At 41.4% G+C, this 144,179-nt stretch overlaps 1 protein-coding gene across 2 annotated transcripts; it reads right to left on the reverse strand.

Annotated features, from left to right (window-relative positions):
* Positions 1-32,586: 32,586 nt before the first annotated feature.
* pcdh17 (protocadherin 17) lies at positions 32,587-87,436 on the reverse strand. Of its 2 annotated transcripts, none has more exons than XM_041938516.1 (5): positions 86,877-87,436; positions 83,268-86,069; positions 65,455-65,513; positions 64,815-64,987; positions 32,587-37,282 (listed from the first exon to the last, which is right to left on the reverse strand). In XM_041938516.1, exons 2-5 carry the CDS (start codon positions 85,761-85,763, stop codon positions 36,585-36,587), a joined length of 3,426 nt encoding a protein of 1,141 aa, XP_041794450.1. In that variant the 5' UTR covers positions 85,764-86,069; positions 86,877-87,436; the 3' UTR covers positions 32,587-36,584. The 2 variants fall into 2 exon arrangements, with proteins under 2 accessions (XP_041794450.1, XP_041794458.1); XM_041938524.1 differs by lacking the exon at positions 86,877-87,436 and adding an exon at positions 86,563-86,638.
* Positions 87,437-144,179: the final 56,743 nt, after the last annotated feature.

Consider the following 144,179-nt stretch of genomic DNA (forward strand, 5'->3'; position numbering starts at 1 on the left):
TTACAGTCATGCTAAGGGCTCTGTGAGGCTATACTTGAGCACAGCAGTGCTTTGCACTAAATGCATATTACGCGCACAATGAGACAATTAACATGTTGATCTTTAGCATATTAGAATGTTTACCATTTGCACCACCTTAGTTAACTAGGCTAGCATGCTAGGATTTGTGAATTAGACCTAAATACAACACAAGGGTGTTTATGACATACTGGTCAAAACTAAAATAGTGGACAAATTGAAATTTTAACCTGATGATGGTGCTTATTACAATTAATCCCCAAGAGAGACATGTCTGTATGAAATTTCATGGCAATCAAAAAAAAGCAATGTCTCTCTCCAGAAATCATGGTTGGCGGGAATAGTTTGGCCAATTGTCAAAGGTTGGGTGATACTTGCCACTTTTAGGATGGGGTTTGTTTAACCATATATTTGAATTCTTTATGTTGCAGGCCCTTAAGTATAAGGAACAATCTCCAACTTCATTTGCTTTAATGTGGTGGGGTGGGTTACATCTGCTGGGTTGGATGGTAGCATTTCCACCACTAAAATTGACAAATTGATAAATAATTTTAAGTGTGCCAGGGGAGACGCTGCACAGACACAGGCCAGCCCAATGTGGCTGAGGTTAGTAATAAAACTTAAAGTAATTGTACCAGTAGAGACTGCAAGGTTCCCATATGGATTACCACCAGAGATTAAAGCTTTTGACCTCAGTATGGACCCTTGTAGGCAGTCAGGGCCAGCAAAGTTTCATTTAGCTGGATAAGAGAGACAGGAGAGGCACTGATTCAACTAAAAGTGATGACTCAACTTCTTCTGCTTCTCTTTAAAAGCCAATTCAACAGCACAGCTTAAAACATTTAATTTCTGTTTTGTCATGAACACACAGCGTATTTCTGTAACTACTTCTTCAAATCTTACAGTTAAAATGCCTCCAAATTGTTTGAGCAGAGGAAACATCAGATAGAACTGAATGTTTTGTGCTCCCATTTACTGTCATGAAACCTGCAGAGATGTTATTTCTGTTTTTATTTTATGATAGGAACAACCTCACGTTAAAGATCCTCTCCAAACACGTTTTCAGACATATGAAAATACTCTGCTATGGATAATAATTTGTGTCTGATATGCTTTCTTATTAACTAGTTCACAGAACTACTCATCACTGCAAAGAACAGTCAGAGTATGGAAAACAGTGCTAAGTTAAGCAACGCTGCAGTTGAACACTCTGACAGCTGTTGGTGTGAAGGACCTGCGGTAGCGTTCCTTCTTACAGGGTGGATGCAGCAGTCTGTTGCTGAAGGAGCTGCTGAGGGCCCCCACTGTGTCATGCAGGGGGTGAGAGGGGTTGTCAATGATGGATGTCAGCTTGGCTAACATCCTCCTCTCACCTACATCCTCAGTGGTGTTCAGAGGGCAGTCCAGGACAGAGCCAGCTCTCCTGACCAGTTTGTTAAGTCTTTTTTCTGAAAACATACACATCTTCAACTCACGTTGAAGGCGAGCACAGAAAAACGTTCCCCTTTCAGCAGATGAATGTAAAAACAGCCTTCTTGTGTCAAACCCTGCACTTCCATCTGCACAGTACACCTCTAACATCCAAGTGAATAAGAAAAACACATTTTGGTCTGGCGGGGAACTTCATCGTTGTTAGTCCAGCCAGAAAATTCTGAACTTTAGTCAAACAGGAGGAGCATAATTGATTTCCTAAACTGATGCCTGTCAGTTAAGACCATTAATTCATCCTAAATTGTCATTATCAATAATGAGAAGATCAACTACATTCTGAATTTGAATAAAGTCTGAGATTTTTGGTGCCACCTAGTAAAAACTGCACTTTAAAACATTTGTCTAAACAGTCAGTCAGTCAGCTTGATGCTTGCTTGTTCAACAAAATGTTCAATATTTTTCATTTTTTGAAAAAACAAATGATTTAATTTAAAACAACGAATTAGCCTTTTTTTCTTCCATTTTAAACACTTCAGACTCTTCTTCTATAAGAGCCATTAAGTTATAATGAATTCAGGCAAAAAAAAAAAAAAGAAGAAAGAAAGAGCGCGAAATGGTAATTACAGATAATCTGATTGATGTGAGGCAAAAACCCTCCTGCTGTAAAATTGTCTCGCACCTGGGCTGGGCTAACACACATGATGAAGACCGTCTGACCTACATGTTGATAAATTGGCCATGAGTTTGTGCAATTCTGCTTTTTTTTAATATTTGTGGGACAACATTCCCCATCTCCTCTAGGATGTAGAAAAAAAGTAGTGCAGAGGGACTACATACAAACCCCTCTCTCACTCGTTTTCTCTCTGTTTTACGCTCACATGCACAGAATTATCCTACATTGGAGGCTAGTTATACTTTCCAACATACAGTATGTCAGATGTCTTCTCTTGCATATACTATGTGTGCATACTTTCTTAATTGCTCATTTTAAGTAGAGACTATGTACGTGCAGGCAGCACTAGGACACCGCGCTTGGATCCGTGACATGCATATGCTTATTCGCGTAGCAAATTTGTGTGAAAGTGTGTGCGAATACCAGCACGCTCATCTGGCAGACATCTGGCACTTGAAAGCCACAGAAGGTGGTCAGCGCAGAGAAAGCCAAAATGCAAAGAGCCCAAGAAACAGAGACAGAGACTGGTAGGCATTCATCCATCACCTCAGACAAAGGTTAATCTCTGAGAAACTCTTACAGACCCAGAGGGTATAAGAATGTAATTCAGTAACAAACGGATTTATGCACTTTTTGGGACGGGATTTGTGATGCTGCATTTTTGTTGTGTCATGGATCAGTCGAGTAAATGTAAATAAGATGCAGACGCTGTCATCCCCAGATCAGAAATCCTGCTGTGGTATAGCAGTGCTTATTGACATACAGTGTTCAGGGGAGGATTACACAAGGGTGCCACGATTGCACCGCCCAGATGGCTTGAACAAGTAAGTGCCAATTGATATAACAGTGCCACTCAACGGCTCTGCCACCAAACCCATTTTGATTAAGCCCAAGGTACTGATGTGTGGCAGCAGCCGTGCTCGCCACCCAGTCTGATGCGTTGGTGACAGGATCTTCACCCCCCAGTATGAAACAATCGCTCCCACGCAGGTTCTGTCTGGAGCCTTGAGACAAGGCCTCATGAGTAAAAAGAAATTGAAAATACGGTGTAAATTGTGACAGAGGACAACAGATTTTCTGAGTAATATATGACAGTGAAAAGAAAAGCACAATGCTGTTTTTCAACCTCTACGGAGAGGCTGCGGTATATTTTTGTTATCACAACAACACCTGGATTTCCACAATACTTTCCTCCTCACAAAAGGGACTAATTGTTGCCAAATTGCATTTGTGTTTGTCATGACAACAGTTTGAAAAATTAATTTCAAGTCAGACGTGTCTGAAATAGAAACCTTGGAGGAATATTTTATTTTCATCATTTTCTGTGTTCCTCTGCTACAGAGGACTTACACACGTGTGGTGTTTGGTGCACAAGTGTTTGGTGCAGTAATAGGAAATTAAAACATCGCCTCAGAGCATGAGGAGGAGGAGGAAGTCCTGTTTGAAGTTTCTGTTTCAAGGAAGAGAGCAATTGTGTATTATACAAGGAGCTCAATAAATATTTTGACAGTGATACATTTAAGCTCCATACTCATATTTTATATGTGAAATGACAATAACTACTGGGCTAAGTGTGCACTTTCTACTTTAATATGGAGGTAGTTTAACCCATATCAAGTTGACAGTTAATGAACCACAGCTCCTAGTGGCTTTTGGCAGCTGCAAAAGTATATTATATATGTATTGAAATATTACAATGTGTAATAATTTTCTGCTGAACATTGGCATGTGACAATGTATGAAACCGGAGTGGACTCATTTTATTCTCAACCATGTTGCATGTCCTTATGTGCAGTACATGATTGAATTTAAAGGTGTGACATTTTGGGAATTACACTGATTCACTTTCTTGCCAATCCTAAAGTTGAGGAGATCCGTACCTCTCTAACACTGTGTCTACACAGGAGGCGTAAGGTGAGCAGCACATTAGCGGGGCAGCAGCGGCAGCTTCAGTGCTCCATCTGTGTGTACACAGGATGCGTTCAGGCACAATGTTATGTGTAGGTCTCCTGCGTGTTTGCAGCACTCAGATTCCAAAGGACACGATCCCTGTGTTTACATGTGGCAGACGACTGAAAATGCAGCTGAAACGTTCTCTGTAGGCCCGCCTTTATGTGTGTAAATGAGACCAGCACAAGCAGGCACTTTACTTTGCATAAATACTGGATGGGGGGAACAGCTAGCCTAGCACTGTTCAAAACATATAAAGAAAGCCTATTGGTACCCTTAGAGCTGACCAATGAACATATTACCGTGCGTGTTTCTGTTCCTGACAAACCGAAGTGTGGTTTTACAGGTAGTGTGTGCTGAAAACCATTTCTTGTGTGCAGTGACTACCCGGAGACTTCATAGTCATGAGGTTTCGAGGCGACCAGCAAAGGCTCCAGGAAATCAATGTTTACCCCTGTTTAGGTTTTAGCTCAAGCTAAGCTAGTCGCTTGCAGCTAGCCTAAAATTTAACAGATGGTTCATTGTTCATTCTCTACTCCAAAGCCGCTGGGGGCCCCCACGAGTATTAATTATTAGTATTAAATGGTAACTTAAACTTGAAATTGTTTGATATTTGCTATTATCAGCCAAATCATTTAAAAAGAAAAGACTTTTAAAGTAACGCTAGCAAATGTGATGTTTGTAGTGTCCATGTTTGAGGGACAGCAGCAGAGAAAAGTGTGAGCGAGTGCAAATGAAAAAATGGAGAAACGTTTTAGTTAAGTTTGAGCATTAACCCAAAAATGTCAACATCTGTTTCAGTCTATCTACTAAATAGTAATTTAAAAGTGCCTGTGGGTGTGGCCAGGTTTTGCCATTTTGGTACAACTAGAGCCCTGCATGAATCAGCTGGAATGCAGGCTAAACCAGACTAAATACAGTTTTTGATGGGAATACATCATAAGCATGGAAAATTGAAGCGGTCCAGTGACATCAGCGTCTTTTATTGACTTTAAAAGCAGCAGTTCTCTAATGTGCAGGAGTAAGAGTATAGGCCAGCTTCTTGTAAAAGAAAACTAAGCAAATAAGGTACAAAGATATAAGTCTCCAAAAAGTTGCCAAGAGAAAATGAGGTCCCCTTCCAAGCCACATTTATCTTAGAGCACACTACATCCCTGTTACCATGGTTTCTTTGTTTAATTTTTATATGACAGTTATGCATAGAACAGAATATATTTGCGATTAAATTCTTATTCATGCTTACGTTGTGCAGAGTGACACTGCTGCAAATGGTAGAGGAAAATGAAGATGCCTGCGCTTTTATACTGACAACCACCAAAAGTCATATTACCAACAAAACATGAACTTACTTATTTTAGAAAAGGTGCCATTTGTAAAGATAACAGTAAGGAAGCAATGTAACACGGATTCAGCTATTTAGAAGCAGCATATTTTAAGCAACAGCAATCTATATATTTTCTCCAAGTAATGATAAACATTCATGCTGTAACAAGTGCCGACACCCTTTCCTCTTTTATACTTAAAATACCAAACTGAGAGCATTACATCACTTTCCTCGTAGTCAATTCCAGGCATTGACGGGAGATCAATAAAACATGCTATTCTCCTCTCATGGTGTTTGGAGATCATGTCAGGACGGAGTGATGAATGGCAGAAGAAAGGGCTCAGCAGTCGGGAAAAATGAGCTGGACGGGGAACAGAGGGTCAACAAGGTTAATGATGTTGGCCGTGATTATTTGCAGGTGTGAATGATCTGAGATTAATCATTGAGGAGCAAGGCTTGAATGACAGGAGGTGAGAAATGGCAATGATCAAACTGGTGGAAACAGTCATGAGCTCTACCAGACCTTTAGTGAGGTAGACCAACAAGATGAAGTAAGGGAAAATAATGCAGCTGTCCACGCTCCACTGTGTGTGTCAGGACAAATGCTGAAGAGGGACTGCAGGACTGCATGCGCTCTGCAGCTATGTTGGGACCTTTGTTCACTGTGATGACCAAAATACTGGATTGTATATCTGTATTGTGCCCTAGATAGTATTGGTGAAGAAATTAATTCAGTAATTACGGAAGTATGTAATTAAACAGACTGCAAGGCATTATTTTACTTTAGCTCCCCTGCAGTTGCTCATCATTGACCTACTTGAGATGGATAATCTATTGTATTGCAACATTATTCCTAAAAAATCTCTTGTGCCAGTGTATCATCCAAAAAAATCCAAAACAAAACATGCAACATGTCTACAGATCAGCTACATGCAAATGAACAAGAAAAATAATCTCAGGTGCGTTCACAGGAAAAATAACCAAACACTGCGCTCTCTGTGACATGATAGACACGACTGGGCCAAAGCAGATTACCCAAAGCTCTGACAATAGGAGATACATATATGTTTTTAGGACACACTTGAGAGCACCAGAAAGCAGCTGATATAGATTTATCGGCTGTGTTTAAAATGCATCGGCACGTACATCTAGAGCCAGCTGTCTGTGCGGTGCAATCAGCAGCGTAGTTCTGGGAATACTATTGCAAGAAGGATAATGTGTGGATACAGTTCCAGAGGGAACTACACATATATGTGTATATATACAGACACTGTATATATATATATATATATATATATATATATATATATATATATATGTATATATGCACACACACACAAATATATATACGTGTTTGTGTGTGTGTGTTCAGTTTGGTTGACATATTCATGACTGCCAAGGCCATAGCATATGATTCATCATCTTCGTTCTCATCAGACCATATTGGAACAGACCTCTCCCACCAGGATAGAAATGTTTCATCACAGGATAAAGGTGATCGCTCAGAACAACTTCGTATTGATTCGCAGTGACCCTTCCGTCTAAGGGGACAAGTGAACCCAGACCATGCCAGCAAAATGCCCCACACAGCATTAATAGAGCCACCGGATCTCCTCACTGCATGGGTCAAGCATTCAGGCCTGCTCTTGGTGTACGCCACGCATGCACTCGCCCACTTGTTGAGAACATGGTGAAGGATGACTCATCTGACCTTACCACTTTTTTTTCCACATCTCTGCAGACCAGTGGCTGTGGTTTTTGCACCACTGAACTGTCGGTTGTGCATTCATCTTTGTAATGAGGGGTTTAAACCCGACTGTAATTTCCCTGTCGATGTAACTGTCAGACTGTTGTTGCCCACACAGTCTGATCACGTCCTGAATTGACATTCTCAGTCACCTGAGGAAGAGCTGCTCTTCTGTTTTTTCTTACATCAGACGTGTCGACCACAATTTCCAACCCTATTTAATGTCAGATGTCACTTTAGTCACTGTTCCTATTGAAACACTAGCAGGTTGCGCAGCCTTTAGGACTGGAGCTCCTGCCATCTGTGCCCCAACAATGAACCCTCGTTCAAAGCCACTTATATCTTTTTCCTCTTTCCGTCTTGATACAAAATTCTGAATTAACTGGGAGTGCTCAGCATTTTTATACATGCCACAGAGCGTGATTGGAAGTTAACTGCTAATTGTACCATGCAGTGCACCTGTGTGAAAGCATTGTTGCATTTCTCCACTAATTCGTTCAGGTTTTTCCTTTAAATTGCCACCCTACTTACCATATCGAGATGTGTCGTGTGTATCTAACAAACATGTCGAATGCATTTCCTTCTCCATAAGACATTTGTAAAGGCAATTTCTTAACTATTTCACAGCCGGCAGTTTTAACATCCATGTTTACTTGCAAGCAGTTGTCATCTTTCCTTTCTCTGCTGGCACATAGCAGCTTATCTTGGGCTGTCCTTGTGAACATGGATGAAATAAACAAAATGGGCACCCACTCTGTACCACTGCTAGAGGTCTGAAACTCCACAGGGAAAATGAAGTCTTAGAGATTGAAAGTGAGGACAGTGAGGACACCTTGGCGTAAAAGAGCTCTTTGAAAGTTGTCTTAGGCGGCTTTCACACCTGTGTTTGGGTTCATTAAGTCTTGACCAAGGAAAAAAAAGATCCATTTGCTGCCTTTTAGTTCTGGTCCAATTAGTGTTCACAGTGGCTCATTAGAAATGGACCAAGTAAACATGGAGTCATGTGGATTGACAGAGAACTCATTCACTGGACAGGTTTGGTGACTGTCCTCCAACATCATCAGCGCTACATGGAGACATGAACAAATACATTCCCAGAAACTGACAGCAAGCCATGAGGCATTTTGCTGGATCTAGCACAATTATTCATTCAACACATTCTCTTATGTCAAAAAATCCTTACCAGGAAATGACATCCAGTAGTTGGTCTGTAGATGTAACACCACAAACAATCTGCTTTGAAACATATGAAGGTCCACCTTTTCAGGCAGTCTCAGATGGGTTGTTTGGTCAGCACCAGAGTTTGATTGACAGCTTTCACACCAGCCTAAATGAGTTGAGCCAAAGGAGCAGACGCACCAGAGGCTGTTTGAACTGAAGCAAACAGGTTGGAAATGAAAGCAGCCTTAGTGTTAGACTGAAATGGCTTTATATATTAGGCTTATAGGTTTAGATTATAGATAATGCTTGTCAGTGGTCATCCTCACAGGTATAAAAATACAAACATGTATGTGCTATATGTGTAAAGAGCAAGAAAAGGAAGACAGTTGAAGGTCCATGTGGACTGTTTACAAGCATATACTAATACACCCACTCATATGGAGATATAGCTGCATACAACCATATCTTTTTCATGTACACGCCTATGCATTTCCCATGGTACTTCAAAATCCTTTGGTGATATTTAAAACAACATCTGGCATTTAATGCAATGCAGAGATTATTCATCATCTGTGGATACATTGTCCATAAGTGTCAAGGAGTAAGTACTGTATGTAGATGGCTTCAGCAATAGATGCATCAGGCTAAACTCCTAGGGATAACATGATTTGTCACAAGTATCGCAGATGCTGTTTAATTGTACAGCATTTGAATTCTTGTAATTTAATCATTATGACAAGGTCCATTTTCATAAGGCACACATTTAATCACCAATGGTATGATTTTTCTGCCTGTAGCCTGTCATTGTGGCGAAAGACACAGCATGGGTCTTAAGCTAATCAATGAAGTGACCTCCCACAGAGCTGTTTATGTCTTATGCAGCTGACACATAATCGATTGATAAAAGTGGAATTATAAAGTTGAACCGATCAGCTGTTTCATTCGGGGTCACCAGCAATTCATACATGAGCTGCATGACTGAGCATCATACTTACAAAAGTGATGGAAGCTGAAGCAGGGAACAACATAAAGGACACATCCAGTCACAAATCACCAAGTACAAAATGGAGACATTGGACAAAATAATTTTCAAGAGAAAACAGATGTGATTTAGTATCAGCTAAACAATATAACTTCATGCTTACTAAATATTTTAAACTCTGATATTTGACCTCTGTATTTTACATCATACCAACAATTTTATTTAATTTACAGATAATTAACAGATACATAATCAGACTATTGTGAGTATATGCATACATGAGTTGGAAGTTTAAAAATATGCTAAAATAATCCTTTATTGATCCCCCTAATTCTGGCAGCACATTGACATGAATACATGTAAATATACAGAGAACTTAAAGAATATGGTAGAAACTAAACATAGCAACATACAGTAGGTTTATGTTACAAAGCAAAATCAAACTATGGCAACGTAAAAGGAGAGGAGACAGGCTGACAGCCACGAGTTTGTACTGTAATTATCAGCCAGTCCAGTTGAGCTGAATTCTCCCTTTAGACCTCAACTCAAAGATCCCTTTAGGATTTGTTAGGTTTTCAGTGTATGGTAGATGGGTCCATTTTACAAGCACAATACTAGACAGTTAAGGGATTTTGTGATTTCAAAGAAAACATTGGGTGTTTATATTATGATGTTCTATCTTGCTAACAGTTTAGGCTAGAATCATAACTGCCCTAATTGACACACCTAAGAAATTAGCTGGCACACTTGGTATTTATTGGTGGGAGGTGTTAGGAAGCAAGCACAACTACTTCTACATGATTGGAACAGAAAAAATGCCTTTGTCCTTTCTTGGAGCAACTCCACTCTTGAATGGTCTAAATTTCAGTTCATCTTCATGATTAGCTGTGACTGACCGTGCATGCGTTTCTGTATGTGAATTAGTGTCCTCCACATTGTGAGTGCATGTTATTACTATAAAGCAGGGGTGGGGAACTTTTATGCTATCAAGGCCAATATTAGGTTTTTATAACATCCTTCGAGGGCCACACTAAATAATTGAACACATGTATCACACTAACCTCTAATGTGATGGCTGGAGCTGCTTCTCTTTGGTGAGGTGTCTGACATCAGGTGGTAGAGATGATGGTGCTCCTTGCAGCTGGTTTTCCAGGGTCAGTCAGTTTTGAGCGGAACTGACTCCAAGATTCAGTTTTGAAAAGAGCTGCTCACAGTGGTATAGCTCAATGATTTCATGTCATAGGTTTCAGACACATCAGCTGGTTCCACAAGCTAATAGGTTCACTTCCTTTTGTTTTCTTGTCATGTCTTGAAACCTTGAGTATTGCACACTCACCATATATTCAGATATATTCAGATTTCATAGCAGGCTTTTGTTCTTGGAGAGTAGGGAAATTGTTACCTCTTTCCAGTCGCACTTGTCACAGCTTTACTTTCACTTCAAAAGATTTCACATTAATGATAAAATAATTCCGCCAGGAAGAACAAATCACACATACTCTTGCCATCACCGAGTTCCACAACAGGTTTCCCTTCATCTCAATGAATTTCTCGACAGAAACAGACACAGCAGCTCTGCAGCAGCAACAAGGTTCTTCCTCACAAATTCACCTTCTGAATGAGGTTCAACTTCTTAGCTATTAGCTCACTGACCACAAAACTTGCCTCTATAACACTGTCTCTGTCAGAACGTGGTGAAAGCTGCTTGTTGGGCACGGAAACTCAGCTGAAGAGTATTACCTTTATCCAGCTGCATATGTCTTTCCAACTTGTCCAGTTTAGCATGTTGTGAGCTGTATTGATGCTTGAAATGGTCCTTTTTCATCAATAATCGTTTCCCCCTTTCTTTTGAAAATTGAGGGTTAGGGTCATCTGCTGCAAATGCAACATATGTGCATGTGGATATTATTCTATCAAAAAAATGTTCAATCAAAATCAAAAAATGCTTTCTAGAGAATTTTTTTGTAATTCTGTGTTGTGTTTTTGTATTTATGGATTGCCTTGCAGAGGTTCCCCACGGCTGTTATGAGGACAGGGTGAAAATGAGACACAATCCATCCTTCCAAGTGAATTTGAGATGTCACATTTTTGCACCTTGCAGTTCACTTCATATTTGAGTTTCTTTTATAAGTTTCTCTCAAGGATAAGCATGTCTGAACCCTACTCTCCATGACAGAAGTGTTGATCCACTGTAGTGGTGGGTGTACTGCTTTTCATGGCAAGGAGAGGACTTGATTTAATTGGCCATATTTAATGACAGCCCTGTGCATACCCGAAGATAATGTATGCCCCCAGATCCAACCCCTTTTACAACTGTGCTTTTGCACTTCTGTGCTGCCTGTGGATCTGGTCGCAGAATTGCCAAAAACCTCTTCTTATGGCCAAGTGAGCCTTTACTTGCAGAAAAAGGGCCTAGAACAAAAAGACATCATCACCCACAAACTTTAGACATGGCTTTAGACAAAAAAAAATAATAAGGTAATAGGTATTCTTATTAATTCCAGTGCAGGTTGCATGTGCTATGAAACAGTACATCCTTCAAAAGACCTGAGTTATTTCAGGACCGTACTCAGACAAGGTCAGAAAGTGACCTTGTGAGATGAGGGATAGGCTGGTTTGAATGTGCACATGTCCTGAGAATTCAACATCTCAGGGCTCTGTTGCTCTTAATAAACTGTGCAGGCAGGAGTACACAGGCTGGTGTTTGTGCTAGTTCCACAACCAGAGGCACAGCTTGACACTGGGTGGGATTAGGAGGAAAACATAATCAATGGACGTGGTAGGGGTTGACATCCGCCTTGACCTATTAATTCACCTGTTTTCATTTCCAATAAAAGCAATGCACTCAGTAGAGCGGTTCCATTACAGATGTTTTTCTCAACACATGGAGACATGCACTTAGTGAATATAGTGCATCTTAATTTATAAGCTTGGTAGGGGATAACACATTTGGTTCATTTGTTTATATGGTCCAAGGTGAACCTTCTCACAATAAAACAGTTTACTGGAGTAATGTGGCACTAACTGTTGGCACTAGGCCACTGAACATGTGTATTAGCCAGTGTGCAGCATTATTTTACAGAATAAAAAATAACAATAAATTATATTTGTTAAATAAAATAGTCATTTATATTGCACTGTTTGCTAACTGTCATTTATTAAAGTAGAAAAATCTGGTTTAGGATTTTGGCACCCATAATTTGGCCTTGTCTTGCTTTAGCATTTGTCGATAAATATGAGAGGAATTCATTTGAAAACATGCATCACCTGCACCATATGCCCCTTTACACATCTATAGCCAAAAAACCTATTACTTTGAAACTACTTACAGCTGCTCTTGCTCAGGAGTTTGGCAAATGCAGCCTGTCAACATCAACACACCGCCGAAAGCCAGAGGGGTGATGGTAAAGCCAAAGAGTGACTTCCCAAATTTGGCCAATCCTTCTGTCAGCTGCTTATCTGCTTGGCCAGCAGAATAAAGGAAGATGTCTTTATCTGAAATAGCCTAACTACAGCATTGACAACATGATGGATTATTACTGTATGCGCAAAATCTTCAAACCAAATTATAATTACAGTGTTCTGACTTGAGCAACACAGCCCATTTCTGCTCATCAACACAGTAGTAAGATATTTAAGGTTTCAGCTACATGTCGTAACATTTAAAAGAAAATGAATATGAAAAGGTAAAAAACAGGTTGTTTCCTCTCATGCTGTCAAATGTTTCAATACAGTTTGGTTTTACTTTAAGTTTTTCCTTGCCACTGCCACAAAGTGCTTGCTCATGGGGGAACTGTTGGGTCTCTGTAGATTAAGAGTATGGTCATGACCTGCCCTGTATGGAAAGTGTCCTGAAACAACTTCTGCTGTGATCTGGCTCTATATAAATCAAAGCTGAATTGAATAACTATGTCACTTGTGTTGGTGTTAGGAGTGTTTTCCCACAGAAACGTGCAACTTTGGCTCTAGCCCATCAAACATGTGTCGATGTCTCAGCACGTCAGAAGTGGGAGCTAATGAGGGTTTCAGAACACACTTCGGCATTTAATGAGACCAAGTCAGAAAAAACACCAAACCATTGTAGGTGCAAAGCACAGTATTTTAAAGATGGCCTATGTGGCCATCGTGAAGTCTTATCCAGTTTCACGACCTCTGTATCAATCTCTCAAAAGAATAATGCATGTGCATGCAGCGTTTAAATGTTTTGTAAAGTGTTTATCAGCAATCCCCAAATCTCAGAACTAATCTGTTTGTGTTCTTTCTACGTTGGTCTAAAACTCTCCTAAAGAGCAAGACAAGTACTACAAAATATTCCTTGATAATCATTTTGATCATGATTCATTGCAGGAATGCAACAAAATTCTAATATGCAAAACCTCATAGTAGAATTTATTCTATTGCATCATGCTCAGAGACTGGTTGTGACATCACTCGTGAGTATAATTGGTCTATGCTACTATTCTAAAAGTTGATTGGAGTGATTCAGCCCCCCCCCCCCCCCCCCCCCCCCAAAAAAAAAAGAAGAAAAAAAAACACTTTACACACACAGGACTTCAAAATCAGAAGAGGTGCTTTGGATATTAGTATTCAGTTGTTTTTGTTCAGTCTTTATAAGCATATCAACAATGTCCTTGATGCCAAGCAATCCAAATGATATCGGTGTTAACTTCTGGGACTTGTACCACACTGAGAGTGAAATTCAATAAAGAAATATTCCAAACTAAATTGTACATTAGTATTCTGAAGGTAAATTTGAGAAGAGGGCAAGTGCGGAATCAAAACGAGATGTTTACACTGTTGGGATCCTAAAAACAGGAAGCACACCGGTGTTCGCTTTGCAAATCAACGAGCTGAACACACCTCTTGTAATGGGCACAGTTTACCATGAAAAAATAACCAACAATCCTACTAACAACACCATGGTTTTTGCTGCTGTTGAGGAAGACATCGGCTGTCTCCCTGTCTTGACATCACCTGAGGAATTAGTAAACGTAATTGTTCCCTGAACTAACCTGAATCTGGAATATTGCTGTCAAACACAGATGTTCTGTATAATTAAATACACCACAATAGCTTGCAAAGTTACTTTTTCAGGCTATACATCTTCTCAATGGTGAGCATCTGACAAAGTTTGTAAATCTTAAGGCCATAAAATCCCTTCCAACATGAGCATTCTTAAGACGTCTTTGGCACCGTGTTCTTCCTACATGCTTCTGACTCTGTAAAATTCCAGGCTGATGTTTTCTTTTTAGCCCAGATCTTTAACAAATCATGACAAAGCTTCTCTTTTCCGTTCAGAAGGCTTTCTTACAAAGGTGAGTGCCCATTGCTAACAAGCAGTCCCACACAGGAGAGACAAACAATTTTCTAAAGTGATCTTTTAAAGGCTATTAAATATAGAACTAAAACAGGGAGCCGCAAAATGAAAGTTTGATCAGCTGGCTTCAAAGATGCAGTTTTGAGAAGGACATTTCACAAAGGGCAAAAAAAAAACAAAAAACATAATGTTCCTGGATAATGTTCAGTGTGAATTACAATAAGGCAGATTGATGGACATTAAAAAGTCAGTCAGAAAACTTCTGCGTCTGTCCATTAAAATCTAGAGGTCGAGGAAGCCCTAAAATAAAATATTACCTTAAAACACAACACAATATAAAACATTCTAATTCATTCCAGCGGGAGTGCCAGGGTTACGGGCAGGCTCGCACTCCTTCCCCTCCTCCTCCCCACTCTAACTAATGAGAAACTATAAACGAGGAGGTTTGGATAGTGTTTATCTATGTGGCTCTGAGGGGGCCAAGGTGCCCTCGCACACAGCAGTGTGTAGAGAGGGTGACTGCTGGGCATAATACTTCACACATCAGCTGCCTCTCGCATATGGCTGTCCTCGTCTGGCCCTGGCTCCTGCCCCATCTGCCTTCCCACCTCAGTCCCCAAAGTTTGTTTTTCCAAACGGTGATTGGCTGCCTCTAAGTCCTTATTGTGTTGCCACGTCGCTCCCAAAGCCAGCCGTTCTATCATTCCATGCCCTCTTCTTCATTGTCATGTGCACATAACAAATCCACCCTTCTCCACTCAATGCAAGCCCAGTCACTCTGCTACCACCATAACCTTCCTTCCATCCCTCTCCCCTGGATCACTGCCCTTGTCCTGCCAAGCTTGGCATTGGGTCACATCTGGAATAGAGAATTATTGCCGCCCCATCCTGGCCCTCCCTTCCATCTATTCACAGATGGCCTGTTGATTTTAAGCCCTCTACTGTACAGTGAATGCAGCCTATTGGCATATAGATGATGGTTAATGTACAGGGTGAGCCTGTCAAGGGCTGCAATGCCCAAACGGTTTTGTTGGAAAACAGATGCAAGAATTTTTACTAAAAATTTCACCCTTTTTTTTCCCACACTAATTTATACCAAAGTAATGATCTGCTCAAGCGACCACGGGAATTGGCCTGCTGCTTGGTAGGGCCAGACCTTAATGCTCTGATATATTAGATAACTGAGCTGGACCAGGGTAAGATGGTTTGGATTGATGAAGCACAGTATGACCTGTTTGGCTACAGTAAGGCCAGGGAGGGATGAGGTTAAACCTGACATATGCTGCCTTTTTCAAATAGTGAGGATTCACTGCCATGTATTTCTAATGCTTATTGTCTTCTTTTGATTTTCACACTGCTCAATGCTCAGTGTTTATAGTGCAACAGAGACCAAGAACTCTTGCCTGCCACAGAGTCATACAACGTATGTTTTTCTGCAAAAGCACTGCATGTACAAATGAATACGTGCACAAATACTAATCGCAGATAATCTCTGCACTACAGGGACATAGAGGATGTTATCAAATTATCCACAGGGTTTTGTATTCATGTTAATAGTATCTTGTATTACATTTATTGTCGGTGTTGAATTTATGTAAACATTGCATTGTATTATTTTTGCCTTTATGTTAAAAGAGCCTGGGGATGGTATTTTCCAGGCAATTATGTGCATCAGGGATCTATGAACAGCTGCTGGATGCTCTCAGTTGAGGAAGGTGTTGGCGTTTACACTGACATCGTATGTGATGATTAAAAAACAAAAGCCACAAGTGGTAGACTGCTTATTACCTTTTGTCTCATGCCTCTTTATTGTGCTGCTACTGTGACTCTAGAATTTAAAATAGAGATCTGTCTGATGCTATGAATTTAAAAGTTTAATTTTCTGTGCAATAAAAATAGTTATTCAATATAAATGAATGTGATTATATACTTATTACTTATTAACTACTTAGCTCTGCTCAAACTAGCACACCTCAAATGAAGTGCATTAAAGCAGATACAAGTGGGAAACAAAACACAGTATTGAGTTTGTTTCTATTTATTTTTGTTTCAAATATCTAAAGTCTGTTTTAGAGAATAAAAATGACTTATACTTTTGACTGACTTGTGAAGTGATGTGCTGGTTATATAACTCTCATATGTTAAAGTACAAAAATCTGGTTTGGGATTTTGGCACCCATAAATTGGCTTTGTCTTGCTTTAGCATTTGTCCATAAATGTGAGAGGAATTCATTTGAAAGCATGCATCACCTGCACCATATGCCCCTTTACCCATCTATGGCCAAACACCTATTGAAACCGCTAACAGCTGTTCTTCCTCAGGAGTTTGCCAAATGCAGCCTGTCAACATCAACATCAACACACCGCTGAAAGCCAGAGGGGTGATAGTGAAGCCAAAGAGTGACTTCCCAAATTTGGGCAATCCTTCTATCAGCTGCTTATCTGCTTGGCCAGCAAAATAAAGGAAGATGGCTTTATCTGAAACAGCCTAACTGCAACATTGACAACATGATGGACTATTATTGTATGTGCAAAATCTTCTAACCAAATTCAAATGACATTTGCAGTCAGGGTTCTGACTTGCATGGAGCAACGAAAGCATTTTCTGCTCATCAACATGGTAGAAGATATTTCAGGCATTTAAGAATTGTAAAGAAAGAGGATATGGAAGTGAGAAAAAAAGCACGTTGTTTCCTGTCATCATAAGAAGGTTGTCAAATGTTTCTGTGCAATTTGGTTTTACTTAATATAACAATGTCACCTGCAATGTTTTCCCACTGCAACGTACATCATTGTCCTCTTGCTATTTAAAACCACACTGTTAAGGCTGTACTATGACTTTGTACATTCGTACTGAAAGTAGAACACAGGAACACTGGGAATAAGATGCAACAACAAAGGAAAAAATATGGATTTGCAGGGGAGATGGGTTGGTTATAAGAGCAAACCATAATAGGAAAATAACCAAAGTTGTTTTAAAGGTTTAGACGTACCATCAAGCAATCGCTCTAAACTATTTCTTACGTTGTATGTCACTGGGTCATAACCCTTCGGAACTGCCTTATAACAAAAAAGGAAGCCACACTTTTTCCTCTAATCTCTGATGGCTGCAATGTAGAAACTTCAAAAATGTGTGTCCTCTTTTGTAATTTTTTTATACAACTGTCCTTGACACGGCCAGTTTGTTTTGCTTCCCTTATTTCATGCTTGGAGAAAGGGAAGCAATCCTGTTATGCTGGCACTTCCCATCCAAACAAAGGCATTGTGGCACACAGGAGGTACAGCACATTAATAATAGATTTAAAAACACAAGATGTCAAATGAAGGTAAATATTGCAAAATTGAGAGCAGCTCAGTGTTTTCTTTAACCATTGCAACTTGATTCATCTGCAGAAGGTTTTTGTGCACACCCAAAGAGTTGGCCTGGGGAGTCTGAAATCGCATTTGGCAAGCTTCCCTTAAACACCTCTTTCCCCTGATAGCTCTGCTGGTAGATACTTGCAGCCCAGGTCTATCTATATTTAGCATCAGTGATTATCTTAGTATTACTGGCAGATGTTTTATGATGCAACATGTGTAATATATTAAAAAGATACAAAAATAGGAGGATAATCTTTTAACACTGACTTGCACCTTGTTCTGCCCTCGAAACAGGCTTAGTTAATTGCTGTGCAGATGGTAAAAGGTAACGAAAATGTCAAACACACATGCTGGTTCATGGTGACTCCTTCGCGTATAAGTCCAGCCTGTTCTCACTAGAAAAAGAGCTGTGCAAGTAGGTTATTACGGCCCATATTTACGTTTCTTTTTAGGCGTTGACCTCTAGTTGCCGTGGTAATTATGACGGAAAGAAAGGGGGAAGTCAGGTGATGTGGTATAAAGAGCAAGAAAGTCTGCAAATGGAAGAAGGTGGTGGTGGGTGGATGGGTCAAACAAACACAGGACTTTCAGCTTACTTAAGTTACATCATGTACCAGTTTTAACTCAAACAATGATCTTTTTCGAAATCCAAGCAAGTAGTTTTGGTGCCTAAACCTAACCAAAGTGCAACCACTGTACAATGTTAATGATGTGATGCAGGTCCATTATGCCTGTGATACTACTCCCCAATGATCATCTATGTTGTTTTGGGAGTCACTGGAAATCTGTGATTTTGGTCAAGGAATTAGATATACTGTTTCTTTCAAGAGTGAAATGCTTCCTTAGTCTCCATCTAATCCCATCTCAGTTTTTGTTGTATTCTACACATATTTTTGTTGTGTTTTCCTGCCTCCACATGGAGGTCAGAAAGATTCAGCTGTTGAGCAGCTTCTTTTGAGCCAGTGTGGACTTCTGGGGCACTATCTTGCTCAAAGACATTTAAACAAGTTGGATGACTGCATTCACAGGATCCTGAAACTAGACCTTCCAGGTGAAGTGTGCTGTCCCTGCTTACACCAACCTGCTGCCTATTTAATGGGATCTTCTGACAGGGAAGGCAGCAGTATGTCATGCTGTCCTGACCAGCCGTAGCCTTGTGGTATGTGACATTATCATGCTATAAAAATGTGAAAATGAGAGATGGAATCATTATTGCAGCCTGGCAGTGATTGCAACAGACCCTGCGTATCCATGAAGACACTTTGATGAGTCATGGCCTGTTGTTAATGTTGAAACAATGGGCTAATTTTAGGATCTCCACCCTTTTCCACCAAAAAAACCCTCGCAAAAAATCAGCTGATCATATCTGCTCATTCTTAGCAACTCTGTCTGATCATTGTTACCGAATTGAGTACTTCAATATGTCATATTATAGATAGTCAATATTAACAAGGTCACAAATATTTCGAGACGTAGCAGTAGTAGTGGTCAGTGCTGTTAAAACATCAGAAACCATAATGTGCCTGTCGTTGCTTCTAGTGCGGTGGGCTTCTAGTTGCCACCACTGATAAAATAACCCAAGGACAGCCCCCGGGCACAGTCTGTCTAGCATATGCTCATAGCCTGTTTCTTTAACAACGAGCAACCCGTTAGAAAACTGCCAATGGGTGAAGCTTGTTCAAGTTTAGTAATTTAAATAGCCCTTCATCACAAAAAAGTCAGTCTGCAAGAAAAAAAAATGAGAGACAAAGTGGGAAAAAAATTAACCAAATCCAAGAAAACAACAACATAATGCAGAGCAACAGGTCTGTATTGTAAAGGGTATTCAGCAACAGCCCTAGTGGGTAACCTAATCTGGCATCACGCGGCATCCTGCCTCTAAACAATGTGAAACATTTTCAAAACAGGCTTTGATAGTTTCCCAGGATCATGCACACATGACTCCAGTAGTAGCCTGGAGGTTAGAGAAGCAGCATTCTGACTGAAAATTTGCCAGTTCTGGGCTGACTACAAAAAGCTGAGTAAATAGAACTCTTACCCTCAGCAGCTACCATCAAAGTTCAGTTGAGCAAGGCAGTGAACCATCAATTGCTACTGGGTAGCTGCACAGTTGCCAACAGAGGAAAAAGCCACAGTGGCATTGGGCAAGGGTGAGTGTAAAACCTGAGTGGGAGTCAGAATCTCCAGCTCTCAATTGCCTGCCGTGGCTGGTTTGTGTAAGTAAAAATAACTTGACATCAACTCGTCTTGTTAAGTCGACATCAGAAAATCAGTTGTATTGTGTTAAAAGGAAAACAGCAACACCACTGAGCTCTCCTTGGAAAATCTGTTTCGGAAAATATACTGTAACCATGAGAGTCAATTTTATTATTCATGACATCACCTTGCCTTATTTTTTGTATCATTGTGAGAGCGGCAGAAAGTGTGAGATGACTGCTAATTTACCTTCATTTTGCATTTGAAAGTCACAGCGATTTGTGTTATTACAGCTCTGTCAGGTTGATGGAGGCGGGATTGATGGAGCCGCTGAGCTGTTCCCGAATGCTCATATGAGAATAGAGGTTACAGTCTTTTTCTCATCAACACCTATGACACTGTGATGAGCGGAGGCTTGTAGTTTTTGATTGACAACTAAATGCGGAGGCTTGCCACATACTTATATTTGGATAAGAGGCAGCATGTGACTCTAATTTCAGGAAAACACTGCAATCCACGAAGCATAGCAAGACATGGTTATAGAGCTGTGCAAAGAGAGGGAATATAAAGGGAGAGGGAGGGGAGAGGAATGAAAGAGGAGGGAAAAGTTAGCAAAGCAGTGTGAACTGAAAAGGAGCAGAGAAAAAAACAAACGAAAACTGGAGCTAAAATAAGGAGGAAGGAATATAACATGAGCTTGTAGTGTCAGCAGTGTGGTGCATAACTTTATTCACTTACTGGTGTGGGGCCCACCTCATTTTACACAGCAGCAGGCAGGGGCATAGACGGAGGCTAACAAAAACAGGACCAGCAGCAAAAGTAGAGCTTGCCTACCCAATTGACCCTGATGAAAAGAAGGGGTAAACAAAACCAGGTGCAGGAAAAGGTTTTGTCTGTAAGAATTGAGAAGTGATGAGTGGCACAGCAGTGAGCACCAGGTAGGGAAAATTGGACTTTAGTGGCACAAATGGAAGCATGATTTGGTCCAGGACTCTTTTTTTCCCCTTCTTCTTACAGACAAGGGGGAAAAACATTCATTTTCCAGATAGAGACATCATTTACATTATAATGACTACACTGGTAGTTAGCCATGTTGGTCAAAAGTTATCCCAGTTTTTCACAGAGGGGCCAACATTGCTTGACCTTTTCAATGTCATGTTGTTCATCTGTTCTAGCATCTGTTCATGAACAAAACGCCAAAGAGAGAAACAAGCATTAGGACTTGTGAGGAAGACTGATTATGTGGCCTCTCTGGCCCTCCCCCTCTGTTTTGTTTACATGGTGGATTTATGATGATGTGACCTCTATGATAATCAAGAGCGACAGGCAGAGGTTACACCAGACGGCGTAAGAAGACACATTGTCAACATGATCCTGCCATACATTTCCCCCCCTTTCATCTCTTTCCTTTGCTTCTCTCTCAGTCTAGTTCGGTCTTTTTGCATGAGTGCCTGTATCACAGATCCCAGTCCCCTCTAAAGCAGACATCAGTTGGCAGTTTATCTAACTCCACAGGCCTCCTTCATCACAACAGACCTCCAGCTGTCATAGTAGACATCCTTCCAGCCACCACACTGAGGGGAGAAGAGGTTCAGTCCAACAGAGCTGCTCGGGTTCCTCTCTGACACATCAAGCCCTCCTAGGAAGTAGGAAGCAGGAGCAAAGGGAGTGTTTCCTCTCCCCTGTGGCTCAGTGTGCAAAGCTAGTTATTATCGGCAGGAGGAGGTGAGGGTGCACCTCATGAGGCAACAAGAAGCCGAATGAATGCATCCCTTTCTTCCTTTTCCGTCTTTCTTCTTTTTTCTTTGTACCTGCCCTACAGTGTGTCTTCCTCGCTGTGCTTCTTTCACCTCTCCTCTCCCCATGCCTCCCTCTCTGCTCCTCTTCCACACAGCTGACATCTACACAGGTAATTCTGACTAATGTGACAAAAATACTCGTCTAATCTCAACAAAGTGGCTGTTGCTTTCTCCTGTGCATTCATCTGTGTTAAATCAAAGGTTTTATGCAAATAAAGGTTTCTACAGGGTCTTACTTTTCATCCAAATAAGCAGCTATATCAGGTTGTAAGCTGGACAGCTTTGAACTTACTATGTAAACAAGTGTCAGGCTTCATGCTGAAATGCAAACCTCCCCGACGTTCACCTGTCAAAAGCGGGCTTTTTTTTCGAAATTACACCTTTTCTAACGAAGCAACATCTTCTGCGGAGAGATTTAAGGTTTTAATCAGGTGTGTCTGGCGAGTGATTCACCTGCTCTGCTATTTGAAACTCCTGTGACCTTAAAGAGCTTAGCACAACATCATCATTTCGACAGTAGAGCCTTACTGTATATGCAAAGCTTTAGGCTGTCAGCTGTGCAAACTAGATAAATAATGTCGGTAAATGCTGCAATTCCACAAGTAAAGACGTCAGATTTGTAGGTCTGTGCAGCCTGGTCAATCATATTCCAACTTATATGCCACACCAAATAAGTTTCACACCCTAAATATACCCTATTTTTTTCATTTCTCCAGCTTGTGGGGAAGTACATTACTGTGTTTTCTATTGGCATTGCAGTGGAGGCATTTAAACATTAACAACAATATGTCAGGATATATGGGACCTGTCAGCATGTATGCTGGGAAGCGCATTGCCAAGGCACAGCTGTCTTGTAAGCAAGGATAGGTTCAGTGCAGCAGAAAGACAAAGCGTCACCCTGCAGTATTTATGAACAATTTTTAGAGGGGTGGTGCTGAGTGCTCTCCTTTGTACTCGCCAGTCTACATATCCTGACCTACATAACCTATGTGTGACAACAAGCATCGTCTGCTGAGTGCTGTCTCCAAGGGAATGCCTTGTTTTCTTCAAACATTGACAGCACCCTGTACCTGGTGTGATGTGCCAAACGATTGATTCATTGGAATACAGGTGTGCTGCGGAAGCTGCAATTCATGTCAGTTCCCCCGGAATCACAAATAAACGTATTTCCCCACCTTTTTTTCAAGTGGTATCCAGCCATGCAGATAGTTTTGGTTGGATTTGGCAGGGTTTTGAGATCTCTGCTAGTGGGATTTATGCTGCCATCCCAGTACAATGCAGGCGAATGGAATGCGGTTGTGCTCACATAATGGAGGACTCACATTTTAAAAATTAAACAACTGCATGACTTTGCAGATACTGTACATTATTCTAAGTAGCAGGGATTGTGTCTGACACACACATTTTCAAATGTAGCTATTCAATGCTTGGTCACGTGTTCAAGGGTCATACTAAGGCAGCATGTGTTTTAGTATCAAGGCCATTAGATTATTTTTATGCTGCATTTAGTGATTGCAATATTTCTAGACCAAAGAAGGAATCTGTTCCCTTACCCACGACCAACTGCCACGGAACACGTGATCGTGATCCACTGGGCTATAACAGAAGGAGATGTGACATCACAGGCCTCTTGATCCAACACACTGAATTTAGGTCAACACATTTGGATAAGTTGAACACTGGAGAGACCAAATATGTCAAGTTGATCTTTTTTTCATCCTTAAAAAATAGCTCTTCTTTTTCATTTATTTTTATGAAGATTTTTTTCATTTTTTATTGACAAAATGTTAATTTGTTAGTAGTTTTAATTAGTAGTAGTGCCATGTGCATCTAAACTGTTAACAATTCTTGGTCGTAACTCTGCATTCATGCCCCCTGTACTGAGAAAAGCTTTCTGTCTCCTCAGCATAGTAGAAAATATATTAGATATGTCCTCCTTTTATGAACCCTGTCTGCAGGTCTGTCTTTTGTTGTTTCATGCTTATTTTCAATTTTCCTGTTTTTCATGACAAAAGAAACGCATGGGAGACAAAAAAGCATGCCAAACAGTGGTCTGCACAAAACGTAGGGCTCCAATATCGATGCTTGTGAGCTGTAAACACTTTTGAAGTATTGTAATAATATACGGTATACATTTCATGACAGTGAAAGTCAATCTGAAGAGCTGTACAAATACATATCAACATAAAAACAGATTTTGCTTGCCCAAATAGTATGCCTGAAATACAACATTTAAACCACAATTAAGTCAAATTAGGTTTATTAAATCAATTGCGTTTATGAATAAATAATCACCATCACCTCTATTTGACATTTTATACAGTCGGCTTTGGGCGGTTCTTCATGTGACCCTGCCAGTCATCATTGGGCATCAGTTTGTGCCCCAGTGGTCTTGGATGATGCCATCAGGAATGGATGTGGTCTAGATACCACACAGGCCTCTCAATAGCATGCCAGATGCAGCTTTGCCACCCGTGGCACCATCTCAACCTTTTGAAATTTAACGGTTCATGTACGTCAGGGCTGAACCATCTGGCCCTGCAAAGAGTTTTTGCATGTAGAAATGACTTTGGAGGTGATGAAATGGACACTCTGATCAGTTCAAAATATGCTTTATGCATTCTTATTAACTTTTTTTCCTGACATTTCATCAGTAGTTTATTGCACCATAAAATTTGTTAATGAGCATGAAGGAGTGTGTCACATTGTTGATTTTGATAAATCTGCCATGCCATTTTCCAGTGGGTATCCATCATAGGCTAAGACAGTCCATAGGCTAAGACAGTTCTAAAATCTAAACTCTTATTACAATAGAGGCAACTCATTATTGCTGAATCGATCTTGTTATCGAGAACCAATCTGTCCCCTGTTCAGGCTAGCTGTGTGTTTTCACCGGCCACCTCTGCAGTTAAGGTGTAAAACTACTTGGTTAAGGTGACATCATGGGCATGAGGGACAGATCACTTTCATTGTTGAGAGATGAAATGTTAACCACAGACACTGGTGTCGAAGTCACACACTGTTCATTCAACCCGGCCATCCAGACCTTCTCCCTATGATGATTTGCAGCAGAAAAACAATGTCACGCTATTCCCTTCCATCTCATTTAATACTGAGAAAACTCATTGATTCAGTGAATGAACATACATCCCACTTCTTTGGGAATACGTTTATGTGTATGTAATATTGACATGAAATATGGACATGTCTCATTAGCCCGTGTGGGCTTGGCACCATGGTTGCAAGCAGCTGGTGCAAAGAGAATCAATTATTTCATCAATAGCTTAATCAGTGGAGCAGTCACTAGATCAATATATTGATAAATCAATAAGATAAGATCTACACATGATTTTCAGAAGCAAAATAAGTCCCTCGACCTGCCTCATTTGCCCGAGTTCTGGTGTCACACAGGCAGCGGATCTGAGGCAGCACTGTCACCGTCTTTCTGCCACTCAACTGACACTTGAAAACAGGGTGTTCACCGGGATGTGATCTGAGCTGTAACACTAGGCCAGATGCACAACACGCGCACAGTTACACACACACACACACAGACACACACACACACACACACACACACGTCACTCGGTGTGATAGTCTGGGTGGTCCAGAGGAAGAGAGGGAGACAGAGAGAGGCAGAAAAAGAGCAGTATATCTAAGGGGGGAAACATTAGAAGGACATCTCTTATGTTTTCCATTAAGGTAACAGAGATGTGATGGCAGGGATGTTGGACCAGATAAGAACAGAAAGAGACATAATGGAAATGGAACACGTTTTTTTCCAGGATAACCTAAGGCTAGCATGATTTCACGGTGACTCCAAACGCTCATCTTGTAGGAGAGCTTCAGTGTTAGGTTAGCTTTCCATTTAAAACGGTGTATGAAACTTGCCATTCCATACACAAGGGAATCGTCATGTGCAGTATACTCTAATGTAATATATGTAGTACAGATTTATACAGTGGGACTGCAAATGGAGAAAGACAGAGAGGGGCTAGTACCATTGTTGAGCCAAGCTGAGAATCCTTAATTTCCCTGCAGCTGGTTAAGTAAATGTCAGATAGCATTCAAACATATCAAACACCCAAACCGGGGAGTCTTTGTGTTATGTGGCACACGTCTCTGGGGACTGACTGTTATTTACACCCTCTCATCCTGTCTAGGTTGGTGCTGTGCGGATGCATCACATTCTCACTTTGTTGTAGATCAGCTTTAGACTGCTTTAACTGTCAGCCGCGGCCCTTTAAATCCCTCAAGGCCCATTCTATTTGCACTAGCCATTAGCCGAGGAAAAGGCCTCTGCCTGTCGCCCAGCTTGTTTTGCAGCTCTTTGTTTGTTTTTCCCTTGCTGATTCCTATTTGATCGTTCCATTCCTCCCTCCTCATTGATGCGGACTGCGCGCCGCTTTTTTGTGAGTGTTTCAGTGTGTAAGTTGGGGAATAGTTGGGGGTGGGGGTGGGGGTTCAAAGCTCTAAAGGATGGTCTAATCACATGCAGGCATGCCGTCAGAGGCTTTAATCGCTTTTGTCAGTGGTGTCTCTGAGTTCAGAGAGGGGCCGGCGTCCCTGCATGATACCCACTGCTGTGTTCATATTGGAGATGCATAAACTTTGAAAACAAAGGGAGGAAGGCAGAGGGACGAGGCTTTGATCCGACTAAAAGTTGCCAGCTGCCGTTCTTGTACATACTATACCATACAAAAGTTTAGGCTGACTGAGACTGAGTCTTTGAATAGATGCCAACGGACAAATGTCTCGCAGATTTTCATTGTTGTCGATTGACTCTCAAGGCCGCCGTCTTCTGCCGTCAAAGTTGAGCATTGTCCTGTCATTTGTGTTCTTAGTCTAACAAAGAAAGTCAATACGAGAGATAAAGAGCATAAGCTATTAAGGTAATTATAATTTAATTATCTGCCCCACTAATTAACTTTTCCCAACATGAGTTTTAGCATGCAGCAAAAGTAATTGGAGAGAGTGGGTGTTTTCACATTTCTGCATGCATATTTATCTGAGCGAAACGTACCACAGCGCTGTACATATTCTTCAAGTCTCCAAGAGGAGATTATACCATATAAAGTTTTCTAGTTTTGCCTCAAGCCTTGAACATGATTTGACAAAGACCACTTCCACTAGCTTCACACAGCGGTAGCTAAGGCTAAATCCCAAAGAACACTGCCAAAGTAGCATTGTGGTACAGCTTGCTTAATGATGGCATAGCTAATTGACATTAGAGCAAAAGATCAATGTTGCAGCCCTGCCATAGGAGAACAGCCTCAATGGAAAGACGTTTGTCCCCAAGGTCATATTCTGTTACTGTAATATTGACCTTACTCTTCCCTCCTGACATTCTGTCCAAATCACATCCTGTTGTTATTGCACAGCCATTGAGGTATCTATCTTCTCTTTCATCCAATACGTCCTCTCTGCGGTGGCCTCCGTGGCAGCTTATCAAAGTCCAACAAGCAGTCTGTGAGCAGTGTGAGGACTGACCATTAAAATAACTGCTATGTTATACTTGAGAAATGAATTAAAATTCTCATTAGTCTCAAAGATTTACACATTACGAGCAATAATGTGCTGTAGGTGTTCAACAGGGTCTTTGGTGTCCGCCTGTTTATGTGAACATATATTCAGAAAACGAAATGTTGAAGCATTTATAATAAATGAATCATTGCATTCAGTAATGAACCAGCTAATTAATGTGTAATTAAAATAATGAAGCTGACTCTAATTCCTTGGAACATCCAAGGAAGTAGCATCGATGGACATACTTGCCAACCTTGAGACGACAAAAACAGGGAGGATTTTGAAAGAAAATCTTGGGGGGGTTGCCCTCACCAGAAAAAATGTAATTTCAGACATTTGTTTCCTGCACATTGTGGTGACATTTTAAGAATTATAATAACAACAATAATAAGTACACTGCAACAACATTTTTATGTTAAATACATTTAATTTTACTTTACTTTACCTAAGTCATGCTATTCCTGTAACTTCCTGTAAAATTGGCCTACCATGCCTGTCCTAAGCATACCCAAAGTAAAATGAAAGCAGCTCTTGAACCATCGGGTGGAATAGCATGATTTTGGTCTCTTTTGAAAATTAACGCTCTTAACTAGTGGTTTGAGTCATAGAAGTTTGAACTCGCTGAAGTAGAAGGTTTTTATTTCTGCATGAATATTGTTTTGTTTTTTTGCAAAGCGATGCCTGCAGATGACCTGTTACTGACAATTCTTAGCTGGAACACACAGTAGGAACACAGCATTTAGCCTCACCGATTTCCAATTTCAAATTTGATCGGAAGAACACAGAAAATGAATATTTTACACGTTTTCTGAGGGGATATTTCTTCGGCTGCTCTTGGAAAAAATGTGGGGAAGTGGTGTTATGTTTGGCTTGCCTTTCGCTACTTGAGCTGCCCACATGAGCACCGAAACATGTCTTTCACTGACTTATTTATTTCATCACAGAAAGCGAAAGGGATGTTCGGTTTGGCCACTGAAATCTTAGTCCTCGCGTATACTACTGCATTAGATCTCCCTTTGCCAAACAGGCCTACCATTCTTTCTGGCCCAGGTAGGCCTGGTGCATTGTCGTTTGCCGGCCTCTCAATGGCGATTCGCAACAGTGTGACTGTGCTCGACAGAAAAACTGACATGGCAGATTGTACAGAACTTTCTGGAAAAAAAAGGGAATTCTTCTTCCAGGACGTTGGAAATTTGCTTGAGTGTTTCTTTCTCTTGCTTTCCTTTTTCCTCTCTCTGTCTCTCAGTCACTGAAGTGGACGAGACACAAGCAGCTCTTTTCCATGTTTCATTCCTGTCAGGAAAACAATGTTTTATTTTAGACGTATTATTGTCCAGGTGAGAACAGTAGACTTTTAAAGTTGTGGGGCTTATACACACTGTACAGTCCCAGAAACAGTTTGTCATAACGACATGTAAATAAAGATGTGAAAATTTGTCAGAAGTCATGAGACGTGTCGGAACGTCATTGAAACACTACAATGGCAAGAAATTTCTGTATCTAGTTTGACAACAAACACCAAAAGTTAAAAAAAAGCAAGAATGAATAGATGAATAGAATTGGTTTAAAAGTGCAGGTAGCATTTAATGAAAGGTCCTTATAGTTCTTGAGTGTCTTACACACCAGACATTGGGAATTTCTGAATTGATTCAGCAGTGTCAGTCAGTCCTGCACTTTGCCAGGGGCACTAATCCATGTGAAGGAATTCATATGCCTACTTCATATTAAGTTTCCCGTGTTGCTTATTGACCTTTTCATCTAGCATTTTCCCTCACTGATGTGAGTTGGCCCCGTCACAGAAGCTGTCTAGAGCCATTATTTCACCGCTTTCTATTCTGCTTCCGGTGAGAAACACTTGAATGCTTAACACACTGCTTCTCTCCGAGGTCACTGGGAAGGAGGACTTGAATGTGAAAGAGAACCGTCAGTCTGAGGTGTTGGGTCCAGTAGCAAGTTTCTTCAATGGATGAATGTAAAAAAACAAACAAACAAACAAAAAACATGTTAAGTGCTGTGTTTGTGTCTTTATTTTGTATTGATGCGTCTATTTTTGTCAACCCGTCCTCGCCAGAAAAACGCCTGTAAAGGTCATCTGTGCAAGGTGGTTATTACGTTTCTTGTTAGGTGGACCTCTCACGGCCGTAGTAATTATGACATGAGCAAAGGTGACATAGTATAAAAAGCAAGAAAGGCTGCATGTGAAGGAGGTGGGGTGGATGGATCGGTCAAACAGACACAAGACTTTCACCTCGGAGACTGTTGTTTGTGTCCGGTCACGTCAGGTACGGAACAGTAACACTCTTAATTTAATCCAAACTATGATCTTTTCCTAAACCTAACCAAGCAGCTTTGTTGCCTGAACCAAACCAAACTGTGAGCGTATCACAGCGCTAACCATGTGATGACAAAGGTCCGGTACAACAAAGGTCAAGTACGCCTGTTGCTGCTACTCTTCAACAGTCATGTACAAAGTCGTCATTTTCTGTAGGATTGTGCACTATTGAGGACATACAAACAGTCTGCAGCTAATACAGGTTGAAGGATGGCTCTATGTCAGACAAGGAAGAATTTCAATAGAGTCTGGATACACATTTACATATAGTGTCACAAAAACTCTTATCACCATGGCACATTCACAGTGCCTTGCATTATTATTTAGGCATGTGATGCTGTTTGCCTTGATTGCGTGTGCCATCATTTCTTCTTCTGTTTGATGAAAAGTGATTCTCTTAAACACCCACTCAGGAACTGCGGCCATAGATACCTATTGTGTTTCTAGTTTTTTGTCAGCGGCATCAAATCAGAGTTGTCACGGATGACTGTTCCTGTTGTGAGACGCACATTCAGATTTCCTACCTCTCTTTTACGCAACCATACACGCACGCTGTCCCTTTCACACAGTCTTACACACACACAGGCATTTTTTCAATTTGCCTACCCTCGAGAGCCGACCACAAATGAAAAAGCCCTTGTCCTTTAAATCGAATATAAATACTTTCTCTGCTTCATGTTGAAAAGATCTTCTCTTCATTTGCCCTTTTAGCCAGCTCAATGCAGAATGTTACTTGATTAAATCCCATTAGCACAATTATTTGGATCAAGGACCTTGATTAAAATGCAGAAATACGATTTTTCCTATTGAGTGTTCCTCTAGTAATATCCACCAAAACTCGATGCAAATTTGCCTGCGCTATGTATTAAACATATGTTTATGATGTTGCCATGATAATTATGACATTTGTCTATTGCAGGCATCTGTTATACTGATATAATGCATATCATGCATTGCCAGACATAAAAATCCACTTCTTTATTATAACCAGGTTGTGTTCGTACTCAGGATTTGTCACATTGTGAAGCTGTGGCTGCTCATTACCAGCCACACAGCGTGCCATACCATAAATATCTCACACTTTGTCACAGTTTTTGCAACAAGTTGTGTGATCGGCACAGTTCTGAGAAACTGTTATTGAAGGTGACACGTAAGAGAACAGGCTGCTCTTAAGGTATTCTGTGGGTTTAAAGAAAAGGGCCAAATGAGACAGCGCTGCATGCTGCTGCTGCTGCAGTCCAGGGAATGGTGTTTTTAAGAGAGTACCTCTGCTATCTTTTTAATTAATATCTGCCTTGAGGCGACTAGTTAGATGCAAACAGAAAAAAGCCTTGGTGCATACCAATGGTCTGCAGATCCAGTATGGGGTAAAACATTCCCTCTGTGGTCAAAATGAAAATTAATTTGATCGAGTCCTCTTCGAATGATAAATAATTCCACGAATAATTTATCTTGATGTATTTGAGTGAGTTCTTTTTTGTGCTGGATTTTTGAACACATAAAGCACTAATGTTACCGTTCCAGTTAATTTAAAAAAAATCAAGCCTATTAAGATGGATCTTGAGACAACTAAAAACACTTCATACACAAGTTATTCATAGAATTATTTTAGCTTTATGTTTAAATTTGTAAAGAATTCCTAATATTCAATCTCTTCAGCATCAAGGAAGTATCCACTGGCAGGTTACGGGATGTTTTTGTGCAATTTAGCTGTGATTGTCCTGAATGAGCATTTAAGAACTGCAGTCTGGGAAATTACTAACTTTTATCCTTAGACAGCAGTATGCCGATTGATGCGTGGAGTCACAAAAGCATACAGCCATATGTACTTCTGCAATTAAACAGTGATGATGGAATAGTTTCCAGAGATAACTGTAATCATGTATCATTAGCTTCCATGGTCTGTCATTTTGTATTGAGAACCACTGAAAAAGGACATTAAAAACCCATTCCAAAGCACTAATACTTTAAGCACCAGTCAGCTCTTAAAAAGTTTGTTTACAATTCTTCTTCGGGAACTAAACACCACGAGGGAGGTCACATCTGCCACTGCCAGTGCATGTTCCACTCTGAGCGTCTCACACCTAATAGCCATTAATTACGCATTTAGCAAACCAGATTTGACTGAGCAAATGAGAAACATACAGTATATTTTTGTAACCACGGGCCAGTGTTGGAGAGACTTCAAATTGGCCTCTGAATGCGAATCTAGCTGAAGGGTGGAGTGCAACATCTTATCTGAGAAGCATTAGCACACATAATTTCAAGCACCAATTTATTTGCCTCTGAGCAATTAGGAAAAAAAAAAAAAACAGCACGAGCAGTAATCTTTTGTGTGGCAAAAATTTGAACTAATGTAATGAATGAAGAATCATTTGCCTGAAGCTAATTTGGAAATAGGCGTGTTCGTGTATGTGTGCGCGCCGTGCATGCATATGTGCATTTAAAACCAAAGAACGCAATTGGAAAGAGTTAATCCTTATCTTTCCCAAAGTGAGCTGGCACTGTGGAAGTAAACAGTGCAATCCCATTCGACAAGGCAAAACTGGCCTTGCAGATGCTTGAAGGAACAAAAATATCGCGAACGAGGTTTTCTCTCGGGAGAAGAGATATTACATCAAAGTCATGACTATCCATTCCTCAACCAACCCATACAAGGACAAGAGCAAACATTTATTAGTAATTGCTTTTTTATTTGATCTTTTCATCTTTTTTTTTTTCAGATAGATCACAATGAACACAGCCTTTAGACAATAGCAGTTGAAAGAATCCAAACAAATGAATGTCTCTGGTCTTTTCACCAGTTGCCCATTGTAGCGTGGAGCCCTATGCTATCAGTGTGGGCTTGGGGGGGGGGGGGCACACTGACAAACATTGGGTGCTTGTTTTAACTAACCAAAATGGCATGTTGTCTCTATGTGTGTGAAGCAGCGGCTGTCTGAGTCTGAGTGCACCTGCATCAGTGTGAGTCAGAGACCAGAGGTGGTTAGCCACATTCTACAAGGCCCTGTCCTAATCACTTGGTAAAACCAACAGTCTCAAGTGGGCACAAATAACCCACTCTAGATATGAGTAACGCACTGCCAACAGTGTATGATTCCAGCAGTGTGTAATTATACAACGAAAGGCCTTACATTATGTTCAGTCTCCGTCTGCGTGTTGACCTCAGCAGCAGCCTCTGCTCTATTAGACAGCAAATAGCCTGAGAGAGGGGGGCATGGCTTTAAAGAGTACCTTCATTCCACTGGATCCAGCTCATTTCCTGCCCACAGTTTGTGAGTGTGCAGACAGTGGCCAGGCCAGGGGAACACCATTTGAGGGGACAGCACTGTAAATGTGCCTGAGCTGTGACAGTGACTCTTTGCGGCAGCCAAACTGAGCAAAAAACAGAATCCTGGGGTGACCTCCGCGCTTTGTTCTAATTAATGCCCAAATGAAAGACAGGCCACAGGGGTTTGATGCGGGCTGGAATGAAATCTATATTACACGGGCAACATTAAATTAAATAAGTTGAAAGGAATTGTTCTGTCAAACAATGAAGGCATGAAAGCAAATCAAGCACACGCGCGCACAAAGAGGAGAGGATGCTTGATCCAGCATGAAGACAATGAGATAAAAAGAAAATAAACCATGAAGATAAGTGTGGAAGTGTCACATTTGTATGGGTAGTGTTTTGCCCTCTCTTCCAGCCTTCACTTTACCTTTAAGGGGCTATGCATTTAAATGAAAGGCAGTGTGCTGCTGAAGTGCCCGGGTGTTTGTATTTGTGTGTGTGTGTGTGCAAAACAGCATTTTTGCCAGGATCACAGTTGCAGATTGCACTTTGAACAGCACATTTTAACTGTTTGTGCCGTTCATATGATGTGAATGTCAGGCTTGCTTGATTTAGCCAGATATTTGAGACAGATAAAAAAAATCTCATTTAAAAATAACCATAAATATTTTCCTCCTCCGTCAAATCTTCCAAGCCCTCTCTAAAAAGAGCTTCTGCCATCTCCCAGGAAAAGAGCAAGGGTAAACCGAATGCTTTACAGACGAAAGAGAGGAGAAGAGCTAACGGTTGCTTTGCTCCTCAGAGGCGAGAAAGCAAACAGCTGAAAAGGAGAAAAGTAAACAAATGAATAGTGAAATTAAAAAAAACGATGGCAAGCGGGCAAAAGATGGCAGAATGACGGGAGAATGTCCAAACATGCACCTCGATTAAGAAAAAAAGCAAGAACAGAAATCCCAAAATACTCAGATGTGACATGTCTGCAGGATTGAATGCGTTACATCTGCTGTCAAGATTCCAACTCAGCTCACACACACTTTACAGCAAACACACCAGGAGCCACACGGATGTAAGTCGCTGTTCCCTCTCATGGCTGCATCTTAAATAGATTTGGTGATTGTGGACATATTTACCAGAACACATCAAGTCTAATAGCCTACTGTTCCGCTTATTTTACTGTCAGAGAATATTAGAAAAAGCACCTCCCATTCTTATTTCAGAGGGTGGCCGAAATGTGCCAAAATTTTCAAAAATAAATGTCTATTATTATTATTATTATTATTATTATTTTAAGAAAGCCTGAATGTGAAGACACTTGGTTATATAAACCGTGTACCTAAACAGCTAAGACATCAATTCCAAAGTAACTTCAGATAGAATTTCAGATGTCAAGTTTCTCTGCAAAGTATGAGAATTCTAACATGAATAGAGAAGGAGTACATACATAAACAACACAGACTGCTGAAAAAGAACCTCTTTTGGTCCTTTATAGAAAATGCACATTCTGGTGGACCAGGGCTTTATAAGCAGTCACAAGCTCCACAGATACAACAAGCTCTCCGCAGAGACAGTAAGGCAGTTTTATGATCACCAAGGAAACCACTCCACTTTCCATATGGCAGGTTTCTTTTTTGGAAAGAAAGTAAAAACATAATGAACACAAGATACGCATACTAGTTATCGTTAAAGAAAATAGCTGCCCTGTAAAAATCTGCTCAGTAAAAATATTCAAACTGTTATCTTGTGGTTGTTGCTTTTTGTTGGTTTGAATTGTATTCTAGATCAGCTGGCTCATTAAGCGTTCAACAGTTATTGTATTTGATCCGGCTGGATCTCAGGGTAAAAAGAGGCGACATCTCAAAAGCACTGAAGCCAGCCTGCAAAGATGCAGAATAGAGAGGAAAAAAAACACAGAGAAAAACCCAAACTAAAGCAAACTCACAGAGTTCGACAGCTACTAAGGCAACTTTTGCCAAATACAATATAAGCCCATGTATATTGCAACACAACTATATATTAATTTAATAAAATACACAATATAGCTTTTGTACACATAACAATTTGGCTCAAATGCACAGAAATTGCAGTAAAATCAACAAAAATATGTCAATTTTTTGATGTAAACACATCTAAATTGGATACATTTACACATATAATGATATTATGTATAGTGATAATGTGAAGGGACATTTTCTTGTTTGTTTATATTTTTGGATATTTGTCTTCGAAACAATGGCAGTGTCCTTTGCAGTTCTTTGAGTTAACACCCCGCTCTTCACCTTAACTCCAGGACACTTTTTTTGCTGAGATTCCTCATTTCTTTTTTTCTTATAAAATGTATAAATATTTTAATATTTGGACACTATACATGGATTCATACATATAATCATCTATATAATCATATAGATATCATCTTTTCACAGTTGAGGAAAAATGTCCCTTTTTATACAACTTGTGATCGCCTTAAGGCATAGTCACACACATGATAATTCACTGTACACAAGGGACTGAAAGCTGATGATGTTCATGTTTAAGACAATTACACAGATGGCCATCGGTGTGTAAGCATTAGTGTGTATGTGTGTGTGTGTGTGTGTATGTGTTTGCGTGTGGCATCAGTGCATGGGAGTGTGTCAGCATGTGTGTGCGCAAAGTGTAGTGCACATGTGTAAAAACTGGTGCGTGCAGCTACACCGGCCAGCAACATGAATGTTTAAATAGAGGCGTGAGACAGACACAACTTACACATGTGGCTACAAATGACAGGTGAAATATGGTTACACTGTTAATATTTCTCCTTCAGCGTCGCATTTAAGCCCCTCCGAGCGAGTCCATAACAACCCCTGCGAACACACCCCTGATTAACAACTCTCTTCACGTTCAGATACAGGATCCATCACAGGTTAAACACCTACATTAAAGTCAGAAAAGATAAGGTTGTTTTGCGTATTTCGATCTTTCACCGTCCCAAATAGATTAGAATTTGTTTCTCTGCTTCCGCATCGATTGTCGTGTCTGACCATAAGTAGTCCTTTTTCACTCAGTTTCTATGGCCATCACACATAACAGAAATCCACCTACACACACTTAGATATGTAGGATTTCACAAGAGACCATGAACAACACACTTATGAGCTGGTGGGCACTTAGATAAGCTTGCGAGGTGCCAGAGGCAGAAGCCTCTGCAATTTGCTTAAGAATCCAAAACAAAAAGTGTTTATAAATTCAGCAGAATTCAGATGTTTGTTACCCAGTTCCTTTTTGTTGGGAGGGATCTCGGCACCAAAACTGGCGCCAATACATAAATGTTCCCATTGTCCGTCCAGTGTTGGTACTTTTCAACAACAAATTAAGTGAAAAGGGCTCCTATTAGAAGAGCCATTTAACCTTTTTGATTTGTTTTGGTGACAGTGACAGTTTTGGCGTGAGAGTTTTTGGAATACCATTATATTCCTCTCTCTCTACCTCCGTACTTCTTTTCGTCGCTGTCCTTTGTGTCACTTCCTGAGTGTGCCAGTGGCCTCACTTCCTCTGCAGTCCTGCAATAATTTGTCGATGTCTCTCACCACCTGGTCAGCGTCCATTCTGTCACGGTTTGCGTCGGGCTCCACCTGCTCCAGGACACACTCCATTTCACCTGTTGCCTCTTGGCTGATCCTGGAGCGGGCCTCTGCGAGCACCTTGGCCACGGGGTCTGAGGGAGGCAAGGGTGGGTAGACCCCCTGGTCTCTGGTTTGTTTGGTTGGTGACAGGTACTGACCATCAGGGGGCCCGTAGTGGCCAGAGCAGGTGGCAGGAGGAGGTTTGCCTTCAGCCCCGTCAGCTGGGCTTTTGACTGAGGAGCAGGGAGACATGGTGGAGCAGCCCTTGGTAGGACTACTAGAGGCTGAGGGGACCTCTTGGAGCAGTGGACTGAGGGCACGTTTCGCCTTCAAGTAGGGCTTGACATTGGCGACCAGGATGGTGTGGTCACGCCTCTCTTTTCCAAAAGTACAGAACGTCTTCTTGCCATTGGGGTTGACAGTCTCGTAGGTCTCTGTCTCGGGCACAGTCTCCATCCCCGCTGGCACAAACATATTGTTGCGGTAGTCGACACCCTCTGCCTGGTTTCCTCCAGCAGGGAACTGGGGCATCCAGCAGCGGTCAGAATGACCCAGTACTCTGCACTCCTCTGTGCAATTCACACAATCCTCATCTGCAGAGAGAAACAAAGGGAGGGGATGGATGGAGAAGAAAGTTATATTTATGTCAGCAGTGTGCACAGAATAGAACAAAACCACAGAGAGGGTAATAGAATCATAGTACTATTATGAAACTGAACAGTACAAAGAGTTGGAGCCCAAAATAAGGAAAGAAGAGCCAAGCCTGGTGAAATTATGTAAAAAAGGTTAAGCCAGTTAAGGATATTCCATTCTAAACACTGTAAATGCATGCACATGTCCATGCACACACGCACACATACACATACTGTACACACACACACACCTTTCTGGGACTGGGGGACACCTGCTAGCATTTTCCAAAGCTCTGATCAAGGGGATGGCAGAGCATACAGAAGGGATGGGGAGGGAGCGAGAGGAAAAACAACAACAGTTGAGGTTTGGCAAAGGCATAGTGCCGTTATCATAAATTCATGTCAGTGGGCTTTGAAGCCCTCCCTAGACACAGAGACTGTGCCAAATGGCTTGTGCTTCTTCCCCGTGTGTTTGTGCCTGTTTATTTGCGTGCTCCTTGTTGTTGTGTGTGCACGCATGTGTGTTTAAGTGTGAGTGTGTGTTCCCCTCTTTCATCTCTATTCAGAAGGATGCACACACTGGCTGATTATGGGAGTGTTCATGCCTGTGTCAAACAGATCCAGAACTTGGTAAAAAAAAAAAATAAAAAATTATATATTAAAAAAAAGAAAAAACAAGAGGAGCACATTTTTTCCCCCCTCTTGGACGTGACAGTGAAAAAGAGAGAGAGCGAAAAAAAACTGAGCATCTGTTGTCTCATAAATGGAATTTTTCCATGGGCCGGGTGGGATGAAACCAAGAGAAGACACATAGAGGATCCCAACGGTTGAGACAATACGAATGAAATTGGTACATCTAGTTCCTTGTTTCACATCCTCATCCACACATCATGCAGTGTAATATACTGTCAACACATTTCAGTATGCTGCCTTGACAGGCCTCCATCAATCATTCCATTAGCTGACGAATTGTAAACATGATAGGGTGCAGGTTAGACAAATCCAAGAACGCGCAACACACCAGCATTTAACACTGCTCTCCAGTAAAAACCAAAAGGTGGCTTGCGCAGGCCTCTAAACAAATGCAGCAGCTCAAACCAATTTGCATACTGGTTTTGAGATGCATCTCTTCCTGTTTGTGGAGCCAAACGCTGCAGACAAAACACCACACTTATAATTTCTTACAGCAATGTAAGTGTTGTTGATGTTTGCTAAAATACACTTTTTTTTGGAACAGCACAAACAGAACTGAGGCAGCTTTCTTTGTGAAGATGAATTAGGCAAATCTATTCATAGGAGCTTAATTTTTGCATTGTTGATGTTTGTATAGCCCAATGAAAGTGTCAGAGGCACAAGTGTCAGACAGCAATATTTGAACAAAAACACAGTCACAGACTTTGCAATTTCACACTCTTCTAAAGAACAGAAAACAGCTTCTTGTCACCTTTCACCTCCCCTGCTGAATGGTTATGAATTAAACCTTGATTCCTTGTGATGAACCCTTGTCCTTGAATTGGGAATATGCCACCAAAACCACATTTCGAATGAGTGAAATCTGTCGTCCTTTTAAAAGACTTGAAGCCTGCAGGTGAAAATTGTGATGTGTTTGTTAACAGAGATTTTCTCACAGGCTTTGTTTTAAAGGTAACATTTGAAAGAGTAAGAATGAGGCTGCTCTGAGCTTCACAGCATTTCCGCCACTAATCTCGGCTAAATGTGAGAGGGCAGCATTCCTGTTAGGAGCTGTAACGCCACCCTATCAGTTCCATTATGTGATGCTGGACCTTTACAGCACGGAGACAGTGCTGCTTTAAAGACCACAAACTTGGGACTAATACAATCTTTTGTTGATGCAAATGAGCGGGCAGAGTGGATGTGCTTGAGTGCACTTGGCTAGGCTGTCTTTGCTGTGTTGCGGGTCAGCAGCCTTGATTCCTGGGAGACTGCCCTCCTAAGCTGTAGAGATGAGCTTAACACTTGTGTTTGAAGAAGCCAAACAGCGCTGGCAAAGAGAGCCTGACATTTCCCATGTCGAGGCAGTCATCTGAAGAGGGAATAGGGTGAGCTGGAAAGCGGGGGCCGGACCAGTTTGAGATGGACTACATTTAAACGGGGTGGGGGTGAGCGAATGCATCCGCATGCACCGAGAAGCATTTGTGTGTGCGTGTCTGTGTGTGTGTTTGCACGCCAGTGTTTGTGCAAGAGTGATCTGAGATTTGAATAAGAAAACATAAACAACACGTCAAAGCGCGAAGATCGATGATATGGCGGAAATCTTGTACATACATAATAAAAACCTGGGCACACTTTCCGACCAGAACAGCCTATTACTCTAATCCATCACCGAGCCGCAAAATATACACCACACGTGTAACCGAGCCGAACAGCTGGACAGCCACTGCCTGTCACACACCCGACTCGCATGCATTCCAGACGCACACACAATTAACTTAGCCCCTACAATGTCTTCATGCTCTCAGAGGTGATTGTCCATTCACCGTGTGCATATTAAAGCATAAATAATCCATGCAGACATATTTCCCTCTATTTAGTTGGAGGAAACCTCTGATAGATTATTCATGTCTCAGCTGCACGTTCAACCTTGAGGCGTTCTCCTCATATCTATGGCTAACAATATGACATATGAGAGCAAGGGTGACATTCATCTCCCTCTCCCTCTCTCTCTCTTTCTCTCTCTCTCTCTCCATCATGGCTCCACCAGCTCTCTGGGATGGGCAACAGAAGCCTCCACCAAGGACAAATTTGCCTGTGATGATTTGGCTACCAGGGGCGTGCTCGATCGCTCCCTCTCCAGTTTCTCTCTCGGCGCTGTGCATGGTCCAAAATAAATTACACTGATAGATACAGTGAGTCATGCAATCATTTGTCAAAATTTGATTCACCTCTCAGTCACTGATTTGATAAGGTACAATGATGAAACACACTAACCTGCTTTATTCATTATTTTTGAAATCAAAATCATTAAGAAAAAGAATCATATTACGGTTTTAACTATTACTGTTTCTCCATTACTTTAGACTTTATTGTCCTCTAACTACTGATGTCTATCACAGCATTACTTTTTTGTTTTTGCAACATCATTGCTTTCATTTTTCAGCTGAAATTCTAAGCGTTTTCTGTAAAATCAAAGCATCAAGATAGCTCGAACCTCAAGATATCAATCTATGTTTACAACAGGGACACAGCGTTCTTTATCTTTCACTGTTCACTCTTTTATCAAGTTTGCAATCTTGGACGCTGATATTGTACAGCGAAAGAAAAACGTGTCCTCATGTCTCATCCCGCATACAAGCCCTGAAAATGCGTCTCATAGCCACGCTGGCCCTGAATCAAATGGGAACAAATGAAAAAGACAGGGGACGATGAGGTGATTTGCGGCGAGGATACAGCGTGATCAAAACAACTTGGACATCAGGAAGACGAGAGGAGGCGAAATTCAGCTCAATTTTCAATGAAAGTGTCACTGAAACTCTGATTGAGTTGTCAGGAGGCGGGCACAGCTGATGTTTGTATCTTTGCAGCCCTATTGTAGACACTTGACCCGAATCCCTGATTGAAATCAGATATTTATTACACCTCTATTGCCAACAAAAAAAGTTTAATTAACTCCACACACTCTTTTGGACTTGTGGATCCTTTTTTAACAGAGAGCAGCCGCAGCTATCTTACTACCTCTGGCAGGGTTAATTGCCTTGCTTTAGGGCAGAATAGCAAGACTGGGTAACAATGAGTGAGATAGGAAGGCTATGTAGTTGCCAGTTATCTTTACTGCTAAGGGCACATGAAACAGATATCAAAGTAGCAAAGCTGCTCTAAGAAATCTTTGAGCAATAGCAAAAGGACACAGTGTCAAAAAAAAAAATGCTACCAATTCAGAGAAACCCTTAATTCAGCAACATGCCAAAATAAAAAAGGAGGAAGAAGTAAATAATCCTGGTTCACTGTGTTATTTGTCAACATCAGATATTGCCGTGATCGTAACAGCAGCCAGGGTGAGAGAGGCCGGTGGAGGTGAAAGTTAGATGAATGAACGATTTGTTCATTACTTTCTGAACCAGTGAGGTGCTTTATCTAAAATGTAAAAACCAGTCCCCGCATGTATCTCTTTAAAGTGACTGGGACATTTTTAGAGGCAGTTCTTGCTGAATAAATTATGAAAAAATTTGAATGAATAATTTCAATAACGAATTGCATTTAAAAGCAGGGTTGGCCTGTAATGACTGCCCGATGTACTCCGAAGAAGGCAAGGGGGGGGGGGGGGTGGCGGATGTGTATATCTGTATGCATGAATGTGCTCGTATGAATGAGTTTAAACTGCACTTAACACATAACAGTTCTAACTAAAAAACAAAGACCAAAGCAAAAAAATATACTTCATTCATCTGTAACAAAGACGCACACTAAGAAGAGAAAAAGAAGCCTTTTTTTTGTTTTTGTTTTGTCATTTAAAGAAAGTCTGATTTTCAACGCTGTCCTTCTCTGCTCTCTGTTAGCTGCGTGCACTGATCTTTCTGGAGCACCGAGCCTTTTGCTGTGTAGTTACACTGGATTTACAAGAACAGGAAACTATTATTGGTATCTCATTTTTCAACCTACCCTTTTCTAATACTCCTCGAGGAGCACCACGCAAGTGCAGATGCAACAGAAAACAGACAACAAAGACCGGAGGAAGGTGGGGGCATACCCATAAAGACGTGTACACCCACACTCGCCCACACCCACACACGCAATAACCACTATCACAACTCCACTTGATATGATTCACAGCACAGTGTTCACTGTAAAATGTCAGGATGGAATGAGGTCGATATTAAAAAACTTCACTAACCCAAAGGGGCCAGGAATAAATGCTGAAAAAACTTAATACAGTGTTAAACCCAGTGGAGTCCTAAATTGTTGTGTTCTGCTGTCATTTAGCTAGTAATCATATATAAGCAGCCACATTTTATCACCATCTCATATCATGAGAGTTATCAGTATCATGAAAAAGTCCCGCAGCCATTTCAGCATCACAGCAGCAGTGACGGTGCTTCTTCTACCGAGCCATAAAATGCCTCTAATCTCTTTCCAAATGATTAAAAAAAAACGCCCCTCTGTTTTCCTTCCAGAAAAAAGTCTTTTAATAAATGAATGCTTAATTAACGAGGGCCACGGGCCACGTAAAATCACACATACTGTAGGTGGGCAAGAAGACACAGGGCTCTCCCCCAACGGAGACTAATAGAAAGTAACTGGTGACCATCCCCAGAATCCCAAGCTGTTTTTTTTCTTTCTCTCCTCTCCTCGATTTAATTTTTCTAACTTTCGGGGTGGAAGCTCTCAGTATGGCGCGTGAAGGATGTGCACCTAAACCTGCGAGTGTAAAAGTGTAGCTTGTGTATCAGTGTGTGTCATAAAGCACGGTGTGATTTCCCTAAACACCCTTTTCTCCCTCCAGACGCCTGCCCCCGTGGCCCTACATGCCCATCCCTCCTCGCTTTATTACCCAGCCTTGTGATTAATGTCCCTCTGTCACACACTGTGGTTCCCGAGGAGGGAGGGAAGAACCAAGGGAGAGCTGTACATGCAGGCTATTGCAAAGCAGAGCAGCGGCGGCATCAGCAAGCTGAATACAGGACAAACTCACAGCGAGGCAGAGTGCTCCCCAAGTTCAGAAACAAAGCGCAGGAAAGTAAAAAGCTGCAAACACATAACAATTTAGCTCCCATCGCAGTGGTGGTGAATCATTTCACCATCGCGCACACCTGGGTAGTCATTAGACAGCTCTATGAGCAACCGAAGCAGCCTATGAGGATGGAGAACGATCCGAGATAATGTGCGTGTGTGTGTGTGTTTGTGTGTCGAGGCTGTGTTGCGGCGAATATCCCCCAACCCACCCAAGGTGGACAGGAGGAATGGCAGCTGACGAATTGCGTCGAGCATCTGTGACAGACCATGACTGCACCTGTTCACCTGAGGGAGCTCACAGTGTGTGTTTGCGTGTGCATGTGTGTGTGTTATTGTGTTTTTAATCTCCTCGCCTACTGCTATCTGGCCCAGCTGATCCATGCAACCCCCCTTTCCCGCATTCTCAGCCAATCAGGGTGACTAAATATTTGAACTGCACAGATGAGAGCGTCTCCACTCTGACTGGGCCTAATGTTTAGTAAATATCTCATGACTTCTCAGGTCGCCAGTCTATCAAACAACGGCAGTTAAAAGGGAGAATTTCAGACTTTGGGTCTGGGAGAACAGAGTGTGCGTCGGATATTTCAGATTTTGTTTTCTAAGAAATTAGAAACTACATGGCAGACTGGAGGGCCGATATGTCCCGGAGCAAAATACTATTAATGAACATGATATTCACTAGTGAGGTAGATCTTACAGTAGCCACTTCTCCATTTGTGGAAATGACTAGATTTTATGAAATAACTGCTGTTTTCTTATGAAACTCCCTCTGTTATTTACTCTTCGGTGCATTTGGTTTCATCATGACACAGATCCAAACAAATCAAAATGTTATATTTCTCATCGCTCCAAATATGAAGAGCAAGCTGGTTTATATTCCTTTCTCCTTACACAGCGTTGTTGTGGTGAAAATGAGAACATTACTCAAGTGTATTATTGCATCTGATATTGTGATTCTAAAACAGAGCTGTGCTGGGAAAACAGGCTGCTCTCTACGGTTGGCCAGTCTGTTTTGTCAACATTATTCCAAGAGGTTGCAATATAATACTATTTCCATCAAACTGCTGCTTAGGTCTATTCAGTTTACTGCGGGACCTGCACTTCATCCTGGCCTACTGCTCTGCTGGAAATCTATCAACAACATCAAATGGTGCCCATGATGTGATTTAAAATGGTATTTTGGAATAAATTGCAGTTTTAAATACACTTATGCCTCTTTTTTTCTGGTGAAGCTCTCCATCCACGGCATCAGAGCCCACGATCAATATAATGTATCTAAGTAATGTAGCTGCATCCAAATTAAAGCGATTTCATATTATGTGATAAATTGTTGGTTATCATACACTTTTTACTTTAAAGTCCTACTGAGAGTCCTACTGAGAGTGTGTTGAGGGAATACGTCTTGACTGTTTGTGCAGTGGGTGGCTTAGCACAATGAGAAGGATACTTCTCTCCAGTGTAATAGCTTTTATCACAGTGGGAGGCTAGAGAATACCGATGCATAGCAGGAAATGCTTGGCAGCAGTGGCGGGGGTGCCCGGTGGCTGGCGAAGCCGAGACGGAATCAAGGACATATATCTCAGGATCAAACACGTCCTCTCTTCAGGCATTCCCTCACAAACTGCAGGCCCGTCCGTCAGCTAATGCCTGGCTAAGTTGTTCAAAGAACACCCTGAGGAGAGAGTATTTATGCATAGGAGAGAGAGGGATAAAAACCCAGGAGGATGAGGAAGAGGAGAATAAGCTCATATTCAAACAAAAACAAACACACAAAGCCTAATCAATGATGAGCAAGCAGGAATGTGTGCTGTGGGTGGTGAGAAAGGTCTGTGGGTTGTAGAGACGAGGGGCATCTGGACAGCCAGATTGATGTTCTCAAATAGCGCTTTCCCTTTCACACAAAGCCGCGATGAAGGCCCTAAAATGCACGATGTGGTCCTTCCAAATACAAATTTGTTTTCAAGTGACCTACCTAGTTACATAAAGGCTGCCTTCTGCATGTCCACATGTGTGTGAGTGTGTGTGTGCACTTGTATTTGCCACATAGTGAGGACCGGATCACGTTTTTAACCACAGAGTGAGGACATTTGCAGACAGTGAGGACATTTTGGGCGGTCTTCACAACTTCAAAGGGAAGTTAAGGTTAAGACTTGGGTATTTAGTTGTGATGGTCATGGTTAGCATAAGGGGCTAGGGATGCTTTATGTCAATGAGGGTCGTCACAAGGATAGAAGTACAAATACAGTGTGCGTGTGTGAGTGTGTGTTTGTCTGAATAGAGCAGAAAGGACTGTGCACTTTATGTTTGTTGTTGATGAAGCTCATTTAAATATTTGCCATTAAACTATGAATAGATTTCCCTCTGTACATTTTTACTACATACTTTAGACTTGTCATTCACAGCTGAGCGACGTGCTGCATGCTATAATCTCAATTATCAAAGGTTTCTGTAAGCTTTAATTGTTGGAGAAGGTCAGCCTTGAGACAATTGTGTGAAAAAAGGCTGGGGGGTGATCTCACAGTTTCTGTTATCTGTTGGCAATCAGACCTCAGACTAGGAAAAAAATGAAGCTCAACAAACAGGTTTTCAACAGTAATGAACGGCCATGGGAACCTGTCCAAGGCCAAAAAGCGCTGTGAAGAGGCAAACTGATGCTTATCTGTAACCACATCTGTGACGTGTGACAACACTCTTAAGAAAAATTCCCACTGCTGTGCTCAAGCAAACCATTAAACCGACTTTTGAGCGTTCTTCATTGAGATGCTTTTGCTGCTCGAGACAGAACGAGAGAAAGGAAGAAATCTATGGCGGAGAATAAGTCATTTTTGCGTTCTTTCTGTGTTTACACACAGCGAAAGCATTCACTGCCCACAGTGGTCAGAGACACCTAATAAATATTGCAAGTTGAGTCAATGAAGATCCTCGCTTCAGCCAATCAAAAAAAAAAAAAAAAAAAAAAAAAAAAACAGCCTTTCTTTGACTTAAGACACATAATTCGCATTTCCTCTGGCTATAGCTCACTTTTCAACTCCTCGCTCTCTCACTACTTAAGTGTACTAATGGTGGAGTAATGGCCAGCTATTAGATATAGATGTCTGAGAGAAACAACTCTTACATCGTTCCTGTTGTCATCAAGCTATTTATACCTCTCAAACGATTAGCTTGAAAGATAATAAGTGGATGAATAAAAATATACAATGATACAGTGATATACTAAAATCTAAGCATGTATGAATAACTGTCTCACGGTGTGCACACCAATACACTCATTCCATGTCTATGTACCATATTTTGCATTTTTGCTGTTCATTTCGGGTCATTTTGTGAAATTATCAAGTAAAAATGACACAGGCGACTATAGAAATGTACAAATACTTACATATCATCACAGCTATAGACTAGTTCAGCTTTTATCCTCTTGCACTTACAGCATGTATGACACTGTAAATTTAATTTTTAATAGCGCCTACAGAAAAATGAGATATTGTGTGACAGCCTCACATCATCAATTGTCTCTACGTGCTATATAAATAAAGCTCTTCTGCCATAAATAAAACACACTGATGAATAGATTGACTCTAGTGGGAACATGTCTCTAAAACTGACCAATGCAAGAAATGGCACAGTGTAACGCATGCGAACACATACAAAGCATGTGAAAGCCTGTGCTCCTATGTGTTACTGACGTATAACCTGTCCAAATACTGTACATAGATTGAGGAGAACAGCTGACAAAACAGGTCCGCTGCACAGCCTACTTGTAAAATGGGATTAGGTGTTTTCCCCTGTTAGGTGCTGTCTGAGGCGGACATGTTAGATGGCAGGAACAAAGACAGACAGAGAGCCACAGGTCAATAGTATCTCCCTACCTTTACCTGGAGAGAGACATGAAGGGTGGCACAAAGGGCAGCAAGGAGACAAGAAGGGAACTTATTAGAAGATGAGGCGAGAAGCGTGGTGAATCAGTGGCTAATCCTCCGTTTCCTCTAAGCCTGTGTAATTAGGACATGGGGGATTGCACCGTGACAGGGGATGCTTCTGGACCGCCTTGCTTTTTTCCCTCTCTTTTGTTTATTTCTTCTCTCTTTAGCCTGGGTTTATGGCAGTTTGTCATCTAAATATAGCGCGCTCGTGTGCGTCTTGCCTTTACTGTGCATGCGTTGCGGCATGTTCACTCATAAGCAACATAAACAGACACGGCGGGCCTGCGCCACGTTTTATTGCTACTCACCACTGCCCACTGCTCGCGGATGTGAACAAGAGTGCACTCGTTTCAGCTGCTTTGGTCACCGTGTGACACCGTTTGATTAAATCAGCCCATCTGATTTACACAAAAGTGTCCAAATACAATGTAACACTTCCTCCACCACACACACATACACACACCAAACAAACAAGCACAACATGGTCGAGGGGGGTGCCTACAACTGAAGAGCCTTAGGAGACAGAGCACAGTGTGGACCAGACATGAGAGCAGAGACCAGAAAGGCTGATCAGCATCCTTCTGCCTGTTAATAGCCTTAATCTACTTCCTTCCCCCCAGTAGACGGTAAGGCAAGTTGCCTTGGCCCATTTAGAGAGATAGTGAGTGCAAGAAATAAACTGAGAGAGAGAGAGAGAGAAGAGGGAGGGAATTAAAAAAAAATTAAGCCGAGAGAATCTATGACTCACCAGCTCATTACTGAAATCCTGTTACTATCCAAGGAGAAAACAGGTTTAAAACACCCTATTAAAGAAAGAATGAAGGGAAACCTTTTGTTGCTAATTCACTGAGGGTCGTCTTTTGAAGTGCTTCACTCCAACAAATTTTTACATTTTAACCATGCTACTTCAACGATGCTATTTCCAACACTCTAGATTTGAGGGATCTCTTCTTAAACTGATTGGATTTAGCGCCTGGAATGAGGCGCCGCGGCCCTGTCCTGATAACTGGCCTAAAACAACGAGGATAAAACCCATCTAGCATTGTGGGGGCTTCACTCAGACAACCCATACAATAACATGATCACACAATCCTGTCACATTTGCTGAATTAAGTCACTTTCTTATATTGTCTCTCTCTCTCTGTCTGCCTCTCTGTTTGTCGCTCTCTTTTGAACAAAGGGATTTGAACAACTCAGGGTGTCATGGCTTTGTGCAAGTAATCATTCCCATGTGTAGTGCTTTAGCAGGATTATGGAAAAGTGCTTCTGATTCTCTCTCTCAACAGAGCCATCACTGTAATACAACAACACACACAGTGTGTAGTAGCGTCGCGTTGTCCTTACTATTGAGGGACCGGTGGCGTCAAATGACCTTGATAATTTTCAGCGGCGAGTTTTTGTTCAAAGAATGAAGCTAAGCTCTAAGACAAAAGCTGGCGACAGGCTTAAAACCTACTGCATATATATTGTATCAATATATTGGTATACTGAGTGCATTGCCGGGACGGTTGTATCGGACCGAACATGTGTAACATGTAACGTAAAAAGTCCTCAAAATCATGGAAAAAAAGATGAAAAGGAACATTTTCTACCCTTTGTGCTTATGCGACAGCTGTTCCCACAAGCAATACCTTCCTTTTAGCAGCCGAAACAGGTCAAACTCAAGACAGACAGGGAAGGTAGGTGTAACACGTTGAGAGGCTTGGCACTCAGAGACAGAAACCTCAAAGAACTGATTGGTCTTGGTGTTATGAAAAATATTTCAGACGTCAAAAAAGTCACCCCGATTCCAGAGAAGCTGAGACGCCGTGTGAAGCGTAAATAAAAACAGAATTAAGTCATTTGCAACCAAACTGTGTTTACTGATTTTAAGTGTACTTGAGCCCATGTAGTAACATCCTTTATATAATCATGTTCACAAAGTGTTGAACCTCGCTCCATCCTCGCTTGTGAACGACTGAGCCTTTCCAGGATGCTCCTTTCATACCCAATCATGATACTATCACCTGTTACCAATCAACTTGTTTACCTGTGGAATGATCCAAACACTTATTTTTGGAGCGTTCCACAACTTTCCCAGTCTTTTGATGCTCCTGTCCCAACTTGTATGAAACGTGTTGCTGCTTAAAATTCAGAATAAGCAGCAACAATAAATAAAGCTGATGAAGTGAAACTGTCTTTGTACGATTAATTGAGAGTATGTGAAAAAGGATTAGCAAATGATCACATTCTGTTTTATTTATGTTTTACACAGCAACTGAGCTTTTGTGGTATGAGGGTTGTATCACAAATCATGTTTTCAACACAATTACAAACAAATTAATTCTTAATCTAAGTTTGGGAGTTAGGTGCTGCAGTAGAAACCCTGGTCCTGTACAGTTGGGTGAAAAGCCAGATGTGCCGATGATTTGCAACGTTATCTTTAACACTCAGCTCTGCAGATTGTGACACCCTCGCCAGAAAGCTCCAGTATTTCTTCTGAGAACAGCTGTGACTCTTGTGAAGATCTGTTGTGTACTTTTCTTACATTAATTCAGCATCTACAGCTGTGTATAAATACTTTAAGCACATACCTGATATGACAACAGGCAGACGTCTTCAAACAGCCTAATCTGACAGCTCGAGCCTGCTTACTAGTTTGTGCACACATTTTCATTTTTCCTCCACTTTGACTCACTAGAGCACAGTCAGCTATTTTCACCGTACGTTGCTTGCGTGTTATTACAATTCTGCAGAGTGCACTAAATCACATGAACACATACATTATTTACATGTAATTTGGCAAATAAAGGAGAAACTCAACGCTGAAACAAGGTTTTGGCTAAATTAATAATGCAATTCAAATCACTACTTCTTTGTCCTGCGCATGACACCGACACCGTGTGAAGTATCAAACTATCAAATAACGCTATTATTACCTGCTGTAATGTAATGTGATCACCCTCACTCTGACTGCCTGCTAAACAGCGCGATACATCTGTCAAAAGAGGGGAAGAAGTGTGAAGACACGCCACCCATACGTCTACTTGCCGGCTGCATGGCAGCACACTTCTCCAGATTCATCCTCCTGCACATGTACTCATGAGACTAATATGTGCAATAAGAAAACTGTACACTTTAGCATGTAGGCATTTGATCAATTGTGCCAATGAACGGCAGTGCAGCTACCCTAAGGATATTGGCGGGTGTTGAACAGAGGCTAAGTGGAAAGGTGGAGAGAGGTAGGTTGAGTCGATGGTGTTGGCTTTCTCAGCCCCGGGGCCTAACACATTTAGAGAGCTAACTGACACACTTTGGATGTATTAGCCACAGTGAGCTCTGCCAACCTCTCCTCTATTTCTGCTGCGCCTCCTCCTCCTCCTCCTCCTCCTATCGCCGTCTGTCTGTCACTGCAATCTCCTCTCCGTGCAAGACTGAGGAACATGCCTAGTGTTTCAGCAACATTGCTTTAGCATTGATGTTCCTCCGTGCCCCAGCCAAATTGGTGTTTGCCAGTCTAGACACTGGTTGCTCGTGTCTCTGTGTGGATAAACATACGCACACACTAACACTCTCAGTTGTCTGTTTATAAGTATGATTAGATTAAAAGAAACTGACGGAAATGCAATAACGGCCTATTAGTCTGCCCGTCAGGGGGGATAATCATTTCAAATAGAAATGTGTTTTCCATCTCACTATCTAATTTATACTTTCTTTGCCTCTGCATATGTTTCACTCCTGAGACTGGTGGGTTATGAGCACGAGGCTTTAAAACAGACTGGGTTCAAGTCCAGGCCACTGCAATAAAACACAAATAAATAGGAATATATAGCAATAAGTGCTGCTCAGACTCACCCCGTGAGAAAGAAAACCCAAAGGCTAGAGGACCCCAGTTCTCTCTCTGACAAATGTATGCACTGAATTTGAAGGTGAGAAAAACAACTCCTCTCAGTCCACGCTGCCCGATTCTATGTGGTGGTTTAAGATTAGGGTCAAAGATTAGAAGGCTTACACAAGATAAGAATGGGATTAAAAGAGCTCAGAGATGTAAAATTACAGATCAGAGAACTGGTGAAAACACACCTGAATTGTAAACAAACTCATAACACAGCAGCCACCTGTCCTGCTAGACAATCCTGGCATCGCGAGGGGGTGGGAGAGGGGGCAAAACAATGTATTCCTGATGAGAGAATAGGAAGTGAATATTATGGAAGCAGCATCCAATATTCCAGAGAGGGATTCAGCACACATCAAAGGCTGCCTCTGCAGTAAGTCTGTTAGATTTGGGATTAATGGACTCCAGAGGGGCCTGGACACACACACGCAGGCACGCACACACACTCACAAACACGTACACAGACACACACAAAATCCACTACCACAACTCCGCCTGATAAGATTCACAACCCAGGCTAAAGCACTGCAGTGCAGAGTATATCTATTCTAGTAGCTCTCTACAGTAGACTCTCTACTGCAGCATGATACTGTGTTGCAACATGCTGCAAGTCAGTGGAGGCAGTTAGTGTAATTTCTTAACCTTCTAGTAAATTTTGGCCAACAAATGCATCAACCGTCCAGGTGGTTCGAGTGCAAGATTTCCATGAATGCAGAGCAGGCTCTCTCTCCAGTCATGTCTATTGGATTGTTTGGACAAGTTCTTTATTTTGCTTGTCAAATTACGAAGCACATGCCCAAACAGACACACACACACGCATGCATGCATTCGTGCACACACAACCGTAAGTTGCCTCCAAGCTCCAATGAGTTCATGCAAATTACAAAAATGCAAATTCGGGTGGTAAGGCTCAGCTGTCCTCTGATGCATTTTGAGGAAAACACGACAAAATTGGGGAAAGTCAACAATGAATCTATTTCTTTTAATCTCAACAGACAGAAAGACAGCCTAATCCCAACCCTGGCTGCCTTTCCACCCCAATGCCCAGCCTCTCGCCCATGCTGCCACCCCCCTCCTGCATCTCCTGCCCCCTGGGCTAAAACCACAGGTGCAGGCAAATGCAAACCACTGGGTGGAAAATGCTCGTTGACAGCATTCTGGTGTGTTTGCGATTGGTCAGTGAACAATGAGGGAGTTTCCTGAACCACTTGTCGTGCTGATGGAACAGCTGGACACCAACACCATACACGGATCAGGGTGGGAAGAGACCATGCGGAACAACAGGGAACTTAAAACTAAAATGAGATTCAGCGGAGCTTAAGCTCACTGTCATTTCACAAACTGTGAGTCGCAAAGAAAGAAAAAAAAAATCACAAAGGACACAAACAAACCAGAGCCACAGTTATTTACAAGAAATTCTCTACATTTAAATGATTGGATTATATTTCACACTGTAATTGTCTGTGAAATAAGCTTCCGCACACAGCAGGATTTGTCTAATTTTACTGTCACTTGAAAGTATTGTATGTATATAAGATGGTGGCAATCACCTGTTGTTCGATATGTCTGGAATTCAGATGTGGTTGCCTGGATACAGCAAAAAGTATGTGTATTTTCACATCAGTCTGCGTCTACTAATTCACTAGCTCGCTCTGCTATTGTCTGCCTCTCGTCTTTTGAGCACCAGCGCACGAGCACAAGCTCACAGCCATGTGCGCACCCAAACCCACTCTCATGCACACGATCATCCTGAGGAGCATTATCACAATCTAGGGAACTAGATTATCCCTGGGCTCAAAACTTCATCCTCTTTGATCCCCACTTGGGAGGGGATGAGAGGCAGCACGGGGGACCGTCACCCAGATTTCCCACTTGTTCATCAAGGCAGATTTTGATCACCTTCCGGGACAGATGGGCAACTGTTTTCAAAACATCGCCACACAATGGGCGTTATGCTATCGAGGATACCTCCTCCAACAACCTTGCGCTGTTTCTGAGACCACATTCTCAGGAATGCTTATTTTCTAAAACTATATCAAATACAGCTGCGGATATTTTAATTAATATGACACACTGTGTGGTGCCTCAGACAAATATACGTATTTCACTACTAACTACTTAATACAATCCGACACATGATAGCACTTTAATATTTCTAACTTCTATGACTAATTCCAACAATAAATGCTGTAAAACATGAGTAAACCTGGTGCTAGCGGGAGTAACATGTATAATTTGATCAACTGAGTGTTGCTTACTTTCAAATCTGCCCCCCGCCCCAAAAAAGAAAACCACACATCTGCAACACATCCAACCTCACCGTGGTCTGAATTTCAATGAAGTGTGTGTAAACCAAAAAGAGGAGGCGCAAACACCCATAAGCGCTGTATGAAGATCCATCACACTTAGTTGTTTACACTGCAAGCCTTCTAAATCTCCATAATAGATCTTTGTTGTGGTTTGAGGTGGGATGGTGAGGTCAGCTGTTAATTGGCTGCTGGTAATTACAGATGCATCTTAAGCTTGCTGACACTGTCCATGGGGCTTTGGAGACTCGCAACTAATGCACTGCAGAGATTACCGCAATGTACAGAAAATTACACAACTGTCATTCATGCATACTGATGCAGAAATTTAAACTTCTCAGCTTAAGTCTAACCTGGTTCTCACCCTGTCATGGAGTCACTGTAGGCGTTACATTTTAGGTATAATGACTTAAATTACACCATGTTTGAGCAGGGCATGTTGCTTTTTGCACGTTTAAGATTAAATCAACTCGTCTTTGCCCCATGCACGCCGCTTCATTTATATATTCAAGATCATCATTTCCTTCAATTCTTCCATCAGTAGCCATGAGGGTGTTTTTCCCCTCTGTGGGGCTGCTTCCCCGGGAATGGAGGTAGCGCGGGGACAATAGCAGCCACCCAATTAAAGCTGTGTTGGCCTCGCAATTCCTCAAGGTATTGCCATGTGACAGTTTAATTAACCAAGCCCCTTATCTTAATTTAGCAGGATCAAAAAGTAACAAACTGAGGTTATCGGAGAAAAACACTCCCAGTCGCCATCCTCACATACACTCATCAAGACGCACATGTGCACCCATTCTCTCTCTCAATCTCCGTCATTCTGGGAACACTATAGTACAGTGCCACACGTGTAACAGAGATATTTGATGCAATTCATACAGCCTAGCTTTTACTGCCATCCCCACAGATGCCACAAAGCAATATTGATAGAGCAAATGCTTTAACGCATATTTATTACAGCTGTAGGGGTCTGCCTAATGACAGTCTTTTAATGTCCCCCAGTGTGTGCGCATGTGACTGGGTTCAGTGTCTTTGCAGGGTGTGCGTTTACGTTGCGACAGGTTTTTCTTCTGAAATTGAACCGGTGGCTCAGTGACTGCGGGAGGCTGGGCACCATGCTACATAAGCCAGTCTCCCATGGAGCCCGCCTGCTGTCCCGCCCCGCTTCATCCATCCATCCATCCATCCATCCATCCACCTATGAGCTCTTTCTTCTGATCATCTGATCCCTTATCTAATGGTTGCTGTTCCTTCCTTCCTTCCATTCTTGTGGCTCTGTTTCTGAGATTGGCATGCACTTATTTGACTTTATGACTATTTACATGTATTTCATATATTTCAGCTCTGCTGCTGTTGCTCTATATACGCTTTCATGTAGCCCATTTTTCTTCTTTTGTGACATCTCTGATCATCCCATCCACTGTCATCGCATAAACCACATCCCCTCTCTTTGTTTTTGCGTTTCCTCTTCTTCAACTACTCCATTATCTATAGCACTGCAGGCAGTGGATGAAAGGACATTTCTAGTTATGGTTGAAGAGAGAAGAGGTCCTGATGCCTTGGACAGGCCAGGCCCCATTTATCTCTCTGGTTCCTGATGCAGTGCAACATGGGGAAACAATGCCCCAGGGCACCACAAATATTCATTCACATCAGCCGAGGAAACAGCCTGGATGAAGGGGCGCTTCACTTGGATCTGACTGATTCAGTGGAAGTTGTGCTCAATTCACTGTCTTGGGAAATTTTTACCAGGCATTTCATTTTCAAATAATCATAGCTGAGCAATTTCCCCAGTTTGCAACTGCCTGCACAGAATTGATCAAACAATCTGTCACTTGAGTGTTTTTGTAATTAATAACGTTGCCGCATCCGGTGTAGCATTACTGGGCACAATATAAGTCAAACCATTGCATTGTGTGATCCAAACCTCAGCTGATTGCGTCTGTCCCACCAAATCCATACAAAAACATGTCATTATTATCACTGCTCACTTAGAGTGGACAGAGAACGGTGCGCAGCTATTGAGTTACACAACTGCCTCCCAGTTTGCTAATTCAAAGTAGCTGCTCTGGTATTGAAAAATGGCAGTAAAATGCATGGATAGCACAGGCACACACACACAAGACAAGAATTCGTTAAGTGGAACTAGAAGTGAAACACTGGTGCTGAGCTCAAGATGTGCGGAAAAAAAATACTGTTTACAGCTGATGAGAGAATTAACTCCTCTTTTTGTGATACTGGGCCCCAGGCGTCACACGTAACACATCACTGTTGAAAAGTAAATGACTTTTTATCTGTGTCCTGACAATGTAGGATAATGTTGTGGGTGCTTGGTTTGATATCATATTTTTAAATGTATAGTTAGGTTAAAGCATGAAATAACGGCCTGTGAAGGCATGGAGAATACTTAGTGTGGCACTACATGTAAAACATCAGATCCACTTTAAGGCATTTCACTGCAAGAAAATAAAAAAGTAAAAGTAAAAATACAGTATACAAGTACAACTCACAGAACCTTAATCTTTATTTTAACCCTATTAAATAAAAACCAAACCTTTAACTGTTGCATGTTATTATTTGTAGTCTATGTCATTGATTTCATGACATGGACTCATGGAAGATTTCTTCTGGTCTGACAGAAATCCAGCTCCTTGCATTTTGTTTCGCCTCTCTCATAAGCAGTAACTGTTGGGTGTTTTTTTTTTGTTTTTGTTTTGTTTTTTTTTTGATAAATTGCTTGAACAATCATCAAACCAATGAAACCAATGAATGCAAATCAGTGCTGAAAGAGATGAGAAAGATAATGCATATGACTGAAAATGATGAAGAGGCTAGGAAAGCATATGTAAAAGAGTGTGGTTAAAGTAGAAAGTAGAATTACACACACACACACACACACACACACACACACACACACACACTTAAACACACATACAAATGCACCAATGCCCTGCTGTCCATGGACAGAGGACAGATGGCCGCGGAGTGGCTCTGATCCAGGAAGTGACGATGTTCTGTATCATTATAATCTGCTCCGTAGTATCCTCCCTACTGCTGTGCTGGACAACATGTTTCACCCACTGAGAGCAGATACTGGAACAGCTATTCTGCTGCTCTGTCACACATACTCTTAAAGAGGTGCTGTGACAACAAACTTACTTTTATACCTCGGTGCTACTTCGCTTAACCCTTAGAAAGTTGGAAAATGGTCATTTCACAGCCCACAACTCACATTGATTTTCTAGATGCAGCAAAGAAGCATGCACAAGGCCAGGGCAAATTTATACCAACAGCATGTTCTAAACGCATCCATTCAGCCCTTTACAAATCAGTCTTGGACAGCTCAGACAAGTTATTTCTGTCAGTCCATCTGTGTACCTAACCAACACACAGACACAAGCACAGGCTGTGAAGCAGTGGGTCTGATTCACCGTTCAGCCTGCTCACTGTTTCTAGTAAAATCTCACTTGGTACCGCCCATGAGCTGAAAACACATCTCCGCTCTCAGAGCTTCTATCTTAAAATATCTCAGCATCACAAGTTATGATAACATCCTAATTGTGTGTGCTGTTATCACAAATTTAACTAAGCTTTTCAATTAGAGGTTAATGCCTGAAAGTGAAAGAAAAGAAAGGAAACAGAAACGTAGGCTGCACAGCCATGGGGCTCAGCCACACAATGTTAATTAATTTCATTTATAGCACAGACACCACATCTACAAGGTTGTTGTTCGTGTGATTACAAAGAGAACAACTGGGAGCAGAGACATGTCTGTCGTGATGATGGAGGAGATAAACACACTGGATTTTCTCTCTAGCTGCTGCTTTGAGGGAATATGTCTTACGCGCGTGTATGTGTGTGTGTGAGTGTGTGTGTGTGTGTGTGGTAGAACAAGTTTAGTGGGGGGTAGTTCATTGTCACCAGTGTGAAAACAACATAGATTATGTAGGTTACTAGTGTGTTTACAGCAAGCAGGTCTGTGTGCATGTGTAAACTGTCAACATGAAATATGCAAACTAATCAAACCGCCTGGCCTCACTTTTTGAGTTCTATTACACACAAATGAGGCATTAAAACAAACAAAATTCAAATTCACCTGCAGGTGAGGCTCCTGACGAGAACTACGACAAAAAACATCTCCAGCTCGACCAAAAACAAGAGTGTTTCATACTGTGCATGTCTTCCAGAGAGCCGAGTAAGCAAAAAAAACACAACACAAAAATAATAATAATATCACAGAGGTTTTACTGGACCTGACAGTAGATGAAACTTGTGATGAAACAATATAGAGTGATTAACTTTAAACCTCCATGACTCTGGACTAATCCTCATACTCAGTGCGCCTACATTTTTTAATGGGCCTTGAATAACATTTCCACAGCATTTAATGGCTTTGTGTGTTTTTTCAATGTCTAATATGAGTGAGCACACACTTGGATTACTACCCTGTAATGTTCTCATTACAGAGCGGCCCGAGCAGAGAGAGCTGGGCAACCATAAGCTTTTAGGGACAGCGGCTCTTATTGGAAGGTGCAGGAGGAAAGCACTCTCAGTGGGTTCTAACGCAGACTTTTTTAAAAGATGAGAAGTCCAATCATGCTATGATGAGAGGTTTTAATGGTGCTTAGAGTGAAATAAGACATATTTTTACTCATTGCTTCCATAAACATGCCATAATTATTCACTGCGGCCACCAGGGTGAAGGGATTATGTCAGTGATTTACAGCCCAAGTGGTAAGAGTCCAAGATATTCATCAATCCCCTCCAATGCTGTGGTGCCACAGTGCTTGAGATAGGCTTCACTGGCTGAATGGGGATCAGGGGGTGAGCCGTCATGCAGGCGGGCTGAGGTTTAGAGGTGGAAATCACACCCCACAGCCAGCCCAGTGCAATATCACACACGCTCAGCACAAGAGGACGGACACAAGAATGGACATTACCCTTCATGAACCACAATCATAACAATGGAATTTAATAAAACTTCATGTATTAAAGAAAATAGACTAATCCCTTCAAATCTTCCATAATGAGAGAGAAGAAATCCTAAGACTGTGATATTTCCCCTCCCTTCACCCCACAAGATTTTAGGCTTTCCACAGGATTCCACTAGCTTAGCCGCAAATCGCCTCACTGCTGTGCGATGCCGCCACATCCTCTAAGAATGGGGTGAACACACGATCTGGCACGTGTGCACGGGCACACGCGCGTGCATGCACGCACACAGACACACGCACAAATCTTATTTGACTTTGAGTGATGTCCAGATTGCTGATGGTTCTCATTTTGTGCACCAGGGAAGTAGCTGGTGATGTTGCCATGAATCAGGCTATCAGCCCAGCCAGGGACAGGCCACAGAGAGCTGAGAAGATGAGGAGCACGAAAAGATGAAAGGCTCAAAGACAAATCCTCCCTGTCCGACGGCTCGTACAAACAGTACGAAGAAACATGAGCATCTGGCTGCGGTTTTCAGATGTTGCTTGTTTTTCTAATCTTCTCCCCAAGGCCACGCTACAGACTTTTAGACGGATTCTTTAAGGTTTGATATCAAAACATGACAGGCACTCCATAAAGAGAAGTTAAAAACGATCCCGATGTTTAAATTAATGATTAATGAAAAGAGCTAACATGCAGTCAGTTAGCTGTTAGGCAAAGAGGAGCTCTGTAACAAATCAAGTGCTATTCGTGCTGCCACGACAGAGTTCACGGGAATGACGCACGCACGTCTCCACTGGAACAACGGGTGTAAACACACTCTGATGGCCTCGATTAATCATGTTTAAACAGGCAGATGTGATAGCATCACACGAAACCATGACTCCTCCATATGCTACCTGTTTAGAGTAATGTTTGTAAACTAACTAATTACAATGCTCTCAAATGACGCTCCTCTCTCAGCAGATGTTTGTCCATTAACCTGCAGAACAATTAAGCACCGTGTGCAGAATCGTACATTAACAATGCCCTCTCTGCACTGGAGAGCGCACCCTGCAAAACACTTGAAGCACGTCTGTTGTGCTAACTTGCTAATAGGAGATGTTTGGATAAATAATGATGGTTGTGTTGTTAGCTTTGAAAATGTTCTTGCTGTATTGATTTATGGAAGAATAAATGCACATTTTTCAACCACTCCATTTTTCATTCATGTTTTTTCTAAGTGTAAATCAATGAGAAATTATTGTGTTGTATTTGTCGTTGTCAGCAATGATATATACTGGGACTAATACAGACTTGGACTTTACTGAGGACTGAGAATTTATGCAGTGTTGCAATAAAGCCTCTTGATCACATGGCCAAAGGGTATGATTAATATATATTATAATATTATATATAATATCACATATACAATGTCACAGGCAAGAAAGATGTGTTAAAGTGGAACTCATCCTCAGAACTGCAGTAACTGATGAACAAATAGAATAACAATAAAAGTCAGTTTCCCTGTTTACAAGATATGATTGAGTCACGTTCTGACTGTTCTGAAGCTCCATCACATCTCCACTTTGGATCCGATGCCCACTGGAAATGTTTCAGGAGAAGTGCGTCTTCAAGCAGCCTGCCTTTCAGCAGCCAGATTTCGTGTTGCTTTGTTCATTTGTTTTTTGGATTCAATTGTGTGTCAGAAATCTTTTTTTCTTTCTCTCTGTCTTTCCTCTGCTCCAACCGAAAACTTCATTATAAACAACTAAACTATAAACAATAGTTTACCCCTAAAGGGTAAAGATGACTTTTATAAAACAAAGAAGCTCAACTTTGCAAAAACTGTCCCGTTTTTTGCAGATGTTTTTCATCATTTTTACTGTAGAAACAACGTAAGCTATCTGATGGACTAATGCTACACTAAAATTATACTATATAGGTGCGATTTGTCAGCCATAATAAAAGCAATTGATATTTCATACATGTTGACGGGAATTATCAATATAAATATCCCCAAATTACATACTTGCATTATTAATTGCAACCATAATTGTAACATATATCAGCTGTCCTGGCCTAAGTGCACTATTTGTAATGCGAACGACATACATGTCAATAATAAACTCATAACAGGCTGATAGTGCTGCATTTTGAATGCAAATTCAGAGGCATTCAAATTACAGATGTAATGCGCATCTACCCGGCCTATGAAAAATGTTTCTGCATTTATCTGTCCATGAAATATGAATGATGTTGAATGGAATGCCCTTTTCCAACAGTCAGATAAAGGTTTATTGAAGGCCAGAGTGAGCAGGATAGAGGTTGCCATGGCTACAAGTGTGAAAAGGGCATCTGATCTGACTTCTGACCAGTCAATTAATCTTGGAATTGCATTTTTTTTTTTTTTTTTTTACAAAGATTCACTTGCTGAGATTCAAAATTAATTGCTGTAAGTAAAAAGAAAAACTGAAAGACTGAGATTGTTGGGACTTGAAACACTTTGAAAAAGTACAGTAATGCTAGAGTCTTAAGATTAAGACTGCCACGAGGGAAGATGGGTGAATATTTAAGATGGATTAAAGTCTGAATATTTAGTTTGTTTGGTCTCAGTGTGAAGTGGTAGAGAAAACCTATTATTCAACAAAACAAAACAAAAAGACCTCATTTTCTCATGATTTTACAGATAAGTTATTGTCAAGCTACGTCATTTTCTTGCTTGGAAGTGTCACAATGCCAAAAATGAGGTCTCAAAAATCCAATTACATGAAAATCACATTTCAAAATATACACATATTGTGTTTGTTGTTTATTCATCAGCTTTATGTCCAAAGAAATAAATGGGCTCTTATCAACGGTCCAAGAAGCACATTCACATTAAATACTTACAGTTAGATATCCTGTGATGTCGCTATTTAAAGGGCTTCCATATATGACACATGCTATTGTGTGATGAAGGATGACAATATTGTCCTCTACCCAATGGCTATGTCAACTTAGGCTGCAGGAAAAAATGCCAGTGAAGGATTAACTAGAAAACACTCAATGAGCTCTGCCACAGCTGCAAAATCATTCTACGTACTAGTTATTTAAATAGAAGAAATATCTCTAGTTTCAGGAAAGATTTATGCTAAACCAGCTTTTTAAATATGTATATATAATATATACTTTTTTAGATACTTTGCTACCAGATAGAGAGATTAACAGATGCCATCTCTAAAATCCCACATTTGATGTGTAACTGTACATGCAAGTTCCAAGTTCAAAGAACTCACTGACATCCTCAGCACCATAAATGACTTAACACCTGCGGAGAAGACAAGCATCATATAAATTTAGGGTTTGGTGAGTAATAATTAAAAATATTGTACTGCCAACATCATCACTTATTTGTGTACAGTGTACATGCCTATGTGTGCTTTTACAGCACTGTTTGGGTGTGCATGTGCCAAGAGTTTGCATGTGTGAGAGCAACTGACAAAACATGACATTTCCCGTATTTAAGTCATTCACAAGCTGCGGGATGATGTGGGGGTGGGGATTTCTATCACCTCGCCACAAAGAACAGGGAAAAAGTCAATTTCATCGCCTTTCACTGCGCTGTCATAGGAACACATCGCATGCCGCCTCTCTTCACAGTATCCATGCTGTCCTTGTAGTATCACACCCTCCCCCCACCTCCTCCTCCTCTTTCCCACTCATGCCTGCCTCTTAAAGCAAGGCAGGAGGCAGCTTGATTATCACACTCCAATCGCAGCTAATTAGGATAGGTCAGCTGGTACAGACAAACAGCATCCCTGTCAAACAGCGTCCTTCCACGCTCTTCATCCTCCTCTACCATCATCCCTCCCTCTCTCTCCATTTCCTCGGACGGCCCTATCAGTGGGTAACATCTCCCTACACCACTGCCGCCTGTCTGTTCGTGATAGCGACTATGGCAGTCATCTCCACAGAGGCGAGCGATGTGCTGCCAGCCACTCCGTCGGAGCCAGACAAGCTCCTATCAACGTCTGCTGCAGACGCGTTGGAGCATCAATTAATCACCGATTAAAACGGGCAAAAAATGCATTTGATATACTTAAGCTTAATTAATACATTGCTACCAATTTTGCAGGGCTAATTAATCAATTTGAGACTGGTCCCTGGTGCGAAGATGTCCAGATTATGTTGTCTGGAAGGAAAGCGCACTCAACATCAGAGAAGAAGATGAATTACAAGCATGGGAATAGGGAGTGTGTTTGTTCTATCAATGCCTACTGCCAGAAGAGATCATAAATAGTGAATGTAAGGGGAAATGAAGTATAACAAGAAAAGTCAGAAACAAAAAGGAGAGAAGCACACAATTATGTGCACACTGTAGGCTACAACCTAGTGGCTAGAAAGGCTAAGAACTGAAACAGGGTTGGGGATTGATTGGGACTTGAACTACATGCTTTGTGCACTTGTAGTTCTGTTTATACTGAGCCAGTGAATGAGGCCGCAGTGTCCTGGCAGGCAAGCAGAGAGCTACAAAGAGTAATTGGGAGGGCTATGCTTGGAGAGAAACAGAGGACTTAAGATGGGATGAAGGGGGGAAGGAGGGGGGGGGGGGGAGAGACCTATGAAGTAGATGCTAAGTGCTGAGATGTGAAGAATATAAGCCAGCAGGAAAACGACCCCGGGGACGGTGACCAATGACAAGCTCCCTTTTCCTTTTTTTTTCTATCTGATAATAGACATACAGTACCTGTGTGGTTCCATGGGTGCAGTTCATCTGTGCGCACAGGGAGCTTTATTTAAAGCCGAGAAAGCGATACCTGAATGCAGAGCAGCACATTACACCGGATTGTCTTTAATAGCTCATGTTTCAGTCCGCTTTTTACTAAGCCTCATTAATTAGCCATAAAATTACTATAATAAATTACATGTACATGAGTGGGTCTGCTGAAGACAAAGTAGCATATGGGACTACTCTAAGCTTAGCAGCCACAAGTTGGCATCTTGCGATTAATCTCAGACAGCAGGTGAACACAAAGAATAAAAACAGACCTTCCTGAGCAGATGACATTGTAATTTGAAAGGCAGAAGATCACACTATAAAACTGCTTTCTCATGTAAATATTAACACAAAGTGAGGTGTAATTTCCTGGTTTTGAACACTAAATAAAGATGCACTGGAACACCGCCAGAGTGATGTTCACCATCCCTCACTCATCATCACTGCTCTTGCACAATGCCTTGGCCTCCTGCCCCTGCCCTCCCCCACAGCTTAGCTAAGCCCACATGTTATTGGCTAAACACAGCCAGCTGCAGCCAGTTAACTGTCTAATCTCACATCAATCGATTTCCCCAAACAAGGAGAGGTGGAGAAGTGGAACGAAAGTCATGGAGCGGGGGTGAAAACACAGAGGAGGGTGAGAGTAAATGGGAGGCCAGTGACGAGTGAGAAACAGGCAATGGCAGGTTGGAGCCTTTCACTGAGTTCCCAGCACCACCCGAGCTTGTCTGTGTTTTGTGTGCGTGTGTGTGTGTGTGTCTGTCTGTCTGTTTGTGTACGGGCACAACAATCTCTTGTTCGAGTCCGTCAAAAGGATACTGATCGAAGGCAGCACACAGAAAGGTGGATGGACAGGCTGAGGTTGGCACTATCAGGCGGGAGCAGCACACATCCACCAACAATGTTGCACTGGGACAGTTTATACCGACTGACTACTGCCCAACACACTCGTAGCTCCCTTTGTCATGTGTTTTGTGCGTATAAATGTGATTCTTTCAGTCCCTCACGGACAATTAAATGGGAACATTTTCAAAATGGGAAACATATGGAGCTTTTTAATTGGCCAATTTCTCTTGCCAACGTGTGTGGCTTTTTTTCATTCAAAAAACCAATGAAAAGGGAAAAAAAAAGCTATCTAGTCAGACGTGCATATTGCAGCACAGAGTGTTGCACAAATTGTCATTGTCCTTCCGCAAGGAGTAAAACAGCCCTTCTGTTCCCTGGATTAATAGCACCATTACAGAGGATCCACGCTCAGTATACAGCACATGCATACATGGTGGTGTAGAGACTTCAGTGAATTTGTATTTCTGCGGGAATATCTGTTTTGCCAAGCAGGTAATGGCCCACACTGAGGTACATGACTGGTTGAAGCTGCAGTGAGAAATACACCATACCTCCCGTCCCATTACTTCTCCCTAGACCTATGTATAATCTTGGTTTCTTGCCTCCCCTGACCCTACACTAATCATATGAGGTGGATGGGGTGAGAAGAACTGCAACAACTCATATCTGGGGAGTTATTGTTCTACACATGTCATGTGTAATCTGCCCGACCCACAGCGCTTAGAATAATTATTCATATTTAATCACCACACTACGAAGCTACATCGCCTGCCGCTCACTAAGTCATTTTCCATGTTCCATTATCAAAGTTTCAGAGACGGGTGCTCAGGGAAGGGGGACTAAATGGAGAGGCTGAAGTAGTTGGGCTTATAAAAACATAATGGGCTTGTCTGCTTTGATAAACTGAGGACGTGTATAGAATGCACACTCGCTCACACCCTCAAATACACACATACTGTAGGCATACACACACCGCACACACATCAAATGAGAAAAGTGCAGAGAACAAAGTAGGGGAGAATAAAGTAGCCAAGTAGAAGTTCAGATTGTGTGCGTTCAGGCAAGTCAGGAGCTCAATCGTTAATACAAATAACTGCCGCACAGAAAACGGATTGATAGTCATTTGGTTTAAGTGTGTTTGGTTTGCACGGCGGCTTTCATTTCTCATTTGCCGATGAGGGCTCACCTTGCTCCAAAGGTGGTGGTTTCACGCCTGTAGCCTTCAACTTGAGGGCTTCTTTTGCAGACATATCGCAGCAGGAGCCTTTGTTGGTGTCCTGGTCGCTGTCAGCCTGGTCGCTGTCGCCATGACCACTGTCTCTGAGGCTTGCACGTTCTGGGTCTTTGAATGTCGAACTACTACATAAAACAAAACAAAAAAGAAAGGAATATTAGTGCGCAGCGTACAGCTGACAGTTTGTCAGGGTTTTTTTTTTTACCCTGAGTGTAAGTTTAGAGACTGAATGAAACATTGATGAGGGGCCCTGAATGATTAAACGAAACAAGAAAAATTTTAATAATAGGATTTAGGGATGTAATAAAATGCCTCTAAAAGTACTGCAACAGCAGTCCTGCCTGCTAAAAGAAAATTACAGATGAAACAAAAAAAGAGGCTCCTCTGTGTTGTCATATTTTATGTATTATAGAGAATACCGTTAAACCACTTTTAAAACTAATTGAATGCACATGCCCTTCGTCTCCCTGCCGTGACTCAGTACAATTCATTGTCAGTTCAGTCACTGATGGGGAAGTACTGTGCTGGGACTATTGGAGAAAAGAATACAAAGGTCTGAGATGCAGTGATGGTTATAGATCCCAGCTCTTACCTTTGAACAAACTGTTGTCTGCTACCCATATAATTAGGCTCAGTGGGGAAATTGTCCGTCTGTGGAGAAGAGAGAGAGAAAAAAGCATGTAGTGGGCCATACAGAGTCCCGCTGTGAAACAAGATCTCCTACTGACATATGATTAATTATGGAGAAAAAAATGAAGTAGAGGACAGAGTCGGGGCGAATGAAATACTGGGAAGGTCCATATCGTTTAGGTTGTAGCATTTCATTAACCACATAAAGCAGGCTAATTAGCCATTGGAAAGTAAACCGCAGAGCTGAACATCAAATCCGACAGACATAACATAATCAATAACTGCTGGGACAATAGTCTTGATGAGCACAGAAAACTTTGCAGCTGCTGTGCTGAAGTGTCAGCTAAACACCTAGTAACCAAATTACAGCACTATTTGTGTCGAAATTAAAATGCAATTAGCTATTTCCTTTAACAACATTTCAGTGACAAACTGCTCACTCTTTGAGTTTGCACACTTTTTTCTTTGCAGAAGCGGAGAAATTGTTTCCGCGAGGATCCGGGGCTTGCATGTGGGGGGCCATCTGGTGTTTGTTTGATACGTGGCTACCTGATCGTACACGGGGGGCTTCGTGCTATGTGGATCGATAGAAGAAAAAAAAACAAAACACACACACATGCTCGTGCACGGACACACTGACGCAGTCAAGTCTAACATATAAAGTCACACAAAGAAACAGCATGGCGTGTATGGCAAAATTCAACAGCATCATGGAATACTGGTACAAACCCTATACTGCATAAACTGCACAAACACTCAGCAGCATGCAGCAGTGCATTACAGACGGGATCAATCACACTGGCACTGGAAAGTACTCTGCCTCTCCTCCCCAAAAGTCTGTCTCTCTCTGTGTTGTTAATTATATCAAAGTATGCTATATGAGGGTTTTTAATCACGTCAATTGAGATGAAAGGTCACAAGGATCCCGGTTTCTTCCTGGCATTTACAGAAGTGTCTGTCAACATTAACTGGGAGCAACACAAAAACAATCAGATGCATACACTTCACTCGAAGCCACGAAGAACACAGGAAGACAGAAACTAATGTGTTTATATTTTAGGATTATTACAGGAATATTTCAAAGTCCCTGTTGGTTAGAGGTAGGACGGGTGAAAACAAATGCCTTCCAGAGAAATAGCTTTCATGCTGTTGTAGTGGTATGCGTCACAGCAACACAAATAATTACGCTGTGTAGAGCACAACTTTCTGTCTTGTATTGATAGCAGTAAAATGTCATGTTTAGTGAGTAATGTCTCCTTGTGCCAGGCTTTTTCACATGCACAGCTTGACTCACAGTCGATAGAGTATTTCAATGTCATCCGTGCTCTGCGGTGGCTCAGTATGAAAAAGGGTGTGTGAAGGTCAGACAGGCCACCTCAGTACTTTGACCTTCCATGCTTTTGCCAGCACCTTTATCTCTACCTAAACACTCTGTTCCACCTCAGCCTTCACCAAGATTAAAAGAAAACACTCACAGAACATATCAAAGGCTGGAATCTGACCACGGGGTAAGAGAAGAATGAATGTTTGAAATAGTTTGGCATTGAAATGATAACAGCCTGGGTTTTTCAAAAAGGAGAGATGTAAGTCTTTATATTGATGTGTCCCTTCTGTACTTTTATGACCAGGGACCCGTCCTTGGACATACTTTTCAATCAACTCGGCTCTGTTGGCACTGACAGGATGAAAGGATAGTAATGGGAAAATGTTTTCCTTGATTGTTGTTTTAATTTACTTTCTGCACCTGTGCACACTGAACAACTATCTAAATAGTGTCCTTAGGCACAGAGCTATTTTCTTTATTACAATAGAACAAAAAGGTTCATATTGTGTCACCGACTGCAGTGTTTACCATTGATGAAATGCACTTGAAATGGTAATGGCCTTCTGTGCGTTAGTATAAAACTGCTTTGATAGTTTGTTAAGTGGAAATACACTTCTGAATCCCATAGCGTGGTGTTCATAATTGTTGTGTTTTTCTTGTCGCACTTAAAGTAGCATGTGCTCTACATCCCTCCACCACCTACCCCCCTCGTACAAGCCAATAAAAAGCACATTACGCCACTTCATAGAAACCTCTTTCCTGCCAATTAGACTCCAGGCTGAGCTTAAGCCTCCATCTCTTCCTGTCTGTCCATACTGCCCAGCCCTTTCACTACAATGGGCCACTTTCCAATTAATGGATCGATAACAGCCAGTATGGGCTGCTTTGTACTTAGCCAGTCAGAGCCCACAATGAATACAGGATAATTTGAGGGGGGAATGATACATACTGGCTAGATGTCCAGTAGCTTTATTAGTCATTATTAGGCACTGTATTATACAGTACATAAATTCATTCAGCATCGCAAGTATCATTTAGTATTTCATGTTGCATGCCCACATTTCTTGCTTCTTAATTTCCCCTTGTGGGACTTCTTGAAATGAACTGCACTAAACTGAACCGAACTGACCTCTTGTAAATTGAATGGACCCAAACTGCGGAATCTGTATATTTGGCCTTGAAGGTCTCAAAATCTGACTCACTTATTGACCTAAAACGCAAGTCTGTGACCTTAAAGGTTCAGAGGATCACTGAACCCATTCGATACACGATGAATCCAAGCAGCTCCGAGTCGTTGCGCTTAGTTTCATCAGTAGTGTGTGTGAGAATTGCAAAAGCATGTTGTTGAATTGTACTGAATGATGTGTTGTATCTAGTCCATGCAGCAAGGCCACAAAGGTCAGAGAGATACTGAGTACAGAGAGGCTGAGTAAGTGTAAAAAGCTGCACTCTATTCTGTATTCCCATAGAGACCCTAAGACTGACCGAGCAGACAGCGGGCCGATTGAGACAAATGGGACGGGCGTATTGGAGTGCTATTCTTCTCTCAGGCCTTGTTGGTGCATTTTGGGGCAGTGTTCATTTCTATGGGGATATGTTTGTGTGTATCGTATGTGTGTGTGTGTGTGTGTGTACATGTGTGTTTGATATTTCAGGTAGGGGTGGTGAGAGAGGACAAATTGGCGGTTCTCTTTCACACATCATTGGACAGCTATCTTTTATTCACAGGAACGAGAGTACACCCCCTCCCTCTCCCTACCCTGCTAGGTATGATACATGCGTTTGTCCTTTACTGTCTTCCAAAAACACACACAGCACTCACTCTGTGTGTATGCGTATGAGTGCACGTGTTCGTGTCAGAAGGTGTGAGCGGTTCCAAATCCAGCATGACCTTGTCAGCAAGCCAAAAGGATCTGGACTGCCGTTTTTAATTTGACAAAGTACGTCTTAGCTGTGTATGTGTGTGTGTCATTACCGCGAAGGGAACTCTAGTTTGTTCCTCTTGGAAAACTGTCAAAGTAGCTCAGCACCGGCCGAACAGAAGAGTTGGTAACAGATAAAACAGAGGGAAATTGAGCTTAGAGGGGGGAAAAAAAAAAAAAAAAACACATTCCTGAAGGGGGATGCAACAAAAGCAGGAAATAAAAGCTGAAAACGGCAAAACGACAAAGTGAGAGGATGATAAAGGAAGTAAGGAAAAGGGGGCGGAGAAGCGAGACAATAATTAGACTGAATCGATTACCTAGTGGCTGAGGAGCAATTGTAAGTGATCAAATCTAATTAGCTGGCCCTATACATCTTCCTGGAGATAACACACCAATCAATCAGGGGGCTTGAGTGAACTTAAGGCCATCACAGTCTACTGCCTGCTAAATATCTTCCACTATCTTCCAAATAACTTACAAGAGATCAGGTTCAAATGACTTTCAGACAAGTAAGTGCCACCGATGCGGGTAAATGGAGACTAGACAGATTGCAACCACACTGAGGTCTTATCAGTCCAGATGGACGTCTTGTTGATGATTCTGCACAGTACTTAATGATAACGGAGACTCTGAAACAAGGCATCTTACATATTTGAAGACAAGTTTCAAGCTGACAAAGGATTGCTTGGACATTGTTTAAGTCATGCTGGCAAGTGATGCAGGCTGATAATATGCCGTCATCGTGCTATACATAGTATTATTTATGCTCTGCAACTATTAGGCCATTAATTAAGAATTACTACTTATTGATAGTACTTAAGAAAGCTGTTCATGAATTACAATCTTAACAACCTAGCCTGAACCCCCAGAATGAGGCAATGATAAGTGCTTTAAAATAAACAATAAAGAGCCAATATGCCACTAATATGCATGCTAATAAGCAACTACTTTATGGTTAGTATGTGTACCTTAATGTGTGACCAGAATTCTAAAAAAATGCCATTGCTCTCAATTAGTCTGAGATTTATACAGAGTAAAAATGTACGAGGCTATTTTTTGATCATTTGTATTTGTACCACATTATTTATACACTATTTACAAATTACCCTGCAAAGAAAAATGTTGTAAAACAGGTAAGAGGAGTGCAACTTGTGCACCATCTGATGATTTTGAAGTATGTCTACTTCAGAATAGCAAACTAAAAGGAAAAACAAGTTCGTGAATATTCTACCACATGTCAGCGACACTCAAACGCAACCTCTTGTATAATTCCAAGGTGCCCCGGTGAGCTGTGCTGTGGAGAAAGGTACAAATTGGTAGTTGAACTGGCATCTTCCTAGTCTGAACAAGTGCAGCTGCATGAATGACTGAAGCACAGCTGAAATTGAGCAAGCATAGCTTGGCAAACCCCTGGATAAAGTTAAGAAGACGACTAAAAAAGGTTTCTTTCTGCAGTGCACAGAATCACCTGTAAGGGAGCATTCACACCTTTTCTGTTGGGTTATTCATTTGAACCACACAGCTTCTACTATACATTTCTAGCTCTCTGAGTTTGCAGAGATCTTACAGTTTATCCTCTTTTTTTTTTTTTTTTTTTTACATTTTGACAGCAGGATTTATGGCCCAAGAGGCAATGTGTAATGTTAGTGTTTTTCCAAAACAAATTAAAGAAATTCTCTGTTTTCCAAGCTGTACTGAAGGCATAAAGAACCCCCCACCATAAAACCATGGTGCATATTCAACTGTGAATTTTCTGTAGAGTTACAGTCCTGACTACCTGAAAACGCTGAGATGCGGGATGCATCATTTTCCTGTTGATTTGTATCGATGAGTTCTAAAGTTGTCTTGACTGACTTCATATGCTCTTTGCTGGTCAGCCCACAACAGAAGATAAATAAACCCTTGCAGCAGGGTTTGTGCAGAATGATTTGTTGCAGTGAGTGACCTTCATAAACTGTGTTGATTTTCCTCTATATCACAATGTTTGTCGCAGGATGGCAGCTTACCATAACTGTCACATGAATGCATGAGCTGGCACTCCACGTGACTTAAAGCTTAAAGCTCCAGGTTTGTTTGATGTGAGGCACTGTAAACTCAACTGGACTCGACGCATGTACAATGATCCAGCCTTTTTTTGGCCATATGAAAAGGTGTCATTTTTGTTTTGTTTGCAGCTTAAACTGAAAACTATGCACAGAGGAATGTTTCAGAAATGTCTGCAGGAAGGGACGGAAATGATTCAGTAAAGGAACAGAACAGAATTAGTGCCGGTGTGACGATAACGAATCACCAGAGTGTGTATCAGAATATATCGATTATTTGTCCCACTCGCAGTAATCAGTCATTTAAAGTATCTCTCTCACTGACAGTCTCTCCTCTCTCCCTCATCTCTAATTGTACTGAGCTCGACTTCAGTACCACAAATCAAATCTGACTCAAGCTGAATAAAGTCGCTCACATGTGCATGCGTTAGACTTGCCACGGCCTGGAAATATTGTGAGTGTGTGCTTCACAGAACTATTACAGGACTTTTTTTTTTTTGTAAAATTACCGGTTTACAATGAAGCTGGTGACTCACGCAGCTCTAATCCAACTCGACAGCCTCATCTTTTTGATCATGGTTTGCCATAATTCGTAACATAAATGCCTTCCTTTTTGTGTGTGTATGTGTTCGATTGGTGGGGAATAGGGCTTTTTCCAGGGCTAAGTAGCACTTTAGGAGGCTTTTATAAACAGTTGCATAAACAGCATGACCTCTCCCTTGCATATTCACTGCTCACATAACCACTCACATCGATTACTTTTTAAAATCACCCTCAGTTTCAACAGAACCACTTCATATCGTAAGAAAATGGGGTGCAAATGAAGGACTTGACATGTTTTGCTAACCACACACAGAGCAGAAAGGAAACGTGGACAGAAGGGGTGCACAGGGCAGAGGGAGCGCTGAGGTGACCGTCCTTCCTTCTCTTCATCACGAGGGACGAGACAAAAACACTAGTTCAAAGCTGATTCCCTTCAACCTGTGCAGTTACTGCTACTTCATTATTCCTTTTGAGGAAGAGCCCGAGCATGCATAGATATCATTTTCTCCTCTGTCTGCTAATGATTTTGGTGTCATTTGTAAGGTAGTTTCCTTCCGTGAAAGCTGAGCAGCTGCATGTGCCTTAAAGAGTGAAAGCCATGAAAGAGTCCATCAGTGTGCTTTTTTGGTTTTCTAAGAGCTGCTTTTATAGAGCACATTCATTCTTTATAATAACGTTTGTCATTTAATTTTAGAGACTAAATTACTTTTAAAGAGCTTGAAAAGAAAACAGACCCTCCGAGTCTGGGAGATGGTCAACAAAGCGTTGTTAAACTCCAGTCTTGAGCCTGTCATTATCATCTTGAGAATCAGCTCACGTAGAAAATAATAAAATGCAAAACTCCTGAGAGAGTGCATATCCTTGAACTTCTCTCTCTCTCTCTCTCTCTCTCTCTCTCACACACACACACACACACACACACACTTAAAGGTGTTGGAGATCTTAGAGTCTAGCCTATTTTATGATGCATGAAAAATCAAATGATGGGCTAAACTAAATCCCGCACAAACAAAATGGCTCAGAAGGCTTGTCTTAATAGGCATGTAGTGATACAGAATAATCTGTTTACCTCAAATTACAAAAAATATATAATAATCTGTTTCTTAACTCCTATGCATATAATTGATTTATTAATAGGCTGATTAAGCTATTATTGAATGAATCATCCTTATCTAACTAAAAAGGACATTACCCATAAACTGTGATGATGTTGACCAACATCCCCTCGGGTGAAGATTACAATAAGCTGCCGCACTGGAAACATACAACTGAGGCTCTACACCACAGCAAACTGTCAACATCTTTTTTTTTTTTCCTCACTAAATGGATGAAAATAAAACCAATTTGACTGTGACCTATTTTACAATGCACCTCCAGTTTGAAATCAAATAAACTGAATTCGAGATGAGCCTTTCAGTCGAGGAACCCATACCTTTGCCCCTGCCCATGGCCTTGGCCTTTACTTTGGCGGGCTGCACCAGTGCTAAATACATCAGCTACAGTCAGTTGAAGGGGCGACAGTGGATAACAATTTTGCCACACGTCCCAACCATACTGGGAAGTTTTGTGCTGCAAATGATGTCACTATAGTCTGATTTTTACTTTGTTGTACCCTTTCTTTTCAAAATCATGTCTTGGCATGTTTTTCAATTAAACATATTCAACAAACAACAATAACACGACTTGAGAACACATCCTTTTCGCCAGTGGAACGCAGCACACATGTATATTTAATGACATAAACATACGTGAATGAACTGATGTCAGCGATTCTGTGTGTGTCTGTGTATGTGCTATTCCTGAGCCATTCTGTGTGGTGCATTCGCACCTGTGTGCAGTCCAAAAATAATGAGGCAGTCTGCTGAGCCATCGGCAGTCAACACTACACCAGACAAAGAAAATCATTAAATGGGACCTGGACATGAAATAAAAAAAAACAACAACAAACATCCTAAATCACAGTCCACTAGATAAAAAGAGTCTGACAGGAACAGGCCGTGACCCCATCTCTATTTTCAAAAGAAAAAAAAAAAAAGGAAAGAAATAAAAGCTTTTTTGGTCTCCAGTTGAAAAGGGCAACAAGAACTCCTCATTCTAATCTTACGTAAGAATTCCAGGCACTGTTATATTAGCAATTATCTTCTCCAGCATTACTTCTGTACGTCTGCAGTTCCAACCAGCATTATCTTCCACAAATACAACAAGGCTGACAACAATTCAGCAGCCAATTCAGTCTCGGCTGCCATCTCTGAATTCAGCTCAGAGGAAACTTTTCTGCTCCGAGGAGGAGGGGCGGCACAAGGCGGCGCGTTTGTACTCCTATCAACACAATCCACATCTGTGGCAGTTTAGCCCCAGGAGTAAATGATAAATGTAGCTTTTGGCATAGATATTTATTCCAACACACAAAAACCCCCTAACGCAGCAGTTTGTCAGCTCTGCTAAAATAGCAGTGTCGTTTCCCCTCACTACTTGAATTTGCTTTGTGTAGACACATTTAACCAGCTGGTCCGGGTGCTGTAGCTTACAGCTGGGATCAGTCTTGATTATTGATAAAGGAGAATACGTTAACTTTGGAGGGGAAAAAAGTGACAGACTTTACTTGATGTTGAATTATTTACGCGCAGCTGAATCTGTGAGGAGAGCAGAAAAAAAGGGAGGGTACAGTGTGTGATCTTGGTCTGTAAGCTACTAATCATTCAGTACTTGCTCATCAATAGTTACAACAGCTTGGCCGTTAAGTCAAGTCTTGAGTCAGCACTGACCTTGCTTCGCCCTCATGAATCCAAAGCCAACTCAGCCCAAAAATCCAAAGCTGTCACAGAGGCCTGTCACACTGTACATTTGAAGACATGCATGCATGAATTAACCTTACACAAGAACCAGCACAGATGTAGTACCCGCACTGAGCGGGACGCCTACACATAAGACTTTAAAGGAACAGTTTTGGCAGTTTGGCAAATACACTTGTTTGCTTTCTTTTCAAGAGTCAGCTGAGGAGATCAAAACCGCTGTCATGCATCAACGCTAAATATATTATATATAATAACCTCACAGGGACGAGACTCGAGGAAATCGGGAGGTGCTGGTCTGGGGATTTTTGTTACCTTCAGAAAGAGCCAGGCTAGCTGTTTCTGCCTGCTTCCAGTCTTTATGCTAAGCTCTGCTAGCCGGCTGCTGTCTGTAGCTTCAAATCGAGTGGTGGAGAGCGGTATCAATCTTCTTCTAATTAGAAATCACCACTGAATGGAACAATATGATCAAACAAACTGCAAAACAAGGATGCATTCATTAAATAAACTGAACAAAAGTCTGTACTCTTCAGTGTTTGGAGTGATATCTAAATAAGCATGCTCCTCATTTACAGTAAGCCAGCGTTGCACTTTAGGTTCTTTCGAGAATCGGAGTGTTCGCAGCCTCGCATCTAAAACTGAAACACAGTCAACCTGTTTTCAGGCTGCTAAAAGCACACGTTTACAACACTTTGGTACTGATATCATTAAACCCTCTTTTCCAGTATTAACATCAAGTCTGACTGAAGAAACAAGCGTTTCATAATTCAGTTTTGAAACAAACTATCCACAAAATGTGTTCCAGTTTGCGGGTTAACAAGACAGAAGCTGGGAGTTTTTGAACAAAAACATTAAAGAACAAAATTATTCCATTTGAATTGATGGAGGAAGAGCCGTTCTGTGGATGAAAGGATTTGAGATATTTCCCCAAAGCCCAGAACCAAGGCCAGACGCAGATAAATAAACACACAAACACAGACACACAGAATGCAGGCGCACATGTCTAATATCAATACATGCACAAGTGCACACACGCACACACACACCTGCGCTCTCCCTCTTTGTCTCTCTATACACACACACACACACACACACATATGCAGCAGATGGACTACGTCTAGTTTCACTTCAAGGTGACCTATCTACTGTATATGCACCTCAGAAGTATCTGAGCAGAGGAGGGCCCGGGAAGAGGAGGACTGGAAGGCATGGAGGATGCTGTCCGTGCACCTGGGTAAAAAAAAAAAAACTGACAGGAAAGGCTTTAGGATAATGCTCTGTTGTCAAAGTGTTGGACGTCAGTTCCTCTCAGTCTCTTTTAAGTGCGTCTATGGTGCATTAAGAATCTGTCAGACCAGCTTTAGCATTAATCAGCTAGCCCACAGAAGAAACAATCACACATAATCTCGAGCTCTAAACCCTGCTGACCTTCTCTTCAAATGCACAGATAAACTCCCCTTGAAACCTCAGTCCTTTAAAGACACACGCAGGCCCGAGCTCCGCCGCTGGTAATTTTTTCCCCCTCCCCGCTCCCCCTCCCCTGTAGTCTATCTGACTGGTTCCTCCCACAGCAGCACCCATGCCTCTCCACCTGGGAGTACATCGACTCGGCATGTCAACGTGACCTCGAAGAGGACGCATTTCAGACAGCGCGTGTGTGGAGAGGGGCTGTTTTGCCCTATCGGCCTGGAAATAGGAGAGGAGAGGAGACGAGAGAGGAGGAAAGACAGGAGGAAGAGGAAAAAGAGAGGAGAAGGGCAGAATACACAAGTTCCATTCATCATCTCAGCAGTGTTGAGAGTGTATAAATAGCTAGATCTGCTCAGAGTTATCATTGAGCCAAGGCTTCCATCGTGGTACTTCATTTATTAAGACTGTGCGCAGATCAATACAGCAGACATATACACTCTGTACCGTTGACAAGATAATCTCATCATTATGAATTTGGCTTGGGTCGTCAGTAACATGAGCAATTGCGACGCTTATCTGAGATGACAAGAGCAGAGAGAAAGAACGGGAATCCGAAAAAGGACGAGAGTCAGAGCGAGAGAAAGGGGAGGCGAGGAGGAGAGGGAGCGAGCACCAGCTCTTTTTTTTAAGCTAAGCAATGCTCAGAGCGATAGATAATGAAATACTGTATTTCAGTACCAAACAGAGCAAAAATCAATAAGAAACGGAGCAAACCAACAATTGATCTGAATGCTAAAGGCCCCAAAAAGATTCCTCTCAAAGACATAAACCCAGCGAGGGGCCAATTGAGTACATCTGTGCAGTACAATAGAAAAAGATGAAGCCGGCCAAATATACGACACGCCACTCAGCATCGCCACTGCTACCCTGAAGAGCGGACACAGTCAAATGTTTGATGACAAATCTTGTGTGCCCACCACTTAGTGGGCCTTTTGTTTACGCAATAACATCTGAGAGTGCCGACTCATTCGCCTCTGTTGCCACAAACACATAACAACCACTGCAAAACACAGTGGAAGTCAATTCCCTTCAGACGCGCACAGGGCTTTAGACACGGGAGTCAGATTTCAAACTGTGCCACAGATATGAGCAGGGACAGAGGAGACGGTGGGATCTCTGCCATTAGAGTGTCGGACCTTCTCAGACACACAAACGTGCAAACTTACACCGGCGGGATTACACTAGACAGAGAGATACTCCTCAAATTGCAAAGCAAACTGTCATTTCCGGATTGAGCGGCTGCAACGAACTAGCGGGGGAGAGGAGGCCTGTTTTGCTGCGGCTTGTTTGAACACGTAGTTAGGTGAAATTGGCGCAAATGAGACGGTATTCATGGTATATCCTTCCAATCAATTAATCACATTACTGATGAAGCTGAAGAAGTGCTGAACTGTAGAAGGCAAGGACAAGGAAAGAGACGTTCAGGGAGACGGGGATAAATCATTTCTCTTATACTAATGAGATAGAAGGTGAGAGCAGATTCACATAACTCATTCTTTGAGCTGCGTGTTGTTTCCCACATGCCTCGGGGGCACGGTGAAGGAAGATGTGGCAGAAATAAAAGCTCTCTCCGGTTGGACTGGTGCCAAGGCACTGCAGAGTGAATTCCACTTTGTTTGACTTTGAAAGTGTTTGATTTACAGCAAGGAGACCCAGCTGCTGGCAGTTCAAAGAATACATCGCCACGCCATGTACGCCTATGGAGCCCTCTGTGTGCTGCGCGTCTCAGTGCACATTACTGTGAGGTCACTCGTACACATACCCATCTATTGTTGCACCTCTGGCAACCTGCTGCTCAAAACGTTAAGTCTGAAGACCCCAGGGGGGATCTAAGAGCCCTCGGGGGGCAGGCGGCCCCCACAGGGAAGCCCATTCCAATCTGAGGGAACCAGCAAGACCGGTGCTTCAGAGCACAGCTGGTGGTAGCGCAGGTGCATGTGTGCGTCTGCGCATACATACACACACACACAGACACATGGCAGCTGAATCTTAGATTCCTCCACTGTGAAGGTTATGTTTTGTTCTCTTGTTTTTGTGACCTCGCTTGATGCTAGGTTGGATCCTTGTGCCTGAGTTGTTTGAGCACAATGCCAGCAGCACCAAGGCAAATGGTTCACAGTCTACTGCGGGCATACGCGCACAGATCTTCTTTTCCTTTCAGAAAATGACATGAATTGAAGTTTCTATTAAAAAGAAAACACATTCTGGTAAAAGAACCACCAGGTACATAATGCACGGATCCGCCTGGTGTGTGCGTGCACTTGCGACGCAACAGAAAGTCAGGCAGCTTGCAGGATGGGCGGGGTCAGGAAGACAAGACGCACTGTCACACAGACGACAAAAAACAATCACAACACAAACAAATAACTAGCAAAATAAACGAGTAAACCACGCTACACAGCGACACTTGCTACTCAACAAAATGACATGACAGAAGTTCCGGTGTCAGTGATAAGAAGCAGAGGAGTCCAGATTAGCCGCCTTCCCCTCGATCACAAACACACTCGCGCACACACAAACACACAGCGGCTCGAGAGTGAATGTCCACTGACAATCCACAGTCTTATTATCGTGCCCATGTCATCTCCAATAGGCCGCTTCCTATTGAACCAAGCAAATTGGTTTAATGTGTCCGGCCAGTCTGGCTATCACGGAGGTCAACTTGTGTTCTCATATCCTGCCTCTTTCTCTACATTTGAAAAAAAAAGAAATAAAAGAAATTCCTTTGTTGCCCTGCATCGCCAGGTCGGGAAGTCTGTTAAAATAATGAGATCATGCAGCGCAGATAAGTGCTGCGTGCACATGACTGCACAACAGCTGGCTGAAAGGACTTCTAGTGGCTGACCAATAAGCCCAGTATACTGTATACATACTGTCTCCAGCCATCTAAGTTTGACTCTGCTGGAGTTTGTTATAAGTTAGAGGAGGAGATTGTGTCTAGTGGTGGGCAGAGCCAGGGGCCTACATTTATGTTCAATTATTTAGCAGGGTTACTTGGATTTGTGGGAACCTGCAATAAATAAAACATCGGCTCCCACAGCTCCCTCCAATCTCAAACAAATTTTCTGTGTGCTCGTAGTATGTATCTGCAAATTGACTATTAATCATGCAAATCTTTGAAAACCACTGAGTCTGTTTAATACTGAGGTTAAATGAAAAAGACATTGGTGGTGTTTATTACAACCAGAGCACATTCTCCCAGTCTTTCTTCCCGAAACTTGAAAGTTTAATTACTGCTGGGCTACTTAAAAGAGTCATCTCCACATTCTTGCACACTTCCTCACATTGCAAACAGACCCAGGACAAGTGACTGAATGCTCATATTCTGCATACATCAGAAAATAAGTAGCTTCTGTTTCCCACTCACCCCTTGCTCTGCCCTCCTTCTCCCCCCGTGTTCACAAATACTCCACGTAGCCAGAGACCTCCGATGTTTATCGTGACATCTTCCGCTTCCCTCCGATTTGTTAAACGCTATGATTTATTAATGAAAGAGGATGCAAATACAGCTGCTGTTTTGTGCTGTGCGTTACACTTCTGCTACAGCTCCAAGACATGCTAACGCATTTGTACTGAAACGAGCACCTAATGGCAGCGAAAAGGCGCAAAAATTTCTTTTTTTGGTTTTTGGTTTTATAGAGGTAACATAATTTACTGCTGTTCCCCAGAGCAACATTGTGTGTTGTGAAGGCACTTCCTCTTAGTTGTATCTATCATATGAGCTTGGGGGAGATGAAGAAAAATAAAACTGCCTATTAATAATTCAGAATTTCAGCGTGTTGTGTTATGTACAGTAGCAGCAGGTTTATTTGAGGAAATATGAAGATACACCCTTAGGCAAGCTGATAATTTTTTTTTTTTTTTTTTTTTTTATGTACTGCAATGTATGGCAAGTTCACATAAAACAAATCTGGCCCAGAAGAGCTCAACTGAAGGACAAAAATATACATATTACAAATAGCTTCTTGAAATGTCCCTCGTTCCTTTAAACGACTGTTTGTGCGTCAGGTTGCTGAGCTGCTCAATCCTGTCTACAAGCAGGCTTCAGTACATACAGGTTCACCAAACTCATTCCATGGAAAGCTCCAGAGGAAAGCAGTTATCTAAAGATGAAGGAAGAGAAATGAAATAAAGAGTGCTTTTCTATTCATTGCCTCGGTGGCCACTGAAGTGTGGGAGCAATTTCAATACAATATACAGCGGAGGCTTTGATAAGACTTTTTGGGAGAATCCTTAAAAACAGCCCAAGCCTGGTTACATGTGCATCTGCGTGTTTGTGTGCACGAGCGTGTGTGTGTCTGTGTGTGTGTGTGTGTGTGTGAGTGAGTGTTTCTTGGAGGAAGGGTGTTTCAAGGTTCGGACAAATGCAAGATTGTCTCGCTCATAAAAGAGAGGGGCTCTGTCACGGAGCCTGCCAGCTAAAGGCTTAAATCACATGCCTGGAATACACAATGACGTTACACCCACACACACATACATAAACACACACACACACACACACACACACACACACACACACACACAATCTCCCTAAATTATGCAGAGTAAGAGCATTCCTGGAAGCATTCATTTTCAACATCTGCTCCAGCTACATTGTTGGGATGTACATGCTCAACCTGAACAGAACAAAGGAGTGAAATTTTTATCTCCTATTTGGTATACGCGCTACTTAAATCATCACAGTCACACCTCTTAATGTTTTTTTGTTTTGTTTTTTTCTTTAAAAATCACTCGATAGGTTTATGGCTGCCGGCGGTTTTGAGAATCCATTCAAAAACCTTGGTTTATTCTAAATTGCTACAAGGGAAATCTACTTTGCTGAAAGTAAAAGTGTGAGCCAGTTTTAAATATCGTCGATTCAGCCTGCTTTGTAAATCCAGTGGCTGTCACTCAAAACAACTGGGAAAATTTCCAGAAAAATATCTAATAGCCCCTGTGTTTGTTACATATTATTACAAGTGTGACATGTTTCATTAGAGCAGTAGGAGCCTCCTCACCATGTGACGAGTGACAATGTCAAGTCAGCAGAGGCGAGAGCCCCTTTTCTCCTTGGCGCCCTCATCTCAGTGCCACCCTACACAAGGCAGAATGCCGCCACCTAAAGGCAGCTTTAATACCCTTTCAGACTCCCCCATTGCCTCTGTACCACCTGCACCTTATTAACATGGATGGTCTCCCACCGAGACAGGATTCTGTTTAATTAGAGTGTCATGGTGAATCAAATTACAACACTCAAAACTTATCAAAACAAATCAATAAGATTAATTATGGGACAATTAAAAGTAATGACACGGGAGTCTCTGAATGTTTGGTAACAATGAGGGCAGCTTCGAAAAAAAGGTAGCAGAGAAACTTGTGAGCCAGTCAGTGGGCACCCGCCTGGCTCAGCCGCTGAAGCTAAACATAATGTGGGACAAAATCCTGAAGCATATTCAAGACAGAGTGGGCGCGGGCTCGCTCTTTGGAGCGAATTACTGAAATCCCTTCTTCCTGAGCATTGAGGAATTTTGCAGCAGATTGGTTTTAACCTTGATTCCACACTAAGTAATTCCCTTCAACGCCTTAAGCGGAATTAGGCATCATTACGTATCATCCATCTCCTTATCCAAGGAATTCTCTTTAGAAATGAAATGAAGCTCTCCGCTGGGCTGGGTGCTGGCATGGTGGTGACAATGATAAGGCCAGCAGAGCTCTGCTGATATGTTCATATTATTCCCCTCTCCCAGCGAGAGACCAAGCCCAGCCTGTCTGCCAGTGCACCACTATAAAACATCATTAGAGGCCAGCAGCAGCGTGGAAAGAGACTGGGAGTTGCAGGCAGTTACAGTAGCCCGACTATGTGCAGATGAAGACAGAAGCACTAAGGTGCCCTTGTGAAACTGACTGAGCCGGCGATATGCTCTCCCGCTTTATCCATCTCTTTATTTATTTTTCCTATTTAGCCTCTCAGCCCGTGGCAACTGTAGTGACAGATGGGCTGAGAGGCCTTGGGATCGATGGAAGGGGAATTCTGTCTTTGTTTCCTGACATTTTTCCCATAGCCACTCTCCTCTGACTCAGGTTACTTACTGTCCACACGAACGGAGAGAGAAGGCAGAAGCAGAGAGGAGGGAGGAAAGTGATCCGCTTCTGTACAGCCTCTGAAGAAACTTAATGCCGCAGGCCATCTCCCTCTACACAGGTTTCTGTTGAATAATACAATAGAGCACCCTGCACGCCTGATGCGTCGAGGGGACCCTCTGTAAACAAGACACTAAGGAATGTGTTGTTGCCGCTCCTGTTTGTTATCCCTTTGACAATCTGGAACGGGAGGGAAAAGTGCACAAAATGGGTGTGCAACAGCCCGACACAGTCTAATTCATCATCACTACATTAGCAGAGAAACAGCCTGCAGAATAGACCAGCAATTATTCTGTCCCTTTGATTAGGAAGCCTTAACGGTCTTTGTGCTGACCCTTGCCCTATGCAGCTGGCTGATAATAGAAGCGGGGCTGAGACCGAGAGTGGGAACAACATACAGTGGCCATCCTCCCTGGTGGGAACACGTCACATCTGATCACAGTCATCGTCACGTCCATGTCCAGTGCAAACAGTGGGATAGAAAAGGCAACAAGAGCTTTATCTAGTGGTTACAGTCCAAAAGGATGTAACTAGAAAGAATGTCTTTCTCTAACTGTGCCAAATAGTATAAGGTCATAGGCAGAAGGTAATAATAATAAAACTAATTGACGACTCTTTATTTTTGCATAAAATTATACTACGAGCGTAAATTTTTTATTGGTAACAATAGGTAAACATCAGAAAAAAGGCTCATTTTGCTACAGCTGCCCATTATCCCCAGAGTTACATACCAGTGTCTTAAGCAGGCCTTAATCCTCGTCTGACACGACAGACTTTTAATGGGCTTAAGGCCAAAGACACAGAGAAGTTATCACGTTAGAGGCTTATGCACCCATGTACTCGGCACAAAGACGTATAAAGTAGCTGCGGAAATAAGAACAATCTGCTAATCTCCAGGAATTAAAATGGCTCGAATTACCCACAGAGACGTGTAGAATTTTAAGACTGATATGATGTTATAAAACAGTAAACAAGCATCTGTCACTGGAGTAACTTTACTCTCATGATATGACATTATAGCTGCCACTATTACTGTGTACAGGTATATTAATGGAATTTATTAAGTATCATTTCAAAAAAATCTAGTCCTTGGGTTAGGATATGTGACTGTCTGTTGGATAATTGGGTAGTTTTAAAATGGAATTGTTCCTAAAAAAAACACAAAGTTGCTTATAGCTCAGCTACAGGTTAAACTCTTTACTACACAGGAATGAAATGACAGTGATTGAGTGATTAATGAAAATTTCTACATGAAAACGGATTTCAAAAGCCTTCCGTGACATATTTCAAGCACAACTGATTTGTTTCGATGTCACTGGCTCTGTTCTATGAGAGCACCAGAATGACTGTTTAATCCTTCTAATGCTCAGCCCTCCCTCCCCTCCTCTCTCTCTCCCTGTGCTCCTGGGCCTCTCTGCCTCTGCCTGTCCTTATCTTCTTTTTCCTTTCATTTTACAAAACAAGGGGCAAATGTTGATAAAGGAAATGGGAGCTTTCTGTGGGCTGTGACGTGGAAATGGTGGCATAACAGTGAAGGAGGAGAGTGCAATTTCCCTTACCTGTATGATGGACATGCGGTTAGTAGGTGTGTCTGTAGTGCTGGTGACTGGGCCTGTGAAGCTGGTGTGGCATCCCACGTGGCCTTGGGGCACGCTGAGGTTATTGGCAGTGGGCTTGAGGTACATGACCTCTGACCTTGGTGAGCTGAGTGGCAGGCGTGTCTGGTAGTCAAAGTACATGGGAGAGGTGGCCAAGGAAGGGCTGCTTACCACATTCATCACATTCATGGCATCCCGCTCCTCCACCTCGCTCTGCACCAGCATGATGTCGTTCTTGTTAATCTTCTTCTTCTTGCCTTTACCCAGCTGAGGGTGCGAGTACTCTGCAATGCGACAATTATAGGTACGGATTTCCTTGTTTTCCCGTTTGCACTTAATTGCTATGGTGACCATGGCAGCCAGAAGCATGATGGATATGATGCTTAGAGTTACAATAAGAGGCAGGGACATGTCCCAGTTCTGATTGTCCTTCGTGCGCGGCAGTCCATCAGGAGGACGTCCGTCGGAGGCCTTGATGATGAGCCTGGCGGCAGCAGTGAGGGTCGGCTTGCCGTGGTCCGATACCCGGATGATCAGCTCCACAATGGGGCTCACGTCATCCCAGAAAGGGTGGGCTGTTCGTACCTCCCCGGTCACGGGATCGATCTCAAAGAGGTGCTCCTCATTGCCATCTGAGATCTCATAGGTGAGCCTCCCGCTCTCACCGTAGTCATTATCCACCGCCCTCACTGTGGTGACAATATAGCCAACGCCAACATTACGTGGCACATGGATTTCAGCCGTGTCGTTGAGGAGCAGGGGCAGAACTATGACAGGGATGTTGTCATTGACATCCAGAACACTGATGCGCACCGTAGCGTTGCTCTCCAGGTGTGGAGATCCGGCATCTTTAGCAAGCACCTTAAAGTCAAAATACTTAATTTGCTCATAGTTAAAAGATCGCACGGCATAGATGGCTCCATTAGCAGCGTTCACATTGACATATGTGTTGACATCACCACCACTCACATTGGAATTAATTATGCTGTAGTACACTGTCCCATTCTGGCCAAGGTCTGGGTCATGTGCCAGAACCGAACCTAGGTACTCCCCTGGGATGTTGTTCTCAGGTATCTGAAGAAGGTAAACTGACTTGGTAAAGCGAGGAACATTGTCATTCTCATCCAGAATCTTCACGGTGAAGGATTTTGTGGAGTTTAGAGGAGGAATGCCATTATCTTTTGCCACAATAGTGACATTGTACTCATCCTGCATCTCTCTGTCCAAGGGCCTGTCAGTCACCACTGTATAGAAGTTATCATAGTTCTCCTCAAGTTTAAAAGGGACATTACCCAGCACTCTGCACTGAAGCTGCCCATTCCTGCCCGAATCCTTGTCTGTGACACGGACCAAAGCAATGACAGTGCCTGGAGGTGCTGCCTCGCTGATGGCTCCCTGTCTCACAGACACAAAGCCTATAGACGGCCAGTTATCATTCCTGTCAAGCACTTTAACAGTGACTTTACAATGACCTGGGATTGGATTGGGACCTAGATCCTTTGCCTGCACGTCAATCTCAATAACTGGGCTCTCTTCGTAGTCAATTTCGCCCTGAATCTTTATGACCCCTGTTCTTGAATCTATGGAGAAGAGCTCCCGGATTCTCTCTGGGGCATAGCCACTAAAAGAATAGACAACTTGTCCATTGTTGCCCTCATCAGGATCAGTAGCATTTAAATCGATCAGGACTTTACCGGGAGGTGAGTTTTCAGGAATCTCCACAACATATGAGGGCTGATCAAACACAGGACTGTTATCATTGGAATCAATAACTTTAACATTTATCTGCATGGTACCTGACCTAGGATATTCCCCCCCATCAGTGGCTGACAAGATGAGAGTGTGATGGCTTCGCTCTTCTCGGTCCAGTGGTCGTTGAATAACTAATTCTGGGAATTTCGTCCCGTCCCCGCGGGATTTTACCTCCAAGGAAAAAAGATTGTAGTCATCGCGTGTTATTTGATAGGTTTTCAGGCCGTTTTCCCCTGCATCTGGGTCGTGCGCGCTGGTCAGGGGAAAGCGTGTCCCTGGCACTGCGTTTTCTGAAATGTCAATATCAATCTGATCCGAGGGGAAAGTGGGTGAGTTGTCGTTAATGTCCTGAATATCTATTTTGATCATGCAGATCTCCTTGTCATTGGCAAACACCTCCATGGAGAGCTGGCACTTGGGGTTTCTCTTACACAACGTTTCCCTGTCGATGCGCTGCTTCGTGTATAACAGTCCGCTTTGGGGGTCCACGTCGATGAGATGCGGAGCGGAGTTCTCCAGCACCCTGAAGTTGGCTTTCTTACCCTGTCCTCCCTGACCAATCTGTTCGAGTCCGAGTCTGGCATCTTTGGCAATGTTCCCAATCACTGTCCCCGGACCCTGCTCCTCCGGGACAGAGTAATTCAAGTTTTTCAATGTCAGGGCATGAGCCCATAAGAGGAGGAAAAAGAAAATAGAAAGATACATCCCCACTCCGTAAAAGCTGCTGTAATCTGTGTTGTGTTTACGCCTCCTTTGACCTGTTGATATCTTTTTCAAATTTGGTATTTCTGTTATTCGGGATCAAAAAAAGAGTTCTGTTCATCATGTGAGGCCTTTGCATTTGTCTTTGTGGATTGTCTTTGCTCTGTCTCTCTCTTCTTATGCCCCTTCCAGCAATCTGTGGTGCCGAACACCTAATTTATATTCAGCTGAGCACCCAGACTCATCTGAGCAATAATTGCGATCCAGTCTCCAAACAGAATAGTCATTGTAAGTGTTCACTCATACCACCTAAGAAGGAAAACAGAAAAAGACAAATTTGTCATAGTGCATATGTGGAAATTAGTCACCCAAATAAAAATAGGCTAAGCTACGTTACGACCATTCTGCCAGTAAGACATCTGATCCACCACTGAGCCAAATATAAAACAGGGCTCATGTGTAATTCATCTCCACAATTATGGGGGAAGCTTGTCAATTAGTTAACCTTGGGAAGACACTCGGCGCAGCCCTGACACACAGAGATATAATGATTCCCCTTGCATCTTATTTACTACGTGCATTGTTACAAACGCAAGACTCAGAATGCAGTTCTTAATCTATCTCTAATGTGCAATGCACCACCTGACCCTATGGTAATAATGGCCCATTCACACATTACAAGAATGCTGACTGAAACTGTAATAGGGCAACTTTAATAATATGGTAACACTGCAGGCGTACAACTGAAGATGGCCTATTGTGGCGGCTATTTGAATAAATGTGTATAAAATGAGCCTCTTACACGCATTAACAAATCCGCATAATCCGGATATTCACAATGAGCCTTTTAAAAATTCGGAAATGAGCTGCCAACATCTCAGCACAGCCGTGTAATTCTCTCCACTGCTGCTCTCTGTCTCTCCCCCTCCACTCTCTCCCTCTCTCTCTCTCTGCAAGATTCAACGGTCCCTGGAAGAAGCTGTTGCATCCGCATGCATAGGGGATGGTTGTGAAATAACAACCGTCTGGAAATGAGCAGGGGACGGGGCTCCCAGCGGGAAATTACGCATGCAGGAGAGACCCCGAGAAGATGAAAGACAAAAAGGGCAAACTTACCAAAAGAAACTGCTGTGATAGTCCGACAAAAATATATAACTGTAAAAATAAAAACAGTCAGTTCCGGCAGAAATCAGGGAGAGTTTCATGCCCAAAGCACTTCAGTGCGCACCACCCGGACCGTCTTTCCCCTCTGCGTGCAGGGGGGAGAAAGCCACAAGCCTCCGATGCACACGCAGGCTACAGTGCAGCGCAGTGGAAATAAAAAAAAAAAAAGTGCTCCAGAAAAGTATGACTGTAATGTCAATGAGCTGAAGTCCTCTCCGCTGTCTGATTAAGGATGCAGCGGCTCGCCTTCTGCCTGCAGTGAGTCACCGGTCTTCAGGAAGGAAAACTGTTCGGAGAAATACTCTATGTGGATTTCAAAAAAAAGAAAGAAAGAAAGAAAAAAATCCAGATGTGCAAGGTAGATCCAAGGCGATCAGTGTTTTTCCCCCCGTCCGAAACACAGCTGAGTGACTGATTCCCGTTGTGGCATTTTTGTCCTTGTCCGCCGTCCCCGTCAAAGTCCACAGAGAGACACACAGAGAGAGCGAGAGAGCTGCTGAGGAGGTGGTCAGCAGCAACAAGCCCGCATTCTGGCACAAGTCTCCCCGTAAGGGCGATTTTCTCCAATATGCGCACAGTCGTTATTTAGTATTTTCTGCACGTAAAACACTCCTAAGCGCACTGAACGCTTCCTCTCACTGACTGAACTCCGGACACCGCATGGTGCATTAAACATTGTCGCTGCTCCTCTGGCAGCCAATGAATTTGAAGAGGTGGGAAGAGAAGGAGGGATTCAAAAGCCGCTTCGGGTGCAGACTACAAATGATTGGTGGCTCGTGGTCCACCGGTGGCGCATCTGTTTTTTTCAAATATCACACTTCATTGTTGTTTACAATAAAGGAAACCGTGCGTTGGACAGCCTCGCCAGGAGACATGCAGGGGCCGGGCTGGAGCGGTTGGAAATTTCAGTTAAGTCACCTATCAGAAACGGACAAAAGAAAACAGCCACTGGAAATTAAGTCGTTTGAATTAACTGAAAAGATGCGGCGTTCTCAGCCCTTTATTCTGAAATTCACTTTAGTGCTTTCAGAGCTGCAGAGACAAAATGTTGAATCTGATGTTAAAGAACAGCAGAAATCCAACGGTATCTTTAGATATATAAATTGAGTTATCAATGTCATTCTGCTTTTAGTGTGTGTTTGGCATCTTGCAGCATCCCACCTCCTCTAGAGATCTGTCTTTGCGCCCAGATTTAAAGTTTTAATGGTAAAAACTAGTAAAAACAAACTGCACGGGTGTCGGGGTAAAATAGATACTCTGAAATGACCCTGCGTTCTTATCATGCAGGTCTGTCATGCCACCTGAGAAGTGGCAGTAATTGTGTTAAACATTTCTGTATGCAATTAAAAGTGCTGAAGATGTGGGAAGTTAGGTGATGGAAAATAATAAGAGATTTGGAGAATGATTGCAGCAGGTATGTGAAGTGACGACGGAATCCTGGGTCGCCTTTTTCACTATCAGTAGTTTTCAGCATCACAATTATAGCTTGAAAACTGAATTTCATCTTGTCTTTGTCTATTGTCTGTTGCTTCTCCCAGCTCTGAAAGCAGAGCTGAAATGATTAGTCGATCGACAAAATTAACTGGCAGCCACTCTGGTGATCAATCGTTTAAGTCATTTTTCAATCAACAAAAAAATAGAAGCCAGACATTACCCATTATCCTCAGTGGTGAGGATTTGATGCTTTCCTTTGTCGAATGTGATGATAAATATACTACCTTTGTGTTTTGAACTGTTTTTTCTTTTAGAGGAATTTAAAGGCGCCACTTTGGAGTCTAATTGTAGTTGTTGTTTTATTGCAGCCCAAACTGCGAGTGTAAGGAAACACAATGGGCAGGTTGCACCACCATGCCACCCATATTATAGTATCTATCATTTCATAATATATCATTACTCATTATGTATCCTAGTCATCTTTTAACTTGACTGTTTTGGCAGAGTTTAACCGTGCCCTTCATTTGGTACTGCTATTTCAACATGTCAGCACTGTTCAGTATAATCTTGTAGTTTATCCATGTATAAACATGGGTCTCAACCTCTTTGACTTTCTCACTGACCTTTCTCTCTGACAGGAGGGAATGACAAGAGTGTCAGAACCATTCGTTAGTCAGATGGCGACCAAAGCTCATTATTAAACAGCAGGTTTGATGTACTAATGTCAAGATGTTGATAACTGATGAAGGTAAATGTCACATCACTGTCTCTATCTGCATACAGGGCGTATGAGTGTGTGTGTGCGCGTCTATTCAAATGTGGTGCATATTTTGTCCATTAAGTGCACCTTCCTCTGAAGTCTTCAGGTCATGTGGGCGTTCCCAGAATTATAGAACCCCTGATGAAATGCTGGGTAGCAATGAGCCAGCTGTTTTTTAAAAAGACGTGCATGCGTGGAAAACAATTAGAAAATGATTCAGTCTCTCTTCAGTGAAGCTGAATTATCAATTATCCTCAAGACCACATTATTTCCACCACATTTTTTTTTTTTAATTTGCCCAAATACATGTTTACTATTTTTCTCTCTCCAACCACAAAATGCTAGACACTGAGCTTAAACAATGCCCGGAAAATCACCTGCCTTGATGAAATGTCACCAGTGCTGCCAGAGATAAACCCAGCCATTAGCAGCTTTCTTCATTAGCCCAATTAAATGGCCCTCAGGAAATGCACTGACAGAAAGCGTATTTGGAATGGGCTGCTGCTGAACAGCTGCTTTAAAACACTATTTCGTAAATTAAATTTCAATCTAATGGCAATGGCCTTTCTTCAGGTGGTAATAAGAGAGCGAAGGCTTCTTCCTGCCTCCACTATTTAACCCATTTCTGAATTCTCTTTTCCTCCCTTTCTTGCACTCTCTGATTTCACTTTTTCTTCCCTTGAGCAATAAAAAATGTGTTACACTCTTCCGCCATAAAGAAATTTAAACCATGAAGATGGGCCATGTGGAGTCTGAGTGCGAGCTTTTCCTCTGCTACCTCTGTCAGAAAAAAAGAAAAGGAAAAAAAAATCAGAGCCGACTCTTACAAGTGGAGAGTTTTTCCAGCAGCAAACTGTCACCTCTCTCACCGTTACTTTTTACTTGGCTGTTGTTTGTCTCCCACATAAATTTTTCCATGTTGCCGTCTGAATCTGTGCCTCTCTTCTTCTTTGCACCATTCAACTGTTGGCTGCGTTCGAGGGAGACGGGGAGTATCACCTCCTTGTTTACTTCACATTGCTGTGGTTCAGCAGCAGAGAAATGATGGTCTCCAGCACAGTTTGAGTAACCCTTCGTCTTTGCCTGTGATAGCATAAAAGCTGAGACAGTCGCCGTGATGATATTTTTAAGGATATGTGTCTCTTTCATTCTTCAGAGACATAAGCCTCCTGTAATGTACATTAGTTACGGCACCTGCGTATAATGCAGTCTGACTGCGCTGAGCCATTAATATTTATCTCGTTCCTACAGGTGACCCGCATATGACACGCCTTGCTGAAAGTTAGTTCAACCTGCGTTTGACCCCATATGCTGCATATTTTACAGGTTATTCCCACAACATCTAAAAGAGACTGCTGAAGCTGTAGGTCCCTACAATTCAATGCCAAACCTTGGCATTAAACTGAATTGGAAATTACGACATTACATGGAGTACGAGCCAAATCAAGTTTTTCAGTTTCTCTTTCACACACTTGCTTAATGGGATGTCGTCTTTTGCTGTCTTTCTTTCTCTCTTCTTGCCATTTTTCTCTCAGTATACTTCAAATGAACAAGTTTGTATAAAGTGTTGTCTTAAGGGAATAGTGTTTGTACATTTTCTAGCATGCCAGGCTCAAAAGTAGGGTGAAAATCTGGAAATATATCATTCATGGTGTTCCCCTTAATTGTACACAAGAAAAGCCGCACAGGTAGACACAAGCACTTTGTTTGAGGCAGACTGACGCCTTAAATCTTCATGAATGTCATTTAAACCTTAATAGCAGTAAACAAAAATGGCCATTCCTAATAGAGGCGCCTGTTCGTGAAAGCTGAGTGGAGTCCAACCGGCATTGAAACAACTAGGTCAAGAGGATGGTTGGAAAGTTAGATCTCAATGCGTTTACCCATTCAGGTAGAATGCCAAGGTAGGTTTACTGTTTCACAGCTCCTGTCTGAAAGAGGCATGATAGAGGTAAGTACTAATGTGCATGGCGAGGGTTTACAGTTTGTTCATACAGCTTCTCCCTCTTTGTTTTCTTCCAGCTCTGTTGCTGTCTTTGCAACAGAGCAGCTTAAATCCCTGCCCTGGCTTAGCAGTGTCATTAAGCTTCAAGAAAAAAAAAAAACAATTGTCTATTCAAAGAGGCTGACAAAATGCTACCCCACATGTCCTGTCCACTGTGTGTCCGTCTGCACATTTTCTGTCTTTTTAAATGTGTGCACATGTTGATTTCTACTGTATCTTTGCATGGGCTGCAGGTAATAAATGCGTCTTGTGCAGCATTTGTTGGACGGGATAAACGTGTTTAATGATCAAGCACAACATGCATCTGTTTCTGCGCCTGTTTCTGCTTGTTTTCCTGTGCGTGTTTGTGTCAACCAAATGTTCACTTTTCGCACGTTCCAAGAAATACTTCCCTATCAATGCTCACTGTGCAACTGGTTCTGCCTCATCGCAGTCCTCACTGTTGGATTGTGAGCCACAACAGGCTTCAGCAGGGGTATGGCAGCACTGTGGATTTTCACAGTGAAACGGCTTTTATTCGTGTTTGTGAAATCGTCAGTGACTTGTTTCTTAAATGATCTGCTCCCTACAGTTATGCTATGATTCATTTTCTTTCTTTTTACACAAGAAAATTGCTGGACAACCTGTACTTCTACGCAGACGCTTTTGGATGAAAACGTAGCATATATTTATGCTCTCAGCATGCTTTTAATGGAATAACACTTCCCCAGATCATAAGTGAGAGATGAATTATGATTGTCTCCCATAGCTGTTCAGCATCACCTAGTGCTCCGAAATAGCCAAATCGCATTTGGCCAGCTGGGACTGGACACAGGAAGTCGGTGCAGTAATGAGAGGCAGGCTCATGGTTATGCCAACATCACGTCTTTTATTCACCCTGATGTGCAAATAATTACCTCTCCTCTCACCTGCTGAGTCAGGTATCATGCTGAGACAAGGAGATGAGACCATCAGCTCTATTTGGCATATAGGTGTTAGCCTAACATCAAATGATACACCAAGATGTATAACACCGTTTTTGATCATCATCCACGGCATTAAAAATGCCCATCAACCATCTGTTCTCTTCAGGCTCGCTTCAGTCAGAAACACTGTGACAAAGTGCTGCATCTTCATCTCTTGGGTTTTCAATATCATTTTGTACTCGATCAGATGAAGTAGAAAGTTCCCAAACACTTTTTCTTTCATACATCAGTTTCAAAACCTGTGGAAGAAAGCAAACTGGGCACTGACAACCTGCAGTGCTTTTGTTTTGCTTATTATTATTAGAGAGATTAATTAAAGCAACAAGTGACAGAGCAGGCCCCCCTGACAAACAACACGCAGACAACAGCTTTTCATCAACACTTATTAGCAGGATATTTTTCCTGTTTGTTTCAGCCTGCAGTCAGCCTGTCAATGTAAAACTGCTCTGTCTAATGAAGGTTCATTTTCCCTTGTTCGTTTCGCAATTTGAGCTATATTAAGTATTTCTTTACGATCTCAAGTGAATCCAGTGGACAAAGCACCTGACAAATAGTAATGTCCGAAATACCCCAAGGCACTGTCTTTAGATAAGATAAGACTTTATTGATCCCACACCGTGACAACAGCAGAATAAAAAAGAGAAGTAGAAAACAGAACAAATAGACAATAAAAAAAGATACGAATGAAATCAAGTATAGAAGGCTATGTATATTATATATAAAAACAAAAATATTGCCAAAAATACAGTGTTAAAAAAAAGTACTGCATATAATAAAGAAGGTGATTAAGATTTAGGAGGCGATACTGGCGTCAAAATATACTCAAACTCTAATCTCCTGACTCCCCTTTTGTTTCTGTCGATCAGCCAGAAAACTATATGTTTTTGACCTGAACAAACGTGGATTTCACCTGCTGATGGAGTTTGAGAGGCTGCAAGGGACCAACATGGTGGAAATAGGAATGGGACAGCACTTTGTGGCGTATCACGTTGACTTGCAGAAGCCAAAACGTGTTACCTACAGTTGTGGGTTTGGGACTATTCATTTTATGTTTTTTACCTTCTTCACAGCCAAGTCACTTAAGGGACTCGACTGTCTGATTTGAATGTCTTCCAGGCTTTTTCCTTACAGAGTGGATGAGAGAGCATTGTTAAATAATCAATGTACTCTTTTTTTTTTTTTCAAAACAGCATCAAACACTTGTTTGTTTTTTTTTCCTTGCAGTTGCTCCTTCCATATTTGTTTACCATTTTTAAATGCTGCTGGTTAACCTGGGTTTAACGTCACCACGTTATAAAATGTGAGTTATTCCCTCAGGCAAAGTCTGCAGAAATACAGACTTGCAGAAAGTATGCATAGAAGGGTCAAAAAGTCTGCAAGAGAGCCCTCATGCACGTGACGATTTGACAATGAGACAGCCCTAAGAAGCAGAAAATTTCCAACCTCCTACGAGAAAATGAAGAATTGAACGCCACTCAAAGTCGGAGTTTCTGCTTAAAATCAGGTCAAATCCATCTGTCTGCGCTTCATGAAGAAATGTTGTTTTTCCTTCTCTGTTTCATTTATATGTGCAAGTAATCCGCACCGCAGAGAGTTCAATTGTGCGTACACCACCAAACTTTCAACGGGGAAATTCCAACCTCTAACTTTCTCTGGAACGCAGCAAAGCTCTTGTGGACTAAGCAGGAACATGCCTCAAAGTCTGCGAGTGCGGACACTGGGAATACATCCAAAGTCTCTTGCTTGATATTTCCTCGTTCCTCCCTCGTCAATCCTCGCTTGAACCAGAAATCGTTCTGGTCCACCATCTTGCAGCCCATCCCAAAGCTCTTATTTCTGCTCTGAGGAGCCGTGGAGGGTTCTCTGCGGATCCATGAGGGAGGATACATGAGAGCAGTCTTCAAGGAAGTCTTTTACCGGCCGGTACGCCCCCTTGTTAGATATCAGTTGGGTTATGCATCTGATCGGACTGATGTGACACATCACAACATCACTGGAGTTTCACACCAGAGTGAAGACAGATAACAGGCTAAAATCAAGTGTATCACTCCCAAGTTCAAGGTTTTATTTGTTTTCTCATTCACCATATATTAACAAGTCTAAAATTATAAGGCTGGACAATAAAAGGACCACAAACAACTTTCTTCATTGATGAGAAAGATTTGTTTTTTCATGATCTGATATTTCCCCCATTAACTTTTATTATGGATACAATTATAGTCTAAGAGAGTGGGAGAGTCTGTCAGTCATTTCTATTCAGTCACATGTGAGGCTGATGAGCGCTGGGTATGTGGGTTACATAATTTCAATTCCGCTGGAACATTTAGCCTAATAAATGATTTCCAGTGTTCAAAAGACACCATAATCTTATTCAGGGTTATTAAGTAATGATTCCACATTCAGAATATCAATAAATACGGATGCAAATAATGAATAAATAATATGAACGCATTCTGTGCCTCTGAGCAGGACACGGCACGCAGTGTAAATACAGAATGCAGTTGTTATTCATGGGCTGGCGTTTGTTAAACGGGTAACGGGCTACAGAGAGAAAACACTGCTGCTCCGCCACTGATAGCTGTGCGCCTTTACTTGTATTAGCACAGCGTACATACATGCAGGCACAAATTCATCAAAAGTTTCTACAGCTGTTAAGGCCAACTGACAGCTGATCCAGCTGTGATCAGCTGCAGCCGTCATCAGAAACGGATGTCGCTTCATGTGTCTCTTCAGAGGAAAGGACGTCTCTTTATTCTACGAGCATATCTGCTCGTTTCTTCTCTCCTCGCATGGTTTCTTTGCATCTCTCCATGCGTCCTCAGTGGGAGCGACTAAGACGCAAGGAGGAGACGTATGTGAGGGAGATGTGGATGCAATTAAGAGACTTGGGATGCACCCGGGGATTGGTCCAGTGACTGGCACTGTCGTCTCAATCTGGAACCTACCATCTGCTCAGGTAAGTGTAGGGGTGAGCTCAACATGTACAAGCCTTTCAAGAAAACTAAATAAAAAACAAAATAGCATGACATACTTAAAGGTCCAGTGTGTGGGATTTAACGCCATCTAGCTGTCAGGTTGCACTCAACTGAATACACACACAAAAGGTATCACAAACGGGTAGCAAACTGACGGAGAGACGTGGCACATAAGGAGGTCTATGTCCACCACACTGGCAGGCAGACGATTCCACAAATACTGGTTGATCTCCTGGAGCTTATATACTGTGTAGGCAGGTGGTGCTTGATTATGTCATTGAGCACACCTGTGCTCAATCAGCGAGAAGGCTGGCCCGACCTGTTGGCCATGCCCCGCAGGGATGCCACTAAACTCAACAGACAGGGGAGAGATAGACATGAGACAAGAGGAGAGAAAAAACACAGGAGCACAAAAGGGAAACGAAGGGGAGACTGCAGATCTCCACATCAATGAACGGCACAAACACACCTCATGCAAGCTTGTGTAACTTAACTGATAAATTCCACTGAAACAACAGACTGAAACTCATGATTTAACACTTTAATAAACCTGCTAATGTTGAAGAACAGGGCCTTGTGAAAAGCTACCTGTACACATTTGAAAATGCAACACAAAGTTATCTCATGTTTAAAGCACCATCTAACCACCAAATCTCACCTAATACATATAACAAGAATAATAATGCTTTAGGATATGTCTGTCAGTTCACCAGACTCCTGCAGGGATATGAATATAATTTCCTCCTGGAATGTCACTGAATAATGCCTATACTGATACACAGTTATGCATGCATGACAAAAAATAAGAAATGCGTAACAGTCAGTTGTTTCAAAACGCATATTTGCGTGCCGTGCATGCATTACATTGTTTACATCATGTCTGTTTCCAACAGAGGGTTTACTTCGGATTTCCTGGAACTGACTGAACTGCACAGGCTGTAATGGCATCTTACCACAATCAGTGCACTGCACACACCGCTAAGAACTGAAATCAGGTGGATGTAAGGTTCCTTACTGTGTGGACATTTAATTGCTGCAGTTCTATCTACAAAAAGGTGGGACAAAAAATACTGATGTGCCGAAGAAGTTCACAAAATCATTACTCAGGGGTTTAACTGAAGAGTTTGAAATCAAAATATGACTCGCACAAGTCATGTGATGATTTTTGTTTTTTTTGTTCTTTTTGTCCTTAAACCTGGCCTCAGGAAATGCAAGACCTGCACCGTTTTGGCAACACAATGATGTGCACCATTCTTCAGAAATATGAGGCCACCTTGCAACTTGACAGAGACTCCACTGTGAGAGACTGGATGTGCTCAAAGCAAACAGGAAAATGCTTGGCAGCAAACTCTGTGTATAACTTGCTCCACACAGTAAATTCAAGCAATCCAGATTGTTACTCCAACATCAACAAGGTAGTTAAATTGTCTTTGAGCAGAGCAGCATGTGAGAGGGGATTTTCACATTTCAACATAACAAAAACCAAAGTCCAGATCTCGTCTGTCACATGCTCATCTCTCAGCCCTGATGCACATCCGCCTGTCAAAGAGACATTTGACCTAAAGCTAGCTGTGGAGGGAGACAGCAAATCATCTTCATCATCTACCATGCAGGAAGCAGAGGTGGAGGACAGTGAGGGAGACACAGAGGAGGATCACATATCATCTCCTGGTACTCACCTGACTACCTGAACAAAAAAAGTAATGTGCAGCCCTGTCTGCACTGTGGAAGCATGCCTAAACTTCCTCTGTTCCTCTGTTTCATCTAATTCATTCGTTTATGTGATAAAAGGCAGAAATAAGATCATGGTCTACTTTACATCAAAATAGGTCAAAGTGATTTTCTACAGAGGAGATAGAATCATATGGGTCACTGCATTATTTCTGGAAATTCAGAAAGAACGAGTGTTGTAGGATTGTTGAAAATTACAGACCAATTTTATATAGGTGACCTCGTAGTGTGTCTATATTTGGGTTTCCTTGGGCTTACTGTATGTGGAGGAAGTGGATTTGCCTCTCTCTCCCTCTGTTTCACATCTTATCTCACTTTATCTGGACTTTGTCGTCCTCCCTTTCCCTCTACATGGCTGCCTGTGTGTGTTAGCTGCCCATGTCTGTCAAGGCTAGACTCCAGTAAAACCACTGTAAAAGTGCATTTTAAAAGCCATTCACTTGTGAAATATGTTGACATAATATATGCATGATGCCAAACAACTAGTCCTAAAGTATACCCAGAATAAACTCTTAATTGTTTTTATTTTACTCAGCAACACTCAGAAGCATTGTCATTTTGATCTCAAGAGATTTGGGATTTGAAAAAAAGCATTTCAGATTTCGTCTTTGATGTTTGGCTTGACTTGTACTCAACTAGGCCAGCTCAGTTTGTCTTGTCTAAGGCGATTTTGACTCTAGGGATGGTCACAGTCTCGCCCTCTTTATCTCTCTCTACTCACTCGTCAACTGTTATCTCCTTCTTTCTCTGTGTGCACTATACCAACCACTCCTCCTTCTTTCTTACTTGTCTCCTTCCCACTTGGTGCCCTCTGTCTCAGTCACCCTGTAGCGAACAGGTGTATCTGTCTCTCTCCTGATGAGTTTATTACTCTGAAGTGTCTCCATAGTCCCCGTGGACCCCCTGCCTCCTAATACGCTTAGCCCTCACAGCTTATGTCAGCCGGAGTGGGTGGTCTGATAACGCTCCACTTGATCAAGCCATCCACATCAGGGTCCATCTGGTCCACAGTCACTTCGGTCAGCTTGTATGTCAGGGAGTAGACACACAGACAGACAGACACCCACGCGCAGTACCCTCCCCCCCACCCATTAAAGGTGATGGGAGTGACACTGCACTGTGGTACCACAGTGGCCAGCTTTCCAGACTCTGGGAACATTTCTCGACTTTTTTTTTTTTTTTTTTTCCAGTGAACAGGTATGGACATTAATGCAGAGTGACTCAGCTTGCTGCCTTCAACCCATCAGGCTGCTGTGCTCTCAAGAGGAATCAGGAAGAAGTCCATTATGTATACAGCAGCTAAACGACTGAATTCACTGTTCACTCTCAGACAGTATTAACTACTACATCCCGGGTTTAAATAGACAAAGCTTTGATACTGCAAATGTCTTCTCAAAAACACGCTGAGGCATGGTAGTAGGATGAGAGGTAATGGTTTATAAAAAACGCATTCCATTTATCAAATCAGGGAAAAGTGATGATTTTTAATTTAATCCTGTATTAATCGAGTTGTTGGATACATAGGACAGTGTAAACAAGATATATAAACGCAACACTTATATGTAATTGTTGCCTTTTTAATTCATTCGGCAAACTTGTTAGCAAACAGTTGCTCACTGACACATCCAGCAAATATTGGGTGAAATTAGCATTCACAAGTGACCCCTTTCACACTCGTGTGATCCATCATTAATAAAAAAAATTGTTCATAGCAGCTTTAAAGCCATATAATATATTCCATGGCATGTCATAGATGTACAACATGACATCGAAGAAAGCAAAGAAATACAGACAGACAGTTAGCAATATGGAACAAGACACACTACTGTCAAGGTTCATAATATGTGGTTTTACTGGTGGAGTTAAATGTGTGTATTTACAGTAATAAGGAATTGTGAGACCGTATCTTTTTACATTTAAGATGTTACCCTTGACTACTTTACAATATATAAATAACAGCAAGCTAACATATGTACTGAATCCTCTGTGGCGGCTTCATGCTCTGATCCTGGGCAGCACAGGTAAAACAGGAGGAGGCAATGTTTTGCTTCCCATCAACAGAGGAATGATCCCACCCTACATCCACCTCGTCTCCTCTGCTCTCTCCTTCTCTCTCACCTCTGCAATATTTTTCCTGTCTTTTACATGCAAACGCCTGCCCCCCCACCCCTCCACCACCCCTACCTTCACCACCAGGAGATATCAAAGGGGTTGAAAGGAAGACAAAGACTCCAACCCATCCCCATAGAGAAGTGCAGTGCCTCCGCTTAGATGTGATCATGCTGAAGTGAGAGTGCAGCACCTGATTCCCTCAGAGCTGCTGCAAGTCTTTGTAGACTCCCAAGGCCTTGAAGTATGCATATGGGTTGTGTTCATCATCAGTAGATGTACACAACAGCAGGAGACAACCTTCTGACTCTGTGATGTGCCTACAGGTGTTACTCGCAGTGATGTTTCACATGCAAAATAAACCAGGCTGTGGAGCCTGCAATACAGTACATTTCCTACAAGCATCACAGTTATTTACAGTGCATTATTTGTTGGAGCCAAAGCTGTTTTGCACTCCCATAAGATGAATGAACTGAGAAGTAATAGCTTATTTATGGTGATATGTTGTATTGAGTTCACATTGGTTCCATTATCCATTCCCAATGTTTTCTACATCCCCACAGTCCTCATCTATTGTTTTTTTTTTTTTGAAGTACCGTGTATATTTTACATCATACTTTAATGTCTGGTTGTCCATGGCAACCACACACTCTTTTTTTTTTCCTCCTGTGGTTGCAGAAGATGAACACAGCTTATACTAAGCTGAGCATTTGCAATGTCTTTTTCTTCTGTTTTCACTACGGTAGGCTTTTTAAATAAACATGTTTAATTTACGTGGTTAAACTTAAACGGTTCAAGCGTTACAAAAAGAACATCCAGCTGCTGATAGGAACAGGGTGGGAAACACATTAGCACCATCTAGTGGTAAGTTTATAAGAGCCTTTCTGTCCCATTACATGATCCCACATGTTTTTTTTTCCCCATGTGTGGACAATTCTTATCAGCAAACTGAGCAAATCATATAATCATAGCCTTAAAGAGAAAAAAAAATAAACATGTGGGAAAAAATCCTGTGAACACTTTTGCAAGCCATGACATTTTAGATCAATAAATGTATAGTACTGTGTATGGCATCATTACATGTTGGATTTAATTCAAATATCTATCCACATATCCATCTACATTTGTTTGACTCCGGGAAAATTCAGTAAATTGTATATACTGGCACACTGTCTTCACACTTTACTGATGGAGTGCTCTGATTAAGAGAAATCTCAATCTAGAGTTAATTAACAAGATAATAAAGAATTCTGAATGTCAAGTAAATTATAAAATCACATCCAGAGTGTTCATGTAATTATCTCCAAATGTGTCCTTTTGAAAATCCCAGTTTACCTGTTGAAAAGTGCTCATGTGTCATGTTTTATATAATAGATCAGGCCATTTGCAGGGGCATTTATGGGGTGCCAATAAGCCATGCTCATGAAAGTAATGAATCCATCTATGTTTAAAACAAAGACGTCAGTGCATATAAGCAGCCTGTCTGCACAAATGCCATGGTATTCTCTCCATGTGGGATGGGGATTTTCTGATTTGTGTCACTCTTACCGGTGCGGATGCTTGTTTCCATGCCTAAAATCGTATGTATAACTCCAGTCCAGTTTCTTTCTTGTGCAGTTTTTATTTGTCTTTGGTCATAATTGGGTTGTGTGAGAGTGCAACCAATAGGCTGAAGTTCAGCAAGGCAAATTTTGAATCAGTCTGAGCTAATGTTAAACTACTGTCTCACTCCCTCTGGGATATTCGTATTTGGCTTTGTGGCATCCATATTTCATTACACATTCATTGTTTGAATAATTAACTCAGCCAAATATGTACTTTTTAATGAATCCAGAATGCTTCATGTCAAATCTAAACGCTTAGAAGCCCCCATTGCAAAAAAGAATGTGTTATTTGTCTGTATAGGAGAGTTAATTAGTGTGGTCGGGATATTAATATGATTCTAATTGCGGAACAGTGCAGCCCGTCCCAGTGAGAGATTTACATTTCTTGAATGTATAATGATGTGTATGATACTGCAGGTTCTATTTTATATCCTGATACACATTTGTTCAGTTTTGTATGTACAGGGAGAAGCCATTGTTTCTGATATTACTCAAGAAATCAAGTAAATATATACAGCATACCAGATTCAGTTGGATACATGTAAAATAGTCCTACTACAGGTCCTTGGACATTACCTAAACATTGGATGCAACTGAGTTTGCTGTTATAGATGAATCTGACTTGATTTCAAAACAGAAACAGGCAAATTTTTTTTGGTATTGTTGTTGCCACCGCACTCACAAAAACCCAGCAACTACCAAAAACACAGGATACACAGCATTTGTTTCCCAATTCCCATGTACACGCACTCGACATCACACTGGAAACAAGAGTGCAGAGAGAAGCATGTTCACTGAAGAGGTAACGTGAAATTGTCATAATTACATATGGAGTAATAACATAGTTTGAGTGCTGCATTGTACAAATAAGCAACTACAGCATGGGTTGGCATTGTGGTGGAGGGGGAATAGAACTACACACTTGGAGAGAAGATGTGACTTAGTTCAATCATTTTGTCTTCAATGGAGACATGAAAGAAGATAGAAATGGTGCCAGCAAGACTGGATCACCAGTCAGCCTACTTTTTCCCAGGAGATGGCAGACAAAATTGCATATTGAAAGTGGGGCTTATAGAGAACCAATCTAAACACTGATGGTGTCATTATTCTATAGCCATTATATTGTGCAATCAGCATTCACTTCATAATGGTATTTTAAAATAAATAAAAAACTTGTCTATTGACAGTTTCAGTTACATTTTACTGCAATATTTTAGGTAAATCAATGTATATCCATATACTGCTTGTACTTCATTTAGCCCTTTTTGCTACTGCGCACAGGTGGATTCTGACAGCAGAGAGAACAATCAGCCAAAGCAAAAAACCTCCTTTGACAGCATGATGCATATTCGAATTCAGTGATCTGGTCTAATTCTGTCGAGAGCTCACCCGTAACACCAGCTTAGTTATATTTCAGTTTCGAGCTAGACCTGTTGTGATGGTGTTGTCGCTGACGCTCTCACTGCTGGTTGTTTTGAGGCCTGATAAGATAACCTGTGCTACGTCACTCAGTTACTTCCTAGTCATTTTAGGGTGAGGGAGAAGTGGAAGGCAGCTGTAGTAGACTAGTGGACTGACTCTGACTGTGTTCATGGAAGCCTTTGACGATCTCTCTGTCTCTGCTGCTGTCTGCATAAAACGTCTTTCTTCAGCCTTTCTGCTTGTATGACTTTAATACCAATTTTTTTACTGTGTTATATGAAACATGGGGAAAGGGGACCCAATGAATGAACTGAGGGACTGCAGCCTCTGAAGGAGCACTCAAGGACAAGACGTATTTGTTTGGCTGTTGAGTTCAAATACCAACAAGCTTTCTCGGTTTAGTTTAGTATAATGGTAATTCAGGAGCAAAATGTCCTCCAAAAATGTAATCACTAAAACAGAATAGTTTATAGTTTAGTTTAGTTTAGTATAGTTTTCATATTTAATTGGTTTGGGGTCTATGTTATTGAATTGTCATTTTTTGATGCACTTAGTGCTGTAGCTAGGTGAACATTTGTATTAGAAATGTGTCTTTTTTCCCTTTTCCTTCTCTTTTATGCTGCCCTTTTTTCCATCCCCAGGGCTCTAATACCTGTGGTGAATGCCATGCTTGAAGCACGAGTATACACAGTCATTTATGGACTGTCTGTGTAATTGTAGCCTTCTGCTAGGACACAAGGAAGAAGGAGACATGAAATCACAGCATGACATTTTTGGAGGCCTTATTATGGACACATGTGGTGACAGTAAGAGATGGAAAAAAAGAGAAAAGAAAAGAGAAAAATAAACATGTAGACCATGAAAAACAGTGTATTTGTCACACTAACAATGAATATTTTTTTTTTGTATATTTTGTTTTCTTTTATACATCATCTAAAGAGGTGTTTGTGAGAGCATAGGTTGAGATTTAACATTCAATTTTTAATTCAAAGCAATTTTTTGTGACTTTTTTTGGACATAGCTGAAAACGAGTTACACTGTAGCTTCTGCCTTTTTCTGTTTTTTTTTTTTTTTTTCCAGCCTTTCATACAGCCTGCAACATGAAGCAGAGGGAATAAATCACATGTTTTGCTGGATCAGAAACAAAAACAACCTTCAAAACAACCTTCAAATACATTTTTGCAACTGCATCAAAAATGTGACAGAAAAGGAAAAAAAAGCCCACCACCTTTGAAGTAGCTCCAAGTGCATTAAAAAAAAGTCAGTATTAGACACCACATCCACAGAATGCACTGAGGTAAGGCCAATTCATGGTCTGTACTTAAATGAATCAAGGGAGACTTGGGGAATAAGGGGGATTGACATGACAGAAGGAAATACATGACTTCATACTGTTTGGTACTCACCCGATACATAGTGTGTATGTAGTCTTCCTCACTGTCCTCCACTTCAGCTTCCTGCATGGTAGATGATGAAGAAGCACCTCCCGGTCCCTCTTGAGTCTCAGGTTAGTTGTCTCTCTCAACAGGTCAGCAGCTGGATTTGGGTCAGAAGTCTCTGTGGTCATCTTTGGCAGGTGCGTCAGGGCTGAGAGACGAGTATGTCACAGATGAGATCTGTATTTTATTTTTCTGATGTTGAGATGTGAGAATCCCCTCTGACAGGCTGCACTGCTCACAGGCAGCGTAAGAGGCAATTTAACTACCTCGTTGATGTCGGAGTAACAATCTGGATTGCTTGTATTTGCTATTTGGACCAAATCGCACACACAGGATGCTGCCAAGCTTTTTTCCGCTTGCTTTAAACACGTCAATTCTCCCACAGTGGAGTCTCTGTCAAGTTGCATGGTGGTTTTTGTGATGTCATCTGATCGATCAGAGAGCAGCCCCCGAAATTCAGCAAAACTGGAAGTTTGCTCTCAACTTCTCACTGATAGTTTTCTGCACATTCGCTCCTGGCTTCACTGTTTAGCCTTATGAAGAAAAACAATACACAGAGCTTGATGCGTTTCATTCGACTTGCAAGTGGGCGACTGGACTTTTCTGTTTTGCCTGCTAGATGATGTGGATGCTTGGGCATCATCTGATTATTATCATCTGATTATTCCTCATAGAAAACCAAAGTAGCTGCTTAATGGCAGTTTGCCATCTCTCACAATAGGTTACTTCACTGCGTCAAATGTGTTGACAAGAAACCCACGTAGACGAGAAATGTGTATTGATGGCCAATGATATTTGCTGCTGTTCTACCTTTGTATCCTTCCCAATCCACCAAATACTGCAAGCTGTGGCTTCAGCTGTATTTGAGGGTTCCCCAACATCCCTCTCTATGGAGGGCCAACAAAAGTGCTGACACAGGAAATGGGTGGAGTGAACCCACTGGAGAACAACAAAACACACTGAGTCAGGGACAAACAAAGTAATAATGGGACCATTACCTGGGTCGGGCTGGTCCTGCACTTCCAGCCAGTGATGCCGTTCTACAAGAGCCAACTTAACATCCATGACGTCACAGATACCAATGTCATAATTTAGGTGAAAGGTAAGGGGTTGTTGCTTGAAAACTAATGAGCACTGGACTTAAAAGGCTCTGCAGGGTCCTCCTCTGTTATGGTCTGATTGTTTGGATATGGTGCAGTAGCTTAGCTAGGCCAGGCTAAGCTTCTGCACCTAGGTGCAGACACAGACGCAGAGTCAAGTAAGAGTTTGAGGGTAATTTATTGCAGGGCAAAAGACATATGAGTTTGGGTTGAGCCAAGCAGAGAGCAGTACATAGCAGAGTCGAGCAGGTCTGGAGCGGAACCCAGAAGTTGCTGGGCTGGACGGGAGTCTTCTGAAGGGGAGCAGGGCAGATGAGTTGAGGGAGCAGGGGACAGGGTCTGGAACAGATCGTTTGGAACTGCAGAGAGACAGGAAATAGGGTTAGTCGCTATCAGCTTCCTCACTGATAGACACACCTGATGAAGGTATCAACTAAGGAATGATGAACTTTTACATGTAAGAAATGTTACACTGAATGATCTTATAAGAAGTTTCAGTCAACACAATTCTCACAGGAAAAACAACACAAAAATAACCTCTTGTTGTCAAGCAAATAATGATGGTTCTCTCTCAGACGAAAAAGCGTAGACTCCAGTCTCCTCATAACAGGCAACTTTGGCACGTGTTAATCATAACCAGGATCTTCCCTCAACCTTAACAAAGTAGTTTTAGTTGTCCTAACTTATCTTAATCAAAACCATGGAGGTGGCAGATCTGAAAATGCTTTTTTAGTCATTCTTGAAGGCTCTGAGAAACTCTTCTTTTGTGTATGAGGACTTGTTGGGCAAGTCATACTGCAAATAGGAGCACAAGGTCAGATAATTATAATACAGCTCATTCTGGAAGATGGCCTCTGGCCTTTGGTGAGAGAAACTGTTTTACTCAACAAGTCCTGGATGACTGCATGGTTCAATGTGCGTTGTGATAGTGGAAATGATAGTTCACACATAACCCCTACATGATGCCTCTCTCTCTTTGTCTTTCACTGAAAGGAACCTATGAACTTTTGGACATGTAGTAGCTCAGTGGTTTTACACGTGGTTCCCGTTTTGTTTGTTCTTGTGGAGGTTCACAAGGACACACATTCACAGGCATGTGCACGTGGGTGACGGAATACATGTTCCCAACAACGGCTCCACACCATTCCACTGTTGTACAGGTGATGGTAATGTACTAGTAAAGCTAAGGAAGAAGAACTGCAAATGGATGTGAACAATGCAGGGTTCAACATTCTGCCTTGCAAATGTTTAATGAGGAAGGAAGCACATTCGTTTTTGGATCCGTTCTTAATTTTCAATAAATATCCACTGAAAACACAAAAAAATGCATTCGTCAGATCGTCTGTTCCCTGGCTGATCAATACAGCTTGAGGTCATGATGAATATTGATAGGATGAAATTCAGAAGGCAAGCAGTTAGTTGATATCGTACCAGCTGTACAGAAGCAGAATGAAGACTGGGGGGAGAAAAAAGAGAGGATTTTTTTTTATTTTTTTTATGGCTCAGTGCTGTAGACCGAAACTTAAGAAGGAACCCAAGTCCTGAGGGTTTAACCCCTCATTACAACAATGAACCAATGAACAAATGCTCTCACTTAAGCTTCAGCGCTACAATATAACACACAACATTAACATCGCACGGCTTTGAGTTCTTAAAGACTATTATTCAGTGTCACAGCTTCTCATGAAAACAGTCTTACAGGGATTTGTAAGGGTCGTCTGTGGCTGCCCTTGCACATGACGAGAGAAAAAAGTAAGTAATTAAATGTAATATAAACAAATCATGAGAGAAAAAATGGTGAAAATCTATTGCATTTTCAAACCAACAAAGTATAAGCTTTTTTATTATTATTTCTTTTTTTTTTTCCATAGAATTCATCATCTGTAATTCTCCTATCCTGTTCAACCTGAATATATTGGCATTGTCTTGTAAATCTTTGGGTGTTAGACTCAAAACAAAAGAGTAAGACAATACATTCTCACTCCTTTCTTTCATGTTCAACTACATTCTTTTGCAGAGAGTTTTGAGAATCATCTTTGACTTTGCAAAAAATCATGAAAGTTTTTTTTTTTCTTCTCAGTGTTGATCTTTCTCTCTGCTTCTGTCTATTCTGATGGTCTGCCAGACAGTTCCTTAGCAACTGAAAACACACATTATCCCTCGACAGCAACGTCCTCTCACATTCCCATGCCAGTCCTCGCAACCACGTGCAACTCTTCAGTGTCTCTGTCTCCTCGGGTCTTTTGCTGAAAAGGCAGACAATGAGTCTCCTCTTTGATGTTGGAGCATAATGCAAGCAGTGCCGTGAACACTGTATACCGTTGTGGTAATGGAGAACAAAGCCCAAGGAGGTGAGCGGCTGTGACCCTTGACTTTTCAATCCTCCTTTGCCTTTCTTAATACCACCACCTACAATCACTAGCACATATCATTAAAGGGCACTTCCCATTAGAGTGAGTCAGTCCTTCAGAGTCTGCGGCTACAAGGCTCGAGTTATTTCTCATCAGTCCCACGCTGTATTCAGTATGTCTTCTCTCCTCTCCTCTGTTCACACTAATTTACCTGAAACGAGACTAGCAAGCCTAAATATAACAGAAAATGTGGTTTTATTTCAAAAACAGTGCCTACGTTGAGAAGAGAAGTTAGGGTTGGGCCCACGTAGATAATCAATGTGAAGGTCTGTCTATTAAATACAACTGCAGTATTGATTGAGGCGGAGATCTAGGTTAAAAACAAGAATCTAAGGGTTTTTTTTTTGTACGAAAGATTCCTGCTGGTTGAATCAGAGACACCACAGATGTTTTTGAATGCAAATCCAGGAATACTCTGCACAGATAATCTCAAAAGCAATCACAAGAAGCCTTCAGGTTGCTGTCAAACACATTATTATGATCATATAGTAAAGAGTACAAGTCTCACCAGTGACTTAACTTGCACTTTAGCTGCACAAGCCCTCTCATGGCATTCAGTATGTCTGGATAGCATTGTCTCTGCATCTGGACAGGCTTCAGTCATTGGGTGATATGCCCTCAAATTTAGAGAGTTTTTGATCTGACTTGTACTGCCTCTCATCTGCCAATCAGATCAATGCGCACTGCTCTAGGCAACGTGAGTCTGCCATGCTTGCGACCGGCTGACCACGTCAAGGCAGTCGGCCATGTTGTTAGACAAGGATGCCTTTCAGCGCTGAATTGTATTGACATTTTCTAGCATTTTTTTTTTCCTGCTCCTTGCTATTTGCTTATTAATTGCTGGATATTTTTACATCTTCTGGCCTCTTAAGCCTTTAAGGATCCTTCCTTTTTTTACAAGCCAAAACTTAGGCAACAACTGTTTCACACAAAAAAAAATATTCTACACATCAGACTCAAGAGAATCAGACTCAAAAACTGTAAAAGTGCATAAAAACAATTACATTTTTTAAGTAGGATTCTGCATTTGTGCTTACCATTAAAATCTAAACTGATATTAGCACCTAAAAAAACAATATCAGTAATCAGCTATTAATATGCTGTATTTAGAATATTTTCCCCCTTTACCTTGCCATCAGACTGCCCTTTCCAACAGGGAACTGAAGTCATGATATTGCTCTCTCCAAAGCCACCACACTCCTTTGAAAAAAGAGGAGTGCTTTTACTATATATATAATATATAAGCAGAAGAGCAAAGGACTCATTCTTGAACTTTTTGCAACAGGTTTGCAATTTTGAATTTTTCTCACATAATTAAGTCTGATGTAAACACATATATATCCTTTACTTAAACAGGGAGGGCCATTGAGAGCTAGCTGTCTTTTACCAATCACACCCTGATAACAGCACATAAAATACAAGTGAAAATGATTCATTATATCATGTAACAGAGGTACACGCAAGATACGCCAACAAGGTTCATGACCAGCAGGCCAAGGACAACAACATGAGCAATAACATCAATTCACATAAAAGGCTGCACTATGTCTATGAAAAGAGATTTAAATTGATTAAAAAGGATCAGGCTTATCAAGTTTAAACGTTTCTGGGGGTTGTTCTGTTTGTGTGGTGCACAGTATTTTAGTGCCAGTTTCCCGCTCTCAGTATTGACATGGTGATCCTCGAGGATCAGATAGTCTTGGGATGCCTGTTTGCATGTTTGGCAATAATCATTCTTTTTTCAGTGCAAGATCCCTCTTTTTCATTAACCGATGAATCATTTATACAAGGCAAAAGGTTAGGCAAATCAATTTGTAACACATTTTCCCAATTTGTATTCTTCAAGTCGTTTTCAAACTGAGGTATTTTCTACTCTGGGATCCCTGATTATCTCCCACAATTTCTGAGATGTAGTAGGTCCACAACAGAAGAAAATGGAGCGCACAGACACACACTCTTCAGTTCCAGTCCACACTTAACAGGTTCAACACAAGTGCAAACTTAATACACCAATCTAAGCTGAATGGGTGTATATGACAGGGATGAAAACAAGGGAGCAGGGTAAATGGGGACCTCAGCTGATTTATAGCTTCTCTTACCACAATGAGAGGCCAGGTGTTTGGATGGCAGTAATCCTCGTCTCTCTGTTTGTCTCCCAGTCAAAAGCAGAGGAGCTGCACTGCAAAGATGGCCTCTTAACCCACCTTGGCCACTATTGGATTACCTTTGCTTTTAAAAAGAATTACTGGTGTTATCGAGTTTTGCACCCATGTTGGTTAGTGATTTATTTTCTTGTACTTGTGACAACTTTAGTTTAATCTGTTGTCTTACCAGGAACTGAAATTGACTTGCTTCACAGACTCCAGTGTTTTCAAAGTGTAGGTTGACACATAAAAGACTCCCCAGAGATTTTCAGGGAATAGGATGAAGTCAATAGGAGACTTCTTGAGAATTTCTATATAAGATATCCATCATTGTGACAATACTGCCGGTGCTCCTGTTGGGCAAACCTGTTGGGACATCGTTTCAGGAAATGGAACTCAGACAGAGAAGCTAGAAAGCATCATTTTTGTTTTTTTATCAACATTCACAAGTATTAAGATTCTTTTAAATGAGTAGTTTGATTCAAGCTGATCGTCCTCTGGGTGTTATGTGTCTTCACATAGTTTCTTTTTGTGTGTGTGTGTGTGTGTGTGTTTCCCATTGAAAAGGACTGCTGTTTACAGTAAAAAAATGTCCTCTGGTGGCTCTGAGAGCAGGAAGGTAAGGAGATGCATCTGCTCTGCGGTTTATGCTGCTTTTTAACCAGAATCCAGCAAAGAACAAAAATAAATTGATTTTGACTGGGAATTTTGTAGTACTGTTTTTTTAGCCAATTAAACTCCAGAGACTAAAAAACAAAAGAATAACACACAAAAATAATGTTTGAGGCCACACAAATATTAGTGGGGAGTACCATCAATAGAAACTGATCTTAGTGAAGTTGTTATTGTGGCCACCCTCTCCACAGATGAAACACTTGTTCACTATAGACTGACAGAACAACAGTCTGTAAACATTTTTGGCAACAACACCAACCAACACCACCATGTTCTGCAGTGGTGTAGAGATTTTTGGAGAATTGCATTGGGAGAATGATACACAGCTGAATGATACACTGAAGTGAAGTGATTTAAACATCTCCTGAAGTTCCCGCTCAACTGAACAGACAAAAAAAATTACCGCAGATGAAATATCAAATCAGTTCAGAGCTTCAATGGACTTCCTCAAATATAAATTCCATATTTTCATGATGTTGTCCACACAATTTTTGTTCATTTTTAGGGTTCGACTGGTGCTCTTCATCGTCATCATGTTGCATTGGTTAAAATTTGTACTACATTTGGATGGATCTGACTTCAGACTGTGCAGCACCACACGGCGGCAATGGTCTACATTGCACAGAGCACCATTGCCCTTGTATGTGTCCTTGAGACTAGAATGGATGCATGGTGGTCCCTTCTCTTGAAGGTCAAAGGTCGCGGCTTAATCTTCTTTTCCGTAATGTTTATGGGTCCTGAAATTTTTGTGACCCCAGTTTATGATCAGTGACGACCTGCTCTACGGGCTCAGTCAGATATTACACTGACTCTGTACTGAGGAGCTGGCAGGATAAAGTCAGTTTAATGTCCAGTCCAACGGATTGGGACATTTGCGCGCTTACATACAGCTCCCCCACATAATGTCTACATCAGTTCAAGGTTGAAGTGCATTTGCAACAGGGACTTCACACATGCAGGCCTAATGTGATGTGGAGTGTCACTGTGGGTGGAGAAGTGTTTTGTGAACACCATCTTTTCTACCTTTACCAGACATTTAATGAGAAAGCAAGGATACTGAAAATTGTGGCACAAAAATGACATCCCCAGAGTGTATCAGATAGCACAGCATTCTTTCTTTATAGCAAGGTTGAATTAACTGTGGCTCCAAAACTGTTTGTAATCAATTTTCATAGCCAGGGAACATTTTAAGAATGTAAAACTGGGCTAGTGTGTGTAAAAACATTAGCAAGAACATAGTAAGTCATCCTCATCATGTCCCTCTTGTTACAGCACTTATTACAGCAATGATTAATGTTCAATGGCAATGGTAAAATGTGCAATTGGCATGAAAATCACATACCTCTTTATAAATATTTAGTTAATTAAGCAACTAATGTGTTTCAACAAAAATAGTTGTAATATTAGCGTTATTTACTTAACTGCAAACCACATTTATTGAGATGTCACATATTTCTGATTCAAAACCAACATTACTCACTGGAGTCTTTTGCTTTTAGGCCAAAGGAATGCAGTAAATGAAATTTCCAATTGGCATCCAAATCATGCAACCCATTTATGCAAACTGCAACGTGAAAAGGTTTTAAGACAATGTGATTCCGGGCTGTTATGAGGGAAAACTACTTTTATGCAAACACATGCTGAATACATATGAGTCGGTTTTCAGGGTCCAGTGACAACTGAGAAAATTGTGTGGGTTTTCTAACGCTACCTTAGACACACAGGGCCTGACTTTGCAAGGGCAAAGCCGGTAATCCTGTCACATGCTGATTGGTTGGGATGCATCTGAATGACAGTGCTCACCTCACCAGGTATAAGTTCATGTTTGTGTGCACTGCACTCGAGTCTGAGTTGCATTCTGAAGAAAGCCGATGCTCACATTAGCATCCCCCCTGGAGCCCAGGCAGAGGCATCGTGGTCATTTGCATGCAGCACTCACACTTGCCTCCCCATGCTCAAACTGATTGACAAATATAAACAGGAAGTTATTTTTCGATTGGCACAACACTGTATAGAGAGTTACTTCAAAACCTCTTCAGTGACTCTGTCTTCAGGAAGCTTACAGCACACACAGCCACAAGCTAGAGCAGACTAATCAACTATTTTGTGTCCAGACTGAATTAAACATTTCACATGCATAGTGTAAATGCCCAGCAAGGCAGTGCTTCATACAGCATCGTGACTTTCACAAACTCATTTATGAAAGCTCCTTATGTGTAGCTGCTACAGAGACAAAAAGGTTAACTACTAATGGAATAAATGTACATGCAGAGATTTGGTGGAATTTTTTTTTTCTTTTTTTGCTTTGGTCCGTTGCTGTGTGTTCATTTGTATAATGAAATAAATAACTGTTACCTCTGATCATTAAGTGACAGAGATGTGTAGAATTAGTAGTAAACTGGGGCATGTAGGCAACACATTCTGTCTAAAATTGTTCAAGCAGGAGTGGTAATGCTCTCTGAAATCTTGCAGAAATTGATATATACTGCAACACGAATAGGTGCTACATGAATAAATTATTCTTATTATCATTATTGCATCAAACACTTGACATTCTGTGAAAGCAGTCCTGTGCAGCGACTACACATGTCAATACTGAAGTTGGTAGCTAACAGCATTATGAACATGTCAGTACACTGGAGTGTAAAACAAAGACTACCTTTAACAGTCCAGCAGTCAAATTCTTGCAAATAATGCAAATGTTTGCTGGGGAACTGGAGTTCACACTCAGTTCCCTTTTTGTTTAGAGCGGCATTCATTTCTTTCAACTTTAATCTTTTTTCTCCACGCCTCCTCTCTTTGTCTTCGTGTGTGAAGGGACAGTTAACGCTGCGATTACCTCGGGAGTCACGATTGAATGTTTACATTAAAGCGAGGTTATGCTGTATCGCTTCGCTGTTTCATACGTAAATGGTTCTCATTAATCACCTTATTGGCCACCAGTACGCTGTATGGTGGCTTTATGTGTGTTTGGTTTAGCGGTCCATGTGTTGTTGTGACTGTTAGTCTCTGGTAATAGATATCATGATTTGTAGAAAATTATCAGTGCTTGTACAATTAGTTTAGGTGTAATCAAGCACACACAGTATAAAGGAAATGTTTTGTTACCAATTTGACCATGTTGTATTGTATCTTGGAGCTCATAATTGCTGAATACTGTCATAGGCTAATTGATGACTGTGTTTCTTTAAGGTTAATGTAGCTTTGTGCTAAGAAGACAATGAGCCAAACAGAGTACTGGGTAATGATAAATAGGTTCAATTGTAAATGGGTTGATATTAAACTATTACTTGGCCTGTTAATTCACATATTAATTTGCAGTTATTCTTTTCACACTTACAGACCACACAGACGTTGCATTTTTACTTTCTCACAGAGTAATGAAGTCACCTGACCTGAGCATCATCTTTGACCTGACCTCTCTGACAAAAATCAAATCCTTACCTGTTTACCTGTTTGCCTGTTCCGTTGTCAATGGCTATCAGACCTTAATATAATTTCTACTGGACCAAATTAATTTTCTCTTACCAGAAAACAATATTTTGTTACAAGGCAACAACAACAGAAAAGTGTTACAGTTCTTGTCACTTGTCACTGTTAACTGCTAGTGGATGTCATCAACAATTATATATGTCATAATTTAATTAAATATGTAAACAACAAGCTTATATCATATTGATGCAATATACATACAATACAATATTATTTTCTATATTTTGGACATAAACTGTATGTTTTGATAATTTTTTCATCAGTTTGCAGAGTTGCAGAACATCACTTACATCACCAAATGTCTATGTACATTTCTGGTAGCTAAATAAGTGAAAGTGACTCTCTGCTAATAAACATATGTTCAAAAATTAAACTATTTCTTTGAAAATGATGGAGCACTGCTTAAATATGGCATGAAAATGAAAAAAAGAACATTTTCTCCATATGCGATTGAGAATTTAAGTGCCAAGTTCCAATGTGAGATACATAAAATTAAATAAGGTAAAACATAATCATACATTATAAGTTAAAGCAAAAGCAAAATGATAAAAATTCACATCGCCATTAGTCAGAAAAGAAAGGCTGAAAATGAAAGGATTCTTCTGTCTTAATGTCTGTTATAAGGAGACTAGATGGGCGCAATTTGTGTGTATAACATTAAAAACATGTTGATGTTAATAAGTACGATACGATGTCTAGGTTGTCTTGCGGGCTTGCAGGAGTTAGCTTCTCAGAAAGCATAGTGCATGAATAAAAACTGACATACAACTGACAGTCGCACATTTTGAACTGATGGCCTAGCATTTGAATGTAGTTACATGACACTTTAGTTGTCATTAGCATTTAAATAGACACTCCGATTAATTTAGATTGCGATCACGTTCACCACAAGAGAAAGGCACTATCTGAGGCATTATCTTCTGCACTGAAAAGCTTCATAAACAAGAGTAAGCAACTGAGTGTCTCTCTCATCCCCACATCTTTTCCTAAATACAGTGCAGTGCATAACAATAATAATGATAATAATAATAATCAGTCCTTTGACAAGATCGCAATTACACACTGTATTCTGCATCATTTGGTCTGTGAGGATGTATTCCTCTCTTTGTAAATACTTATTTGGATTTTTTGATTATTTGTAACATTTAAAATAGTAGAAATTCATACAGAGATTCCATTTAGTTTTGTTACTCTGTAATATGACATCTTGTACATAGTAATATAATATGACATATTATTACAAGCAGTATGTGGTTATTTGGATTGATTGTTCAAGTTCAAGTTAGACAGTTATATTTCTAAACGAAAAACACAATAGGATTTATTATCATAACCATGCAAAGTAGGAACAAAGTTATAGTAAAACAACACTGGGGAGTGCCGGGCATGGAAATGGGTTACAACAAATGGTCAAGAAATACAAACAAAAATGTTCAAACTAGGAATTGTAAAACTGATAAACTGGGTGAGTTGTTGTCTGGTTAATGATTTCTGCCTCCTAGAAGTTGCATTTATATGAAAATATTTAACAACAGCAAATACTTTCAGAAAGAAACGTAAAATCAACCAAATTACGTGTTGCATTAAGATGATCAGGAATTGCTGTTGATAAAGAAAAATGGAAATCGAACGAACGCACATTCACTGATAATTTGACATTACCAAAATATGCGATCTTGCAAAGCACTCTATTCATAGTGACTACAGCACTATTCAACTTTTTTTATGACTATGCTCAGGCACTGACAGCACTTGGTTAAGGTTAAGGAAAGATCATGGTCTATTTCAATACAGAAAAAGTCAGCAGCGAGCAAGTTAGCATTTAAGAGAAGTCACAACCTGTCCTTGACCCTAAACCTAAACCGAGCCACAGTCTGGACACCAACCCTGGATTTTGGTGTAAAGGTACATAAAATGTAGTGTTTCATTTATTCAAACAATTGTTGACTGTGAACATAATGCAGGCAGCGATTTTCAGCACAGCGTAACAGCGAATGCAAAGTTGCAGTATAGAAACATCATTTCTAGGAGACAGAGTTGTGTGTTGTTGAATGTGTGTGGGCAGGGAGGCAGATGAGTTGAATCTAAATTGGATTTAACTGAATATGTTCAATTGAATGCAGCAGATGGTGATGTCACTGTAAATCAATGGTAGCCATTGGGTTATTTATAAAATGATTGAAAAGACGATTCTGTGTTTGAGATGCTTTTATTTGATTATTCACATATTAATGAATATGAATTAATATTGAGCTCCTGAGTAGCTGCTTCTTTCTAAATATTTCATAGGTGTTGTGCAAAGTGCAAGAAAATGGAACTGATTTTTCTTACCGAAAAGTTCTGTGTATTTATGGACTTTTTGCAGGGTTTTTGGAGAGACGTGGTATTGTTAATTGGAAAATGGGGTTGAGGTGGAAGATACTACAAAAAGCAGCAGCAGCGCCAAGGTCCGTGGAGGTATTAACACTTAGCACTGGCATGATTCTGTGTTTGGCTCATTGCCATGGTCGGCACGCAACGGCTGAGAAGCACTGGCAGCTTTCACACACACACACCTACATTCAACACCTCCTGCATGTGTTGCTCCTCGCTGAGACGTGGCTCTTGCTTAAGAGATATAATCCATTACAGAAAAAAAGGCAAATTGTTGGCTTTATTGTAATGAAATTGGCACAAAATGAAATCATTTGTGATATACTGTATTTACTGCTACAACAATAAATCACACAACTTAAGTCAGTGTTGTCTTTAAAATGAGTCTAACATCCCCTCCGGTGTCTAGAAACTAAATAGATGCAAGAGCGAGACAGAGAGCATGCATGTAGGTTAGGAGTGTTCACATTCACGTTGGGTTTGACTACATAATTGATGTACCTATTTATGTGTAACTGTTTTGACACAGAAGAACATATACAGACACCACTACCAGCCCCTCCACTACAAACCACCCCCTCCTCAAATTAATCCACTCAGCTTGTGCATGACTTGAATCACAACATTGTACAAGGTGCCTTTATTAAACAGCTTGTTACTCAGTCAAAACAATTAGGACTCTAGATTATAGAAGCGGTATCCTGGCAACTGGGTATGGCAATGCAGAAATAGAAAGAGACAGGGAGTGAGATGCTCGTACGCGCTGCCATAACTGATTTGTTAAATCTGACTTCATGACTGTTGATCTGCTTATTTATTTTGCATCGATGTTGTCTGCATGCAGGTAAGGACGTGGTAAGTTTGTGGTGAGACCGAGACCGGCGGTTTGTCCAAGTTGCAAGCGGAGCCACAACTGTGAGTCCAATCCACAGGCTCTTGATAGAGCCACGCAGCGCTACAGGGACTTGCTACAGAAGATAATTTTGACAGTGGCTGGAGGGCTTTTCACCACTGTTATTTAGTATTCCCGCCACATACACACAAAAGTGCACGTGCATGTGCGGTCCCTTCTATTTCTGTATTTGCTCACACACACACACACATCCATACAGACACAAATACTCACAGTGACACACCACCTATCAGCTCTCTGTGCTTTCCAAGACAAGATTGGTTCTGTTTGATGTGGAGGGTGCCCCTGACAATGAAGTGCAATTAGGCTCCACACTTCACAGTACCCTTTGCATTCTGCTTTCCGGCCAACACACATGCTTGCAGATTGAAATAACACATGAAAAATTCTTTTTTACATCTTTCGTTAAGATAATTTCGCAACTGACAAGTAGTTCGACACATGGGATCACTGTTGCACTTCACAATCAGAGATCTTTTTAAAAATCTGAACAGCTGTCCCTAAACATACATAACACTTGCTCCTTTAGGCTAAAGAACACTGTTTGTTCAGCATGAACATGTAATCTAGTATGATACATAAATGGATGGCATGCTCATGAAATGGAAGAAGAAATGCATGCTAAACAACATCATTTGGCCATTATTTAGATTATTCTTCTGTTCTGACCTTTACCAAAGGGTTAAAATAGATTAAATTTATATTAGGAAGTTAATGGGCAATGTCTTTATTGCTAAACTAAATGAAAGCACATTAAAAACGACACCCACAGATGTAATGGTGCACAAGCACTCAACATCTGCACACACAAAGAGACACGCACATGCGCCACTTTTAGATACACATCGTTAACCACAGCAGGTTTTAAAGTGGCAGTTTAGGATGACTTGTCACTCACTCTACTGCCTCCACCTTGCTACGTTCAAGGCTGCCAGGCCAGTAATGACAGGAGCAGCAGCGCCCAGCACACTATGCTAACAGCTAAGCAGAACATAAGGTGACATTGACACAGTCATTGCACCAGCTCTGGTTCTGCCTATGACGTCAGCGTCCTTCGACAGGGAGCACACAGGATGTGGGCTCGCTGAATCATGTGACTGGCCGCCCCTATCTCTATTTGTCAGAGTCACAGATGTAGCGCGCCTACCTGTATGCTGAGAAGAGGTGCTGATGCCTGAAAGCTGCGAATGACAAGTACCGTCCAGAGAGAGAATGAGAGACGCAGACAGACAGGAAGAAAGAGAGGGTGGGAGAGAGACACACAGAGCTGTTGTCTGGTTGCAGCACCTGGAGTAGAGCACTGAGGCTTTATGCCATCAGTCATGAAGCATCCATAAAGCATGCAGAGATAAGGTTAAAAAGCATTTAAAGCACATGGTTATAAATGGCTGACCATGACCTTAAAGTCTCAAGGGAAGAGAAGAAAAAAACAAAAGAGGGAAGCGGGGAGAAATGAATGAGAAGTAGAGAGCTGGAGTAATGAATATCAAAAGACATAAAAGGACAAGAAAAGGACGGAAATGAGAGAAAGTAAAAGCTTGACGTAAAAGGATGTTACAGACATACTGTCCTGAGTGAGGCGCAGTGATAAAAGATAGAGTGTCAAATGGATGGTACCTTGTATAAAGAGGTTAATAGAGTGCATGAGCAAAAAAAAAGGAGCAGGTAAATGAAAAGGCAGCTGACTGCGTATCTTTGCTTTCTTGTTGATTCACTTGTGTTTCATTTCCTTCACACGGGATTATTTGAGAATGCCGTCAGATGACCTTAAAAGTCTCATCTATTGAACCAAAATTAATTAATCGAATGGAATTAATCAAAATGAAGTAATGAATAGCATATGAATGTTTTGCACAGAAGAATAGGGGAATTCTCCTTCCTCTGCTCGCTCTCGTCCCCGCTAACGTTATAAGCGACAGCAATTATTTTTAATGTATGCATAAAATGAAATTGTGTCTGTTTTCTGCTTTTAACACCTCCATTATGATTCATTTAAAACAGCTGAATTGCACAGCATTCCAACACACTGTATTTCTGGTCTCTATTTCACCTGTATCTGTTGTCTCGGAGTCAAACACAATGTCAAATCTAATTGAGTTGCAAAGCTGTTTTCACAAGCAGCTACAATTGGGGGCGAAGGCTGTGCCGCTACCATGCTTGTCAATAAAACCCCATTAAAATGAACACATCATAATTACTGCTTCTATTATCCTTCAAGATCTAGGACAGAGGCACCAGCACCAGTAATTGGCTGACTAACTACCCCATATGTGCATGGCCAATAGAAATAATTGTCCTTGCGTGTAGCGCTGACATGTTAACAGACTGATATCAGAGTTTGTGACTAAAACAATCAATTTCAAGGTGCTCCAACTAGCATATTCCTATTTGCAATTATTGATTCAGTACACAGAATGGTGCAAACATTATTAACAAAATGCTGGTAGAAACAACACAGCTGTGTTTATAGATTTACGCCAACTAAGATGGGTTTAACAATTAAAATGAAAACAGCCTCTCAGGATTTGTTTTCTTGTATTCTCTTTGACTGTGGAAAAGGAAAGGAGTACCACCTGTTGTGTGCCTTGTCTGAGGAGGTTTCTCTTAACACTAACAGCTTGACTTGACTTGACTTGACTTGACTTTAACCCCCTTGCACGATTTAGCGACATAGGGCGTCCACCAGAGCCTGCCATCTCACTCTCCTCTGGGCCTGGGGAAGCCTGCTTGATTCAAATGAGAATAACTGTTTCAGTTTCAGTGGATCCACACCATTATCACGCTGACGTGTGGCCGTGGCGCGCCAAGTAGGCGGAGTCTGCACACCATTTACTGTTATCTTATCCAGCAGATACGTCGGATTGGCCGCTGAATTTCAGTGGCGAGGGAGGCGTTTGCGTCACCACGACCACATGACCCGTAGAACCAGAAATCAGTCAAGGGAGACTGACAATACTGATGAAGGTCATTCAGGCTTACATAAACTCATATTGTGAACATTGCTGTCCATGCTGGCGATTATTTGTCAACGAGGTGGCTTTTGCCCTGTCGGCCGATGTTGTTGTTTGCCTTGTTGCTGCTGTCGGCTCACAGATTAAACTCCATTTAAGCAATTTTCCTGGCACGTGCTGTTACATGGTAAGCATTGCACCAGCACGCTGAAATGGAGCCAACCCGGTAATCTTGGTTTACAGCCAGGTGGGTGATAGGCCGGAGCAGTCTGGGGCAGACTCGTCCTGTGAGTCCCATTCAACCCCGTTCTCACTCCCAGCTCATCACACAGGTGCGCTGACGCTGACAGTCTTTTGTGTCGCTCAAAGCGAATTTTGCGCAATATCTAAACAACCGGATCCTTGATGAGACGCACATTTAATACACAAGCAAAAGTGAAGATATGGCATTTCCTGCAGTCTCTCCACATCTATAAGCTGCTTGAGCAGATTTTGATTCATTCACTGTCTCAGCTCTGCGAGCAGTTGTGGCTTAGTTGCACCACTCCTGTTGCCACACACACACAAAAAGACAAGATTAAGAGACTAATGCTTTTAGAACAAAGTGGAGCTGTCGGTCTGTTGTGAGCTTTGACACTATGCTGCTTTAAATCTACAGAAATGAAGAGCTTACAGAGGTAAGGATGTAGTAATGCTCTCATCTCCTAAAGGAATTTACAGTCCTCATGATGAAGGAGAAAATGAATCTTTGATTAATAGTTTGGATATGCACAGATGTAGATAACATCTTTCTAATCTTCTCCCGATGTGTTTCTCCACCCACTTCTTTCTTCTCTTGTGTGTACAGAATAGCATGGAAAGGCGAGATGGATTGTCCGATGTTTGAAGATAGATTGTTTTGGAAGCCAGCTGTGAACTGGGATGATGTCCTGCATAAGTTACATACTCAGATCAGACCCCAAAGCTTGCCAAAAAAGATGTGGTCCAATCCGTGTTCTTCCCTGGCTTCCAAAAAGATTAGATTAGGGTTTCTTGATGTTGAGTGTTCTTTCCTTTCTCTGCTTTAAACAAAATCTTACTTTAAAGTTTTATCTTCAGGCATTAACCTTTCAACCAGGGATTTTTCTTGCTACATTTCAGTTATTCATTATCCTTTGCACTGAGTTAGCCTGAGTGTCTTCAAAATGTTTTCCGACATTAATGAGACATAACTGTGAAATCGTTGTGCATTCCTCCCATTATTTTCCATCTTTTGATACAGTCAAATAAAAAGCAAACTGACATTTCAGAAAACATAATTTGCTTTCCAAACAGGCTTTTGACTACACAGAAGTGCTGGTAAGAATCATTCATAGTGCCGAGGAATTGCTATAATTGTGTCTCACTGGTGCCAGCAAAGGAGGCTCCAGTTGTCTGCTTCAAACTTTAATTTTGTCCAATTACAAATGTCTACTTTCCTGAAAATATAACACATCAATCAGTGAAAACATTTTCTTACTCCTCGCTGCTAGTGTAAACAGGATCTCATCAATACTCACACTGATCAATAACTTATAACTCATAATAATAACTGATCTTTAAGTTATTCACCTCTCCCTCTAATCACTATTTAGTACACATATACTGAGGAGACTGTAGATATCATACAGTGTGCAGCTTAAGGTTTTTTGGGTAATGATCAGTTAAAGAACACAAACAACATGACTAAAAAAAAGACATTGGAATTATTTATTTTTGCAAATAAAAATAAATAAAACCTCAATTTTTCATTTCTACATGGTTATCTGCTTTCTGCTGAAGGTCATTTGGTCATATTAGGTACACATAAAGTAATTTGCTATTGATCATCTGAGTGCTCAGATGTTTTCAACCTTGTGTGCGCTGTTTATAATTTCTGTTTGCCGGAAAGGCGGAGTGAGTGTGTGTTTAAGCGTGTACATACTGTAGCTCAGTAAATGGGTGGCCAAGCGATGGAAGCTCATCAGCTGAGTGATAATCTAATTACTGGTTGCAGACTAAGATAGATGGACCCACGTAGCAAAACACACATCTTTGTGAGATTTAATTTGCGCTGTAAAAGCTACACAAATAATTTAGGGCCTTGCGAGAGATATGAATTTTGATGCATGTATATTAGTTTGTGCAGCTCTCAAATGGGGCCTGTTACATAACTCACAGCATGCCAGCTTGTCGAGACAAACTGAGAGTCTGTCGAAACAAACTGAGAGACAAACTAAGCGATGTTACTGCAGGATCTGATTAAAAGCAAAGCAGAGTGACATTTTCAGAGTTATTGATGAGTGCTGACAGATGTGATGGCTGCCAGTGATGGATACCACTCCCCCACCTCCACTTTTGTCTTCATCTTAAGTTAATTTGCTGTCTGGTCTCTTTCTATTTAAGCAGGATGGAATATCAGAGAGGTTTCACAAGGACTGAGGAAGATGGAGGTAATGCCTGAGTTATTTTGTAGGGCTGTAGTCAAGCAAAGAAAATGAAAATATGCCTACTCCTCATCCAACTGATTGGGTAATGGGGGAAAAATCTGCACGTTATCTGTAGATTAACTAAAATGGCCACAGTGCACTGAATGCACTTTGCATTAGGGGAGGGGATCCTTTTTTCAATCAAGGCCCATTTTAATATAGCATCCTTCGAGGGTCAACTTGAGGGGGGGGGGGGGGGGGGGGGGGTGGGGTGTAACTAACTGGGCAGCACCTGAGAGGGTATCAGGGTAATCTTGCCCCCAGCCCCTTAGTGGCAGCTCTTCTCTTTGGGGAGGCGTCTGATGTCAGATGATGATGACGCTACTTGCAGCTGGTTTTCCTGGTTTGGGTCAGTCAGTCTTGAGCAGAGCCGAGTCTGAAAAGAGCTGCTTACATAGTGAGTGCAGTTCAATGACTGCATGATGTAGGCTGTCAGGACCATCAGCCCGTTCCACATTAAACAGCACTCCAAATGTGTTGTTCCTTTTGTTTACTTTTCATGTATGAAATTTTCTAACTCACCAGCATTTTCAGATGTCACAGCTGGCTTTTGTTCTTGCAGAGTAGGAAAATCCACTGTTTTCTCTTTCCAGTTGCACTTGCCACAGCTTTAATTTCACTTCAAATGATTTCACATTCAAAAGCAGAGAGCCGAGGAGCTGGCTGGAGCTTGAGAGGTACTTGGTAATGTTCACCATCAAGGTCAAATCACACAGTTGCTATCACTGATTTTCCACATCAGGTTTTCTCTTCATCTCCATGAATTATTCCAGACAAACTGACACTTTGGAAAAATTTTACTTTGTCCGATGCTAGCAGCTCTGCAGCAGCAACAAGGCTCTCTTTCACAAATTTTTCTTTTGAATGAGGTTTCAGCCTCTTAGCCTTTAGTTTGTTCACCACAAAACTTGCCTGCATAACATTGTCTCTGTCAGAATGTGGTCTTGTGAAAGCTGCTTTGCAACACATTATATTAAATATAATCTAATTATTTTACACTGAAATGATAACCACAGACTCAGAGCCGACCAGCGCCCACCTGCCTATACTCAGAGGATTTCTGAAAATAGAACTATATCAAGTGGTGACCCAGCAAATCAGTGCTGGTTTTGGAGATGCACAGAAATGATGGTGGTTCTGTACAAAACCTGACATTATTTTCATAACATCAATCCCCTGGAAAGAGATGGATGTGTGCCTTAATTCCCAGACATGCAATGCAGAATTGCAAACTGTCAGCCAAAAGCCTCAACAGTCTAATTGCTGGATTTAAAAAAAAAAAAAAAAAAAAAAGGTAACCCAGGGAGGTCACTTTAGGCAATTTTGTAATAACATATTACAAATCGTTGTGTGCCAAGGAAGCTTTGTGAAATGGCTGCTGTAAAATGGTTCCAAGGCACCAGATAACTGAAAAAAAATGCCCCCAAAAAATACTAAAGTTTGCGGTTTGCACTTGAAGTAGAGGCGAAAACTTCAACCTCCCGCTACGATTTCAAAACGTCTATACTTTTATTTATATGATTCACATTTTAGATCTTAATCGTTTTCAACTGCAACTTTTAATCGTGTAAAGGATTTTAGTCTCTAAACACCCTGATCTTAAGATAACAGCAAAATAAAATGAGCACACATTCATCTGTCTCAGCAAGATGATCACTGAGTTGGAGCAAAGAATCTCCACGCTTTCCAAAATCCAGGAAGCTGAGAGGCACTATCCATACCATCGTTATCCTCCTCAGCCCTGCATAAGCCGGGGCTGAGGAGCTGGATGACACTGCTTCCTATCCGGCTCACGCTGCTACTTTCCCCAGCCGCTTCTACTCTGCCTGCCCCCGCTGCTGCTCAAGCCACTGCCCCCCCACCCCCACCCCCCACAGGCGCTCCAGTTGCTGTTTCTGATCCTGCTCTGGTCACCACCCCCGAAAATCCGTCTGGATCAGGGCCAAAACCAATGCCCCATTCAGCTCCACTCTGTTTCATGCAGAGCCCTGGGTTGCGGTCAGTGACAGCAAAGGAGGGGAAGATCGGGGGACTTATGGCCTCCTCCATACCCCATGCATATGAGCTCAGCAGAACTCCATGCCTGGGCAATCTTCTCGTCCTAACCCCAGCCGCTCAAACTTAAACTTGACTTCAGCTATGCAGGGCTCTTTCGAGGCCCCCTGGCGGTCCTTCCTCATCTGCTCCATCACCATAAGTGCTTTCTGTACCACCACCGGCTGCTCTTCCCAGTATTCTCGTAATCAGAGATTCAATAGTGAGGCATGTCTGTAGAAGATCAGCACTGACATGCCGTTTCCCGTGCACTGTGGTTGCTGACATCCTGGGCAAGATCCCAAGCCTCTTAGTGAAACATCCCAATGTCAGAAATGTCATCATCAATGTCGGCTGCAATGATGATTCCAACCAGACTTCTAGAATCTTAAAACAGGATTTTAGTAATCACCTTCACTTGCTGAATGGCTGTGGCAAACACATTTTTATCGCTGGTCCAAACCCTCCACTTGGCTGTATCCTACCCTCCACACTTGGCTCCAGTCTGCCTGTACAGCACATAACTTGCTTTTTATTGACAATTTTAGCTTCCCATGGAATCGTCTTTCCTTTACCTAAGGGGTGGTATCCCAACAGACAGGGTGCACATATTTTGATGCACAACATGTTTTCTACTATCCTTAACACTCCTGCAGTCTATGTTGTCCAGACACCAAGACAGATCAGGACTCTGTGCCACCATTCATGCTATTCAGTGTTACACATTCATGTTGTGATTACTGAAGGGCCGAGTAGAGTGTTTAAAACAAGCTAGCAACCACAGCCAGTTGCTTGAGCTGACCGTTACACTGACGATATGCAAATCTAGTTGTCTTTCAAACTTGATAATGTTAGTTGTTGTTACTTCCACTTAGAAGTATTACCAACATTAAATCAGTCTTGTCTTTTCCTGACTTGGAAAGGCTTAATCATGCCATGTCTTTCCATGTCTGGCCTATTGCTACACACTGTTTACATGCCTCAATCCTCAGTGGCTGGGCCTGAGCCAGTGCATAATGCTGCTGCTTGTGTTTTAATAAGAACAGTCATAGGTCCCATGTCAGCCACATTCCTGCCTCCCTTGATTGGCTGCTGATTAAATTTAGCATTGATTTTAACAATGTAGTTGTTCCTAGGTCAAGGCTGGTGACTAATTGACACCGGGCTTTTGCCATCAGGACCCCTTCGTTATGAAGTTCTTTGCCTAAGGAGATTAGGCTCACCAGCACATTACCTTTTTTGAATCGTTGCTTAAAACATATGTTTAAAGAAAAGCCTGTTTTGATGCCTGATTTGTAAGTTCTGTTGCCTTTCTTTTTGCTTTATTCTCATGTATTTTGTGAAGCACTTTGTAACCTTGTTTGGATATGTGCTATACAAACAAATTATTGTTTCTTCTTCTTATTGTTATTATTGTTGTTATTTTCCATGTAACTGTTACATATTGTAATTTACTGTTCATTAATGAAAGTTCCACCGATATGAAAAGTTGCATAATAACTTATTAACTAACTATAATTAAAATTATTAGTAAATGCTGTACCTGCATATTAAAATACTACAATGCATATGATGTAGTTCAGAGTGCACTAATTACTTTATTCTAATTTAAAATAAGATCACACTAAATGTGAAATTACCTCAGATTTTTATAGTGCTGGAAACATTCTGTGTCCTTTCAAGCAGTGAATCTGATAAATGAGCAAGTAGAGTATACAAACAAAGCAGTACAGACTAGATGATAGAGTAGCTGCTTTTCAGTGCAAAAGCCAATTGTGTTTTTCAAATGATTTCTGCAGTGCATAAGGTAAAAAGTTCAAAAGAGGTCTGTTTTCAAGGCTTCTTCCTGTTGCTCAGCTGTGGACGATAGCGTTAAGTGTTGACTTGCTGCTGACTTCAGAAGACATTTGAGCTGCAAAAGCTTTTTTCTTTCTTTCTTCAGACAGAAGTCACAAAGTGTGATACTGTGATTTTACTGATCGTGTCAATTACAAGCAGCCATAACCCAAGACCCACACGAGTCTGATTTAGTAACACATGAGTTGAAAACTTAATGTGCAAAACAATGGATTTTCCTGTTTTCATTTGAGACATTTTGTCTGATGCTCTGATGCAGAGCAGGAACGAAATGTGCCACGGCAGAAAAGGTTCAAAATGCTACCACAAACATAACAGGTGGGTAAAAAGGAAAGGTCAGGTGAGTTTGGGATTCCCATGCAGGGCTCAAGGCCAACAGAAATTCATCTTCCCGCTGATTTTCATTGCTGTCACTCGCTCTCTCTCAGCCTGCAAAAGCAGTTGTTATTTCTCCTCCAGCAGCTTTCTTCTTCCAGTGTTCCACTTCTTACACCATAGTGTATTTCTCAATTGTCCACCTCCCTGCCGTTTTAATCCCTTCATTGGAATCAGCTGTATTTTCCAAGTGTCTTGTTGACAGGCTCAGAGAATATGATTCTGCTCTGGAGACAACCGCTCATCTGCCGTCCTTTTCATATCCACTGCTCATCTCCCTCCCTCCCGTCTCCTGCTGCTCCATCTCCTCTATTTCTGTGTTGACAGAGGCCCATTTTAGATGGAGAGTCCTTTTGCGTCATGCACCTTTCTCATCAGCAAGAACGAGTTTTTCACATACCCTACAAGGCCCTCTCACCCTCAGATTTATTGTCAGTGTGGAGGCTGAACTTGCCTGCCTCCTCTCTGTGATGTATTTTCACTGATGTCCTGACACTCTGGAGTGTAGAGATGAGCTTTTACCATCAATAAAACACACTTTTGTTGGTGTGCACATACAGGTAGATGAGTGGGTGAAACAAGAAATGTGCTGAGACTTGAAAAGAGGTCAAATTATGAGACATCATTATGTAAATCTGGGAAGGCTGTTTCAATATTCCTCCCCTTCACAGAGACATACATCTGTGATTTACACTGAGTGCCGAACATGCTCCCTCTTTTAATACTTTTGGGATTTTAATACATCTCCACCTCCACTCCTGTTGCACTTCATCCTGTGACACTTTACCCCTTGTCTCTCATCATCTCCTCTACCTCTTCCTCCTGCCTCCCTCATATCCATTTGATGGGCTGCGTCCTTCACCTTGGCCTCATCTAAGGAACAGATCAATAGAGGTTGAGCGAGGCCAAGCATCACCCTTTCAGTGATTTCCTCTTCCCCTTGTGTTCGGTTGCATGTGCATGTACAGATTCATGCACGTTGAGATATTTGTCTGGCAACGTTCTGTGAGCTAATTCAGGCTTTTTGAGTACATGAATATTATTCATCACTTTGGTAATATATTGATTAGAGCAGTGACATTTTTTTTTTCATTTTTTCTTCACTTTCCATCTGTCCTTGGACTTTTTTCATCTCGTGTTTCAGCAAAAACTTTTAATTGTATCTGAACTGAACTGAAACAACCTCATAGCTCTGCCACAAAAGGGTATCTGAAAGACTCTCCAGTGGCTGACATTTATTTAGCTGTTTTATAGTTTGTTTTAATAATCAGTTTAAATTATTTAAATTGCCTCTCTGAAAAATGTGTTTTGCACATTCCTGAAAAATGCCCACAATGATAACCTGATGTCAGACATTTCAAAATATGTAACTACCACATGCTAATCAGTTCTAAGCGGTGGTAATTCTGCCTCGCTCTGCTCACGCATTGCTTACTGGGTGAACACAATTTTTGGTGTCATGTTCGACCTTTCTGATGAGACTCATGAGAAAAATTCAGCATGCACAAAAGTGAATTATACTGTTGTAAGTGGCCAAAAAGTAGCTATATTTAAACACCAGGAAATAATCATGATTATATTTTTTAAAGATAGGATACTTTACATTAAGTTAAGTTTGCACAACAAGATTTAGGTCTGAGGATTATTCATTGAGAACTGATCAAGCCCAGTCAGATACACACTGGATCCATCCTTAATATATGGCAACTTCTAAGCCTCAGGAACAAGTATTACACCAACCTTGGTGTGATGGTCATCATAAAATAAGATGCACTCAGAGGGTGCAATATGCCTCTTTTCTCAGATTTACTCAGAAACTGATTCTGATAGGTAATCTATTTCCAGATTAATCAAAAGCAAGCTGAGTGAGTGGTCCATTTGTCTAAATCTACAGCACCAGGAGAAAAACTGTGGAATGGTAAATGTAAGGTTTGTGGCTGCTCTATATTGAAAGATCTTGGTGCTTTTCCAGATCTCTCTTTTGCATAAAAAATTTGATGACAGCCCTAAAATAGCCTAGAAGTTCCATCACCTTAACTTTCACATTAAGTGCTAATTTATTTAACTCCAATATAAATAGCTTTACTTTATTGCTAATGCTGTCAGTTTGAGGAGTAAATTCCAGAACATTCAACTCTGAGTGGCAGGCACGCTTGTGGCTTGCAATGTTCAACCAATAAGATACAAATATTTGTGGAGAAGCTGCATGCAGATCATTACTCGAGTGTTAAATATTCATAGTTACATTCACAGGCTTTAACCTCTGAGCTGTATTACCCGCAGTATAACGCTCAACTTAAGTGTATGTTGCTTGTCCCTGTGGGCTTTGTAGATGTGTCTGTCCACAAATATGTGCGTGCATCCAACATGCGTATGTACACATTAATATCAGCATGCTTTGTCTTTCTTTAAAAGAAACATACAGCGTATGTGGCTGGTGAATACAGTATCTGTCAGACGTTCATCAATGCACTTCAATACGTGTGTGTGCGTGTTCGGATTTGGGAGTACAGCTTCTGCTGCCACAGAAGATGACTGTGAACATGAGCAGCAGGCCATGGCAGACTTTCAGAGAGGTGCTGTTCCTCCCCCGCACTCTGCCAGAACATTCCTCATTTTCAGACCTAATTGAAAATAAACAGATCACTTGGGACTGGAGTGTAAATCTGATGGGCTGGAAAAGTCCACTACCATTGGTAATGTTTAATCTTATTATGCTCCGGATCTGCAGTGAGATTAATTAACCCAATTAGACTTGAGCAAAAGGCATACAAAAGTGAGCTAGAGCCTCACTTGTGCATATCAAGCAGACATTTATTATTTACACTGATCAGAAACATTCAGCTCTGAGCTTTTCTGTTTTTTTTTTTTCATCAGAAGTCAATATTGTGACACATACTGTTTCCACTGCAATTTCTGAAAGACAAAATGACTCATACGAATGTTTTCTGACCTGCCACAGAACGGTTTCGGACTGGGTGAAGCTGCATTAATCAATATTTCGTATGTTAGCAATAGATCAGATTTGAATGTATCAGAAAGGGTTAGCCTTAAGTGTTTAACCCACAGAGATGTATAGCCCTCCTCTGCAGCGGCTTGACATCTTTCAGCACATTGTCTTGATTTTTCCACCCACTACTTTACTGTATTGTTTAACTCTCACTCAGGGCAGGAATTTCACCGGTGGCCATGACAGACAGCGGCTGTCATGGCCTTGATGCCCTTCTGAATATCGCAAGTCCATCGGCCACTGTGGCCTTGCTAGAGCAAGGTCAGGGTAAGCAATGAATTGCTGTTATTGATGACGCAAAACTACAAGCCTTCATCAATAACATGATGGAGCTGATAATGGAAAAATGAGTGAGCCATCCTGCTTCTTTCTCATCTCAGTTGAGAGCTGCACATGCAGATTGTCATAAACCTTTTCTAATAATATGGTGTACAAATACATTACTACAAAAAAAAAAGTTTTTTTTTTTTCCATAGAATTGTTAACCATTTATTAAAAAGCTTGTAGAAATGGATTTGTCTCTTTAAGAAAAATCAAAATGACCTTGATATCCTGGCATGAGGCTTTTGTGGCCTGAAAAAAATGCTCCACTGCAGGGCAGGTGGCCTTGCCCCTAAAATTACAAAATCCCAGGCCCTGGTGAAAATAGTGGAGTATTTAATAGCCAAAGCACTGGATGTTTCCCTCAGGAGATGGTGGAGACCAAAACACAGCTAAGAGGGGAGCGAATATAGGATTTACTTCTGTACGGCAGACACAAATGTGTTGCTGCCGATTTCTAGCATGCTTGACGTAAATGTTTTTTTAAAAGCTTGTTGCACTTCCAAAGATCCAAAAAATTTAGCTGCTTGAATTTAAACAACTACAACTACGAGGTTATGGTGAGGGAAAGCTGTCTTCATTGTTAACTGAAACCAACACTGTCTCCTGTGCCACAATCATAACAAATATCTAACTCCACAAGATTTTAGCAGTGTAATAGTGTCATGCTCTTTCTGCCTCTGATCACAACAAGACGTTCCCAGCCATTTTAAGCATTTGGACAAGCGAACAACTGTCATTTTTCTGGCAAGGACAGGCTTGTTACAGAGGCACCTGGCTCATGCACATGCATGACTTACACTAATCCATATCCTGCCTTCACAACAGACGTATGGTTTGAATCAGATACATCACAGCATCACATTTCCTTGAGCCATTTGTTGCTATTTGTGACATATAAAACATCTGACAGCATTTGGCGGTTAATAAAATTTTTGTGATACCTGTAGGAGTTGAGGCCTCATTAAATTTCAATGACCCTACTTTAAGTAAGAGTTTTTCATGACCCCTCCTTAAGAATAACAAAAAAAGAGGAGTCACCTCCCCCCTAGCAAATACAATTTTAATGACCAATAAATGTTGAAATAGTATCCATGGTGAGCTTTTGCTGTCAGAGCTGCTAGATCAACCAGTTTAGGCTGTGTGAGTATATAATGGATATATAATACAAAATACACAGTATGTCACTGACAGACTTTCCTTCTATGAGCTGGTCTTTGCCTCTTCTGTGCTGCTTGTGTTTCTCACTTGGCTTGGATTGAATTTATTTTGTCTTATTCTTATCTTCCTCTTAAGAAGGCTTTGCATCTTGGAATGGTTACCCTCTCAAATCCAATATCAGACAATGCAAAAATTGATGACAAGCTATTTTAAAATAGCTAGAGTAGACGGCTTTGTCCAGGTTGCCATTAGAAATGGCAGATTTATGTTCAGTCACAAGTTAGGGGACATAACTGTTTAGGTGCATTTTCACTTCTCCCTCGTCTTTGTGACATCTACCAGATGATGGATTTGGCATGACAGCTACAGCCTGGAGATATGGATGCATAATCTTTATCCACATATATTTGTTTTAACTTAAGTGCTCTGATGTGAAAGTGTGTGGGCTGCTGTACTTTACATTTTGATGTACTGATTTACACTCTAATCTGAATGACTGGGTTGCCGTGGTTGCTTCTTGTTTTCTCACAACCTGAGTGCATGAAATGTGGCGAATGACCACTATTCTGTGATAATGGTTCGAAAAAGCTACTTTATACCAACATGTTGACCTAAATGAAAACAGCCAATGTGATTTGTGTGGGAGGTTTTATGCTTTCAAAGATTCATTTGAGATGAATTACTGTCTTTCCAGCATCAAAAGGATCATTTGATGTTCACATGAAGCACATGTAGGCCTTTTTCAAAAGCACACCCTCTGACTTTTCATTGTCGAGAAAAGCAAAAAAACACAGGCCTTACTAGTAACAATAACGATGGCTCTGCTTTATTCCAGTGTTCCAGTAAGTCATGGCAGTGCGTCAGTGAGCCAGGATGCACAAATCCAGGACCCTGAAACTGAAGCAGCTGAATGAAACACAGCCAACACTGATTTATTTCCGCCTGTGCTTTTCCCACTGTGACATGACAGAATTAGCATTGTTTAGCATTAGTTTAGTAGTTCTAGGAGCATAGTGTCCCCATGTCCCCTTGAACGACACATAGAAGCATTTTCTGATCTATCAGAAACATCAAAATTTGTCTGTTGGTGTGTCTCCTGCGTTAAAGTCCCATGTTTTATTGACCCGTCAATCCATCCCTACCTCCTCTCTATGCAGGCTTGGTCGCTATATAAGAACGTCCACTTTTCCTTTTACATCCCTCTTTCTCTGTGTCTTTCTTTCTGCATGAATAAACATGATGTATGTTGTTTTTTTAATGACCTAATATCAACTAATTTATCCACTAATTCATAAATTCATAAACTATGTGTTACCTTATGCTGTACGTTCTTGTTTCTCATAAGTAAATTAATTTGAAGGCGCTGCATGGAGGCTCTAGCAGTGTTTTTTTTTAATTGACATCATTTTTATTTTATGATTGAGGTTATGAAATATGCAGACCAAAACTCAAGAGATGCTACAGACTCAACCACTTTGAAGTGTATCCAAACATGACCTGTTAGCGCCCAGTCAGAAATGCTCGAGCTCGCCATTGAAAATGGGCTTTACAAAGGTTATCATGGCAATGTTGTAAGTAATTCATGAGAAGCACAACATCTGACAAGCATTAGCAAAAATGTTGCAGCTTCTAAATTGTTTATGCGTCCATTTGTTTGGAAGAGATAAATAATCCTGCATTATCTCGTAAGGGTTGGTGACATTTTCATCAAAAAGGCTGAATTATGCAGTTTGCCAATTTTGACAAGTGACCACATTCCAGCCATCCCAGGAAAGAAAACAAAAATATCGGCCCGCATCACACACACGTCTATTTTCTGCAAGAATTTCAATTTTATGTAAAATAAATATATAAATAAATACTGAAGGAAAGATGGAATGATAACAAAATGAAGAAAATCAAAACATTACATATCAAAGCACCCTGCCTGTTTGGAATGACTTCAGACAACACTTTGGTTTCTCTTGAAAGTACAGCCTCAGGCCTCTCCTTAACTCTTTCGGGTAACTACTGATCCCATTCCAGTTGTCTCGTGTTGCAGGATGTGAGTTGAGTGGGATGAGGTTCTCAGCAAGGGTATTTTCCTCCACAGTGTTTTCCAACTCATCCTCTTGCATCATCATTATAATGGTAAATAATTCAACAGTTTGTTTCACAGTATGACTTTCCTGCAGTCCCTCGCCTTCTTTTTCTCCCCTCTCACACACAGTTTGGTGATAACAGAACAACCTGAATGCACAACTACAAAGACGCGCCTCTTCTGTCCTGGCCCCGGTCATTTAAAGCCCTTTTCACACAGGCACAGTCCCACTCACATTAATGCAATCCACACAATGTAGTGGACTGATACTAGTACCAGTCATGATAACAATGATTAATGTGTTCATTCTCTCACATCTACTCTCACTGACTGAGTGCACTGATAATTGCTTGTTGCTGATACTGCCTTCTGCTAATCTCAAAATGTTTAGATGTACAATTCACGCGAGAAAGAGCCTGTGGTCTTGGAAAAAAATTCTGAAAGGAGAACAGGCGTTAAAAATGCATCATGCGCTCAGAGTAAAGAGTCCTTATTTGTCTGCTTTTTGTTGTGTTTTTATTCTGTTTTGGGCAGTTATTAAATGTTCCCATGTCGTTCAGGACCAAATCATTCAATAAAAACACAAGACAGGCACATCTCCAATGTGACTAGATTGCTAACACATACATGCAGGCTCACGAGCTGTAATTTGATTGAATCATGCCCGGAGTTTGGATCAAAACTAGTGCACTTCATTAAGTATGGCATGCTGCTTTATTTCTAATTAAAGCAATGACGTGGTATGAATATGCTGAAACTGTTGCTGTGGTCTTATTCATCCAGTACAAAACAGCAGATGAGGATCGCTGGAACTGTGTGGTAATGTCCTTTCACCAGCTACATTGATGGAAAAACTAGGGTTCATCAGGAATAAAATTGAAATATTTATAACCACAAGCCTTTTGGCTTTTGGAATCATAAAAGTATAACACAGCGCATTTCCATTCACCTAATTTATGTCTATTTTCAATTTCCACATAACAAAAATGGAGCAGAAAGGCTGTAAATTCAAACAAAGGTTGAAATATCACAAAGGATATTTAATCGTGGCGGAGGTGGAAAAGTCGTATCAATAAAAAGAAAATGTGATGAAAGCAAACTTAGCCAAGCTTCCGCTCCACTGAAGGGTGGCTGCAAATCAAAACATAACATCTGTGGACCAATGGGGAGATCTTCCTCAAATTACTACACGAAACAAACATGACTGCAATATCTCTACAAAGTTTTCCACATGGTTTCCATTGTTCCAGGCTCTTTTTTTAATCACATCATCTTGTTGCACCCTCTTCTTCTGGTACTTGACTGAAGAATTAGTGCCACAAACTGTGATTCGATGAGGCCAACTCCTGACATTCTTATAACAGAAGTGGAGGGAAAAGTGCATCGGTTTGCATTGCTCTTTGCCGACTTTCTGGAAGATTCAGTTACATTTTGTATTACACTTTGATGAAAACTCGACTACAGAGCAGTGTTTACCTTTGGCCTCAGTTTTATTCAACAGAGGTCAACCTTCAAATGGAAATTCACAGCAAGAAACATACATAACAATTTCATATCACTTGTGTCTGCCCATTCCATTAAACTCGAGGCCTGTGAGTGAGAATGAATGACAAAGTTTCAAGAGAAAGCAAACTCAGTGCTTTTTATTTAGCTGCCAGTGTTCACCCTGAATATCCATATATTTATGTCTTCATAAGTGTGTGCAATTTTCTCTTGGTTTAATCTCATCGGTTGTATGCTTCTTTGTCTCCATCATCTTATTCTGTGTTTTCCTTGTGTTTAAGTCCCCAGTGGTCATGCGCTTTGTAATGCCTTCTAATCACAAGCTCTATTGTAGAAAATTCGTCTTGAGCTGCCAACTGAATTCCTTTCTGTCTTTGACTTTCATATGGCATTCATCCCTCTAGCTCTCCTCTGGCTTCACCGTGACATGACTGTGTGGTGACAAACTGCGCGGCTGGGGTAAGAGGAGGTTAAATGACTTGCCTCTAAGACAAAGAGTTCATCATTGCATCTGCTCTATAATGAAGGTAAAGGATTGCCGGCTTCTTTACCTTTGGGGGATGAAAATTAGCACCTTCCAAGCTTTCTGCCATTACAGGGAAAGCAACTCACACTGCAATGTGATCCCTGGAGCCTTTTACATAATACTCCAATGAGCTTATGAGGGAGAATATTAGTGTTTGGTTATTACATTCAAATAAGCCCATGCAGTATAACTTAGATAGAGGATATCGATAAAGGCAAATCATGACCGGAGTCTGATGAGCAGACATTAAAATTAAGCTGATTTTGAAGGTTCACATTATGTTCTATTTTACCAAAAGGTGAGTTTTGATTGATTAAATCTGACCTAGGAGGCAAAGGCTGACCTATTTAAGATATTTAATCCGAACAATTTGGCCTGTGGTGCTCCAGAGCGCTCTCATTATGCTCCATTACAAATCATCCATATTGTGTTGAAGGCAGCACATTGTTTCTGCAAAAACATCAGCTTATGGAATAAACTCTGCACCACCTATCCATCATGCTTAAGTTATTGCACAGTCATTATACTTCTTTGCTGCTTGAAGTTTATCAGGGAGTCTTGTGTCTTGCGTTCAATAACGTTAGAACTCCTCTTCACTGGTAAGAGGGTGTGTTTTAATTGTGCTGCGCTGGAAGCAGGGCGATTGGTCCAGCATTTTCTCTCATGGGCACAAGTAAGACTTCATCAACAGATCGTGTTCATGCCCCGCCGCTGACATGGTTTCTTTTGCCTCTGCAGCGGTGCTTTGCAAGCAGTGGTCAGTGTAGATCCATGTCTCAGCAACATGGCTACGGAGAGCTACGGAAGTTCACCTACCCGACCATTAGGAGAATCATGTGGCACCATTATCACCATATATGCAGCTACTATCAGCAACTATTATTTTCCCCTGGTTGCAAGCAAGTTGCAATCATTTTTGTTACAGTGTAAAGCTACAAAACAACACTCCAACAAAAATTATATTGCTGGCAACTGACAAACTAACTAGAGATAGGTGAGCATGATAGGCTACAAATAAAAGTTTAATAAGTTTGTTAGATGAAACAAAAGGTCAGTGGATAGGGTGGCAGCAATGAGGGGTATTCATCCAATGAAGCGTCAGGACATGAATCCCCGGAGGCTTTCTTTGTCTCTTTTGCCGGCATCTTTGTGGTGTTTTGTGCATTTGTTGAACGGTGGCGTTGCAGACTTCTGATCGTTCTCGTCCTGACAGATGATAAATGATTCAGGCTTTAGTTGGCGGTTGCCCTCTTTAGCTCTCTGTCCCATGTGATGCTGCACGTCATAGCGGACTTTGTCGACAACCCTCGGGTGTATTTGGATTCAGTGCCGGAGGAAGTGTTGTTGCTGGCGATAAATGATAAGGATCTTTCAGTGGACACCAGGATCAGCTGATCAGTGGGTCATCATAAAACTGACATGAGCTAACTGGTTTAGCTCCATTTTGGCAGTAGTTTTAAAATCAATAGCCATATCTTTCTGAGTACATCAGATCATTAATTTCAGCGTTTCCCTTTCTTTTTTTTTATTCCTCCTCTATCTTGTCAATTTCTTTCCACCTCTCATCCTCACTGAGTAAATCAAAATTCACAGCAAAATCTGACATTTTGAAACAATGTGTTTGGTGCAGTAACAGTGATATACTGCAGTCATGTGTGTGTATTTATAGAGTATTTTACAACAGCCTCAGCCAATCATCAAGGACTGGAACAATCCCTTTTGTAATTGCCTTTTTATACCTGTATCTTAGCAACCTACCAACAGCCTGGCTCCACAAATTAACTTGCCTCAGCATTTTTCTGGCGCGGGTGTAAATGGATTCTAATTACATTGTCAAAGTTACTGATTTCCTAAATGTCTGATTCCTAAATGAGTCTCTGATTGGTTATTGAAGGTACTTAATGAAGCATATGCAGTTTATGTCATTGGTATAATGCTATTCCAGTCAGAGTCATTGGCTGCCAAACATGTTGTCTCTCTAGGGAAGGCAGCAGCCCTCTTGTGCCCACCAACTAACCAAAGTTTATGGTCAGCTACAACTCAAGCCTCCCTGATGTTTCCCTGGGGACACGAGGGATCATGGCTGTAAGTGGACGTAAAAGAGAAACCTCTCTTGAGGGTTTTTGGCAAGATGGAGCGATATTTTATTCATTGCTTAGGGAATCTGTCTATATTACAGAACTACTTTCCCTGCATAATCTACAGTATATAAACCTCCCCACTGTGTCTGTGGCGATTCTCAGCCCTCCAGGTCGCGGTTATCCAATCATTCAACCCTCTTTGTTTTCTCACTGTGGTTTCTGTGTCACACTTGGCTCAACAAGTAACTATAAATCTCACCGATCATCTAGAAATATCTTTTGGAAAAGAGCAATGACGCAGCCAGTGTCGTGGTGTATTGGCACACTCAAAAACTCTCCCTTTCATGTAGGCCATTATCACATAAGTATCCAGTTCTCCATTATCGCTGTTATGTTAGAGGTCCTTATGTGGTCTAGTCAGTTAAAAATAGGATCTTGTTCCTCGAATAGCAACTAAGAGCGGGATCAGACATGACGCTTCTTTTTCATAAGCAAATGCTAAGTGTTGTGATGGCACAGAGAACAAAAGTGCAACGACCGTACAGTGTCTCATTACAAGCCTCCTCAGTGTTTGACGATCTAATTTAGTGAAGCTAGTATAGATGTAAGAGGAAAACCTCCAAAACCTAAACAGACACCAAAGAGAGAAGAGAGCAGTTTATCATATGTCAGACTGCATTAATCATTTCCATCTATTCTTTATACCCAGATATAACTGTTCAGAGTGACAAGGCAGGGGGGGGCTCCATCCCAGCATGCATTGGGGAAAACAGGCACTGTTGTTGTCTGAAGAGGAAAAGAGTTGATATTTTTCTTTAAGAAAAGTTGAACTTGGTATCCTCGAAACTTTACTAACTGTGGTTTTGTTTTCCGGTAGAGACAGTTTATTTTAAAGAAATACAGGCTAGCTAGTAGCTTACCCTAAGCTAAATAACCTCACTGTCAGAGACTGTCTGAGAAGTTGAAACTTGTCTTCCTTTATTTTTCTTGGGGCTCCAGAAAGCTACCAGTGGTCAAGACCTTTAATCATTTTGTCCCTACACACTGGCACCTGCTGACTTTCCATTGTTTTCCTTCTGTCTCCTTGATACAGTGTGTCCTGCAGACACTTTCACATTTTGTAGCCATCCTTATCTGTCACACACAAAAAAAAAAAATCACAAAATCATATATATTACAATACTAATACCATGTTTTTGGTAGAGCATTACATTATGTTTCATTTTAAGATGGAGATGAGATGTATTTCTGGCGTCATTTGCTGCCTTGTTGTTCCTAAAAGCTATCTATTAGTCAGAGTTGATTTATTCACCAGACATTTGCATCAAGCTCCTTACTCCCCTCCAATCATAGTTCATTTTTGTCTCTGTCCTTGTAGTTTGAGTCTCGCACACTGGTGTTCTAAGACTGAGTGCTTCCCACACATTTACCTGAACACTGCCGTCATTAAAAAAACACACACACACATGCAGGCACTTCAGGAAGCAAAAGACTGCATATTCTGGTATTATAACGAGACGTTCAACCTCTTTTTGCACTTCTTGTCAGATTGCATAGCTTTCTCAAGAGACCAGACGAGTAACGCTAACGTGCGCGTGAAAATGGTTAAACTTCAGGCGCTTAACTCGGAGTGTCCACAAATTGCCTTGTGTCTCCACAGTGAAGTGCATCAAAACCTGCAGCAGACTGTAGAAAATAACCGAAAAAAAGCTTGAGTGAATAAAAAATAAAAAAAGCATCCAGTCTCATTACACGATAAACAAGGCTGATGTTGTTAGTGTGTGTGAGCTTTTCCAGCTTGCAAATCAAGTCTATGAATTATTTAGCCAGCATGCCAGGCTTGAGCTGTAAAATCACTCACACTAACGCTATGCACACCTGAATAAACTTGAGTTGTCATTGCTTCTCATTGTGCTACATTACTACCCCCCCCCCCCCCCCCACACACACACACACACACACACACACACACACACACACACAAACACACAAAAGAGAAGAGGAAATGACCACATGTGACCTGGTATCAGAACAGCCGCAGGCTAAAAAAAATGAAAGACAGCTATTCAACTGTATTCATCTGAATCAGTGGTATCTTCACAACTAAGCCAGCTATTCAACAAGTCAGTATAACAATAAGTGTTCCAGTATAATTACTTGGAGAGGAATTCACATGAGAGTCAATTTATCAAGATGGATGCTTCATTTGTTATTCTTTAGTGTTTCTAGATTTATTTTTTTTTAGTTTTGCACAGAATAATTTTCACCAGGGGCTCTTTTGAAGTATTGAAGGTGACTCCCAGAATTGATGTGTGAATGGGATCTTTGGCGGTAATAAACTGCTGTAGAATGGTACGTCCTTTCTTGTTTGAACGTGTGTCTTCTGAAGCTTTTGTTGGGGAGCATCTAGGGAAAAGGAGAGAGACAAGGTGTTGATTAGACTCAGCACCGTGAATGATAGTGTTCAGCTATCTTCCAGTGATGAGACTAAATATTAAGGGACTTGATACAACTTGTGCAGTAAGTTCCTTATTAGGTGTTGTACCAAGTTTTGAATGCTCATGATAAATCAAGTCTGGTCGAGTCATCTAGTTTTTTTTCTGATTATTAAAGTTAATTATGTATATTAATTGCAAGATCAACACATCCCATTTGTCAAAGTGCTCATGTTTTGATAATGCATGTCTGTCAATGGATCGTATGTTAAATTATTATATGTATGATATATTTATTAGCCCTCCAGACAGAAGTGGTTTTGTGTGTCAACTGTTTGCTAATAAATCTCTAATCTGGGCAAAGTCACTCACAAAATTTGGAGTTCATTAACGTACATCAGCATAGCAACAATTATTTTAATAAAAGCACAGCTCATGTTCAGTGCACTCTGTAGCCAGCGACAAAATATCAAGTAATCATGTTAAGCCATAATGCAGAGAGCTACAACAAATCATCCAGAGAAGTGACTCTTGCATCAGAGGCTATGTTTTGTAGTGGATTTGGAAACATGTTTGAATTTGTGATTGGAATATTTGGGATGGATGTTGCTGTTTTGCAGCTTAACTCCGTAATGACAGTTTTAGCTCTCTGGCATTCTCCACCTCATCAAGAACCTGATGATTCAATGTGTAGATCTCAGATTTTGATGCCAGCTCATATTCGTAAACTGCCTGAACACGACACCGTTTACATTAAGATGTTACATTTGTTAGTATAGGTTTGCATCATGTTTCGCCTTCATTTACATTTCTAGATTTTTATGAAAACAGACCCATCACAAAACCCAGTGTAAGGTTGGATTTTTCTTCCGACTTCATCAAGAGTTTAAGTAACATCAAACTTTGGGGCTGGTGTCCGTAGTGGATATTTGTGCTGTGGGCGTAGCTATTCTCTCATAAATCTCTTTCAAAAATGTGAGCCACAAGCAGCCAATAGACACCTGCAGGCCTCAAACAAAGTCTGTGTGGTAGCTGATTGGGTGAGTGTGACATCAAGGCTTATATTTACTTTACTTTGTTTAGCATTTACTTGTGCATCAATGTGTGTGAAACACAGAAATGACCTTTTATGAAACTGGATGCACATATTCATCTCTTTCACACTGAAATATTCAACCTCTATCAATGCTGATTTGTAAACTCTTATTTATATTGAACGCACGTGACCTCAGCTGACATTAAGTGAGGAAATTATTACTTATTAATCTGACTCATTGAAAAAATTCAGTTGAACATTTGTTTGTGAGTGGCTAAGAGCAGTTATGGTGTGTCTGCAGCAGGTTGGGCTTATTGGTTCTAGACTCTGCAGACACACACGTCCACTTTAAAACAGAATAATGGGACCCCAAATGTAGTTAACTGAGATGAAGACTATGGCTCTGCCTTAACAAATAAACATTCATTTACATAGTTTTGTTTTGTGTTTTGGTGGTTTCACTTCAGAAAGACTTGACACATGATTGATTATCATTTCACAAAGGTTATATGCTTAATTTGGAATGCTAGTCAGTCTCACTGACAAATGTCACTCCAGGCCCTTCACACTGTGCAGTGACAGCATTTTATCCCATGGCACAGGGATGCTCACTATAGTAATTCACAGTCCCCTCACACAAAAAACTTCAATAAAAGGTTGTCTCTAAGTATTTACATTATTTATCCATGGGCTGTCACCTCTAAGGTCCAAATTCTTTTTCAGGCCCTCGAGCAAGTTCGAGTATACCACCTATATCTTACGCTGTCAATGTTTCATGCCCAATATAATTCGAGCCAGGCGGTTTATTGCATATTCTTATTTTGAATGAAGAAAGATGTGAATTTTTTTTTCATCCCTGTCCTTCTATCCATCCTTTACTTGTTTTACATGTACTGTCTTGCCAAATTGTAATTTTTTTATGTGTTCATTATTTTAGGGTTAATTTTATGAATACTAATTTGAAGTGGGCTGGATAATAACTAATTATGTATGTAGAAAGGTCGTCTTTCAGTCACGTTAGGACAGAAACAGCAGGAGAAAATCACACTTTTGCCATTGGTACGACATGATATGTCCCAAGTGTAAAAAAATGAATCTTTTAGAATCAGGAATGAGTCGGTTTCGTTGAGCTGTTGAGCTGCCACTTGTTGTAAGAATTTTTTTTTTTTTTTAATTTGAGAACTGAAAGTTATTGATCGCCAGTGTTCAAGTGTAAATGGTAAAGTAATGGGTGGATTCAGATGTACTGGGAAAAAAGGGGCTCAGCCCACTGTCCTGCTTGATCACTTCAGTTGATAGAGGCCAGTCGCTTTCTATCTTTAGGACACACATCAGCGATTTCCTTCTGTCATTTTCGTTTTGGTGAGAGGCCATTGCTCACTCACCCTCTTCTAGAATGGTTTCTGCCTCGAGCGAGTTGACTCTTCACCCATCTGGCCTCCGGTGGGACCTTCCCGTGGTCCTCGGGTCTCTCACTTCTGAGCCGTATGAGCCGACTGAGGAGACTTTCCTTACGTTGTTCTCTTTGAAGAGCTTCTTGCGAGTGAGTGATTTGTGCCCTCTGCCAGTTCACACGAGCTGTTTGGACATTTATAGGGGCCACTATTTGCATGAACCCCTAATTTATACCTTAGAAAATCAGATGATCCTTCTGGGAAATGCGCTCAGCTCAGGCACTGCAGGTTTCTTGGGGTCTAAGCTGCTGGGCCATTAGTTAGATAAAGGTTCAGATGTGGTTGTTTTTCACAGCCCAGACAATAGGCCTGGACCCATACATCCTTAGATCTCCTTAGAGCTTTGATGTGGTGCTGCTTATATGGGAGGTTCTCTGGTGTGTGTCTCTCCCAACATGGTTGTTACCAGTGTGGCGGACAGGTGAGAGTTAGGGCTGCGTTGGTTACCACCATCTCCCACCTGTGTCAACACCGGTAGATGAGGTTGGGTGTACAGTGTGGAACAACAGACTTCAGTGGACCACCTCCTTGTTTCAGCGAGTGAGTGGTATTGAAATCTGAGTTCTAGTGGCCACATCTATCCTTCTGTGGCTGTGTAGCAGTAGTTCTTCAGAGGGGTGTCCAGATCGGGACACTGAAAATCTCTGGGTGGCACACCTGAATGAGGCCAGGGGAGGGGTCACTTAAAAGCAGCTAGCTGACTGTGCATTTGTTACATTCTTTCACATGAATTATGATGAAAGATATGCTATATATTATTGATTTAAATGAATAGTACAGAATGTTAAATATCAGACAGAATCATATTATGCATAATCAGCTTGCAAGACAGAGCCAGCGATTGTATCAGGGTGATGGTGGGCAGTGCCATTGGTTCTTAGAAACCGATGTGTATGTTTTGCGCATCCCTTCCTCTTTCCTCCCATGGACACGGTTCAATATGGATGAGTGTTGTGTGCCAAATGCATATGATCAGTCAGGCTGCGCTGAATGTGGCCCATCTGCCTTTCTGAGGCCCAGCCTTGAAGGCTGACCAGCACTTGCATCATCAGGTTCATGGCCATTTCTTGCCGTGCTGGTGTCACAACAGGGGATCATAACAGGATCCATTAGAGGGGAACAGCGTGAAACCAATCGAATGCTATGCATTGAAACGCTAGATCTATGAGAAGAGGCAAATCCCCATAACCTCAATCATGATGGAGTATTTTGAGGATGCTGTTCATGGGTCAGGTATGACAGATATGGATATAGGAAGCATTGAGATATTGGCTGGTTTTGTCTTGATTTGCAAGGAACATGCCAATATTACTATGCCTGCAGAGCTTCTTATAGAGCCTGTAAAGGGATTCACCCCTGCTCATATTAGAGTGCATAACCATTACTGCACTTTCACATAAAAGTCACCCCTACATATAGCTTGTTACTATTTACCCTTATTTTCTATGAATAAATAATGATCTAATGCTGTACCACATGACTAGTATAGTATGCTGCAGGCAGTGGCCACATGCAATACACTTGCAAGAGGTTAACATGCAGTAAGGAAAAAGAAAATGCTATACAGTACTTTCAGGAACAAAGACTACTGATCATACTCATGACCATTTAACATTTAGTTGGATATAAACTCAGAAAACTATTGTCTCATTTCTTTACACACCATCCTTTCATTACTTTCCAAACACCCAGCAGATCAGACACTGTTTAATGTATCCTTGTGTCTTTAAAACTCCCAGAGGCACGAGAAGAGTACATCGGCCATCGCTTATTACTTGGCAAAAGACAGGGTTCCCATCCATGCCATGCACAATGGGGGTTTAAAGAAAATGATTAATAACTTTAACAAATGCGATATAATCCCTTCTTGCAGTTGTTTCTCAAACGCTGTGCTGCGTGTTCTGTGTCCCAGATGTGGAGGAGGAATCCAAATGAATCTGAAAAAAAGCTGAATATTTTTCTGCAATAGAGCCCTATGTGAGCCTTCCACTTCATTGTACAGTGTGTCAGTGGTGACTTAACAAAGAGGAGTCTGCAACCTGCATTTTCTCCTCAAGAGCACACTGGAGAGGCTATTGCAAAGGGACTGAGGGAGGTGTTGGCATGAATTGTGCAGGTGGAAAATTTGGTCTGCATTAATGGTTTGGACATTTGTCTAACATTAGTTACATTTAGTACATTTAGAAGCAACTTTCCATTACAGTTCATTTTAATGTGTTATGCCCAGCTTGTTCAGGTGCTTAACAAAAAGAGGGAGGACTACACAGCGACCTGTTGAATTAACCAAAAATTTATTACACAAGGAACATAAAGAAGAAACAGAATCATAAAGTAGCAAAACAGCCAAGAACACAACCAAAAACCAGACAACATTACGCTGGGGTGCCTGGAAG

Source organism: Chelmon rostratus, chromosome 1 (assembly GCF_017976325.1).
Source record: "Chelmon rostratus isolate fCheRos1 chromosome 1, fCheRos1.pri, whole genome shotgun sequence".
NCBI lineage: Eukaryota > Metazoa > Chordata > Actinopteri > Chaetodontiformes > Chaetodontidae > Chelmon > Chelmon rostratus.

What these genes read in the sequence shown, in the direction of transcription:
- pcdh17 (XM_041938516.1), bottom strand. Translation starts at nt 85,763, where the DNA reads ATGTATCTTTCTATTTTCTTTTTCCTCCTCTTATGGGCTCATGCCCTG. An exon ending in ACCGCATGTCCATCATACAG is followed by an intron (nt 65,514 to 83,267) that starts GTAAGGGAAATT and finishes TCTTCTCCACAG; the next exon opens with ACGGACAATTTCCCCACTGA. An exon ending in AGACAACAGTTTGTTCAAAG is followed by an intron (nt 64,988 to 65,454) that starts GTAAGAGCTGGG and finishes TGTTTTATGTAG; the next exon opens with TAGTTCGACATTCAAAGACC.